The sequence below is a fragment of the Cryptomeria japonica genome, chromosome 2 (assembly GCF_030272615.1).
Source record: "Cryptomeria japonica chromosome 2, Sugi_1.0, whole genome shotgun sequence".
Classification (NCBI taxonomy): domain Eukaryota; kingdom Viridiplantae; phylum Streptophyta; class Pinopsida; order Cupressales; family Cupressaceae; genus Cryptomeria; species Cryptomeria japonica.
In genome coordinates, this window is record NC_081406.1 from 135,670,707 (window position 1) to 135,814,885 (window position 144,179).

Below are 144,179 nucleotides of genomic sequence, written 5' to 3' on the forward strand. Positions count from 1 at the left end.
CAAATTCCAGAACCTTCGGTGGCTTTTCACAGACACATCACTGGCAAGGACCTCAACCATCTCTTTCTGCTACACAATCCACAATTGAGAAGGGTCATCAAAGATTTTATCGGTGAGGAGATGCTATCCCCGCAAGCTAAAAGGATTATGTATCCCCATCAACTTCTCAATTCCTTTATGTCAAATACTCTGGATCTCCTGCAATCCATTCCTCTCCTAGAATTAGTATTCTTCAAGCTGGTAAGACAAGATGTGCTCCCCTTCGCCTCATTCCATGAAGCTCTGGAAAAATACAATCTATGGCAGGGGTCGGCTCTCCTTGGGTACCTCTTTCCGCATCACTTCATTCAATCTAGCCATGCTTACATGGTAGTCTATGACCAAATTAAGAATGGCCTTAAACAGCAAAATTTTCACCATTTAAAGAATGGTTTACATCAATTCGACAGATAATTGGATGACCACATTGTGCACAAGGTCAAAATTAAAGTTGGGGCTCTAATGGAAATCCTGGAAATAGAAAAAGTTGACCCCTGTTTGCAAATATCGCAACCTGTGGAAAGAAGTCGGATCACAGGTAGGGTTCCTAACCTCAATGTACCGGTGCAGGATGAAGCCACGGGATGGACCTCCTCCTTTATGCCCATTTTCGATGCCTACACAAATCAGACCCAGGATGACACCGCCATGGAAGAGTAAAGTCATTCGGGCTTTGTTTTTTGCTATCCAGAAATTGCTTCTTTTTTATGGGCAGAAAATCTAACGATAACTGGTATGACACTATGTTTTGTCTGCCCCTTGATTTCTAGTGATTGGCTCTTGCTTTTATTTCCACCGGCATTCCAAAACCGGTAGAGAAATCATCTTTTTGCTTGTCGACTAGCACCAGTATTGGAGGCTTCTCTTTTTATGAACCGGTCATTAGGACTTCATACCAGTATCAATGCTCTAGTTCAGCAAAATCGACAACTGGTTGTCACAGTTCTTCAGTGCTCTGACATTCAGATCCATGCTTCCCAGTCACTACGGTAACCAGTTAAGGGGGTCGGCTATTTACAGTTTCCTCCAGTCTCGCCCTGATCGGTTTTTTAATTTTGGCCCCTAAGAGACTCATTCTATGAGCAGTCCCTATCTATCTCTGCATATTGGGTGGCTTCTTCTCTTTGCCTTCTTTCCTCTTTTTCATTGTATCTGAGCAAGGATATAAGGTTTTCTTCCTAGTTCTTTCCCTATTAAGCTCTTGAATCAGTTTTCTTATTTATATATATATATCAGTGGCTTGCCACTTTTGCCAAAAAAAAAAAAAAAATACCTAGAAAGTGGAGCAATCCCATTGATTAAAGGATTAAAGAGAATGGTTTAAAGTGATAAAATTGGTGTTGATTTGTTGTGTGGCCTTTCTCATATTGTTGACACTAATATCATGTAGGAAAAAGTTGTGTTGAAGTCCTTGGTTTCACTCAAAGTCCTATCCATGTTAATCATTCCATTCCAATGGCTACATCTATTTCTCGTGTGCCTACTTTCACATCTACAATCATGGATACTTCCACACAAAATGTTAATCCTACACATTTTCTTCAAGGGGGAGATATTGTTAATCAAAACTATTTCATACCTCCTCCCATGAGTCTTCCATTTTTAACCCAATCATCTCCCATACCTGCATACCATAGCGTTCCACCTCCTTACACTCAACCTCCACCTTCATACAACAATGTAAATCCTCCATCCTAATCTAACATGTCCAATTTCAATCCATTCACCAAAGAAACCATTAACAACCTAGCCCAACTCATTTCATCCTTACAACAACAAATAGCTTCTATGAACCAATCAAAGTTTGATGTGTCCACATTTGATATATCGAGGCCATTATTTGATGATATTGTTCATGTTGTCCATCCTAATGTGGAAATCCATCAATTGGAGATTTATAATGGAAAATGTGATCCCTTGACTCGTGAAAATGTTTCAAACCTTGTGTAGTGACTTTGCTCATGATCAAAGACTTTTGGCTAAATTGTTTACTAGAACATTTAGGGACAAAGTCTTGTGATGGTATTGTTCTTTGCCTCCTTAATCTATTAAATCATTTCAACAATTGGCTTTCTTTCATTCAACAATTTCACAATAGTATTGGTCCTAAGATTACTTTGACTAATTTGATTCATTGTAAGAAAGGTGTTAAAGAAAAAGTGATTGATTTTGTTGGTAGATATAAACATTGTTGAATGGTTGCATGATTTGGTATATTGAGAGGATGAGTGAATTAGTATTCTAGAAACTATAAAAAATTTCCATTGATATTAACCTTAGCAATTAATCTCATCAACATGAATCAGAAAATGCAGAATAAATGAACAACGTAATCACAAAACGAGCACCAAAATTTATACGTGGAAAAACCAAATGTGAAAAACCACAAAGAGTGTTAACTCTCAAGATAATATAATTAGTTATATGGTGTTTACAAAAGGGGTGGCTCACTGTCGGATGGCTCACTATCGGATTACGATGCGGCTAACTGTCGAAATGCTCACTGCAATAGAGATATATGAACTAAGGAAAATTGCATCTCCAAATGCATGAGGTTAGTTCCAAGATAAGATCAGGTAGAAAAACAACATCTTACAGCAGATTTGGTAAGGGAACTCCGCATCAATTTATCCAACATATCAACACAACTGCTTGCAGAAAATCCGATGAGGGATTACTGCAACACTGTAATTGTACTATCAATCAAATTGCTTACAGTAGATCTGGTGAGGGATTACTGCAACACTATAATTATACTCACACACACACCTGAATCTCTTACACACTTCCCACATCACACACACTACCATTGGTCTTACTCAACTTCACACTTCTTTATTTCCTCCATCATACTTGAATCACAATATTGTTCTAAATTTGGAGGAATTGATTATGTGTTGCATTGATGTTTGTCACTGATGTCAACACTAGTTGTTTTGTCGTCTACCGAGTTCTAGTAGAGTGGTTAGATTGTGATGAACATACCGGTGATATGTTTCAGCTGGTGGAATTGGTTTGGATTGGTTATTCATGTGCTCTTTATGCATATCTCATTCAGTTGGTTTGGGATTTGATGATTTGGATGTTGTCATATGTTCTAGTAAGCCTTTTGGTTACCGATAAGGGTTTTGTCGACAAAGCTTTGTTGAAGATCTTTTGATGAATCTAATAAGTGGTATTGGTGCAGCTTCTAGAAGGTTAGCAGGTTGTTGATGGTTATCATATTTGTGTTCCATTTAATTGGTGGTGATGCATTTGTCTTATGGCGACCTATTTTAGGTCTAGTTCTATTATGTTAGGTTATGGACCAGTTTATGTAACATGTTGGTGGATGCTCCCAATGAATTACCGATTAGTTTATGTTGTTTTGGTCTTAGGCTAACTTGGTTTATCATTGGTTTGTGGGATTATGTAATGGATTTATTGTATTATCTCTTAGGTGGCCGACCTAATTTTTTATGTCCAGGGTTGGTATATATATGATGTAAGATCTCTTTGTAGATCATATGAAATGTGGTTTATGGAATTATTTATGTGTGAATAAAGTTGTAATCATATGCAGAGGTTTTGTTCAATCATAGGTGATCGAATTGGGTTTGTGTAAGAGGTTTAAGACCTCTGGCATTGAGCTTAACCAAAACTATACTCAGGCATAGGAGATGATATTCTTGTAGTTCATTCATCTTTCTAGATTGTTGTATGGATCTTTTTTTTATTTAGTGAGGATCCTTTATGATGAGAAGTACGCTCTAGGTTGTTGGCCTTCCTACATGTGCATGCCCCTCTTGTTGTAATCACATACTTACTACAAAAGTATTATCTGACTACGGGTAGGCTTCTCACCGTAGTTTTTCCCTTTACTATGTTTTCCACATACAAATTCTGGTGTTGTGTGTTGTGGATGGATGGTAATTATTCTATGATTTAAGTTTGTTCTTAATTGTTATATCTTCTATTCTGGTATTTGGTTTATGCATTTTGGTCAAAGTTTTTGTGTGCTTAAAGTTTCATAATCTGTTGACAACTAATTCCCCCCCCCCTCTCAGTTGTCCACCAGTTATCCTAACAGATATACATGTGTATATATGTGTCTATACGTACTACAAAAAACCACAAAGATAATATTTCTTCCAAGCATAAAAGGTTTACACAATAATACATTGCTCATATCAACATGCTTTGACCCATTACCAAAACACATGCTTCAATTACTAGAACAAAAATTCCTTAATTAGGTGACCAAGTTGACCTTCATGAATATTCTACATGCTTTCTTAATTACCAAAACACACGCTTCAATTACCAAAATAAAACTTGTGTCAGTCGAACCCATAAACACAGGCCCATAAACACAAATTCCAAGCATATCGAATTCCATCTCCAAGATAGGAATACTAAAAATTCCAAAGCATAGAACTCATAGAGCATAATGCAATACAAACATCCAGATAGCAATTCAACTATCAGAACTAATACCAACACTTGATACAAAAACAAAACACAAGATTCTGGAGCAAACGATCTTTTCGAAATAACTCTTGTAATCCATACATACTTCTCTACTCACTATCACATACATACACGTCTTCCACTACTTCTTAACATCACATACATACCTATCTTCTACTTCTACAAAACATCACATACATAATTATCTTCCACTATTGCTCAATATGCTACATCTGGTCCTACTTGGATCGCCGAGATTGACATTAATGACAACATCCAACACAAGTCTAAAAAACATTTGTATTCTCAAATTGCTTATGCTATTCCTAATCAAGATGTTCAAAGAGTTTTTATTTATAATTTGAAAAAAGACATTAGGGATAAGCTTCTCTTTTTTGAGTTTACTTCCTTTACGCAGTTGTGCGCAATTGGTGCAGGATCGCCTACCTATGAAGACATGAACCAAGGACAAGATGATTTTCTATTATCTAGAAGGAATGTAATAATACCCTATGGGCCGTTTTTGTAATTCAATAACCTAGGAGTGTGACAAGTTTGTCCATGTTTGGGTCAAATGGTCATCTAGGGTCTGGTAGAGAAAATTGTGTCAATAAGGGTCACAGTGGTCTAAATTGAGGGATCAAGTGACCACAACTCTATTTGAGTCATTTTTTATGTTTTAGAATCAAATTTAATCATTTTTGGGGACTATGATAGTCTAGAGTCTAAGTTGATCAAATTATGCAAAAGTTGTCATATTGTTAATTTGTTGTCATGACAATTTTGCACTTTTTATAAGTTGTGATTCTCCAATGGTCAGTCAGTTTGAAAAACAGTTGTGGTAGTTTCTAAAATACCCCACACACTAAATAATGTATGTTGGTTGAGTTGGTTGATTTGAAAAGAAATCAAAGCATCAAGAACTGTTGGAAACTCAGAAAAATCATCTAATTTATGTTGATTGCATACTGAAGGTGGATTGGAAAGAATGCCCATGGCATAGTTCCTATAAATAGATTGTGTTACCTTTGTTTTTATTTTAGTGTGAAGTCTTGAAGTGATCGCTTCCCCATTCTACAAGAAAATTTGTACCAGGTAGCCTAAACCCTTAAACCCCTAGGGTTTGACTGCAATAATGGGTTTTGGCCTATCAATCCTTAACTAAACATTCTATCATTATAGGAGATGATAGGCCATTGTATCATATGTAATTACCAAAATCCACTAAGAGGATAAAACAAGGCAAAGAGGATGGAGAACTAACCCTAGGTCTGGCATCTCTATGTGACAGACCAGTTTGATAAGTGCAGTGCTTGAGAATTGAGTGGTAGCGCATTGGAAAAGGATTTGAATGTGGTAGAAGAATAATTGTGAGGTTTACATAAAATATCATGGTCATGATGGTCACCCATTAGGAGAACCAAACCTTTTTGTGGAAGACGTTCAGTCAAATAGGTCTAAAAGCCCTATTAGGTCTTTTAGTGTAGAACCGGTTGGAATATCTGCAAATTGGTCTGGTACTAGAAACTGAGATATTGTTGAGAAATCCCAAAAGGGTATCTGAAAATATAATCTATTTTCTTAGTTCATCGAGGTGTCAAATGTTATCACCTGATTCCTTCAAATGGAGGCCTAATTGCAACCAATTCAGTTTGTGGGCTAGTGAGTCAAAATTGATGTTCTGGTGGATCTAAACCATGAAATCATGTTTCATTTGTGTTAAGATGATGTGATAACACCCCTCCAAGGGTCATTGTATTGAATTGGTCAAGTGGGCCATTCAAACCCTAAAGCCTAGTAGTAGCCCACTCATGTATGCAAGGTTATGTGTGGTCACACAAGAACTTGAGAAGTGTTAGTTGTATGTAAGTGGACATACTGGAACCTTTGGGTTTTCCAAGGTATTGTTTGGTTTCATTGAACCATTTCTTGACTTGGTGATTGTGTAAGGATCTTTGGAAATAGGGATTACTGGTTGAGTCTACGAGCCTTAGATAAAATTATTAGCTTCAAGTGAGTCAATTTGAATCATCTTCTTCAATGACTTCAATTGATAAGAATGAAATTTCTCCACGATATTTTGCGAAGTTTAAACCAAATAACGGATTCATCAAGTTTAATGACAGTTCATCAATACCCAAGTAGTAGCTACAACAACATATGTGCCTCCTTTATCTAAATATTTTAGAAAAGAATTTACTCCTCTTTATGAATCTTTGCATAGCATTATGACACAATTGTTACAAAAGAATGTGTTAAAACTTCCTCCCATAAAACCAATTGATACATCCAAACCTTTGCCACCCTATCATGATCCCAAAAAAAAATTCCAATTTATCATCATCAACCTAGTCATGACACTAAAAATTCTTATTCCTTAAGTAGTAGGATTCAAGATTTTATTGATAACAATTCCATATTTGTAGCCGGTGTGAATGACAAAGGGAACAAATTCATATCTCCTAATTAAAATATTCAAATATTTACTAATCCTTTACCTTCACATTTTATTAATGTGGTTGAGTCTGAGCATCTTGATTTCTCTCCCAATGACCTTGGCCTTGAGTCTAACAATACGGTCAATCTTATGGATATGCCTTTACCTCCTAACAACCTATGCATTACCTTTAATCCTAGTGAGACTATTGATGCACCTGATGGCCCACTCTATATCACTGCAAAGATCAAAGAGGTATTCTCACGAGGGGTGCTCATTGATCCAGCGTGCATGTTGAATGTAATAACTATATAATATTTGTATACATTGTAATTGCATCAAGTAACATATGAAAAATATGATGTAGTGGTTGAAATCTTTGATGGCTTCCCTTGTCCTGCTATTGGATCTATTACTTTTCTCATTGAGGTTGGTACTAAGTTCTTAGATGTCATTTTTTCTATAATTCCTACATTGAATAAATTTCATGTGAAGTTGGGGCATCCTTGTCTCTCTTCCATGAAAGTGATGTTAGGCAACTTGATAAGTAGTAACAATCTCCCCTTTTGACATTAGTTGAGATGTTTGACAAAACTACTTTCAAAGTCATAACTCAAAAATCTATATACTTACAAAATTTGACTAAACAGACAGTATATACTTTAGTCAATGAAATAGTATATTTAGATATACTCCCCTTATCAGTATACTATACAAAACTCTAATTTTGTATGCCCGGTGTAATAATTGTTCGGTTCACTGCTATGTTCTCTGTTCCCTGTCAAAATTGACTCTGTATTTGAATACTCTATTTTGCTCGGAATATACTCCCCCTGTATACTACATTCCTTTTTGTTTGATAATTTGATGCTTTGATGCTATATCACTCCCCCTTTTTGGCAAACATCAAAATTTAGTTACCATTCGATGGTGGCAACTAGTCAAAAATGGATTTGTACTTTGTTTGTGCGTCGGTAAGAGTGACAGAGAGGGCATTCTTGACACTGTCCATTAAAGAATTATGAGCTGTAATGTCAGCTAATAGTGAAATTAATCCATCTAATGTGCTTCCCTCTTGCTGAGTGGATAGGGAGGTAGCCTTGTTGATCTGCTCTTGGACGGATGAAAGATGAGGAAGGAATAATGTTTGAAGTGTCATTATGTCCATCCTAATCTTGTGTTCTTCATTCCTTAATTCCAATTATTGAGCCATGAGTTGTTGTAGCTTGGTATAAAAATTATGAATGGAATGTGGCTCAGTGGTCAACTTATTAGAGAGATCGGTGATCTCTTTCTCAATCACTTCACTTTTATTCTTGATATCTTTAATAAATAAAGAGAATGTACAGAGTTTCTGAAATAAATAAAGAATTTGCTTGAGTTGAGGGGTCAACTCAGCAATAAATTTGACAAGTTTAACTTTGCCAATGGCAATAGCTTTCTGTAACTCTTTTATCATCTTAGCAGTGAGCTCCTTGTCCTTCAGTTTGCTCAAATATTCCGATGCATCTACTCCAGATGTCTCTATCTTGGTTAGGAATTCATCCAGTTGAATGTGGATGGTTGCATCTTTGGTGACAATAGTTTCAAGTAGCATATCAATTAAGAGCAAAGAAACGGGACTCGGACTCGGCTCGGACTCGGCAAGGCCAACTCGGACTCGGACTCGGGACTCGGTGTCAGACTCGGCTCCAGACTCGGCTGGACTCGGGATAGTGAAAAACTCAAGAAATTTAGAGATTTTTAAATATTTAAAACTTGTTTCAGACACCCTTTATTGAATACACCTTAAAGACACAATAACATCATCAAACTCGGCTCATTTGATTACATACACAAGTATACATCAATCACATAAGCATAAACGCAAATTGTAGCTAAAGAAAATAACAAACATAGATATATAAATATTGTCAAATGTATACAATATTACAAAACTCATGGAATAAAAAATCCATGTCATCATATGATCATCATCAAATGTTTCATACAAATACCAAAGGTAAATACAACTACAAGTCTATGGCTCAGAGGAGCCTGCACTCTCCGGCCCCAGCCCCCTGCGAAGGCGTCTAAGGTAGGTCCTGGATGATTCGACTGCCATAGCCGCTCCCCGTGACACCATGCCATGCTCACCAACATCAGGAACATCCGTGTCACTATCTGCCTCTGAATCTCCTGTCTGTGCTCATGCTCTCCGCTCCTCCTCTACCATGGCTACAGTCTCAACCTCTATATCTACCTGGTCGATCCAATCAATGTCAGACTCGGAGGTTAAATTTTCTCTACTTCCATCGATGCAATTTCCCCCATATTTTTTGACGGGGGTTTGGGGGCAGCGCCCCCAAGGTGGGGTCAAGGGGCAGCGCCCCTTGTGCACTCCCTGTCGCGATACAGGACGAGGTCAAGGGGCAGCACCCCGCGAGGCCAAAAAAGCTTATTACAAGTCTGAATTAGGGTTTCTTTGAGAGTCTTCCTTAGGGCCTGGTTTTGCTCTTGTTGCTAATTGGGTCTTGCTTGGTGAGTGAGTATCATTCTTGAAGGTCCAAGCTAGGTCAAGTTGGTGAGTGATAAAGTCTGGAATGTCATCCTGATCTTCAAATGCCCTGAAATTTGGCTAAGTCTGGAATGTCCTGATCCTAAAATTTGACTAAGTCTGGAAAACTGAAGAATCCTCCAAAAACTAGATTTTGCAATATAACTCCTGGAGGCCCGAAACCACTCTCAAACATCCTGACGGTGTATATGGAATATAACTTAAAGTATAAGAAAGAAGAAAGATATAAGGAAATGTCAATTATACTTAAATGTTATATTCCATAAAATAATCCTGACGGAGAGACCAAAATGTCAAATTTCGCCCTTCCAAAAAAACTTTTTAAAATGTTTTTTTTTGGTCATTTTATTAACCCAGCCAGTAGCCGAGTCTGGGGCTCAAAACTCGCCGAGTCTGGCGATTTTGAGCCAAAATCGCCAACTCAGCGAGTCTAGCGAGTTTACTCTCCAGACTCGGCCGAGTCCGAGTCCGAGCCCCTAGGACTCGTTTGGCCTGACTCGAACTCGGACTCGCCGAGTTTGTGCGATTTTGGGCAAGTCTCGTTTCTCTGATTAAGAGTGCTTTCACCTTCTGAAGTACTTTATTTTTCTTTTGAATAGCCATTTGCTTCTCCTGTTCAGCTTTGGCTTTGCATAGTTCACCGAAATCAATGAGTGCTTGCCCCTTTAATTTCGATATATATCAACATTGGGCAATACTATTGGTTTTGACAAATCAACTTTGAAACTATGCTTTTTCATCTTCTTGTCTTTACCTTTCATTGGTTGGACTAAAACAATGGCTTGTGAGGCTTGTTGACCCTCGGTAGGTTGCTCAGTAGAGGCAACACTTTGGTTGGTTACTTTAGCCTCTGTAGTGTCCTTTGGTGCCTCTGTACTTGGTGTCTCGATTGCAACATTTTCGGTGCTAGAAGGAGCTTGTGAGGTATGTTCTTGAGAAGTACCTTCTCTTGTTGTAGACTTGTGACCTTCGGTGCCTTGTTCTGTATCCTGAGGGGCCTCGGTTGAGATAGGTTGATTGATCGGAGGATAGGGCTGAACTTGTTCCAAGACTGATTCACTGGATACAAGTTGGGCATAAGCGTTCCCTTCTATCATTTCCTGTTCTGGTGCCTCTGCATCCATGACATCTTCATCTACTTGTATGGTGTCAGCAGGGTCTTGCTCGGTGACATCAGGATCTTTCTCGGTGACATCAAGTATTTCAACTTCAGCTTGCTCACCAACATCCTTGATGCGAAAGATTTCTTGCTATTTTTCCTTGGTCTCTTTCTCTACTTCCAGATAAAGTCCATTCATCAATTTTAAAGCTTTTTGCTTGACTAGGAAGTTTTTGTGGTAGTTTGTCAAATTTTCTTTGATTTCATCTACCGACATGTCTGGAAAGAAATGTACCAGACTTCTTTCTCTAATTTGTTTCTTTGAGTCCATTGCATATTTCCACCTGTTGTCAATATGCTCATACAATTCTTTTGGAAGAGAATTAGATACTTCCAATGGGACCAATCCAAATTTCAGAAGTGTGCAGATGACAGCTTCTTTTATTTGTCTCTTTTCGGCATCATTTCTGGATTCATATTTAACATATCTGAATGATCCAAATCCACCATATTTCTTCAAATTAGCACAGAAATTTTCAACACTGTGTACTTTTACCTTCTTGCTCTTGACAACCTGAAATTTACTTGCATCTTCAGATTCGATGTCACTAGACTCTTTTGCCAAAATGAGTCTCCAAGTAGATTTCTTGTAATTTTTTGTTACCTTGGGTGCGGCAACACTCTTTGTTTTCTTACTCGGTGAAGCTGCTGAAGCTCTTGTATTAGGTCGCTTTGCTGGAGGAGTCGGTGTAACCTTTGATGTATCCAGCTTCTTCCTTTTCAATACTTTTCCCTTAGGCAATTCAGTGCTCAGTGTAATAGCTGCCTCTTGGGCTTCAGATTCCTCTTTGATAATGGCTATAGTGCCCTTGACAAGTGTGGATGAAGAATCTTCTCCAAATTTCTCCATTAATGCCTTTATCATCTTTGTTGCCTTCCTTGTAGCTTTGGGTACTACAATGCTCATTTTTCAGTGCTTAGTGTAATAGCTGCCTCTTGGGCTTCAGATTCCTCTTTGATAATGGCTATAGTGCCCTTGACAAGTGTGGATGAAGAATCTTCTCCAAATTTCTCCATTAATGCCTTTATCATCTTTGTTGCCTTCCTTGTAGCTTTGGGTACTACAATGCTCATTTTTACTTTTTCTTTCACTTCTTCAAATGTTCCATACCTCAGTTCGGTAGCATGCCTTGGTAAAGTGAGGAATGCATCTATTTGATGTTGTGTGATGTCAAAATCAATCTTGTAACCCATAGGTGGCAAAGATTGAGTTCTCAGTTCCACAGCATTCACAAAACAGTTTTCAGTGTCTAGTTCAAAACATATGTCATCCTTGTATTTTTCCACTAGCTGGGGTGGAATTCTATGCCTGTTATGCATCCTTTCCTGAAACTTGCTCAGATAGTCATCCATAATATCATTAAAATTATCACCTAGACATTTGATGTAGTCATTGATTTGATGGGTGATTGGTCGGTGTAGCTCCCAAACTATTTTACCGACTGATGGAAAGAATTTTTCATAATAGAAAAACATGCAAACTAACAGTGATCCAAACTTCAGTGTATTCGTCGAGTTGTTCTTCTTCGGCTTCCTAATAGTGTTCAGATTTTCAAAGAGGTTTTTCAGCAATACCTCACATAAATCAATTTGCATGCCTTTCTTCACAATTTTGTATGTTAGGTCGATTGTTGCACAAGGTACACTATTTTCCTTTGCCGATTGGAAGAAACAGTAACCAATTACTCTAATGGCAAACTTTAGCTCTGCATCAGTGACATTTTTCAATTTCAGTCCTCTGCAATCTGATTCTACTCTGGTTAGACTGATCAATTCCTTTTATGATATCATTTTCTGAGCTCAGGCATGATCATAAATAGGGTAACCGGTGATCAAATGAATGATTTCCTTGGCAATCTTAAACAGTTGCTCTTCTAGCCACATGAAGTCATCATGAACTCTGCTCAGAACTAACTTGACCCACTGGGGTTTGAATACATAGGGATAGGTTAGGGCTTCAGTCAATCCTTTGATCATAATGTGCTCATACTTGCTATCCATTTTACCATCGGTGCATAATTCATCATATGTATCCTTGATTTCAACATGACCTACTTCTTCAACTCGACATTTGGTAAAGAATCTCACATCCTCGACTAATAAAACTCTATCCGGAATGAGTGAAAATGCAGTTTTGTCATCCGATTCAGATGCAATTTTTGGAGTTAAAGAGTATTTCAATGAGGGCTTTTCGATGTTCTCAACAACAATGGGATCTTGGATCTTAGTGTCATTGCAGATTTCAAATAAATTCTAACAAAAGATCCTTAGGGTTTGAATATTTTCAAAAGGTAGACGCTTCACACTTAGCACATAATAACAACTTGATATGATCGGTAAACCAGCTTAACAATGCGTTGAGATTGATGTAAATACCTTTGAAATTCGCTCGGGAGGTGGTTTGATCGCCTTTGATTAGCTTTGCTCTTCTCTCTTGAAAACTTGGTGAATGAAAAATGACCGCGTAAATGCTTTAAGTACACAATATGCCTTATCGGGCTTCGTGCAGGTTAGGTTAAAAACATTAAATGCACTCGGTTCCACTAAACTTTCTTTCCTTTTTGTGCGCTTTAATCGAGTAACCAAAATTTCTTCGTTTACTAACTTCACAGGCTTCCTGTATTCACTGACTTGACAGTCTTCCTGTAAAGTGCTCCAAAAGACTTTGATAGAATTTCAAACTTGCTGATACATCTTAGTTATGCAGATTTTGAATTAAGTACATAATAAAATAGGAACTGTTAAGATTTAATCTTTGAGAGAATGCAGTCCCTTCATACCTTTACCAATTAATTTGGAATAGGTGCACCTAACTCAGTAGGTAAGGTGCTTTTTTCATTTGACACAATTTCCTTCTTTTTCCAAATCATCTGGAGTTTGCTTTTTATCTCTTCAATATCTCCTCTTGGTTGATCTCTGCAATCTCCAGCCAAGTGTCCAACTTTGTGACAATGAAAACATGCCATACCAAGATTTCTCCATGATTTTCGTTTTTTCATTCCAAACCTTATAAAATAGTTGGCACTTATGTGTCCATATCTTCCACAACATTCACACCATATCCTTGTATTGTAATCCCATGGTACTGCAGCATATTGTCGATAAGGATCTATGTGAGTTTGGTAGCTTCCAGTGTTTGCTCGGTATGCATACCACATATAGTTCTTTTGCTTATACCAACACTTCTCGGTACTATGTCCATATCTATTGCAGTTTTTACAAAATCCTTTGAATTTTGCCTTTTGATAATTGTTAACAGACTTTGTCCTACATTGGTTAAATGTGTGACCATATCTATTGCAATTGTAACAATAACCATTAGACTTAGTGACATTCGGTTGCTTACCTTTTTTGATTTGACACATGTTAGCAGTATGACCTTGATTTCCACAGTAGTTGCAAATGGGCTTCTTTCTTTTGATGATCTTCTTGTTTTTAGCTTGCTTTGATGATTCTCCTCTCTCGGTAGTATGAATTCCTTTCTTGGTAGAGTCTTCTCCTTTTTAACTGAGTCCTGCATCTTTGTTGGGTCTTCTTGTATTCAGTTGCTCATCCAACATCTTTGATGCTTCATAACTCTTCTTCAGTGTTTCCTTGGATTTCTTCTCTATTTCAAGTTCATTGGTCATCCTTGATACTTCAAGTTTCAATTTTTGATTCTCATCATCTTTCAGATTTGCTTCATGATGTGCATAACCTAGTTGATCTGACAGATTTTGTTGAATCCCAATCAACCTTGTGATTTCATCATTCTTTTCAGATACTAATGCTTTAAGCTGTTGATTTTCTCTTTCTAGATCTCTTACTTTATCCTCGGTTGTCCTCAATGCATCAAGATTTTCAGTCATCTATGTGCTGAAATGTTCATGTTCTCTTTTCATTGCTTTTAGTTGATCAGTCAGTGCTTTGTTCTTTTCTTTCAATGCTTCAATCATTTCTTCAGTCTCTTCAGACATACTATTCTCAGATGATGCTTCAATTTGTTCCACCAACTCTTGAGAGTCCTGCAAATCATCAGACAATCTTCTTCTAACTTTTAGAGATTTTTGCATTTGTCTTTGCATGTCTACAATCACCTGATTAGCATGATCCAACTCTTCTTGCAGATACACAATCCTCCGAGATTGTTTATATCCTTCCATTGATAAGATCTTTCTCTTTAGGTTGTTAAACCCTTTTCCAAGATTTGAGCTCTGATACCAATTGTTAGGCCCAATATGGAAAGCTAATGTACTGAGAGGGGAGGGGTGAATCAGTACCTCTAATCTTTTTATCAACAATATCTTTATTGTTATGCATAAACCAAAAGTTGTTGTAACATAACATAAAGCTAAAACAAATAAATAACAATCATACATGATTCACTCCATAACACATATATTTTGGTTACGCAGAAACTCTTGGTTAGAGAGAAAAACTGTGGTGGGGATGGCACCCACAACTTCACTACTACAATAATAAAGGTTGCTCTGTTAGAGCTACATGTTTAGCTATTTTTGATAGCTTACCCTGTTAGGAGTATCAAGATCTGTTAGATCTACCTTGCTAAAGGATTTTACAACACTTAATCTAAATATTGCACCTGGTTAAAAGCTTTACAATTTATAGGCTTAGTGTATTTTACCCTATTAAAGGTTTCTCTTACAACTTCAAAATATTCCAATAAAGTGTTTACAAATATCTGCAACTTCACATCTGAAATGTTATAGCAGATTCTATGTGCTCAAATAAGATTACCTTGCTTATAGCATACCTCAGTAACACATAAAGTAACTCGGTAAACCTTTTTGTTTACTCTGTTCTTTGACTGTTCTCTGAAATCCTTCTCGGTGACCTCTGTGTCTCTATAACAGTCATAACACTTAGTGCTTTCTTATGTATCACACATGACTTGCTTCATACACCTCTGTATATCTCTGTCTATCATATTTTTATCCTTAATCCATGTTGTATAAATAGATCTCTTATGTCGGTGATCCATTCATTGCTTCGATCTTACAAACATAATTTATCGAATGAATAACTATACACAATATTTCATTAGTTAGATGACCTCGAAATCATACACAATCTTTAAGTGCAATTTCCAATGTGATAACGGTTCTATGTTCCTCGATCTTGTAACATGTTTCCATATGAGTGTCCAAGTTCAATGAATCTGGTAACACGTTTCACTCGATGTATCATCTTTGCTGCTCGGTAGACATGGAATGATACTCGGTAGACAGCTCGACGTATACTGGGCTCTGTGAATACTTTCTTCTTTAACCGACTATTTTGTGCATACCGACTAAATATTTCGGTAGAGGTAACCGACTAGAGTATATAGAGTGACTTGGATATAAAACTAATGGCAACTTGATAAGTAGTAACAAGTGATTCCTTCTACCATTCATAAATATCTCAAATATCCTCATAATAACAAAATCATGACTATTAATTATAGCATGTATCAACCCATGGTGAGGCTTGGAGATGTTAATCTTGATTACTTTTGGTCTAGGAAATTTAAACCTCTTAAGCCTCTTAGTGATGCTCTTTTTCAATCTCATCAAATGTGGAAAAATGAGATGATCTTATCTTTGAGTGAGCCTAGATATCCTAGACCTATTCCTCCTCCTCGTGATGGACCCAATCTCTTCCCTACACCTTATATTCTTCCTCTATGTGTAGTGATTTTTCCTCCTACATCTTACAAAGGGAAGTGACCGAAATCCCCGATCTTTCAACCTAGTAGACATTCTCCTATGCATACTTCTTTAAAGGAACAAAAGAAGCATATATCTATTGATCCTAAACCTTCACAACCCTCGACTAAAACAAAAATAAATCATTGTGCAAGAGAATGTTGGCGCAGACATTTTGCTAAGGCTTGCAAAATTTCTTCTCAACCCATTTCCTCCCTGAAGACACCAAATGTTAACATGATCTCATTTTTCCATCCTTCACCTAATCCTAGGGAGGAATTTCAACCTAAATCTCCAAGATAAAAAATGCTTAATAAAAATGATGGTTCATGTTCTATTCCTATTAGAGATCCTATTTTTATTAATCTTGATTAAGAGATGGATGAAAATAATGGTCATGCTAGAAATGTTGATGAAAATTATTCCAACGATGAATATGAACTAGTTGATGTTGACAATGATCCATCTAATTAATTTCACAACCATTAATCCTAGCTCCTAGTAATAGACAAAGCAACTCATCATTAGATCATGGTCCTTGTTTGGAACTTGTGGTAGCTCCATCTACCATGCCCAAACTTGCTCCTGTTGCATCGTGTCCACCTTCCCAAAACAATGTTCAGCAAGATTGGGAGGCAAATGACTTTCTTGATTAGCTTCATTCATGTCATAGATTCTCTCTCTCCCTCCTCTCTTGCTTGTTCATAACCTTCTTCTATTTGTTTCTCAATTATTATATTTGTTGTCCCTAGTGGTGTCTACTTGATCATGATACAAAGCACTGAGATCTCTTTTGGTCTCTTTCATGTTGACTCAAAAGACACATGTGCCCTTCTTCCATTGTGGTTCTACTTTCTTTGGGGGATGAGGAAAATTCAATGAAAATATATTTCATGATATACATTATTTATCATAAGAGCATACTAACCCCATAGTCAAGTAGAACCCTTATGCATTTTGTGTTTTGTGATCATTATCCTTTGATTTTTCCTTTCTTGGGGGAATATCATTGTGGTAATGTACTTATCTTTTGGATGCATCCTACCTTAAAGCAATTGCTCTTTTTTTGGTGTATGCAATCACTTTAACATGGGGGCATACACTTCACTCAATATTTCACTCCTTGCTCATTTTGATACTGAAAATTAGTTTGCAAACTATGTCTTTGTTTTGTAATTTTGCTATTTTTTATTTTCATGACTCATTGTAAGCAAGTCTTAGAAGGCTACTAGTCATGATTATATCTCTCTTTCTTATGATGTCATTTCTATCTTAGTATTTAAGTATTAATATCCCAAAGTACATTGGGGGCTTGGTGCATCTTGCCTCTTTGATGACTTGGTGAAAGTTTTCAATGCAAACCTTTGTACTTTACCAAAAGTATGCTTAGTCTCATACTCCCTCTAAAGTGGGGGATAAATGTAGCATCCTTAATTATACTCCCTTACAATTTTGTCCTCATTTAGGCCCTCACCTTGTAATTCATGTCCTGAGGCCTGATCGGAGCCCTGATTTTACTCACACCTTGCAAATATTTCATTTTTTCTAGCATGCACATATTTTTGCCCTCTTTTCTTGGTCCCTGATTGGTCAAGACAAGCGCGCTAGTACCATAGTCCACGTGGAATTTGTTAGGATTCCCAAATATACTGAGAGGGGGGCTGAATCAGTATCTAACCGGTTAATGGATTTTCTGAACTTATTAAATGAATTGCATTCCAAAACAGTGTACCGGTAAGCCAGAATTAATGCAGTAAATAAGAACAATAAACACAACATAGAAAGCACACCATAACACAATATTTTTGGCGAGGAAACTCGGTGTGGGAAAAACCTCAGTGGGATTTGTGACCCACAATATTCGCTCACTGGCTAATAAGTGAATATTACTTACAAAAATGGTGCATGCACATGCAAGAAGGCTCACTGCCTAGAGCTCACTGCTCAATTACAAAGGAAGTCTCACTAACTTACAAAAGTGGATTATAGAAATCCAAAGAGATGTACTGCTACAAAAAGCATATGCTATGCCAGATTCAATACCGGTTTAAGCTCTTGCAATAATCATAAACCTTACATCAATATTCACTCCTTATATCCATCTACCATGTCCTTACTTATTAATGATCCTTCAAGATCGCATACTTATATATGAGTCTTATTTACAATATGTCATGTCAGGTTACAAAAAGATATTACAATTAAATACATTAGGCAATAAACAAAATCATGTTGGCCAAGGTGTCAGTAAACAATCTTTTCGTTGTCGATGAACTGTATGCCGGTGTAGAGTTTGTCGGTGTCAGTGCCTGTCAGAGTCATAGGATTGTAAGATTGCCATCAATGACAATACCTTCAATCACCTACAATTTCTCATTGGAGTATGCATTTGCCAACAATCTCCCCTTTTGGCATTGATGGCAACACTCATGAGAAAAAGCCAAAATTGTATCCAAAAAGTGTTGTCCAAAAATCATACCAAAACTATCTGCTCCAAAATTGTGTGCTCCCCTTGAGCAGATGATCTCTTATGTCATACATTTTTCTACTCCTTACTCCTTTTTCTCATCCTCTACTACTCCCCCTTTGGCATCAATGACAAAGGTTGTCATTCAATGTCAATTGAGTGTAGTTCTAGTCTAGATCCCTGTAACTGGTGGGTTACAATCTGATAAAGATCCGCTAATGCAAAATTTAGGTTGTTATAGAATCTCTCACTATCCTTTAGTGTTGCTTCAGTCCTTTGGATGGTACCAATGAGTATGTGCATTTTCTCTTCCGATGTCTTAAGTCCTGGAACAAGAGCCTCAGAAATCTATTTTCTCAAAGAGATGAGGATGTCTAGTTTTGGACCTAGTCTACATTTCAGTTCCTTTGCCTTAAACTTTAATCTCTCCTTATCTTTTTCAAGTTTTTCAATTTTCTCTTCATAGCTTGTAATTTCTTGTTCTACTACCAATATGGAGTCTGATGAACCTATTAAATTATCAACAATATTATTGATTTCCTTTTGTGCTTTATTGATCTCATTATCTATATCCTCTGTCAAAATGTTTGTCTTGCATGTATCTCTGTACAATTTCTTGAAATCAAATATTGTCTTGCCTAGTACTGGTAGTAATGTATCAATATGTTCCTTACTCTTCTTTACTATCTCCTCAAAGAATTTTTCCTTCTCTTTATTCATTTTCTCTCTGAAGGTCTCCTCATTGATTTGGTCAATTATTAGTAGATTGTCAGTTATGTATTTAGACAATGTGTCTAATTGGCTTAAAGAATCTTTATTTTCTATATTACACTTGGGTGCAATCATCTTCAAAATTGGTAAGGTATCATCAATTGCCTTGTATGCAAGTGCATTGCAATCAGTTATTTTCTTAATTGAATCAAGCAATACCTCTGTTACATTGGTTGGCCGAAATTCTATCAGTGAAGAACCAGATGATTGACCAACTGCTTTAACAATCTGTAATCCGTCGGTGTGAGGAACCTCTTTGCTTATGGTGACCTCTGGTAGGTCAGTTTGAGTCTGCATCTCTACAAGCAAGGGTTTAGGTTTCTCAGCTGATTCCGGTGGCACACTCTTTGTCTGAACCTTTACCTCATCCTTCTTCTCTTCTGATTTCTCAGTGTGTACCTCTGACTGCTTCTCAAAGCTTTCCACTGTTGGTTTTTCTGTTTGTGACTTTGTGTTTTCTGTTGGTTTCTTTGTGTTTACCTCTGAATTGTCTACTGCCAATATCTCAACAGATTTGTCAGTGCTATCAGTTTTCCATTGCTCAGTAGATACATCAGTATGTACACCAGTGGTATCTACCTTTCCAGTATCCAGAGGATCAATTGACTATTCGGTTTGTTGCTCAGCCCCAATTTCAATATTTCCAACTATGTCCTCAATATTTGTCTCAACTATAATGTCTTTTACCGGTGGCTCAGTTGCCACATCTCTCTTTTCACTTGTTTCCTTATCAACCACAATGTTGACTTCTTGTGTGTCGATATTCATTGTATACAACACCTCTGAATCAGGATTTGGGTCCTCATGTGTTGTCTCCATACTCTATACATTCTCTGTTGTTGGTGGCGTATCAACATTTACAACATTTATAACCGGTGGAGTATCAGAAGGAGGTGGGGGCAAGTTATCAGTTACCTTTATGCTCGGAGGACCTCCTATCTTGCTTTGTCTTTTTGATAGACTTTGAAAGTCTTTGGTCATTTAAGCTCTTCTTGTTTTTCCTTCTCAACGAAGAAGATATCCGATTTGTCTGTAGTTTCTTCTGATATCTCATTGACTCTGCCAGCCATTAATGCTACATGCCGGTGACCGGTTTAAAATACTGTCTAGTTAGCCTCACTTATTAGTTCATCAATTTCTTCTTTTGAATTCACAGGGTGAACTGCAAGTAGTTTCTCTATCTTCATCTTCTTATCCAGTTCTACAATTGCTACTCTTCTTGCTTCTAACCTTCTATACAAATCACTGGGTAAATCATCTACAACCTCAATCAAAATTTTCTTGTAGATATCTAAGTGTAGGATAACACTATTTTCTATGCTTTCTTTTTCCTCATTTGAAAATGTGTTATACAACTTGCTAATATTTGATAAGTTACCATCTTCAGTTATTTCATTCAAAAGGTTGTCAAGTGGAGGAACAACTTGTTTTTCTTTCTTCATTCTTGGAGTCATCTTCTTTGTCGGAGGCCTTACTACCTGTTGTTTTTGTCTTGTTCTCTTGGGTGCAGGAGAGGGTACTAGTGAGGGTTTTCTTTTTCTTTCTACCCTTTTAAACTCTGTCGGTATTTCATTGTCAGAGGAGGTAGCAACCGGTGAAAGATGTGCTTCCGGTTGTAATCCTTCCAAGTCACTCTCCTTAATACCAGTTTTATTCAATATATCTTCCTTGATTGCTTTTGCCTGCCTTGTTCCTTTTCTAACTGTTTGTTCAATTTTCTTTATTCTTTTATGTGATTGAATTTTGCTTTCAATGGTTTCTACATTTCCAAATACTTTTTCTGTTGGTTCTTCGGGGGCTTCTAGAATGGCTTTTGCATAAGTTTCAATTATGTTCTCATCTACCTCATATCCCATCTTTGTAACCCAAACTGTCCTCGGGACCACTGCCTCCATCCAGATCTCATCTTTCTTTATTACAAAGCATATCTCCTTTTGATATTTGTCAACTATAGCTTGAGATAGCCTTATCGTAGTTTTCATCCTAGCCTTTAGTGTCTGAAAATGTTCATTTATGTTCTTCTCTGTGTCATCTCCCATGTTGTTTAGAATATCTAGAAGTCGTTTTCCTACCAGTATGTCAAATCCAAAATCCTTTTTACCAATACTGGGTACTTCATCGATGATATATAGTAATAGACATACAAGTAAGTTGCCAAATCTGAATGTCCCTTTCTTGTCCCCTTTGATTTTCTTCAGATTGTCTATTAGTTCATCCTTCAACCATTTGCATATGTCAATCTTTGCATTGTTGTTTACCATGTCATAAGCACTTTTGATACATAAGCTAGAAACAGAGTTTAATCTATTGGCATGTGTAGCCTTGTATCCAAGAATCATGCTAATGAATTTTACATTGATATCCTTTACATCATTGACTCTCAAGGATCTCTTGTCATAAGTTGCACCGGTTAGGGTCATTACAGTGTCATTTGGAACCTTTTTAGTCTTATCGGACCTGCTACCAGTGGAAGGTAAGCCTATCACTGCCCTAACTGCCTCTTTTGTTATCTTATGGATGGAATCCAACCAAAAGAACTCCCCATGTACTTTGTTCAAGACAATCCTTATAACATCTTTGGGAAAATCAAGAATACTAAGAATCTCCATAAAACCTAGGGTTTCAACTATCTTATGTTCTAGTTTCACATTTCCATTAAAATCACATATAACAATCCTATACATGTTCATTATCTCTTCAACTCTTAGTTCTTCAATATGACAATGTATGTAAATTCTAGGATCCTCGGCATATACAACTCCTTTGGGTATTTTTGAAAATGCTCCTAGGGTATCATCTTTCTTCACAATTTCGGGAATAATCTTAAATACGGGTCTAGGGAGCTTAACAACTTCAATTACAATAGGGTTTACAATGAATTCAAGTGCAAAGGAGGAAGTCATTGTATAAATACCTTAAGCTGCCTTTAGGTATGAGTGCTTGAATGATTTGTTTCACTTCTTGTTGTGGATGCCTTCGTGATTTTCGTGCTCTCAATTTGAATGCTCGGTGAATGAAAAAGAGCCAAAAACACTTGCTTTATAATGTCATTTCCTTCAACTACCACATTTAATGCTTGTCGGTTAAGTGAAACTTAACATCTGCCGGTATACTCTGTTCTACCGGTGAAGGAATAGCTTCATTAACATTTTGATCTGACTTTCTAATCCATTGTTTTGAAAATTCTTTCTTTACCTCTTCAACCTTCTCTTTACCTTTCAAAATGGGTCCTTTGTTATTTGTCAGTGATGCCTTCTACAAAATTTTACAATATGTCCAATCTTGTTACAAGCATATCAAGTCACATTGTTTTTCTGAATAGCTTTTCCATATCCTATGTCGGTATGTGTTCTGCATTGGTTAGATAAGTGTCCAAATCTTCCACAAACATAACATCTTACATACATTCTATAATTTTCTGAGTTGTGACTAATTTTGTTGCATTTAGAACATTGACCGGTGGGTGCATTAGTGCTCTGATAATTTCTAGATCTACATTGATTTTCTCTATGACCATACTTGTTACAGTTAAAGCATTTCCCATTGAATTTGTAAGCATTAGGTTGTCTTACCGGTTTATTGTGATCATGCTTGTTTGCAGTACTGGAGCTTTCACCAACTTCAAAGCCAAGGCCATTTGTATCTCCATCAGGTTTCTAATTTTTCAGCATGTTATCAAGTTCCTCTTTGTGTTGATTTGCAGCACCCAACTCATTTTCTAAGATTCCCTTCTGTCTCATGAGTTCAGTTCTGTCATTTTGTGTATGCATCAAATCTGTCTTCAACATATCATTTTCATGACTAAGTCTTGTGTTTTCATTTCCAGCATCATTTAGTCTTCTAACCAAGTCATCTTCATTCTTCTTTCTATCTTCAATGTCTTTACAAAACCTCATATTCATATCTTACATCTCATTCCTCATATTACTATTTTCCTATCTCAGTTTGTTCACAAGGTCATCACTCTGCATTTTCTCATAAAGTTCTCTTCTTTTGTTCCTAGCAATAGTGAGATTTTCTTGAAGTCCTTGAATGATTTCATGTGCAGTCTTCAGATCATCTTCAAGTTTCATATTCTTCAACTTTTCTGCATCATAATCTGAAAGAGTTGTTTCCAATTGCTTTCTTAAGTTTTCCATCTCTACCGGTGTCGTGAATCTTCCTCAAGTTGTTAGGCTTTTGAAAATAGAGGACCAAGTTCTGATACCAATTGTTAGGATTCCCAAAGATATTGAGAGGGGGGGTGAATCAATATCTAATCGGTTAATGAATTTTTTGAACTTATTAAATGAATTACATTCCAAAACAGTGTACCGGTAAACCAGAATTAATGTTGTAAATAAGAACAATAAACACAACATAGAAAGCACACCATAACACAATATTTTGGGCGAGGAAACCTCGGTGGGATTTGTGACCCACAATATTCGCTCACTGGCCAATAAGTGAATATTGCTTACAAAAATGGTGTTTGCGCATGCAGGAAGGCTCACTGCTCAATTACAAAGGAAGTCTCACTGACTTACAAAAGTGGATTATAGAAATCCAAAGTGATGTATTGCTACAAAAAGCATCTGTTATGCCAGATTCAGTATCGGTTTAAGCTCTTGCAATAATCATAAACCTTACATCAATATTCGCTCCTAATATCCATCTACCATGTCCTTACTTACTAATGATCCTTCAAGATCTCATACTTATGTATGAGTCTTATTTATAATATGCCATGTTGGCTTACAAAAAGATATTACAATTAAATACATTAAGCAATAAACAAAATCATGTCGGCCAGGGTAGCGGTAAACAATCTTTTCGTTGTCGGTGAACTGTATGCCTGTGTAGAGTCTGTCAGTGCCGATGTCTGCCGATGTCATAGGATTGTAAGATTGCCATCAATGACAATACCTTCAATCACCTGCAATTTCTCATTGGAGTGTGCATTTGCCAACAGAATAGAGAACTTAGTGCCCTGGTCCTCTTAATAAGGGCCCATTTTTGGGCCCCTCAATGGTAACATTGTTTTGGCGGGGACCTAGATCCCGTGTTGGCTCATGTTGGAAAATATTGTTGTTAATCAACAAGCATGTATAAAAGGAGGTCTACCCCGTTCATTTGAACAACCGAAAATCATATTCTATCAATTCATTCAAGCAATCAATCATTTGAATTCAAGTGAGAGGAAACAATCTTCTTTCAAGAATTGGAGCAAAAATAAGGTCAAGATTCAAGCATTGGGGTTGACATTCATGTTCTATGTTTATGAAGACTTCATGAAACCCTAATTCCTTGTGGAGACAAAAAAAAAACTTGATTAAAAGTCATATCATTAGTGTTTTAGTCATTATTCAACATCTCCCTCAAAAGGAGAACATTTCTATTATTGCGATTCAATTATATTTCATTTCTATTTCATGGTTAATTCCAAAAACCAAGGTTGTACCTAAGGCAAACCCCTATTCCGAACCTATTTCCCTTCTCTAGTGTGCATGAGAATAGGTAAGGAGTTGCAATCTTTAGAATTGGCTTCATTTACAATAATGAACAAGCTCTCCTTTAGACAACGAGAAGTGAGAAGGACCAGAGAGACGGGCATTCTGGTCCCAACATTTCAGGAGCTCCTGCTGGAACAGATCCGAACACTCTTACATTGCTCAGATCTAGGTTTGTTACTCGGTCTGATGACTGTAGCTCACTATTCATATGTTTTTATTTCGATTCCAACACATTTACTCTAATTTCGGCATTTTCACAATTCAATTTAAAAGAGGATAGTCAACCTTACCCAAGGTGAATCTAATAAGAATTCTCAACCCTATCCTTGCTAATTTGAAGCTAGATCTATTAGGTTCACACCTCTTTTAATGTAATGGTTTCTAAGTCTAAATATCAACAGTTTTTACATCTAATGGTGGAAACCCTAATATTTTTACCATTACACAAGTCATCTCCTGCAAAGGCCAAAGAGTTGCATTGAATTTCTATTTTCAAAAGAAGATCATTTGCCTCCTTATTGTTATCCAAAATCTTTATTGCTTGATCTAGCTTTGGAGAATCTTCAAGGAGTGTCACCATGATGGTGAGTTGCAAGTCTATAAAATCTCTCATATGATCAAATTGCTTCTTGATTTTCTTCAATTTTGTTCATAGCCAAGGGGGAGTTGATAGGGGGATAAATTTTGAGATGGATAAGTGTTGTAGATCAAATTTGTATAATGATGTAGAGATGCCCTTTGCCTTGCCTTCTACATTCACTAACTCTATGATGAAACTTGTTGCATGTAAAAAATTTACCATTGAAAGATGGAGAACACCTAGATTGAGCAAGAGAAGGCTCTTGATGTAGTACCACTGATCACATACTTTTGGACCTTGGTTGACATCAACGACAACACAAAATCATATTTACAACAATCTCCCCTTTTGTCATTTATGGAAACACTTGTGAAACCTCCAAAATACTACTATATCCCTCCCCTTTTGACATCAAAGACAAAGTGTGTCTCCACATCATTGTACAAACTCAAACTACAACACTTATCCATCTCAAAATTTATCCCCCTTTGGGTACAAACAAAAATTGAAACCAAAATTGCACTCCAACAATCTTCTACTTATCTCCATATGTTTGTACAAGAACAAAAAAATGTCTAACTAACAAAAACTAAGTAGTTTGCACAGTTAGGGGTGTGATGCCCTTGTGAACGAACTTGAGTTGATTCCAAGTTGTCTTCCAATCATCTCCCGCAGAGACCAAAGAGTTGCACTAACTTTCTATCTTCAAAAGAAGATCCTTTGCCTCGTTGTTATCCAAAATCTTCACTGCTTGATCTAGCTTCTAAGAATCTTTAAGGATTCTCACCATGTTGGCGATATGCAAGTCTACAACATCTCTCAGATGACCAAACTACTTCTTGATTTTCTTCCATTTTATTCATACCTTAAGGGAGAGTTGATAGGGGGAATTTTAAGATGGATAAGTGTTGCATATTGAGTTTATACAATGATGTGGAGATGCCCTTTGCTTTGCCTTCTACATTCACTAGCTCTGTGACCAAACTTGTTGCATGTAAAACATTTACCATTGAAAGATGGAGAATACCTAGATTGAGTAGGAATAGGCTCCTAATGCAACACCATTGATCATATACTTCTGGACCTTGGTTGACATCAATGACAACACAAAATCATATTTACAACAAGAACATTGTAAGAAAGAGGTTATATGGTAGACTAGATGAAGCCTCTTTGATCAATAAATAATAGCATGAGTAAAAGCATCTTCTAAGATGTTCAAATGGACTAAATTGGAACACCCAATTTTAGTGAGTGCAATATTTGACCTTGTAAGTTACATCATATTACTAGAAGGTGGACTCATCATGAGTACCGTTAGAATGATATTGAAAGGTTCCTCTTGCTCTTTTTTTTAATAGACTAATAAAAAAGGTTCCTCTTGTTTTTTTTTAATAGATTAATAAAAAAAATTCCTCTTGTTATTCCTCTAGTGAATATTGTATTTCTATTAACTTATTTACATTGCTTTTGCCATTATATTTGTGTAGGAATTTTTTGGCTTCCTTTCACTACCATAGTTTACTCCATAGATTATTAGGGTACTCTTACTTGGCTTGATAGGCCTCAAGATACTAATATTGCATCTTGTACTTTCATTAACCACCTTGAGACTCTCAATTATTCTTCAATAATCCAACATATTTTTTAGTGTGCTCTTCTAACCTTCCCTTACAAAGGCACTTATTCCTCCTTTCAAATTGCCATCACCTTTACACAAAAATTCAACCTAACATGAAGGACCTTTCAATATCCTAGTTTATTATTAGCTTATTTGTAAGACTGGGTACTTGAATGATGGAAAAACTTATTTTCCATTTGAGAACCTTTCTTCAACTTCTTGGAATGTAAAAAATGTAACATCACAAATTGAAACACATTGATGTTATAACAAAGGTATTTATGAGTTGCATACTTAGTACATATGTTGTTGCTAGAGTTTGTGTTAAATTATTTAATCCACTCAACAAAGTATTGATGCTTCATTCATGTGATGTGATGTAGAAATACAACCACTTGTAGAGCTCTCTGTATATTCTAAAAAAAATTCTTCAATCAAGGATACACATGGGGTTGCAATCATATTTTGGGCTCTATGTTCCTCTAGACATGTCAATATATGAAAATTGCACCTCTAATCTATCGTACTAGCTTGAAGTGGACTCTTGAAATAACTTTTGATGCCATCACAATTTACTCCCCTAAAATTTTAAGAACAAGTCATAGTGATGGAACCAAAACATTAGTCATAGTAGAGATTTTCTAACTAAATGAGATCAAACACCTTAACAATCACTTCACCCTTCAACTAAACCCCTAAGATTAGTTGGCTATTCAAGAAAAATATTATTTTAACTAAGGAACTACCCACCAACACATGAAGAAATAAGACACAAGGATAGTAAAGGAAATACATTCACTAAGATCATACTCATCATGGCATCAACTAAAATTCTTAGGATATATTTGTTAGCAACACAAATTCCAACCAAAATAGTACGTGCTTCATCACTATAATATTCAAATGCAACAAAAAAATTATTGTAGAAGAGGTTCATTTATTTTCAAAGTTTGACTAATTATATTTTATTTTATTTTATTTTACTTCAAAACTATTTAAGAATTTTTTATTTTGCTTTCATTGTTTTGAAAAGATACTTTAATTTAGTTTGGGGTTATTTTATAATTGATTAATTTACTTAGTTAATTTGATTTATCTTTAATAAATTTTATAGTTTTTTTTTTAATATATGTTGACTATATTTTAGTTTTTATTATTTTCTCTTAATAGGTTGTGTTATCACGATCATGTCAAGACACTATCCTTTGTTAAGAATAGAGTCACTCTCCATGTAAACATAGAATTTATTTTATGATCCCCCTTCATAATAAATGGTCACAAAATGAGCTCTCTTTTAACCAAAAAAGAAAACTTATTGCAAAGTAGGTCTACCAAATTTAAAAGGACTCATGGCACACTGAGTTTGTACAATCGAGAAAATTAACAATCAAAAAGAGAGAAGAAACCATCCAAATCCTCCATAGACAATGCATAAGTACATGTTCCCTTAAAAATTGTACATGCTCTAAGCATCACAAGTAATGTTTTCTCTTATGTTAATAACAAAAAAAATATACAAAATACAGTAGTAGGAATCAAAAATCTAGTAAGACATTTTAGTCAAAATTCAGAAAATCACTAAAGCCTCTACCCATGTTCTAAACAAGGCAATTCTAGTTATTTATAACATCAATCTTAATGTCATTCCAATTAAATGTTGATTTAACCAAAAAATCAGCAACCTAATTTTCTTCCCTCCTAATATAGTTCCATTTAACAACATTTAAATCATGAACGAGGATATTTATGCCTTTATTACATTCATTAAGCTGCCACTACTATAAGTGAGAAATACTTTATTTTGAAATGATCAACCAAGATTTTAGATTCAAATATGTAAAGTGTCTTAAGTTGGCTTCGAAAAGAAATGGCAAATGGCAAAAGCCTTAGCAAAATCATTAGAACCAACACCAATACTACCAACAAACCATAACTCGATCATGCTATTATGATCACAACAATCACGTTACATACCATCATTTCCAGGATTTGTCTTTGTAGCTCCACCAACATTAGTTTTAACCAAAGCTTAACCAAAGCTTGAAGGGGATTTTTTCATTTAGTAAGTTGATCATGCCAAAGGCTATTATTGAAAGAGACAAAAGAGAGAGAAGTAATAAGAATATTAAGTCTCATCAGTGCTTGGAATTCCTATTAATAACTAACTTGAAAATCTTGAATCCAAACTTGCCAGGCTTCCTTTAGATTGACCATTATTCTACCCCAAATTTGACTTATATATCTTGACACATCATTGAAACCCCTCTATATGCATTCCAGCAAACACTCCAGCAAATCAAACCATGACCGATATCATGCAAAAGATTAAAGGCTTTTAGCTTCAAATGAGAGCATAGCTAATTCACAGGAGTATTAGACTCGTCTTGTACCATAAAATTCTCAAAAAATCATATCATAAATGGCAAAAAAAAAACTAAAAAGAGGCAAACAAACAAGCTTAAAGATGTTTAGCAAATACTTCATCTTGAAGGTGGAGATAAATCTATTGGACCAACAACCTCTTGTTTCTCAAGATTATCTTGATGAACAAATTTATCTAAACCTGCTAGCCACATGAAAGCATTAATCTTATGCCAATATTTTGGATACTAGACGCTTCTCCAAAGTTTACAGTTCTTAATTTTTAAGTTTTCTTCCAAAAGAGTTTTATAACCAATTTGCACCTTGTAAATCTGAAAAGCTTTTGAAAATATAGGATAAACAACCAATGGGGAGAGGGAATTGTTGACCTGGCCAAAGATTTTTATATTTCCATTTCTAAATCAAAAACATAACTCCAACCAACTTCAATACATGTATATTTTAATTTCTAGAGATACAAGGAATTCCACAAAGAGAGGGCTGATGTTGGTCAAATGTTCCATCTCAATAAAAAGCAAAGCCACCCTTTCCTACAATCCAACAAAGATCAACTTTAATCAAACTACTAGCCAACTGTGTAGTTTTATATGTATAAGAACCCCTGCCAAGGATCAACATCCTAGGGATTAGAGAATGATTCTCTTGATTTATGTGCTTCACCTTAACACCCTCCCTCATAAAGCTCATTTCTCTACACACCATCCCCAATATAATTTGACAAGGGCTATAATATTAAGGAAGATCATGTTCCCAAACCCACCTCTCTTTAAACTAGCAAATCTTGTCCGAATACCAAATGTCATTCCCAAACAAACTTTCTCATCTTCCAATCCAAATCATGAACGATGCCTTTTAAATCTATATACTAGGAGAATTTTAATCGTGGCTTTAAAAGGACTCTATTGTTAGCAACATGAGTTTGTGTTGTCACTGATGCCAAACTTATTGTCATGGGAGATTATTGACAGTTATTATTGAAAAAAAATGTATGTTGCCGTGATAAAATATTCAATGTTTTCCTTGAAGCCCATTGTAATTTAGAAACGGCTAACACTCATAGCTATTCATTACCTTCAATGCCAGAATGACTAATGATAATAGAAATAAGCAAAAATGCAGGGTTTACTAAATGTCTCCATTGCCTCAAAATAGAAGTTACTATTCTCTATTGACACAAATTGCAATAAGTGCTTAAAGAAGCAACAATATACTAAAATATGATAGGATATACATTTTAATAGCATTTCACGTTCGATAATTAATAGGATGTCTTGAAATAGCATTTAAGAGGTTCAGTATCCCATGGGGTAGAATGCCCTTAAAAAGTTTCTCCCTATTAACATCCAATTAATTTGGAAATATATTCAATTCCATTGCTAGTGTTGTCTTACAAATTTTCTATTCAATGTCTACTGATGATCCACCTCTGCCCACTAGCTTTTTGAATTGTTCACTATTTCAGGTCCACCATTCTGCAATTTGCCCTTAGTATCATTGTGTTTTACAGTCCCATCCATCTCTCCTTTTATTTATCTGTGTGGCCCTTGGTTCCTCTCTCATCCACACACTCTTCATCATATTTCTGGCCACTCTTCTATTTTTACAACTGCATGAAAATAATCCAGTATCACACAGTGTATCACCAATCAAGCAACAAAAACATAAGAGATATACTCTTGTCTAAGTTGCATACTGAACACTTAACAAATATTCTCGAAACCTTGCCTTCCAGTTATCATCCAACCATCAGATATGATTTTCTTAATACCTTCAAAAACCTGTCAAGTTTTAGAAACAAAAAGTAATTAGTAATTACATTTGTGCTTCAGTAATCTAGCAAAACACAATGTGGAAATAATTAATTAGGAAATAAGAATGGAAGAAAGGAAAGTACTCTATGACCATCCACATACACAGCCCTCAAAGTGCCTACCATATTTCTTGACACATTATCTTCAGAACCATATAGACATTTAAACTGTATATTGAAGCAAACGTCTGATCAATAACCTGTGGTAAATCCTCCAGTGGCCCGATTCCTGCACTTCTATCTTCAGAGATCTAGATTATTATCAGATCTGTCAAATGTACCAATCCCCGTGTCAAAGGAAGAAGGATGTTGCTTGACAGAGCTTTTCCAGAACTAGTCTAGTCACCATTTCTTAAGTTACTATTCGGGAATTCATCTATCCACATCTAAAGCTTGTATAGTGCTTTCTTAAACTAACCCTATAGTCAAATCTTCCTAACAGTTCTTTCACCTCACGTAATTCCATATCAGAAAATTGTAATTTTCTCAAACAGTAAACCAGATAATATCTTAGCCACACATCTGGCTATTTTGTGTGTCAAATTAACTCACAAGTTGAAATATTTTGTGAGTCACATCGGCCTTCTTCAATCTCTATGGCTTTAAATTCCCTGCTACTGCAATTAAGATTTTCCTTCCGAACACCTGAATCATACAATGAACAGAAGTACATCAACAAGGTCTTAGCCAATTTCCTGTTAGCTAGAGATGATGACAGTGATTGCCTCACAAACCACAGATGCAGCCTATATAATATATGGTCTAAAACTTAGTTAGCAAAATGCAATATTAAATTGAAAAGGAAATTATTATTTCTAAACCAACTAGCATTGGCATGCATGAAAATACATACATTTTGTAGTTTATTGCAATCGATCACAAAAGTAAGTTGTAATCTCTACCTCTTCAAAATACTTAAATTCAGATTGTGCTGCCCACACCTCAAGGGATACATCTCGTTGAACTCCAGTCAGTGGATCCATTAATGATGGCGTGACAACCTTCCAGGCAATGAGAAGTTAGTTGCATTGAAGTTTTCATTCTTTTGATAAATTAAATCCAGCAAGCAAGGATCAAACACTTTTCTGAAACATATAATTAATATGAATGCTGTAACTCAACTTGCAGATACTCATGGAAAATATATTTAGCATTTTTTACATATTTAAAGTTTAAGGAAACTTCTACCAGACCATTGATCGAGATTCAAGACCCCTGGCTATACGATCTTTCCTTAAAACTTGGAAATTGTTTAAATCATATAGAACAGTCGGGTCCTTTCTAGCTAGGCCATACATATGTTTATTTCAAATCACAAAACATAGCTTCCTAATTCTGAAATGGCAAACTGAGGTTCACCAAGATAGTTGCAATTAGAACTGAACCCTCCAAACTTAAAAAATAGCCCAACTCACAAATAAACAAAGATAGATGTCACTCAACAAACACTTACAATTGTGTATGCTCCATTGTCATACATGACATCAACCTGCTGAACAGCACTGAAGTTACTACGCTCTAATGCAACCGCAATGCGAATGATCGCTGAAAGTGCTTTAACTTTCTTTTGTGCCTGTTCAGAATGAGAAAAAACAAAAGCATCCCAAGTAAAATCAGAAAAAATGCATATTAAAGAGACTTTCTCTGGCCTAATTGGCAGACAGACCTTTTTCTGAGTAAATACTTGAATAATAACAATAATATTGAACTTGTGATATAAAATTATGATTCAAATACTGGAAACAAATGATAAACAGAATCAGTTAGAAGTTTATTTTAAGACCACCTAGACATTTAAGCAAATGAACTAATCTAACAAGAAATCTCAACTTATGACACAAAGTTTAACACTATAGTCTATCCCGCTCCATCAAGGTCTGATTTTTCATCTTTACCATTTTCACCTGGCTTTGTGCCCCCCTAGACAGATTGTTGTGCAAGAAGTCCCTCACCTTGCTATTCTGCCCCCAGCCAATTCTATTGATATCCCTAGCCCCAATATGAAAAAATGCATTCAGTTCCCGGGTGCTGTTAAAATTGTGTCCCAACCTGGGTCTCCTGAAACCCCCTTGGTGACTGAGAATGATCTAAGGGACCCTAAATGCAAAGCCCCGCTCTTTAGCACCAGCAAGAAAAAAGGTAAAAAACCTACCCCCCTACCAAAAAGCCCAAATTGACTATTCAAGACGTTAGTAAGGAGGAAGCGAGGGAAGATTTGAGCAAGAATGAAAATACCCCTAGAAGGTCTTTTAGGCTAGCCACCCGCTCTACCAAGAAAGGAAAGCTAAAGAACCTTGTGGGTGTTAAGTATTGATCAGATTTGGATAATTCAAACTGCTTGTAGCATATGTCACCAATCTGCTGTGTGACCTTAGTATTCACCGAATATTATAAGCTACTGTAAGTAGATTTTGTGCTTATTATATACTTTACGATCTGCAAAATCTGATATGATCTGAAGGTTGTATTTTATCTACTAAAGTGTCATTTGAAGGATGCACTACACTTATCGATTTCGGTGTGTCCATCCTTCTCAATGTATGCAAGTTATATAAGTGGATGAGGGGTTACGTAGGGAAGAGATATGTCTTCCCACGTGGGAAGACACATCTCTTCCCTACGTACCTCTTCACCACAGCATGTTAACTACCATCAATTGCTTACCCGATCGGAAGGAGAGCAAACGTGGGAAGACACATCTCTTCCCTACATACCTCTTCACCACAGCATGTTAACTACCATCAATTGCTTACCCGATCGGAAGGAGAGCAATTTGTTAAGAATCGCTAATCAACCCGATAGCAAGAACGGTGTGACCGTTGGTTAAATGTAACGACTTAATCTTGTTTTATTCATTACTTATTAACGTATATACTAACGGTTAATCTATTAGTGTATATGTTAATATGCAATCAGATTAATACATCGGAATCATGAAATAGCACGACCGATGTTACAAAATTAACACTCCCTCTTAACTAGGGAGGACACACTTCATGTTAGAGAAAAAATCACAATTCATCCATTGATTGTGAAGAGTAGAGATATCACACCATAGTGATATTCAGAGATATGGTTCAATAATGAATATCAAGTGTCATGATACTCACCATAACTCATAGTTATCAAGTAAGGTATGTGCACTGGCATCAAGTCACGTGATGCCTACCATACTGATAATGATTTCATTCCATGTCCATAATATTCACCGTGAAGATCTCTATCATAATTATGGTTTATTTAATGATATCATCCAACAGATATCTACCATAATGTCTAAGAGATATATATACTATCATGACATGTCCACAGATATCAAGTCACATGATATCCATCAAGATAGATAAATTGATAATTGTAAAATCGTCACCTTACAATATCAATTTGAAACAAGTGTTCATTATTGAAAAGTCGTCACCCTTCAATAATGTTCACAGAAAGCCCATGAAGTCATGGAGTCACACACAAGACAAATAAAAGAGTTCACACATTAAACATCTTTAAATAAATTAGTATATCAAAATAAATGAGACTCTCTCTCAAAATTACATAACATTTTCAACCATACCAAGTTTATCTCTAAAGTGTTCAATCTTGATTCTGGAGAGAGGCTTGGTAAGAATGTCTACAATCTGATCACCTATACTAATATAATTCAGTCACATCACATTCCTTTCCACCATATCTCGAACATAGTGATAAGGAATCTCAATATGTTTAGACCTGTCATGAAATACTAGATTCATTGAAAGCTTGATGCAACTCTGATTGTCACAATAGATGACAGTAGGATTTAAGGGCTGACCAAACAGTCCTACAAGCAATTTCCAGAGCCATACAGCTTCTCTTGCTCCCATGGAGGTTGCGATGTATTCAGCTTCTGTAGAACTCTGAGCAACTGAAGACCGTTTTCTACATATCCATGTTCCTAAACTGAAGCGAGATCATCCCTGTTCCTAAACTGAAGCAACATCCTAATGTGCTTTTCCTGTCAACTATGCTTCCAGCCCAATCAGAATCAGTGAATCCATGCAGGTCAAGGTCTACATGTTTATATTTCAGACCAAAGCCAATAGTTCCTCGAAGATATCTCAAAATATGCTTTGCAGCAACAAGATGTATTTCCCTAGGTTCACACATGAACTGACTTAGTGCATTAACAGCATAGCATATATCAGGTCTTGTGTTTACCAAATACATCAGAGATCCAATAATCTGTTTGTAGAGGGTAGGATCTGCAAACTCCGATTCTGCAGTTGTTTCCTTTAGCTTGAGTAGATTTGTCTCCATAAGTGTGGTCATGGATCTACAATCCATCATTCTAAATCTCTTGAGTATATCAATGGTGTATTTTCCTTGATTAAGGATTATACCATCTGCCTACTGCCAAACTTCCAATCCAAGGAAGTAGTGAAGAATTCCAAAATCTTTCATATCAAACTCAGAGGCTAATTCTTTCTTACATTGAGAAATACAATTATCCTCTCCTGTGATTAGTAGATCATCAACATAAAGAATATGGATTAATAATTCACCATTGATTACCTTGTAGTAGAGATTTGCATTGCTTCATTCTTGGAAAACCCTAATTCCAAGAGATAGTGATCAATTCTTTCATACCATGCTCTGGGGGCTTGTTTCAGTCCATATAGAGCTTTCTTTAATCTGCAGACATGTGATTCAGCCTTATGAATCACAAAACCTTCAGGTTGCTCCAAATAAACTTCTTCTTCAATCTTACCATTCAGAAAAGCAGTCTTGGCGTCCATTTGATGGACTTTCCATCCTTTAGATGCTGCAATAGCCAAAACTGCTCGGACAGAAGTGTATCTGGCAACAGGAGCAAATGTCTCTTCATAGTCAATAACTTCTTTCTGAGAGAAACCTCTAGCAACAAACCTTGCTTTGTGCTTCTCAATGCTGCCATCTGCTACATGTTTGATTTTGAAGAGAGTCATTTAGAAGATACCACAGATTTGCCTTTAGGCCTAGGCACAATATCCCAGACATCATTTTTCATAATTGACTGATACTCTTCAGACATAGCATCTTTCCAAACTTGATGCTTGAGCACATCTCCAACACAGGAAGGTTCCGCATCAATGATCTCACTCATCAAGGCAGTATAGCTGGAAAATAGATTAAGTCTCTTACTTTCTCTGAAAGTCCCCTTTGGAGCAGCATAATTTTCAGCTTCTTGAAGCATCTTTTTAGCCCAAAGTGGTCTCTTCCTAGTTTCGGGATAATGTTCTTCTAAGGGTAAGCTTTGAACTTCATGCTCAGCGTTTTCAGGGGTCTCCCTATGAATCTCAGGGGTGAAATCCTCATCCAAGCTTGTAGGAGGATCTTGGTGTTCTAATTCATTAGAGCTTTTGGATCTCCTGAATGCTATGTCTTCCTCAAAGATGACATCTCCACTTAGTTCAATTTGCCTATGACCAGATATGTATACTCTGTAAGCTTTAGAGGTTTCACTGTACCCAACAAATACTCCTTTCTTTCTAGAAGGTTCTAACTTTGACCTCTTTTCTTTGGGGACATGAATATAGACTGGACACCCGAAGATCCAGAGATAACTTATGTCAGGTTTGTTACTAGTAAAGGCTTCTTCAGGGGTTTTATTATCAAGAAGAGAATGAGGACATCTATTTTGAATGTACACGGTTGTCCTAGATGCTTCAGCCCAAAATGAGGTTTCTATGTTTTGGTCAAACAACATAGCCCTAGCAGCTTCTACTATAGTCCTATTCTTTCTTTCAGCTACCCCATTTGTTGTGGGTTATAAGGTACAATTAACTCCCTCTTAATCCCAGCATTTATACAAGAATCTTTAAACATATTAGAAGCGTATCCCCCCCAATCGTCTGTTCTGAAGGTTATGATTTTCTTACCTGTCATATTTTCTGCAAGAGCTTTGAATTCCTTAAATTTAGAAAGGATTTCTTCAGACTCTTTGTACCTCAGAAAATATATCCAGGTCTTCCTAGAATAATCATCTACAAATATTACATAATATAAAAATCCCCCTGAGGGTACAGACATGGGTCCACATAAATCAGAATGAACTAAATCTAATACATTTTTGGATTTACTGTTGCTAGAATTAAAAGACCCTTTAGTATTCTTTCCCAAGGCACACCCTTTGCAAGCTCCTTCAGAATTATGACTTAGCTTGGGTAAGTCAATCACCATCTTCTCTATCTTAGGTAGGGCATGGAAATGAAGGTGCCCTAATCTTTTGTGCCAAAGTTCATTCGAATCTAGAGTCTCATGAATCAAGGCTAGAGTTGGAGTGGTGCAAAGTCTGTAGAGGCTCCCCTGTCTTACTCCAATGGTATGGGCTTTCTTGATGGTGGAGTTCTTTGGCCAAGCAAATACCTTTCCTTCCATAAAGGTTAATATGTAACCCTTATCTTCAAGTGCAGAAACTGAGACAAGGTTTCTCTTTATACCAAGTACAAACAGAACTCCAGTTAGCTGTAGGGATATGCTTGACTTTAGGTTGATATTGCAGGTTCCTATTCCCATAACTAGATAATTTGAGTCATCACCAATTGTAACTTCTTCATTTGAATTTTCCACAAGTGTATCTAGGTGCTCACGAAAACCAGTGATGTGTCGAGATGCTCCACTGTCAATCACCCATGTGTTGGAACTGGAGGTGACTTGACTAGAGAGGGCTGAATAGAAAACTAGCTTCTCGGAATCACTCTCTTTCTTAATTTCTACCATTGAAGCTTGTTGCTTGATCCTGTCTGAGCACTTCATTGCATAGTGCCCATATTGGTCACATCTGAAACATTGTACTTCAGAGATGTCTCTTTTCTTCTTTGAAGACCTCTTTCCATTTGAGTTGTTGTCCCTCTTTCTCTTAAAGTTCTTCTTCTTTCCTTTCTTGTGGGAATTAGAGTTTAGAACTTGAATGTCTTCATTACCATTGTTTTGTTTTGTTTTATTCCTCTTGTGACAAGCCGAGATTCCTCTTGAATGCAATTGGTTTTCAATCCATCAAACTTAGGAAATTTAGAACGAGCACTGATTCCTTGAATGAACGATTCCCATGACGTAGGAAGTCCATTTAGGGCCATCATAGCAAGTTCTTTGTTGTCTACTAGATGTCCAATAGTGGATAGTTGATCCCTAAGCTCAGTGATTCTCAAGAAATAGGATGTAACTGTTTCTCCTTTATTCATCTTTATATGGTGTAGTTGATTCTTTTGGGTGAGAGCCCTGCTAGTGTTGTTGATTTCATAAATGTCAACTAGTGCTTTGAACATCTGAAAGGCCGTCTCATATTTAGAGATCACTAGCACAATGTGGTCTCTCACTGAATCCACAATTATCTTAAGAGCCTTCTCACTGTCCTTGCTCCACCCATATTTCGAAGAGCACAATTGACCTCACCGAGGATATGATGCTTGATGAAATGGAGATGAACAAACCTAAAGCAGAAGGGACCTATAACTCCCAGCTGGAAGGGACCTATTTTGGATGTAAAACGAATGTAAATGAGTTGAAGGTTAAAGCCATGTTCTTAGAACTCGAGAGGAAATTGGGGAGTGTTTCTCGACTCAGCCTGAGGATTATCCATATTTCTGCCACCTTGTGTTTGATGTAGAAGAAGATATTGGGAGTTGGCGAGGAAGAGGAAGGAAATTACAAGGAACTGTTCAATTTCCTTACTGAAGACTGGTCCAATGTCCTTCACTAGGCTGGTTGCAAATTTAGAGATGGCAGCTAGGAATTATATTAGTTTATTTTTTATTGTTGATGTTGTTAGTGATGTTTCTGGCAGCAAAAGGCCCTATGTTAAGACTTCTACTTATATTGATACTACTTACGCTTATGGCCATAGGTGGTCTGTTATTAAGACTTTATGAAGATAGACAGATCGTTGGACAAAGGTTCCAGAGATATTAGCTCTTATTATATGTCATTGATGGTTATTTTTCTGTGTTGCATGGGTACTCGTACCCAACCCCCTAGAACGCGTACCAGAGACTGGTACACGTCTCCCATACCGGAGCCTGTCAGGAGACGTCTCTACACATAGGAGACTCCACGTCAACGAACCCTCCCGTCTCCACCCTAAATAACACGTGTAAAAGTCAAAAAGTTTGACGCGATGCATGGGCGAAAGCAAAAACCACCGACGTGAGCCGCCCCATTTTCAGACATTTGTATGACATTTTGAATTGACTCATTTCACATTTGTGTACTTAAACTTCAAAGTGAATGTTAATTCTTGTTTTGAAAGTTCAATGCCATTATATTTTCAGATTTTCTATAAATTATTAAATTATATTTTAAAAAAAATTGACGTCTCCAAGTACCCCTTTCTCCTTTTTTGAAAAAATAGCCGTACCGGTACCGGTACCAATCTCCAACGTCTCCGAGTACCCCCGTACCCATGCAACCTTGTTATTTTTTTATATTAGCTGGTTGTTAATGTGCTACTACTGCTCTTAGTGTTAACTTTAAGTTTAAGCCCGTTGGGCTGTTGTTTATAGGGACGGCACAGTTGTTTTGCTGTTTTTAATATCAAAAACACTGTAGTCTATAATATAGTAGAAATGTTGACAATTTAAAATGTTGATTAAAAACAAAAAGCATTCTTCTGCAAGAAAAGATCTATATATCTATTTCAAACTGCCAAAAGAGAAATTATTTTGATTTGTGCCAATATAAAAAATCACACCCACCATCACAACCTTAAACTAAAACTTGTGCAACAATCAAAATTATAGATGACAAACTAGAAGCACGTATCTCGCAGCCTGTTGTGCCTCAAAGAAAGTAAAACAATGCTAAAGAAAAATATTTTAGTTTTATAATTGGCACCATAGAAAATTTAATATATTAAATATAATTGTAGTTACCAGAATACATGAACTGGAGTGTGACTACTAGCACACCATTTTCAAAAATTCAACCATGCAATACATGGAATTGCAAAAAATATAATTTCAGTTACCTTGCTAACACCCCCATACTCACATTCAATTTCTTCTACAGAGCCCAGACAATTTATTTTGCATCAGAATCACCCAGGGGAAAATTCAAAATTATTCAGACGGATGTGTTTCCCACCCCAAATACGTAAGTCAATTTTGAGCACATTTTTTTCTATTCTAGGAATTAAACCCGTAAATAACACCTACTAAAACTAAGAACATAGTAAAATTCATTAAATATTTTTACTTTTGCATTGAAAATTTACGCCGTAATATCTAGTCATCAATAGGATGACAATGAATTTGTTGCTTAAAAACGGTTACATAGATACAAGAATCCAATGTAGATGAAGATCATATTAGATAACAAGTTCTCTTAATGAGCTGTAAATTTAAATAGATCCAGTGCAATGAAATAATAATATTTAAATGATCTACACATGTATGCAGTGATATATGGACTAGAAAGTATTACTGAATTGCAGGTATGATTTCAAAACTGTCAGACCTCTTGAAATATCATTGTGTTTTCATTTGGTCATATTGAAAGTCAATGGATTCAAAACTTTCAGGTATTTGGTAGTATAAAATAGTTCATTCACTCTGCAATATGCTCACATAAAAGGAGAGTATTAATGTTCAATAAAATTCCATTGTGACAATGTCACTGTAGTATACAATTTTTAAAACTACAAATATTGCAAAAATAGGAAAACAAAGGAGCTTTTTTTTAATGTCTCACATATTCCTTAGCTGAATGAATCACCAAGGAATTGAAATTCCAAGCTTTGGAGTTTGCAGTGCTGTGTGTGTACTTTCTTGCACTTTTGCAATTGCTCTGCTTCCTAAAAGTTCACAAATTGGTACAACTAATGGATTGAAAGCCTTTATGCTAGCATCTATATAAACAAGACAGCGAAGGTCAAGGAAACCTACAACTGAGGAAAACTGTATAGCTCATAAATCCATCCTCTTTTTGCTCTCTTGATCATCAGTTATTTAAGCAGCATGTTGTGCATAGCACATGTGCCAATCTATTATTAAACCTAGAAACAACCCTTGAATAGACTATAGCAACCTGTTGATGTGGTTTTTATGCACATGCGAACACAGAATAAAATACCAAGGTATCTTATCCTCTCTTGAACAAAGTCTCTCATATGCTATGCTTCGCGATCAAATGAGACAACTCCAAGGTTACGAAATGTCAGGTCTTGACGTGTGGATAAGTTCAATGGTTTGATGTGATAATGCTGGAATCACAAGGGGACTTACGTTGTACATGAATGCTCAATCTTATCATGGATCAGGATAAGTATGCCGATAACTTAGGATTTATCAATATGGCTCTGGATTTACTTCTTACTAAAAAAGGGGGAAAAAGGATAGGGTTCAGGAAATCTATTCTAAAACCAGGAATGTAGGAAATGGTGAATGGATTTAGTGGAATCAAACCAAGCAAGGTCTCACAATCAGGTATTGACACAAGCTTAGTGCAATCATCTAAGGTATACTTAATGATTTTCAGACTATTACCATCAAACGTAGACACCATCCAAGTTGATGCTTGTCAACGGACGCATAATAGTTGAAGTTATGCTTACTCAAACTCCAGTTGACCACACAAGGCGCACTTACCAGCGGCAAGAGGCTAGTGGTATGGATTAAGGATTCCACACAAATAAATTCAACAAATATTCCACTCAATCTAACATACATGAAAATAAATTCTAATCTAACTTGGAGGAATTGAGAACCATGAATGCAAATACAACATTTGAAGAGCAAAATCACCAACAATTGAACAATGATTAGGATTCAAATAGTTGTAGCATATACCAAAACTTCTACAAAAACTCTCCCTTACAAATGAGAGACAAGGAGGCATATATAGAGTCCCTTACAAAATGGATGGCCCAGATTGATCTAAGATCAATGGCCAAGATTACAAGATAAAACCCTAATTAGGGTTTGTACAACCACCATTACATTGGCCAATAAGAAACGAGGGTAGGTAAGATAAAATAATATTTGATGTAGCGCCATGTGTCACCTATTCCCTCCTTGAATGAATGTTGACTTGGCACCCTTTGATTGAACGGATGGTGACTAGGATGCCACCTCAGCTTACGTTGCACACTTAATCAATTTGCCTTGTACATTCTTCATCTTCACAATGTTTGGAATCCTTTGTGATACTTTGCATTCCATCCTTATGTTAAGGAATTCCATGAATTGTTCCCTCCTTATGTTTGGAAAATTTCCCAATCTTGGAATCCTAAAATATTTCCTTCCTTGACGCACTTTGATATTGAAATTCCTTGATGTAGTTATGGATTTCTTGATGTAAAATCCTTTGTGTTCATTTCTTGAACTTGCTTTCCTTCATTTGTTCACCATCAAAGTGAAGTCTTCTTCATGATTGATCTAGTCCTCATCTTCACCTTCTGGAACCTCTATCCGGAAATCCCTATCCAATCTTTGAAGTATTGATCTTCCTTATCCTCATTGCGTGCATCCTCCTTCACTTCAAGCCTTGATCATCGTACTTCCTTTCCTCATAACAGTCCTGCAAAACAAATAAGCATTGAATCAAACACTGGTATGATAAACTTAACTTCAACCTTGGTGGGAAATTCATCTGCATATGGACTGATCATTCCTCCAAACCATCCGTATTATCCTTGTCCATTCTTCACTTGGTGGAAATTTGATGCCTATCTGGACAACTTCCTTCCTTTCTAATTCCACCCTACAGTGTGTTGATAATTCCACCCTACAGTGTGTTGACGTGTATTTTGTACACGACCAAACACAGAATAAAATACCCAAATGGTACCTTATCCTCTCTTGAATAAAGCCTCTGAATGCTGAAGATATCGCGAAAAGGATCAATCAGGGTGACTTCAAGGTTCTTCGTTGTAGGATCTCTACGTGTGGATAAGCACCAGTGGTCGTTGTAAATGCTGTTTCTTCAAGGGGTCTTACGCACTTTCTAAGAAAGCTGGTCCGTGTTGCTCTCGTTTGACTGAAGGAACAGGATTTTCCTAATACTAACAAATTCCAAAAAAGATCAAAAGATGGGGGTTTCAAGAGATGAATTCTAATCTAATCCTAAGAATGACTCAATGTAGGCTAGACTTGGTAAGATTCTACCAATTTCAGTATTGCCAAGGAGTTACAACTCTACAGGAATTGATGTGATCTTCTAAGGTGATTAGTGATTTTCAAATCATCAAGGACTATAGATACTATCATAAAGATACATATCAATATTTCGATAATGATTGAATGTTCAAGCAATCTCAATATCTCTAGTTGACCACACAAGGCATCCTTACAATCAGTAAGAAGCTAGTGGTTTGGATATGAATCTCACCAAAGATCAAGCACAACACTTAGTCCTTCAAACTTAAATACTACTTCGACTGAGAATGATTCAAGAAGATAAACAACCATGAAGATAGCCACAAGTATTGCAATAAAACACCATAACTTCAATATTTTATTGGTCTCAAAGCCAAATGGACAACAATTGTTCAAAATTCTTTCTTCACCACTCAATCTTACTACACAATAACTTTTTTCTCTCTAAGCTCTAACTATTTCTAATCTCTCTTTTCTAATCTTCTTCTAATGACAAAATGAAAATGAGTGAGGGTATATATAGCATCCTCAATTACAATGAACGGCCCAGATTGAAAGAAGATCAATGGCTGAGATTTTGACACCTAAACCCTAATTAGGGTTTGTTACAAAAAGTCCCCCTTTTAGATGAACATTATTAAATGCATAGCCAAATATTTTATTGGCACAAAAGTCGAGGAAACATAGACCAATAGGACTTAAGCTGCCACATCATCCTATAACAACCTTTCTTCTAGAACTTTGTTCCCTTTCCTATGCTCTTTCTTAGCATATCCAACGAATCTGGACACAATTCCTTCAATCTCAGCAATGGGAATCTCAAGAAGATTCTTCATTCGTTCTTACAAGTGAATGACCTAATCAAAAGCCGTGAGAAGAGTTGTTTCCTATCCGGGTTCGAGTTCTTTGAACTTCTCAATCAGGAGCATGGTAGTGAACATCAAATCTCGTTGCCCATCTGTGATGACATTTTCCTCTTTGCAAAAGATGACCTTGACTCTATCCTCCAACTCTTGGATGTCCACATCTGTCTCAATCTCGATCCGCCTGCCAAGAATGGTACACAATACTTCAAACACCTTATCTTGAATTGGATGGATGATACCTTCAACTTGACTGCATTTGGTGCTGATGTCTTCAAAAAGGACCTCTTTCATCTGGAGCAAAGCTGACCACTGTAGGAGGTTATGAGTGCCTCCATCCATTATCTTTTCTTGTGCCAAGATCCGTCTTGGTGTTTGCCTTATTACTTGCAGGATAGGAATGATAACATCTCTAGTGTGAGCGAAAGCGGCTACAGTTATCAATAGATTATGGATAATCTCAAGGACCTGGATAGCTTGATGAATTGTCTTCATCATTCTTGTTGCAAATTCAACGGCTACCGTGTGGGATTTATCAATCCAAGAGCTCATAAGCTGAACCAAGCTTTTGAGCCTTTCTGCCTCGCCAACTGATTCAAGAGGAAGTGCTTGTAAAGGAGATACTGCTGGATCCTGACGTCTCAAGGGCTGATTGAGATGACTAAAATAGCCTCTCAAAGCACCGACCTCTCTTTCAAGCTTCCTATTCTTCTCCATTTCTTCCTTAAGTTTGTCTTTAAGTGCTTCGAATGAATCGGTTGCTTCTTCCATTGCCTGTTCAGTAGTGAGTGGACCAAGCTCAAATGTTTCCAAGTCATACTCCTCTGCAAGAATTTCACCTTCATACTTGTCTACTACTGGTGTAGCTATTTGCAATTTCCTGGATCCTGTTTCATCCCTTATCACCTTGGACATCTTTGTGGCCTTCTTCTTTTCCGTTATCTCTTGAGAATTTCCTATAAGGCTTTCTAAATCAATTACATCTTCTTCCTCTTCCATCACAATCACCCTTGTCAGTCTCTCTTTTAACCAATCCGGGATGGCGGATCTTGTTTCTCTAACTTGTATTTCTTTAGGCAGTGGTTCATCTTCTCGAAGAGGAGATGTCGCTTCATCATCATTTCTCTGATCTTCCTGTAGCTCATCAATTCGGGAAGATTGACTTGATGAATGTTGAGGTGTATGTCCCTTCTCTGGCTTATCATTTTGCACCATGGATTCCATAGATTCATCAACCTCAGGTACCATCTTCTCTTGACCTTCAACTTGACTTGCCTTCTTTTCATGTCGAGAAGATGTGCTTGATGGGCGATCTCGATTGGCCTCTTGCTTCTTCTTGGAAGATTCTCTTTTCTCAGGTCTTTCTTTCCTCTTTGCGCCTCTAGGATGAGAAGTGTCCTCACTCACGCTTGCTTCTCCTTCTTCTGGTCTTGCCTCCAAAGTAAAAGTCATCAATACGTTCTGCTCTCTCAACTTCTGATGTTGTACATGTAATGTCCCCACTCTAGCAGATTGACCAAGTATATGTGCGTTAGCCTAGCTCTACATGGTCCCGAGGGCTAACGAAGGGTTTAAAGGGATCCTGGAGTGTTTTGGCCTAGTCATTTCCAGTTTGGGCCAAAACGAAGTTGATTTACTTAGTTTCAGGCATACTTACTATTTTTAGTAAGTCAGCAGGACACAACGGGGGCTAGTTTTGGTGATTGGATTTGATACTCCTTGGCGAGAGCTTTCCGACGAGCTATCACTCACACTATTCGGAGTCCGATTGCTAATATATTTTAATGCCTGAAGTTTTATTAAAGTAACATTTAATTTAATTGTAAAATATTAAAGTGTAATATTTATTTTATGGAGATATGTGTAAATCAAAGGGGCAACCAAGGGAGACATAAGTGAATATTTTAATATGTTTTATATTGAACATGTTTTATCCCACATTGCTTGGGTGAGTTGGGTCGCCCCTTGGAGAAAGAATAAAAGGGAGCTTTTGTGGCTTCATTGGGGGTGTGGAATATGAGAAGAATTTGGTGTGTGAGTTGCAGATCCGTTCTTGGCATTAGAGGACGTCTATCCTCTCTTGTGACATTCTAGACGTCATTCCCTTGGGGTTTGGCCTTTGGAATCCTTTGCTATCAGCTTCATTTACAGGTAGATTGGGTGCTTTTCCAGCTACAAGCAGCAGCATTATTTGGTTGCATTTCCAGCTACAGGCCGCGACACTATTCACGCGGGTACTAGTCACGTGACACTATTCACGCGGGTACTATTCACGCAACACTATTCACGCGGGTACTATTCATGCAGCACTATTCACGCGGCACTATTCACCTGGCACTATTCATGCAGCACTATTCATGTTACTGTAGCAGCAGAATTAGAAACTTTGGTTGGAACATTATGTCAAAATGCTGGAGTATTTAGTGAGTTGAAAATAACCTGCTATGTATTTGATTTTTGTTAATTCTGGAAATAATATTATAACAGCAGTAGTTCAATTTCCAGCTTGCCTATTATTGTAAATTCTTTTTAGTTCATGTTATGTGGTTTCATACCTATGCAAAGACTTAAAAACAAAAAAAAACATTGAAACATTAAACGGAGGAATAAGTAGTTGGCTGCAAACTGTTTGACTAAATTCCTATCAGCAGTGGGGTTAGTTTTTGGGCATTCTAGGGTGCCCACTACAGTGGTATCAGAGCAGAAGATTCTGCCATCTTGTGGGAAACTTTCACCAAAACATATTGCAGAAACAAAACAGGTCCAGAATGTATGATTGAGCATGCGACAGGGGCATTATAATTTTCGCAATACCAGGGTCTGACAAAATAGAAATCCGGATAGTCAGAGTGAGCAGTCTAGTTCATCCGTGCAGGTGGACATAGAATCCAGTCATACAGACATAGAGGAAATATTCTTCGATCAGGACAGCAGTATGGGTGACCGAGATGAGAGGAATATCGTTCCAGATCAGGGGGAGGTAATGTTCAGACAATTGCTGGGTACGTTAGAGCAAGGGCAGCGTATGCAGCAGGAGCAGAATAGGCGAATGGACATGATGTTGCAGCTTATGGCTAGACAGATGGGCGTTAATATTAATCCAGGTGAGGCCAACAATGGAAACAATAACAATGGGGGAAACAATAACAATAGGGGCAATGATAATAATGGAGGCCGAGGCAACAACAATGGCCCTGAGAATAACATTAATGGTAATAATGGACATGGCAACAATGGAATTGAGGCGGATAACTTTAGACACATTGCACACCCAGCTCGAACAGCGAGCTCGAGACCTCTTCTACCCACCTTTCCACCTAGGGATCCGGTTCAACCAGTGAATGAACTGCAGATTACTGAGTTACAGGGTCAATTCAGGAGGGACTGGGAGGCCAATGGACCCGAGTTTCAGGCAGATATTTCCCTCAAAGATTATATGGACTTGAGGATGAGACATATGCCTAGAGCAGGAGGGAGGAATCAGAATTTTGAGCTGAGGAAGAAAGTTGGAAAACTTTCCTTGCCTTATTATGATGCTTCAGGGAAGATGACTGCACGAGCTTGGGTGCAGAAGGTAGATACATACTTGCAGCTAAATCCTATGCCTGAGGATGAGGCTATCAAGTATGCGGCTATGCATTTGGACGGCGTTGCGCATGAATGGTGGCATCATGGCATGGTGACTCTGGGGCATAATCAGATTACATCCTATGAGGAATTCACAGAAAGATTGATTGAGAGATTTGACACTAGGGATCCCGAGTTACATTTCAAGGAGCTAGCACAATTAAAACAGTCAGGTTCAGTGGATGCGTACATCGCCGAGTTTCAGCGTTTGTCTGTACTTGTTACTGATATCTCTCCTAGGAGATTGGTGGTGTTATTTTGTGATGGGCTTGCTGATCCATTACGTGGTTGGGTGAAGGGACATGATCCACTCACCTTAGCAGAAGCAACTAAAAAGGCACGAGATTTAGCCCCTTCGGTATACAAAAGAAAATACCATTCAACAGATTCTTCCTACTGCAAGGACAAAGACAAAAAACCATTTCAGAAAGAGTATAACAAACCCAAAGAAGGATCAAAAGGACTAGACAGTGAAACCTTGAATGAACTTCGAAAGAAGAAACTGTGCTTCCAGTGTAGAGAGCCTTGGGACTTATCTCATAAATGCCCTCTCAAGGCTAAGGCAAATCAAATGGAGTATTTTTCAGCAGAGGAGTCAGAGTCAGAGGGGGAGGATCAGCACTCCGATTCAGATGAGGGTAACATGATAGAGGAGAGCAGCATTCCCAAGGATGATAGATCGTTGGCACGCTTGACAGGGGCCCAAAAGGCAATCACATTTAAGGTCAGGGGTACTATCCAGGGGCAGAAAGTGATATCTCTCATTGACACTGGGGCTACACATAACTTTATAGATACACAGTTGGTAGCCAGGAGAGGTTTACAGACAGAGGAGCATGATGGTTTTAGGGTCATGGTGGCTAATGGCCAAAAGCTATTATGTACTCAGAAGGTTTCAAATCTTCACATTAGATTTGGAGATGGCTATGAGTTGGAGGATGATTTCTACGTTGTGGACATGGGAGATTACAACGTCATCCTCGGTATGACATGGATGGCATCGCTGGTTGAGTTCACTTTCAACCTAGCGAAGTTGGAAATGAGGTTTCAGCATGAGGGTAGGACTGTTGTTCTCAGGGGACTTTCAGATGGGAGTTGCAGGGTAGTCTCTTTGAAGAGAATGGAGAGACTTTTTCGACATAATGACATAATAGAGTGGGCAACAGAGTGCTTAGTTATGCCAACTTCACCGGAGCCTCGGGTGAAGAGTCATCCACCAGATATACAGGAGATTCTTGACAGGCATGCCAAGGTATTCAGTGATATTCCTCACGGGGTTCCTCCTGACAGGGGTGCAGAGCATGTTATTGAGCTCGAGGAGGGAGCCAAACCAGTGATGATCACTCCCTATCGTCATCCTAAGAAACATAAAGATGAGATAGAGAAGGCAATTAAGGAGTTGTTGGAAATGGGGCACATCAGGCCTAGCAAAAGCCCCTTTGCTTCAGCTGTAGTTTTGGTAAAGAAGAAGGATGGGACAATGCGCATGTGCATCGATTACAGGGCACTGAATAAGAAAACAATTAAAAACAGGTATCCCATTCCTAGGATTGATGAGTTGATTGATGAGTTGCATGGGGCATGCTTCTTCACCAAAATTGATTTGCAATCCGGATACCATCAGATCAGGATGAGAGCAGAGGACATTGAGAAAACAGCTTTCCGATGTCACTATGGCCACTTTGAGTTTATGGTTATGCCATTTGGACTAACCAATGCACCCGCTACATTTCAGAGTTGTATGAACCAGGTATTCAGGGAGCAATTGAGGAGATTTGTCTTGATCTTCTTTGATGACATCTTGGTCTTCAGTAAGACCTGGGAGGAACATTCACAGCATTTGGAGGAGGTATTATCTATCCTAGAGAGAGAGTCTTTATATGCCAAGGAGTCTAAGTGTGAGTTTGGTATGACAGAATTACTATACCTTGGGCATATTATTAGTGCAGATGGAGTTCGAGTAGACCCTGAAAAGATTAGAGCTATAGTAGATTGGCCTACTCCCACGAACCTCACACAACTTAAGGGGTTCTTTGGTTTATGCGGGTTTTACAGGAGGTTTGTTAAGGGGTTTTCACAGACTGCAGCACCTTTGACAGACCTCACTAAAAAGGGAGCCTTCGTATGGACAGAAGCAGCGCAGCGATGTTTTGACCACTTCAAACAAGTGATGTCATCTTGTCCGGTTTTAGCTCTACCAGATTTCACAAAGCCATTTGAACTTCAGTGTGATGCTTCAGGTGATGGGATAGGGGCAGTATTGATGCAGGAGAAACATCCCATTGCATTCGAGAGTAGGAAGCTCCGAGGTGTTGAGAGGAGCTATTCTATCTATGACAGGGAGATGTTGGCCATAATGCATGCATTGGCCAAATTTCGATCATACTTAGTAGGTGGACGGTTTGTGATCAAAACTGATCACAATAGCATAAAATATTTCATGAGCCAGCGTGATCTTAATGACCGGCAACAGAAATGGGTTACTAAATTGCAGGCTTATGACTTTGACATAGAGTTTGTCAAAGGTAAGAAAAACGTGGTGGCTGATGCCTTATCTCGGAGACCTCACTTATGTGCTCTGGCAGAGATTTCAGGAGATTGGAGAGATCAGATTATAGCAGAGTATGTCGGAGATGCTTGGGCTTCTGGATTGATTTCAGGTACTATACAGGATGATCGCTATGAGGTGATAGAGGGATTGATCAGAGTTCAGGACAGGGTTTATTTGATTCCGTCATCACATTTGAGAGAGGTGATACTAAAGGCATTTCATGATGCACCCACAGCTGGGCATCCGGGGATCTTCAAGACCTACAGGCAGATCCGAGAGCGGTTCTCATGGAGAGGGCTCAAGGATGATGTTCAGAGGTATGTCAGGGAGTGTGCGGTTTGTCAACAGAATAAGGGAGAGCACACATTTCCTGCAGGTTTATTACAGCCCTTGCCCATTCCTGATAGGAAATGGGAAAGTATTTCGATGGACTTCATCACTGGGTTACCACGAGTGCAGGGAAGGGATTGCATCTATGTGGTGGTGGACCGCTTGACGAAGTTCGCTCACTTCTTTGCTATTCCGTCCATTTACACAGCAGCACAGGTGGCAGATCTTTTCTTTAGAGAGATATTCAGGTTACATGGGTTGCCCAGATTCATTGTCAGTGATCGGGATAGTAAGTTTATGAGTGTTTTTTTGGCAGGAGTTGTTTAGGTTGTGTGGTACAGATCTTACACCTAGCACTAGTTATCATCCGCAGACAGATGGGCAAACAGAGATTGTGAATAAATGGGTGGAGGGATATTTGAGGAACTATGTAACTGCACAACAAAAAGCTTGGGTCAGATGGTTGCATATGGGAGAGTATTGTTATAACACCACTTATCATATGTCCATCAGGATGACTCCTTTCATGGCACTCTATGGTTATGATGCACCTAGCTTCATGGATTTAGTTTTGGGGGACAGCAGAGTGCCCAAAGCCAAAAACTTATTGCAGGATAGTCAGGACATCCTGAAAGTGCTCAAGGAGAATATACAGCAGGCCCAGAATCAACAGAAATTGTACGCTGATCAGCACCGAATAGAGCGCAGTTTCGAGGTAGGGGATATGGTTTACTTGAGGCTACAACCATATAGACAATCATCACTCAAGAAGAGCGGAGCTGAAAAGTTGAAGCCTAGATTTTATGGTCCCTACAGGGTGATTCGCAGAGTGGGCGAAGTCACCTATGAGCTTGAGCTTCCAGAGGGCAGTCGGGTGCACAATGTATTTCATGTGTCTAGGCTTAAGAAAGCTATTGGTCAGAGTGTAGTACCTTCTGCAGATTTACCTCCTTTGGATGAGGAGGGGAAGCTCGTGTTAGTACCTGAGGCTATTCTGGACACCAGAGAGAAGAAACTCAGAAACAGGATAGTGAAGGAGTATTTGGTCAGATGGAGAGACCTGCCGGAGGAAGATGCTACATGGGAGAATGAGCAGGTGATACAGCAGGCTGGACTGAGATTGCTTGAGGACAAGCAATTTCAAGGGGGGCGGACAGTAATGTCCCCACTCTAGCAGATTGACCAAGTATATGTGCGTTAGCCTAGCTCTACATGGTCCCGAGGGCTAACGAAGGGTTTAAAGGGATCCTGGAGTGTTTTGGCCTAGTCATTTCCAGTTTGGGCCAAAACGAAGTTGATTTACTTGGTTTCAGGCATACTTACTATTTTTAGTAAGTCAGCAGGACACAACGGGGGCTAGTTTTGGTGATTGGATTTGATACTCCTTAGCGAGAGCTTTCCGACGAGCTATCACTCACGCTATTCGGAGTCCGATTGCTAATATATTTTAATGCCTGAAGTTTTATTAAAGTAACATTTAATTTAATTGTAAAATATTAAAGTGTTACTTTAATATTTATTTTATGGAGATATGTGTAAATCAAAGGGGCAACCAAGGGAGACATAAGTGAATATTTTAATATGTTTTATATTGAACATGTTTTATCCCACATTGCTTGGGTGAGTTGGGTCGCCCCTTGGAGAAAGAATAAAAGGGAGCTTTTGTGGCTTCATTGGGGGTGTGGAATATGAGAAGAATTTGGTGTGTGAGTTGCAGATCCGTTCTTGGCATTAGAGGATGTCTATCCTCTCTTGTGACATTCTAGACGTCATTCCCTTGGGGTTTGGCCTTTGGAATCCTTTGCTATCAGCTTCATTTACAGGCAGATTGGGTGCTTTTCCAGCTACAAGCAGCAGCATTATTTGGTTGCATTTCCAGCTACAGGCCGCGACACTATTCACGCGGGTACTATTCACGCGACACTATTCACGCGGGTACTATTCACGCGACACTATTCACGCGGCTACTATTCATGCAGCACTATTCACGCGGCACTATTCATGTTACTGTAGCAGCAGAATTAGAAACTTTGGTTGGAACATTATGTCAAAATGCTGGAGTATTTAGTGAGTTGAAAATAACCTGCTATGTATTTGATTTTTGTTAATTCTGGAAATAATATTATAACAGCAGTAGTTCAATTTCCAGCTTGCCTATTATTGTAAATTCTTTTTAGTTCATGTTATGTGGTTTCATACCTGTGCAAAGACTTAAAAACAAAAAAAAACATTGAAACATTAAACGGAGGAATAAGGAGTTGGCTGCAAACTGTTTGACTAAATTCCTATCAGCAGTGGGGTTAGTTTTTGGGCATTCTCAACTTCTGATGTTGTACATCCACCCATCTGCGAGTATATGATAAAACAGGAGTCATCCAAGCTCTCAAGTCTGAAACCTCGGGCTCGTTCCAATCTATCTTCACTCTTTTATCCTCTTTGTCATAGGACGACTGGAGGTATCTGCCATTATCCTGAGCTTGATCAGCTACTCTATAAACTTTGCATTTCCTGATGAAATCTAAAGGTAGTCTGGAATGCATCTTCCTTTTAACTTCTAAATCACTTGAGAGATTCATCCAAAAATCCTCTACCTAAAACTCATGTCTGTACTTCTTACCAACTGTCTCCTCCATATAACCATGAGGATCAAAATTCTCCCGCGAGGCAAAGAATGTGAATGAATACAAGGATAATTCCTTCTCTGCATCTTCGAAGGCTTGAGTGTTAGGACATACCTCAACTGAATTCCCCAATATGATGGGCACGGGAATTCCATTTCCATGCTTGTGTCTGGATACCTTTGCGTAAGCTGCCAACTGTCTAGTTACCTCAAGTAGCACTATCCTGTCCGTCGTATACCTCGGCAACATGTAGGGAGGTGAAGGACACCCATGAACTCTGATGTATGTAAACTTTTGAAACTGGATGAACCATGCACCATACTTCTTCACAAGTTCTTGTGCATCCAGAGATAGTCGATTATGAATTCCACCTTGCAATATCCTAGTGATGTTCATCGTGAAGGTATCATTGACTAACTTGTAGTCACTTCTAGGCGGATGATGCAGATGAACATAAGAGTCACAAACTCTCACTTCTCTGGGTCCTCTTCCGATCACTCCTCTGTGAGGTAGCCCTGCATACTCGAAACTCCTGATCAAGGCATATATGACATATGAGCTCATATGGAATGATTTGGTAGGCCTTAGTCTTCTCAACTGCACATCCAGACTATTGCTAATAATTCTGGCCCAATGAAGCATTCCTTTTCCTTGGACTATCACTTGAATGAAGAAGAACATCCACTTTTCGAAGTAGAAGGCTTGAGGAGCCCCTGTAACTCGATTGAGCAAAGTTATCAAATCTTTGTACTCCTCCTGGAAGTCGATCCTATGCGGTGTGTTGGGAATCTTGTTCAGGTGAGGCCGACTTTTGAGCAACCAATTCTTGTTGATGAGATTCAGACAGGTGTCGGGATCATCTTCATACATTGACTTGGCTCCTTCTAAACTTTTGTAAATCATATCTTTATGCTCTAGAAGATGAAGAGCTTCACTTATAGCCTCCTCTGAAAGGTAAGCTAAGGTGTTCCCTTCCTTGGATACGATCGACCTTGATTGTGAGTCATAGTGGCGGGCACACTCAATCATCAGCTCATGACACTTGACTGCTGGAGGGAAACCTGCCGCCTTGATGATGCCACTTTCAATTATCTTCTTCGCAACAGGCGATGGCTTGCCAATGTAGGGGACCTCTCGAAACTTCTTCACATTGAAGTTTCCTAAGTTGGTATCTCCGATATTACTCCATTTGGACACGATCCTGGTCTCCAATTCGTCATTCTTCTGATCTTCTTTGATGAGAGCCGGGCGACTAGTAGATACTCCTGCCTTTGGAGTCGCCATCTTGACACCTACACAACATTTTAAAATTAGTTCTTAAGCATTATATCTTGAAGTGTAGAAATTAAGACTCAAAAGGAAGTTTTAAGATATTAATTAGGAAACTTCATGATAAATCTAGAGTTATCATTTCCTAATTAACTAATCAACACTTAGACTTTTCTAAAAAAAGCGTCCAAAAAATCAAGTCTTGAACAAGAGTGTTAAGATAATTTCGCCATACCTCCTCTTGAGTACTAAACTCTAAGAAATGATGCAAAAAATGGATTTCGCTAGGCAAAGTTTAGATCAAAGCCCTCTCTGGGATGAATTGCGCCTCCTCTAGCTTCAAAAGAATAAACTCCACCTTTTTAACCTTCAACACTTAGTAGAAATTCGCTCCAAGCAAGCTATATTTCGCTCCTCCAATTTGCTCTCCAATTTCGCACTTAAAGGAATGATTGAATGATTTGAAATGTGAAGCAAAACTCCTCCAATATATAGAGCGCTCACCCCTTGCTTGCCCTAGGCCGACTTGGCAAAAAGGAGGTTAAAAAATAAATAAAATCTCCAAAAGGGGTGGCCGACTTGAAAAATAATAGCAAAATAATGCCTTGAGCACTCACCAATGAATTTTAATTTAATAAAAAATTAATTTTAAATGCCTCCAAAGTAAAATTTCGATTTTCTCAAGGCTTAAAATTAATTTATTAAATGCCAAAATGCTTTTAATTTAATGCGAATTTAATTTTTAATTTTCCAAATGCCTCAAATTTAGCAATTCTGGCGATCTAATGCAAATTGGAGAATATCAACTTTTAAAGCAAGGCTTAATGAAACTTCATGATGATTTCGCCCTGGACCCTCTCCAAGGGTCAGGAGCGATTTTCCAATTTTAGCCTTGAATACTTCGCATCTTGACTTCAAAATCTCCTAGAGGGTAAATTGATATCCAGTTAAGGTGTTGCACTTCAAATTTTGACATTTTGTATGAGGAAAATAGGTGGAAATGTAGATTTCACCCTGGACCCTCTCCAAGGGTCAGGAGCGGTTTTTTCATTTTAAGTTGTAATCCACCTAAATTTGATCGTTGAACCCTCTATGCCACTCCCAAAGTCCATTCCCTTGCACTACCAAGTTAATTCATCAACAATTTTGAAGGAAATGATGTCTTTAGAGGAAATTTCGCCCTAGACCCTCAGTAAGGGTCAGGAGCGATTTTCCATTTTTTGCTCAAAATTAGCATTTTTCAACGTTCAAAATCTCTTCAAGACATTTCAAATAGATCTTCTCACTAGCTTCCAGACTTTGTTCTATCCAACTTGGGAGAAAAAGTGCAATTTTGGTGTTTTTCGCCCTGGACCCTCAGCAAGGGTCAAGAGCGATTTTTCAATTTTGACTAAAAAAAATCTTCATTTCCCTATCAAAACACTTCTTCACCAAGCAAATTTATGTTTAGGCCTCCAAAATAAGCAAGAAAATCTTCTTTCCAAATTTTCGCCCTAGACCCTCAGCAAGGGTCAGGAGCGATTTTTGCAAATTGGGCTTAATTCTCCATCATTTTTCATTGAAACTTTATTCACTACTAGGCAATGTCCTTCCTTTATCCACTCCATCCAAATTTGCTTTGTTGTTACAAGGTAAAATGAGAGTTTTCAAAATTTTCGCCCTGGACCCTCTCCAAGGGTCAGGAGCGATTTTTCCATTTTTAGCCCAAGATCATCAAGTTTCAGAGGCAAATCATCATTCATCATGCTTTTGGATGTCTTTTCTTCCTTAGCCTAACCTTGCCTTAGCACAATTTTGAAGAAAACATGCAGTTTTTGTGATTTTCGCCCTGGACTCTCTCCAAGGGTCAGGAGCGACTTTTTGGTTTTAGGCATATTTCTTCATCTTTTAGACTTCAAATCACCTCTAAGGCATAAAACATCATGTCCTCTTCCTATCCAAGCAAGATTTTGCCTTAATTCTTCAAATAAAGGAGAGAATCTTGGAAATTCGCCTTGGGCCCTCAACAAGGGTCAGGAGCGATTTTTATAATTGCCTTCAAAATCCTGACTCTCAACAATCACTTTTCACTTCAAGGCTATTAAAACATCATTTCAAGCTCATGCCTAGGCTTAGATTTGTTCAAACTTGGAGGAAAAGGTCGAATATTAGGTTTTTTGCCCTGGGCCCTCAGCAAGGGTCAGGAGCGATTTTTCAATTTTGGCTTGATTGCTTCTTTGTTGATCGTCCAAGTTATATTCAATGGGTAAGACATGCTTTCTTTCATCCATTCCAATCATAAAAAACATTTTGACTTTGCAAGAAAAAGGTGCTTTTGAAAATTTCGCTCTGGGCCTTCAGAGAGGGTCAGGAGCGAATTTTGTAATTGTGACCAAAACACTTCACTTTTCATCTTAAAACCTCTTTGCTAAGGAAGATGTCATCTTGTTTCATGCTATGAATAGGTTTTCATGTCCAAGAAAAGTCAAAAACTATGCTTGCAAAGAATTTCGCTCTGGACCCTCAGCAAGGGTCAGGAGCGATTTTACCTTTCCTAGGCAAAACTCCTTCATCTCATCATCTTCAATCAAGTCTGGATACTTTATCATGCTCATTTCATCCTCCACCATGCCTTTGACATCTCAAATCAACCAAACAAGGCTAGAGACCCCCATAAGATTTTTCGCCCTGGACCCTCAACAAGGGTCAGGAGCGATTTTGATGATTTCAACAAGATCCTTCATCATTTCAAGTTAAAACTCTTTCAGGCGGGTGGAGAAAGTCATTCATTTTCCATTCATGCTCAAAACTTGGTCTCTTTCCACTGCAAAATGAAGGAAATCAAGATTTCGCCCTGGACCCTCAGCAAGGGTCAGGAGCGATTTTCCCTTTAGTCTCCAAAATTCATCCTTTTTCATGTCTTTAAACCTTCAAAAGCATCAGGTCACGTCCAATCATTCTTCCGGGAGACCCTGCACAAAACAATTTAGAAAAGTCAGTGACAAATAAGCTTTAAACAACATTTTCGCCCTGGACCCTCAGCAAGGGTCAGGAGTGATTTTACCTTTTTAGGCTAAACTGCTCAAAATTTAAGTCTCAAACCACTTCACCAGGCAGAGTTAGGGCATTTTCAAGGCTAGGAACCAGTTAGTAAGTCCTATCAAAAACAAGAAATTGAGCTTAGGATAAAGTTCGCCCTGGACCCTCAGCAAGGGTCAGGAGTGAATTCTTTGTTTCAGGCATCATCTCACTTTCCAAAAATTGATCAAAACTTCCCCAGGCAAGAACACACAATTTCTCCTTCAAAAATGCTAACACTTAGCCAAAATTGGACTTTACCCAAAAAACCCTTATTAGACCTAACCTGAGACCTATTTTGACTCCTCTGAAAGGCTTACCTCATTTCAACAATCTCAATTCTTCAAGAAGACACTTAACAATTCTCCAAAATTTGACTGGACTTAGCTTGAATGATGCCAAAAAAAACCCTTAAGGTTTAGCCCTAGCCCAGACAACTCACTCACTCAAAACCCTAAAACAGAGAGAAGAACAAGCAGAGAGAAAGCAAAAACAAAAGCAAAAAGAGGGGGTCCCCATTCTAATGGGGTGATGTGTGAAATGGTCACAACACAGTGGAAATCCGATCCTCATCCAGACTCACTGTCCTTGAAAATCTTGTGTTGACTGGATCACCATTCCATGGAGTGGAAATCCAGACACCATCAGGACTTTGTTCCTGACATTTTGTCCCAGCATGTTAGGTAATCTTAGAAAATTGTAACACCAATTCTGGAAAACATGAAGGTCCGGATTAAAGTCTGGAAGATTTTCCTTAAGAAAAACCGATTTTCAGACTTAAGGATAAGTCTGATAATAATTGCTAAGTCTGAACACACCCATGTAAACTCAGAAAATCAAGTGTTTGGAGCCCAAAAATGAATGTCCAGGTCTGGAAATATCACTTGGAGGTCTGAAAACACTCAGAAAGTGACTGATTTTCGATATAAAAGTTGTAATAAAAGTCTGATTTTCTGAGGACAAAGTCTGAATACGCCCTCCAATGTCTGAAAATACTCAAAAAATGGTGTATTGAAGTCTGATTTTCTGATTCTTAAGTCTGAATACACCCTGTGAAAGTCTGAAAATGGCTCCAAAAAGTCTGAACACACTCTGAAAATGATGAATATCAATGGCTGGAAGTGGTCACAGCCATGTCACATGCTTGCATTTGAATTATTTTGACCTTCAAAACTCAGAAATGGTCACATTTGGGCACAACTATATGGCTGGAAATGAAGTTTTAGTCTGAAGACAACTTGGTATACTCAAAAAAATGTCAATAATGGTGCCCGGAAGTATACCACAATTCTGAAAATGCTTAGAAAAGGGTGTGGAAAAGTCTGATTTTTAGTTCATAAAGTCTGAAAACACCCTTCCAAGGTCCAACAATGGCTGCCCAATGTCTGAAGACAACCTACAACTTCAATAAATCAATCATTTAAACTTGTCGCAGTCCTAGGAAACACCTGTATTTGATGAATTTCACCTTCCCGAAGTGAAGTTTGTCAAATCTGGGCACAAACAAAGGGCTGGTAAAAAATATCTAAGTCTGAAGACAAATCTGAAAATGGAGTTTCAGACTTAGATCAGCAATGGAAGCTCCACCAAATGCCCAAAAAACTAATAAGAAATGACGCCCAAGTTAAATTTCCCAAGTGGGCAAGTGGCTGGAAATGAAAATCAGTCTAAAGACAACATGCAACTATGGAGTTTCAGACTGTAACAACAATGGCAGCCCTTGAAAATGCACTGAAAACTCCTCCAAACAGCCCTTAACCAAAATTGCCTTAGTGTGGATGAGCTGAGCAATGAAGAATAATTCTGAAAATGTGTTCCCAGCCAACAATGGAGGTCATATCACTCCCAGCAAGGTCTGAAAATAATGGCAGCCACCAAGCATGAAGAAAATCACCCCAAACGACACAAAGCACTCCCAAATAAAAATCGAAATTTTCCCAGCTATGGCGCCATTCCAAAATTCTGAAAATGTCTTCAATAGCAGCTCGGATCTGCAACAATGGAGGTTGGAACAGCCAAGCTGGAAAAAATGGAGGAGGAAAGAATCCTCAACCCAACACTTCACTTCAACACTTTGCCAAATTCGCCAATAAGGGAGAAAAATCACTTTTCATGGAGACACCTAGCAAATTTAATAATAAAATAATGTTGGAAACTCCTCTCATATACTTGCTTTCATCTTTCACTTTCACCACACAAGCAATGTGGGATAAAACACTTGTATAAATACTTGCTTCTAGAAGGTTCAAACATTTAATAATTATTGCAAGTTATTAAATTTGCTTTTAAATTTTAAATAATCATTAATAATTATTTAAAAGCAATTAAATGGGGCTTATTTATTAAATATTACAATTTAAATGCAAAATAAAGCCTCCAAGGGGAAAATCGCTATAGGTTGGGATTAAAAAATCCCTTCAAAAATCACTTAAGTGTCAAAATTCGCCCCATAGGGGAAATTCGACCCATGCTTGGACAAAAATCCATGCTCAATTTCATCAAAATGCACATAAAAACCCCCCTAGGGGAAAATCGATATGAGTTTGGACAAAAATCCTGACAAAAATGCACTCAATTTGCAAAAAATCACCCCCAGGGGAAATTCGATGTGTCTGGACAAAAATCCACACTCAAAACTCACTTAACTTGGAAAACAACCTCCCTGGTGGAATTTCGACCTCAGTCTAGATGAAAATCCAGACTCAAAAACTCTTCATAATGTTCCCAGTGGAAAATCGATCTCTGTCTGGATAAAAATCCGGACAAAAATCCTTACAAAAATGCTCAAGGGAAAATCAACCTCTGCCTGGATAAAAATCCGGACAAAAATCCTCACTTAGTTGTCACAAAAATCCTGGTGGAAAATCGACCCAGGCATGGAATTATCCTTGCATTCCAGTCCATACTTCCAGTCCGCACTCCTGGTGGAAAATCAATGGCAATCTGGATAAATCCTGACACAACACCAAAATTTAGCACTTCCAGGGGAAATTCGATGGTAGTATGGATAAATAGTGGGTGAAATTAGTGGCCAGTATGGATTCCAGGGGAAACCCATGTGTAGTATGGATTTTGAGTGGGGGAATGGGTTGGGTAGTCTGGAATGTGAGGGGAAAAACACCTCTAGCATGGATTTTGACCCTTTAACCCTTGGAATATGAATTTCCCTTAGGATTTTATCATTTTAACCACTCAAAATCATTCAGCGACTTTAAATTTAACTGGACTTAGACTAATTTTCCAAAAATATGAGCGAAACGCTAGGAAAATATTGGAATAAAGTGCGAAACCAACTTATATATTACCTTAGGAGCAAGAAAACAACTCCAAAAGGTCTATGAATACCTTGGCACTTTAAAATCATTGATGCGCGTGTTTAAAAACACGTTAACGTTCAATAGGTCTAACACTTAGCAAAACTTAGGATCATTAAAATATCATTTTTTGCAACTTGATCCTAACACTTCAAAAACCCTAGATGGCACTAGGCATGATCAAAACTCCGAGACTCAGGCACGGGAAACACAAAATTGCCCACTCTAAAAAGCGAAAAATGGGGGTCCCCATTTGCAATGGGGCGATGTGTGAAGACGTCACAACACAACCCAGCCCAAATTTACTCAATTCAAGCAGTATCAAGTTTTGGAGTTCTTGTTTTTCAAACACTAAGAAATTTTAGAGTGTCGTATATAATGACCCATTGTCCAGTTTCTAGTTCACAATGATACAAACTCTAATGGTCCAGCCATTTCCAATCATGATCTATTGTAGAACATCTAGGTTTGTAACAGAAATTTTATCCATTTATAGGATATCCTTCACTTCTTTAATTTGTCCTCTTTCCATTCTTTGAATCAAACAGCAGATATATCTCATTAGGGCACTTTATATAAAGCGGTAGCAGCCGAATGATGAGCAGTAAGGGTGAATTTCCCAGTGTTACCTAGGGATGCGTTTCTGGCATAATTTGACCCATCCCGGAAACTCGGAAACTTTCAGAAACCTGTACTCTGGCTGTCTCATAAAATTAATGATTGAATTTTGATTATTTGTTTGACTTCCACTCTCATGCAAACTCTCAATTTAAATTATTTAACACAAACGTCATAAGTTAAGGTTTTATAGTGTAAATTAATTATAAGCATACATTATCCATGTTTTTATACAAATATTTCAAATTTCCCTATATATTTTAAATTTTCCCTATTTTTTATATAGCTGTCCTCACTGCTGTCCCCTACATTGGGAAAAAAAAATCCATCCCGGAAACCCGTTTCCCCGTCCCCTCGTCCCGGAAATTCGGGGTAACATAGGAATTTCCCAATACATGATGAAGAACAGGGTTGCAGAACACCCAACGTCTATGATAAATTGCTACCCTAATTTTAAGGTGGTCTCACTTACAGATTTGTGCATGGCAAGGAAATTCCTTCCTTGAGAGAAAGTGCTGCTATATTCCGAAGTTATTAAATGCTTTTGAGAGAATAATTTGCAATATATCTCAGGTTATACTATCTCCTGTACCTTACAAGACCAGGAAGATACATTTTATATGCAGGAAAAATTTAATATAAAATACCTCTTCCAAGAAATAAATAGATTCCAAAGTACCTCGTGTGGAAGCTTTGCAAAGGAATCATGCTTGTGACTTGGAAACTTCTTCCTGTGATATCTTGCAAGCAAAGCAATAATCTGTTTGTGTATACAGTACATAGCACAGTTTAAAGAAAAAACAATAATTTTAGGTTGATAAGCATTTACCAAACACAAGATACATACCAGAAGTAGAACAAGTTTATATGAATATATGTTTTTGCAACATACCTCTATCTCCACAGTACTGTAGCCATGAAGGTGTGCATTGTTCTGTAATGCAAATTTCCAAACAACAACAGAGCAATATGTTAGAAGTTCAAAGAGTATTCTGCCAATTAATAGCAGTGTTGAAACTTGATCTTAGATATGTACAATGATGCTAAAGAGGTGTCAACAGTGGATAACAAAATCCTTTATGGATGCTTTTAGTAGCCACAAATTTAACAAACAATTTGCTCCCAATTCAGAATCCTAGCCAGATTTTGTTTTCTCATTACCTTCAAAACTATTATCATGATTACATAAATCCAAACACACTTTCCCTCAAATGCATTCCAAATATAAACTTCAAAAAAAATTAACATTTTTATTTCTCCATTTTCAAGAGGTAACTTTCCGGTTATCAAAAATAATCTTTACATTTAATATTCTGCAGTACATTTTTCCAGTAGCACATATCATATGTTCCCGTTCTATTTCAAAGTAGTTTCTTAAGTTATTTGATATTTCTATGTTACTAGTTTCTTCCTGTTTCCATGCTGCTTCCAGACAGAATGGGTTCTGATGTTGGAACATGCACTGATCTTGTCCTAGCCAAAATTTGCATAAAATTTATATTTTCTTCAAAAAAGTATGTTTTCTCAAACATTCAAGTGTTTTTTGAGGTGCCAAGTTTTGCCGAGATTCTCCAAAGTACTTTCCAAGTCAAAAAAAAATGGGCTTGCCAAGTACGAGTTTGCAAACCATGATTTCACTATTCTTTTGTGGACCCCCACACTACCCTCGGCACTAAATGAGAGAAATTGGTCTACAAAACACCATATTTTCAAGCTCCTTTATGGTGTGCTATAGTCACATGTTGTCAGGGTTGACTTTGCAACATTTGAAAGCAGTTTCCTGCCATTGCAGTTGATAAAATTAAGCAAAACAATACCTAGCATTTCAAGCTCAATTTGTACCCCTCAAGGTTGTGTTCCAATCCCAAGATAGTGATTTTCTATCACTGAAAAAACATTGCATTAGTTGTTTTTTCAATCACAAAATTGCAGGTTTGCAATATTAACAGCAAAGTTTCTGATGTTATTGAGCCAGCGTCCTTTCCAATCTCAATACAAAGTCAGGAACTTGTTGTCACTAGTGTCAACCAATACATTTCTGAGGCAAGGGTGATAGGCTCATTGATTGAATAAGTTATTTGCAAGTTCAAGGGTAGCAGCATATTTTCTATGTTTTTGTTATTTCGTAGTTGGAAGTTTCAGCCTTTGGGCATTTTGTTGTAAATGTTATGTATTAAGGATCTATATTGTATGTGATAAAAGCCTCATCAATTTTATTACATGAATATTTGAAAGATCCCAAAGTTTATGATCAAAAATCTGGCAAAAGATGCAAGTATTTGGCTGTTTAATGTGCAGTGTAGGTTACAAAAAACCTGTATTGCCCACATGAATTTCAATATCTTTAGGTATTGGACAAAATTAACCTAAAAATAAATTCACTATTTGGCCTGCCTAAAACAGCCTATGTCACTTATGAGGCTATAAACTTCCCTAAATGTTGTCCAAACCTCTTTGGGTGGACCAAAATGTATGGGAAAGCCCAAAAGCTCACTATATATAGGGCAGTACAGCTCAATCAAATTCTAAAAGAATAAGCAATCAGACAACCAAAGTATATCCACAGAAACAAGGACCTCTCCCATAGCAAGAGCATTGTGTTCAAGGTCCAGGAAATGGAACAAAAGTTAACTTCTAAAGGTTTCCAATGCAGGAACCCTTCACAAATATCCTACATCTAAAATATAATGATGACCTTGCACAGGACTGACCAACAAAATGTCTGACTAGAGAGAAAGCTTACAGGATCATTACTTTCTTCCAATTCAAAAATTTCCTATCTCCATGGTCACCATTCTTTCTCCTCCAAAACCATGCAAACAACAGCTGCATTTGATAGGAATTGGAGAATTTGAATGAATTACATATAGGAAAAGACACAAAGGAAAATGAAATGATTTGAAATATCGGATACAATAGGAAAAGCAAATTCTTGCTATCCACTTTACAATTAAGATATAGTGTAATGTCCCCTCCTCGTTGATGTCTTTCCAGTGGTCCATTAGCCTATTCTTGAGACCCGTAGGCTAGGTGGAATGAAGAATGAAGGTCAAGCATTGATGAGGCAAGAACTTACAATTTTTAGTAAGTCAGGGGTTGGCCATTTTAGTGATACTGTCCTACTGAGCTCTCCATGCTCTGTCACTGGGTGCGAAGATCATGCTTTTTGGAGCATTAGTTTATGACTTACTATTTTTAGTAAGTGGCAGTATGGCATATTTCTATTTTTGGCAGTGGACAGGGTCCTGATCCTGCAGCAGTTCAGTGGTCTTCCTAGCTCAACTTCATCCTGGTTTTGGCAATAATCAGTATTGGAGTCATAAGTGATATAATTAAATATTATTTCCTTATCCTAAGGTTTAATATTTAATTAATTTGATTATTTTTACTACTGATTAATGACTATGGAAATTGCGCATATCATCTCCTAAGTGCTAGGCGAATTTTATGTCTAGAAAGGAACGCCAATTTGATGTGGGAGATATTATTTTATTCACCACAAATGTCTGCTAAGTCAAAAATCATGGTCTTGTGCTTTCTGGCGTAATTCTTTGACTTATGGTTTGGGCGCCATCCTTGGGTCCACGTGGTAAAGGAAATGCAAATGAAGAAGTTGAATTTGGGCAAATTTGTAAGCATTTGCATTTGGTTTTGGGGTGTTAGAAGTTATAAATAAAAGCCTCGGGCTCCCATTTTGGTTATCATATGAATTTGCATCATTATGCTGCCGAATTGGCGATTGAAAATCTGAGCTTCGAAGTGTGGCTTCCTAGCTAAGTCTCAGAGTACCTAGCTGTGTCCATGTATTTCCAGTGTTGTTGGTGAGTGAGTTGCAGATTGTGGAGTGTTTTGTGTGAGATTGGAGTGTTTTCTAGTTGCTGGTCGCGGAACTGCTAAAAGTGTATTTTGCTCATACCTCTTGGCCAAGCGATTCCATCATTCTAGGTACTGGCTCATCCATCCTTCCTACCACTGGCGATGCATCTTGTAAGTTTTTAGCATCTTATTTTGAGTGTGGATTTTTATATTGAAAATTGAACTTCCCAGGTTAGGCATTGGGTTTAGTGAGTGCATTGGGAAGCGTGCAAAATAAATATGGGTATTTTGATAGCTTCCTTTGGGTTTGTTTTCATTGTGGCTGGTGTAGCATTAGTTTAGAACTGATTTTGGGTGAATTGGGTGAGTAATGAGGGAGTTATGAGCATTTTAGTGAATCCATAGGCTGTTGGTTTTGTATTTCCAGCCTGCAGATTTTGATGTTAGCAGAAATTTCATGCTTATTATTTGGATGTTCAGCATTACTCTTCTTCTCACACTATCTTGATTATTGTAAGGTTAAGTAGTAGTACTACTAACCAATTCTGGCTTGTAACTCTCATCCTGCTGAAAAGTGGAAGAGGCTGGCTTGCCACCTATTTCAATTGAATTGTAATTCAATCCTCCCGCTGCATAAGCGGTCGAGTGATGATTGATTGTAATGGTCCTCCCATTGCATAAGCGATTGAGTTGAGTTTGTTTGTAATTTCAATCCTCCCGTTGAAATATCGCAGTCGAGTGATTTGTGCCTTTGTATGTTTCTCGTGGCTGGTTCACCGCCAAGTTTCTTGCATTCCCGCTGGATAAGCTGAAGGGGCTGGCTTGCTGCCCAGTATTGTATTCCACTTCAATTTTCAGCAGATTTGAGATCTAACGATCCCCTATTCACCATATGCTCTCACCTTCCCACATTGGGCTCTTGGTGATCAGAAAGTGGAAGGGTTGCATTTTTCAGCAAGTTTTCAGTTTATGCTTTCTAACCTTAACGGGTTATCTGTTTGTGGATGATTATTATTGGCCTAAAAACAAAAAAAAATAACTGGGATATCACATATAGCTATATATATTCATAACCAAAACAATTTAAAGAAAACAAACTTAACATTTTTTGCCACTAAGGACATTAACAATTTCTTTGGTCTTTTAAACTTTATTTTGAATTCAAACCTAGACCATCGTGTTAGCATTATAGGAAAAGAAAACAAACCTTGATAAGATAATATGAATGCTTATGATAGCCTTTATGATTGATATGCATGCCAATGCCATGCAAAAGAATTGCAGATTCCATCAATTCAATATCATTCTCATTTATTGATAACCCTGCCAAACTAAAGCAGTCTTGACCATCTTTCTTGCATCTTTGTAAGCCTTCCAGAAGCTCCTGTCAATTGCAATGCCAAAAGATAAAAATTTAGACATTTTCTTATCACTTTGATAAAAAGCAAAGTGGACTAATTTCAAGTGAGCTCCAAATTCCGGTTTTGAGAAGGAAAAATGGGGAATCACTAGTCAATAATTTATTGTCTTGTCTCCTACGGATGCTAAAATGTTATGATCCATAAGCATGAAGAAAGAAAAAATGCAAGACAGCAAATTGAGATGACCACCTTTGCTAATTGAACAGAATGCATGTCAGATTTCATCTTTTTCTTGTTGTTAAATCTCCGTGCAAGACTGGTGACTGAACTCCACCTGATGTTAGGGGCACAAACATACTCATTAAATGATTTCTCTAAAGTGTCTGCAATCACCCCCTCCCGTAGTGCATAAGATGAAACTGTCATCCTATCAATACCAAAAATTTCAAATATTTCCTGCAACAAAATTGCTCCAGCAACTATTGAATCTAAGCGATTTTCAGCAAACCCAAAAAGCTTGAGACACTCTTCTTTATTCTTTGATTGGCACAGCTTTGTTACAATCACACTGAGCTCAACACTGGTAAATTCACAACCCCTGAAAGCTTGGTAAAAAACAGGCATTGACTCATATCCATCTCCTTCATATCCATCTCCCAATTCAACAGCATGCCCTTGATGTATTACCTTCTGTATGGATTCAATGGTACCAGAGGTGCCTATAGCCATCTCAAATCCAATCTCTCGAACCTTTTCTACCAGATTAGAATCTGCAAATGTAGACCGGATGTGTCTTCGCAATTGTTCTATATGACTCTCCTGCAGCTTTCCATCCTTATTTCGCAGAAAAGACTCTGTTAAGCGAATATGACCAAGCTTTAAGGAAGTTGCATGAATTACTTCTCCACATAATCCAAGAACAAATTCAGTAGATCCTCCTCCTATGTCCACAGTTAAAACAGCCTTATTGAAGACTGGAAGAGACTGCAAGAAAAGAATAATTTATTGCAATACTATGCAATGTTCATACTTGAAGTGCATTGTGAGACAAATTGTTTAGAAATATAGCATGTTGCACTAAACTGCAGAAGAGAATAAAAGAGCGATGAATGAGACAGATGAGCAAAGCCTGGTCTAACTGACAACAAAAAGGAATCTGTATGGTATATCCAACTTGCTTTTAACCACACAAAAATAAATGAAAATTCTAGGTCTACATTTTGCTGACCATGAAAGAGTTATCACGTAATGCCATAAAACGTATGCATCCATTAAATTAATTTTGCAATATCCTTAAAGTTATTCCATCCAGAGTGTTGACATCCAAGAATATTGTGTTGTTTCACTTTGGCATCAATCTGATGTAATTAGAATGCAAAAAAATTAAGCTGAGTCACTTACGATTACATGCTAAAAGAACTTTTAGAGGCATAAAACTTTCATTTGTTTGATACATTGACTCACCATTCAAATGTTACCAGAAATAAAAAGGCCATTAATAATGAGAAATTGAAATTTCTTAAGGTGTTTCCAGCTTATGACAAACTAGTGCCCAAATTAAGAAGAATGTATTGAAAAAATAGAAAACTAATCTAACGCCCCCACTTTGAAATAGAATTTAATAATGAATAATAATAATAAGAAAATTAAAATACAAAAAAATATAAAATATAAAAGAATATAATTAAAATTTAATTAAGTTAATGAATGTTCAAACTACATGAAATGAAAAATTGTTACTCCCTCAAACATGAGATATGAAAAAGAGAAGAGAAACTCATTTGAGGGGGGATATTCAAGGGAATCAGAAGTGCATATCTGATAAAACAACAATGAGGAGGCACGACCCTTTAAATGGATGTCTCTTTTACAAGAGATGTGTCTCCCCGATAAAATAGGATAGTATAAAAGGATGTCGAATGAAAGGAGCGAATCATCAACACAAATCAAATCAGTCCAGCAGGTCAGACCATTGGAAGCAGGACATTCATCAAGCAGATCGTACAGCAAAGAAGAAGCATTTTCCCCTTAAGATAGGGAGCAGCAATCACAAGGAAACCAGTCCAATTCTTCACAGCAGAACTCTAATCATTTCAGATTATTATTATCATATATTTATTTAGGAGTATACTTGATATTTCTGCCAATCATTATCTTGTATATGTATACATGCTATTTATACATAATAAAGAATGTTAGAGTATATGTTCTTATGATAGAATATGAGATGTGCTTGATTGATTTAAACCCACCTTTAGGAGGGGCCTGGGGTGTAAGCAAAAGGGGTATACAAGGCTAAGTAAGTCGGCCATTCAAGAGTTGACCGTAATGGCTCCTAGGACCAGAGGGCACTTACATAGAGAGTCGAGTAACCCACTTTTTACCCCCGGCCAATTCCACAAGATGGCAAGTGTCTCTAGGCAAATGAGACATTGATGAGGCAAGCAGATACAAGTCGCCTGTGGTAGACATCCACTCTTGGGCTTGGTGTAGAAATGGCTTGGGCAGACCCATCATATCTCTTCTCTTAAACCCTAATATGCTTGCATTATTGATAATCTACGGATATGATGTAATTGCCTAATCGTAATAATTGAACATATATATGTGTATATTTGCTTATGTTGTTCATGTGATTGCAGGACTCAAATCCACAATTGCATCATTAAAGTACTTAGTAAGACGTAACCCTAACCCTAATTTGTTGCAACTGTGAACTTAGGGAAGCGAACATCACAAATTGTATCAGAGCACCATTCCTACCAACCAACGAGACAAACGTACTTAACTGCCATATAATTAGGGTTAACTACTCTTAAGTGAATCCATATGTATGCACTACATGTATTTCAATGTATAATTCCTGACTTCAGTAAATTCATGTGTATATTTCATGCTTAAAGTGCTATGTGTATTCACATATATGCATCTTAACTTAAGTGAATTCATATGCATGCTTCAATCTTATGTGCTATGTGTATTCATGTGTATGCTTCATGTTTTATGTGCCATGTGTATGCTTCATGCCTTATGTGCTACATGTATTCAATCTTATGCTTCATGCTTTATGCATTTATGTGTATTCACGTGTATGCTTCATGACTTAAGTGAATTCATGTGTATGCTTCATGCTTTATGCGCTACGTGTATTCACGTGCATGCTTCATGACTTAAGTGAATTCATGCTTATGCACTACATGCCTTAAATAATATAAATATATTCAGGTGTATACTTCAGCTTTATGCATCATGTGTGTATAATTTATGTCTTACATGTATTCATGAGTATGATTCATGACTTACATATGATTCATGCCTTATGTGTATTCATGTGCTTTACATCCTATGTATATTTGGGTATATACTTCATGCTCTAGGTGTATTCATGTGTATGACTCATGCCTTATGTGTATTCAAGTAAATACCTCGTGTTATGTGTTTGATTGTCTATTATGTTTTAACCATGGCTACTTCATGGGTGTATGTGCCTTCCTAATGTATACACATCATGTTTGATGTGTCTCCAAACAAGTTTATTCCATGAGTGTTTTATAAGTACTTATAAATGTTTCAAGAGCTATATTCTTGCATTCAAATTAAATAGGGTGCATGTTTGGATTATGAAGACACTTCTGTCTGCAACTAAAACACTTGTAAAAACAACATAGGGATTGTTGAACATAACAATGCCATGAAAATCTACAAGGTGTATGCCACTAGGTAGAAAGGAGGATGGCATATGAGCTTAATGAATATAGCAAATTGGCCTATAAATTGTCCCAAAATATGGAAGGAGAAACATTCCAGCATGCATCTCTAACCTAATCCAGCAGATCTATCATTGAGTGTAAGATGATAAATTTGATGAAAATCATAAATTTGTCATATGCTTTGACTGCCACAATCTATTAAGTTTGATAATGTAATGTCCCTTACTAGTTATATAGGTATAAATATGTTTGCCTGGAATACAGATAGAAAAAATAAATCAGAAATGAAATCATTGTTCATATTCAAAAGAAAATCATATTAAAACATACAGAAAATTACTTTTTTAACAAATTATACACAGGCAGCAGAAACCAGACTTATTCAATCATAACTTATATGGTCTATAACATTTTCCTTAAATAACCATAATTGGTAGCTACAGGGAATGATCCGGTTAGCCCATCCATCCCACTCTGGATCCAAAGGCAGTCATCATGCCCCTTTGGCTTACTATCAGTGGTGTGGTTCTTACCCCCGCAATTCATACCTTGTCCCACCCCTAAGGTTATTGAACCGAGGAAGTATCAGATCATAGAGGGGCTTATTAATTGCCAGTCCCAGGCCCAGTAGCAGTCATGTGCCCTACTGGCCTACTGATCTTACATGGATCAGTAGGTAAACAACTGAGACAGACATTATCCTCATCTCCCAATCTCTCCGTCTTCCTGAATTTTTAAGTGCATTTCTTGTAAATATAGATTTACTGTTTTACTGTTAATACATAAGTGTGCAGAGTCTGCTTTAATTCAGTTTTGTATTAATATTGGATCAGTATTTCAACAATTCGTATATGTCATTCTTTTATTGTTTTAAATCAGATGAAACAGGAAACGAAACTCATTTGGGAGTTTGTAAATGCCATACTGTGGAAGATTGGCTATGTCATGGCATAACCTCATTCAAATTTTAAACTACTTATACGTATCAGATGGTAACTGATTGTAATTAAAAAACACATATGACATTAAGTTTAATTTAAGCAATCCCTGTCTATCAACATATCAATGGAAGACGATTCATTCTGTATATTAATTTAATTCCCTAAATTATTACGTTCATTCTGTGAATTACCATTAAAACTTAATTTAGTTTCTTAAAGTGCTAGGTACCAATCACATTATGAGGAAGTACTCACTGGGTCACAGCAAGCGTTCTGTATCAGTCATATTCTTTAATAATTTTATGGTTAATACATGTACAGGGAGAAAAACCTTGTTCACAGAGTTATCGTATGTTATTGCTTTGAATTACGATTCATATTTTAATATCAATTTAATGGAATGCGGTTCACATCATTATCGAATCATATGAATTTGGTAATTTTTTGCAGTTATGGTATTATCCTATTGAATGTATGCATTGTACAGACTTAGTGATTAACTTAGGAACCGATCCTTCTTGTATTGTTCTGAGTATTCGGACATACCTGGAATGGTTGCCTTGTCGTCTGTTGAATCAAAACGGCGAATGGCTTCACTCCCGCAATATACGATTCCCTTCATTTTCTTCCTTTTTTCCCTCCTCAATCTCCCAAAACCTCATATATGTCTAATCCTGCATGAGTCGTGCTGCTGGGTCACGACTCTTCAGAAAGATGCGTGGCTTTCTTCAGTCACGTCTTTTCCTAATACGCCTTTGTTAGTAAACGATGCATTTTTACCTTTGTTATTAATCATCTTTTATAATAGACATTAATAATTATTTAGTAAGAATAACAATTAATCAAATTAACTATGTCATCATTAAATTAGTTCATAATGGATTAATTAAAATTCTGTAATCTGAACAGAGATTATATTAAAATAAATGTTTGTATTCTGTACATTTGTTATGGGGCATGACAGATAACCAATCTGTCATTTTAACCATCAAGCTTTGACTGCCAACTCTTTGATAGTATAACTAAAACAGACAGATCAAAACATTGTTCTGAGGGGTTACCAAATATGATTAAGCTTAACCTCATAGTACCAAGGCCTATGGCGTACCAAATGATCTCTAGTTTGAATGCACCATACGGAGTATAAAAAATTTTGGCTTGTATGAACATTTACATGAGAAGACATTGATTAAAAATTACTGAACAAGAGTTCATGATGACAACTTCCACAAACCAAATTCTCAAAAACCAAATTATGATATCCTATAAAAGGTCAACACTCACCAAATCTCAACAAGCTACATCAAGGAACACGAGATATTTGATAACAATGAGATATCACAGACAAAGACTTATCCAAATAATATCATTTTGAATATTACCTTATTAAGATAGCGGGCCTAGAGCTCTCACTACTAAAGATTTGGTTCAACAGAGGAGCTCATTCGTAAAATCCAAATTAACTTTACCAACCTCAAAGCTATATAAAAGTGAGCATGGTTCAACCCCTCCCAAACACAGTTTGGCAAGATAAGTTCCTGCAAGGGAATTACTGATTACTATTATTCAAGACAGCGAGCTTCTCAACTAATTAAAACAAATTACTATTATTCAAGACAGTGAGCTTCTCAAATTACTAAGTACAGATATAAGGGACCTTAAGGATGAGTTACATAAATATAAATCTCTCTAGGATGCTCGTACAAAGGTTGATCAAAATATTTTAACATGACCAAGGCCATATCCTGATATTTTTAAGGTCAAAATTAATACCATGTGAAAAAGAAGAATTTTGGTAACTTTCTGATTGGATTAGATATAGAATGTCAAAAATTCAAAATAACAAACGTAAATCAAAAAATTCGGATCATAGATATGTATCATGCTTCTAGTCCTTGTCTTAATATGCAAGTTCTTGAGAGATATTTATGGTGTGCAAACCATTTACAAATGATGAAACTTGTCTTAGAATTACAATTATTGCAAAATTCCAATCCATGGTCTGTTGTGAAATGGCTCACTTCTAATCATCTGCAAAAGAATTCATTTTGACAAATTAAGACTGACATTGCTTGAGGACAAGCAATCTTGGGTGGGGCAGAGTGTAATGTCCCCACATGGAAATAGAATTTAATAATAAACAATAATAATAAAATTAAAATACAAAAAAATAAAAATTAGAAATTAAATTAAAAGATAAAAGAATATAACTAGGTTACTGGGAAACGGGGGTACTTGGAGACACTGGAGACTGGTACCGGTACTGGTACACCTAATTTTCAAAAATAGGAGACGGGGGGGTACTTTGAGACACCAATTTTTTTAAATATAATTTAATAATTTCTAGAGAGTATCATGACATAGAACTTTGAAAACAAGAACAGTGGTAAAGTTTAACGTTAAATTTAAAATTGAACAAAAATTGAAATTACAATTGCTTATAATATTAAATCTAAGTGGCCTGTGCATCGGGAAGTTTCTGGTACCGGAGACGCATCCCCGTCTCCGGTACGCGTCTCAGGGGATAGGAGACGGGTCTCTTGGTAATGAAGGTCAATATAACCAACAATAATTAAAATATAATTAATTTAATGAATGGTGAAAAGATATTAAGTGAAAATTTGTGACTCCTTCAAACATGAGATATAAAAGGGATAAGGGAACATCATTTGAAGGGGGGAATTCTCGAGGGAATCAGAAGTGTAGATCTGATAAGACAACAATGAAGAGGCATGGCCCTTTAAATGGATGTCTCTTTTCCAAGAGATGTGTCTCCTCAATAAAATACAAAGTTCCCAGACTCGGACTCGGCTCTGACTCGGCAAGGCTGACTTGACTCGTGACTCGGCTTGGACTCGGCAATGACTCGGCAACGACTTGGCAAAATAAGAAAACCCTTGAAATTTAGAGATTTTTAACGATTTAAAACTTATGTATTTAGAGATTTTTAACGATTTAAAACTTTGTCTTTTTTTTGTTTGCTTATGTATTTCAAAATTTTCTAATTGGACGTAACAAAAACGGACTGCTTCGGGAGGTGCCTCGATACAAGGCTTAGTATCATGACCACGTATGCCAGCAATATGATATTTCAATCTATTTATCCCCCCATGGTTAATTTCCTTACAAAAAATACACTTGGTTTGATTTCTTTGTCTACCAGGGAATTCCTCAGTGTATTTCCATGCCTCATCTTTTTTACCATGTTTCCTAGGCTTAGGTTGTGGAGGATTAGGATGAACCATTAGGCAAAAAAATTGTTTCCAAAACGTGAGGGCTACTGCAATAAGACAATTTTACAAATCACCATTTGAGTATTGTGTTTGACAAAGTTTTAAATTTTAAATTTTAAACTAATTAAAAAAAATCAGCAAAGACTAATTTGTGCATTGTGTTTTTTCTTGAAAATTTTCAAATTTCAAAGAAAGAAATTAAGAATTGAGAAAAATCAGCAAACCCTAGATTTTTTTTAGAAAAAATTGTAAATACATGTATACAATTTTTTCAAAAAAAAAAGTCTAGGGTTTTTGCTATGCTATTGTTCTATTTATCTCATTGTGATTGAAGTATGCAAGCAGCAATATAGATTTGGAAAGTTGAACTTAAAAAAAAATAACAACAAAACGAAAAATCCATAAATATAGAAAAAAAACCAACATAATCGATAAAAATTAACACTTACCTCTTTCAAATTTGTTGAGAAGTGTTTGAAATGAGCTTCTATGGACTCCTTGATGCTCTCAATGCAACTGTAGTGCTACCCCAATGTGATTTGTGCAAACTTTTCACCTCTTCCTCTCAGCTGGTTGCAAAACTATGGCTTCCTATTTTTCTCTCTTCCTCTCTTTTTCCTCTCTTCCACTCATAAAAGTGAATGCCAATCCCTTTTAGGGTTATAAGAAAGGGAAATGGCAAAAAAAATAATAAAAATATGTTATGATTTTTTTGTTTTTGCGTCCACACTTTTCAAGCTGCGTCGGCCGAGTCACGACCCTCGGACTCGGCGAGTCAGGGGGTGACTCGCCGGCGAGTTAGGTGAGTCACACCCTATGACCCGTCCGGGCCCGGGTCAGGGTCACCGTGACCCGGCGGAGGTCACCCGGCCCGCTGACTCGCGTGACACGCCGCGAGTCACGGAACTCTGATAAAATATAATAGTATAAAAGTATATGGAATGAAGCAAGCAAATCATTGACACCAATCAAATCAGTCCAGCAAATCGGACCATTGGAAACAGGACAAATTAATCAAGCAGATTGTACAGCAAAGAAGCAGCATTTTCCCCTTAAGATAGGGAGCAGCAATCACAAGGGAAACCAGTCCAATTCATCACAACAGAACTCGAATCATTTTAAATTATTAATATCATATATTTATCCAAGGGTATACTTGGTATTTCTACCAATCATTATCTTATGTATGTATACATGTTATTTATGCATACTAAAGAATGGTTAAGTATATGTTCTTATGATAAATATGAGATGTGCTTGATTGATTGAAACCCACCTTGTAGGAGGGGCCTGGGGTGTAAGCAAAAGGGGTATACAAGGCTAAGTAAGCCATTCTAGAGTTGGCCGTAATGGCTCCTAGGACTAGAGGGCACTTACGCAAAGAGCCAAGTAACCCACTTACGACCCCCACCCAATTCCAGAAGATGGCAAGTGTCTTTAGGGGAATGAGACATTGATGGGGAAAGCAGATACAAACCGCCAACCAAGAGGGCTGTGGTAGACATCCACTCTTGGGCTTCGTGTAGAAATCGCTTCAAGTGGACCCATCATGTCCGTTCTCCCAAAACCTAATATGCTTGCATTATTGATAATCTATGAATATGATGCAATTGCCTAACCCTAATAATTAAACATATATATGTGTATATTTGCATATGTTGTTCATGTTGTGATTGCAGGATTCAAATCCAAGATTGCATCATTAAAGAGATATTTATTTGATAAGACCTAACACTAACCCTAATTTGTTGGAATTGTGATCTTAGGGCAAATTCTAGTGCAAATTGGGAGGGGGACATCACAAATGGTATCAAAGCACCATTCCTGCCAACCTACTCGACAAAACCACCTAACTACCATACAATTAGGATTAACAACTCTTAAGTGAATCCATATGTATGCACTACGTTTATTTACAAGTACACTTCCTGACTTTAGTAAATTCATGTGTATACTTCATGCTTTATGTGCTATGTGTATTCACATATATGCATCCCAACTTAAGTGAATTCATATGTATACTTCATACTTATGTGCTATGTGTATTCACATGTATGCTTCATGCTTTATGTGCTATGTGTATGCTTCATGCCTTATGTGCTACAAGTATCCACGTGTATGCTCCATGCTTTATGTGCTACGTGCATTCATGCATATGCTTCATGAATTTAGTGAATTCATGTGTATGCTTCATGCTTTATGTGCTACGAGTATTCACATGTATGCTTCCTGACTTAAATGAATTCATGCCTATGAACTACATGCAATAAGTATATTCAGGTGTATACTTCACACTTTATGCATCACGTGTGTATGATTTATGTTTTATATGTATTGATGAGCATAATTCATGACTTACATATGATTGATGCCTTATGTGTATTCATGTGCTTTACTACCTATGTGCATTTGGGTGCATACTTCATGCTCTACATGTATCTGTGTGTATGAATCATACCTTATGCATATTCGAGTAAATACCTCATGTGTTAGGTGTTTGATTGTCTATTATGTTTTAAGCATGGTTACTTCATGGGTGTATGTGCCTTCCTAATGTATACACTTCATGTTCGATGCGTCTCCAAACAAGTTTATTCCATGAGTGTTTTATGAGTACTTATAAATTTTCAAGAACTGTATTCTTGCATTCAAATTAAATACAGTGCATGTTTGGATTATAAAGACACTTTTGTCTGCAACTAAAACACTTATAAAAATAACATAGCGATTGTTGAACATAACTATGCCATGAAAATCTATAAGGTGTATGCCACTGGGTAGAAAGGAGGATGGCATATGAACTTGATGAATATAGTAAGTTGGTTTATAAATTGTCACAAAATGTGGAAAGAAAAACATTCCAGCATGCATCTCTAACCCAATCCAGCAGATCTATCATTGAGTACAAGATGATAAATTTGACAAAAATCATAAATTTGTCATATGCTTTGACTGCCATAATCTATTAAGTTTGATAACTAATCTGCCATTTTAACCATCAAGCTTTGACTTTCAACTCTTTAATAGTATAACTAAAACGGACAGATCAAAACATTGTTCTGAGGGCTTACAAAATATGACTAAGGTAAACCTCATAGTATCAAGGCATATGGCACACCAAATGGTCTCTAGTTTGAATACACCATACAGTGTATAAAACCATTTGGGTTGTATGAACATTTACATGAGAATACATTGATTGATATTACTGAACAAGAGTTCATGATGACAACTTCCACAAACCAAATTCTCAAAAAAAAAATTATGATATGCTATAAAAAGGCCAACAGTCACAAAATCTCAACAAGCTTCAAAAAGGAACAGGAGATATTTGATAGCAATGACATATCAAGACAAAGACCTATTCAAATAATATCATTTTGAATACCAACTTATTAAGATATGGGGCCGACAGCTCTCTGTACTAAAGGTTTGGTTCAACAGAAGATCTGATTTATAAAAGCCAAATAAAGTTTACCAACCCCAAAGCCATATAAATGTGAGCATAGTTCACCACCTCCCAAACACTGTTTGGCAAGATAAGTTCCTGCAAGGGAATTACTGTTTACTATCATTCAAAACAATGAACGTCTCAACTAATTACAATAAATTAATAAGTACAGATATAAGGAACCTTAAGGATGAGTTACATAAATATTAATCTCTCTAGTACACTCATACAAAGGTTGATCAAAATATTTTAGCATGACCAAGGCCATATCCTTATATTTTTAAGGTCAAAATTAACACCATGTGAAAAAGTAGAATTTTGGTAACTTTCTGATTGGATTAGATATAGAATGTGAAAGTAACAAAAGTAGACTGAAAAATTTGGATCATTGATGTGTATCACACTTCTAGTCCTCATCTTAATATGCAAGTTTGTTAGGGGTCAATAACGCATGTTAGTTTGTAGTTGGTTTGGATGTTTATGTTTTGTTATGTTTGAGTCGCCAAGAGGTTCCCGTGGGGTAGTTGGTAGTTAGTGACGGTTGGCAACTTGGCCAACCGTCAAGCCTATATATGATATGGATGGAACCTGGGCAAGGATGGTATTGTACTGGCATATTTTAATTCAATAAAGATATCATTATTCTGTCATAGTTGTTCTGTTATTGTTATTCATGCTTTGATATATATTAATGTTCTGTTACATGAATTGTTGGTAACTTGGTACGTGTGGGATGTCTTTGTTTTATCCGTGAGTTTACCAACCTCGCCTTAAGGACTAAACATTTTGGCGTCGTTGCCTGAACGAACCTGGAGATAACTATGGCTATAGGCGTAAGGAATTAATGGGTCGGCCATTCAACCAGCAAATAACTGTCATAGACAGTGACACACACGAAGAGAGTACCGCGGAAGAGGTACGAGAGGATTAGTTGACAACAAACTTGGTAGAGTTGTGGGACGTGTTGGTAACGCAGTACATGCAGAGGGAGGCTCAAGAGAGAGTCGTCTCTGAAGGCAAGGTACGTGGTGAACTCACCATTAGCACTCTCGTCTTTGATCTGCTCGAAGTATTCCAAGGTTACTCGCCAGAAATTTGATTGCACTCCAAGACCGAAGAGAGGAAACTGCACAGGAACTCCATCGGCAACAAGTATTTTAAAGGTACGAGGAGCGGAACCGCAGGGAGGAAGAGGAAAGGGAGACAAGCCGACGCCGTACCCCTGGCACTTAATGCCCCTACAGCCAAACAAAGACAAACGTACCACTACCACCGAAGGAGTAGACGAGGTAACTGTACGAAGATCTCTCCGCATAAAAGAACAAGCCAAGTGGAAACGACGGCTAAGGGAAGTTGTTGACTCAAAGAGCCCTGAGGAACATAGCAGAAGTCGTGGTGTGAGTCGGAGTCATAGTCGGGAGACACAAAGGCCGTGTACGTGGAAGGAGTTGGAGGAGGTCGCCAGGAACCTACCACTTCCAGACGTAGCGGAGGAAGATCTCGCCAACCAGACCCCACACTCGACGTCAAGTGAAGAAGACTTCGAAGCCAAGTCGCAAAGCAACCCGTCAGAGTATTTTGAACAAGGAGAGGAGGCAGTATGGGATCTGCACGAAGAGATCGACAATATTTTTGAAACAACATTATCCCGCATCAAGAATTTGTCCTTGTCAGAGGGAACCAAAATAGGAGGGTCGGATCCAAAAACCCCAGGAAGGAGGGACTATAGGAGCGAGGGTGACCAAAGCCCTGCAGACAGGGGTCCAACCAGGTCAAGAGCGTACGGTACCTTCCAGACACATAATACCTTCCGGGCATATAGTAACTTCCAAGCGCTACATAAAACCCTCCAGACAAAAACAATGGCACACACTCCAGAGAAACAGAAGCTTCCAAAATTCATGGGCAACGGGTCAGAGGATCTCGTACGACATTGTAAGACATGTGTGACCTTGGGAGTCAAATGGCCAAGAGGACCAGGATTACTGGTTGAAGGCATTTCCAGCCACCCTGCGAGGAGTAGCAATTGATTGGTATACGGACCCGGATGCCTAATATAAAACATCATGGAACAATCTGAAGAAGGCTTTCCAAGAGGAGTTCAAACTCCTACGAGATGACAATGAAATAGTGACGGAAATTTACAATACCAAGCCCGAAAAAAGTGAAAGTGTGCGGGCCTATAACAGAAGGCTAAGGGAACTACTCAACAAAATGGAGAACCAGTCGGCTAATGGCCTGAAGAAGAGATGGTTTGTTGAAGGACTGGTACCGTCTCTTAGACGGAAGATGAAGGTGGTCCCTCCGCCCTCGTATGACGAAGCATACAACTGCGCAATGGATATTGAGAGTGAAAATAAGACATCCCGAGGGAAGCATCGGGTGAATGATGGTGATAGTACGGATGAAGACAACGATGGGGAGTCCAAGACCGTGCAAGCACTCCAAAGGGATATGATGAGGATGATGAAAGAACTAAAGGCTGACAAAGAAAGTGGCAAGGAAGGAAAGGAACTATGGTGCACTAACTGTAAGACAGAAGGGCACACTAAGGGGAGTTGCCCTCGAAAAGCAATCTGTGACATCTGCCAAGCAATGGGACATTCCATTAAGGAATGCCCATACAACTTGAAAGCACGGAGCACACAAGTGCTCTACACCCAACCCGACCAAGTCACACCGCCAGCGACACCTCTGAAGCCGGTAGCAAACTCTGACGCCTCTCCTAGAGGGTACCGAAACAACCGGCAGGGTAACAAGAAGTCCAATAATAACACACCGAGGAGTAGAATTCAATACGACGCAAACGGATGAACCATGATCCAATGCTAGAAGTGCAACGAATGGGGTCACTTTGCGCGGGAGTGTCAAAATGGATATGACGCAGGAAGTTTGTTGTGCAAATGGTGCGGTCCGGGGAATCATGAGGACACAGAGTGTCCAAAGCAAAAAGGGGTGAATATGTTGGAGGTAGAAGAATCGGAGGAAGGTGTACTGGCAATCACAAGATTGCAAAACAAGAAAGTCATGTATCCTGACCCTCGCACGGAGAAGGAAAGACTCCAGGAATCCAAGGCAGATATTGAACAGGCGATGGCAGAAGAACGGAGGGTCTCGCACCCAACTAGCAGTACCCCACTCCGGTCGAGACCAGAAAAAACTATCATTAAGTAGATGTTACAGACCACTATACATGTACGGGTATCCAACCTTCTACAGCCCATGCCACAATTGAGGATGGCCCTAACAAATGCAGTCGGTGACATCACCATCGACCAAGAACATCAGACGATGACAGAACCACCTAGTGCGGCTCCGGTGAAGTAACCTGGTACGGATGCCATAGACCCTATGCTGCTCACCGTAAGCACTGGACGCAAAACCTGTCGTGGTGGACATGGACATAATGGGACAGAAGCTCACAAACACCATTGTTGATGGCGGGTCCGGAGTCAACATGCTACCGGAAGAAACTTGAAGAGGTCTTGGCAAGCCTACCCTCTGGCCACCAACATTCCACCTCGTCAGTGCGGATCAGCACAGCATCAAACCCCTCGAGACTCTCATGGCACAAAAGGTGGTGATCGAGACACAACAATTCCTTCTAGACTTTGTAGTCATTCCACTGGAGAGAAAAACGAACGACACCCACTTGGGAAGGGGATGGTTGATCATGGCTAGAGCCAATCATAACTGGAAGAAGAATACACTCTCAATGGAGAGTGAAGGTCATAAGTATGTGATTGACCTGAGGAATCAGTCCGTCAGTGAAGAGCTCGCGTCATCTGACTCCGACTCGGAGGACTCAAATAGATGGGAATGGGGTTCCGAAGGAGACAGAGGAGGGAGGGAACCCAACGACGAAGGAGTGTTGGAACTGGACGAATGCTCTGAAAATGGAACTAGTTCGTTGGCTAGACTCTTCCGTTGGCAGATGGAGGACTACGAGGTCTTCCACCCGAAGTGCCACATGCTGCAAATATGCAAGATTGGGGAATCAAGTGGCGGTACGGAAGAGAAGTCATTTCCCTCGGAGTACAATAGGTACCAAGAAGGGATGGCACGGGTGGATGACACACCAGCCCACCAATTTGAACGAGACAAACCCATCAAGTATGAGGAAAGGGATGTGAAAAAAGTCAATCTAGGCAAGGACGAGGACCCGCAGGTGATACTTGTAGGGGATGACTGGAACCCCGTACTGAAGGCGACGGCCTTCAGGATATTCCTGGAATACAAGGACGTCTTTGCCTGGACCTACAAGGACTTGAAGGGGGTACCACCGGAATTGTGCATACATCGCATATCCCTCGTACCAAGAGCCCAACCCATACGGAGGAGACCGTACAGGATGAACAAGAACTACGCAGCCAAGGTGAATGAGGAAATCAACAAAATGTTGGAGGTGGGGATCATATTCAAAGTGGAAACAAGTGACTGGGTTTCCCTAATAGTCATTTCTCTCAAGAAGGAGGCCAATCAAATAAGGATATGCGTAGACTTCGGGTACCTAAACGCAGTAACAATCAAAGATCCATTCCCAATCCCATTCACTGACAACATTCTAGAAGAAGTAGTTGGCCATGAGATATACACATTTCTGGATGGGTTCTCGAGATACAATCAGATAAGTATTGCGGAAGAAGATAAGCTAAAGACCACATTCGTGGTGGAAGAGGGGGTGTACGCCTACAATCGAATGCCCTTCGAGCTATGTAATGCACTGTCAACCTTCCTGAGAATAATTTTACACATCTTTGACAAAATGTCCGTAGGAAACTTCAGGGCATTCTTGGATGACTGGTCAATTTTCAGTGATCAGGACACCCATCTAAAGGCACTCGGAGAATGTATGGAGAGGTGTCGGAAAGCTAGACTAGCTCTTAACCCGAGGAAGTGCAGGTTTATGGTAGCGCAAGGAAAGCTCCTTGGCCACATTGTTTGTAAAGAAGGTTTGAAGACAGACCCAGATAAGATAGGAGTGATCATTAACATGGAAAATCCGACGAATGTAACAGGGGTGAAGTCATTCTTAGGCCACATTGGCTACTACCAAAGATTTATCAAAGGCTTTGCACAAGTCTCCTAGCCCCTAGACAAGCTGACAAGGAAGGGAGAGCCATTCGTATGGGGTACGAAGCAGGAAGGAGCCTTCAAGAAATTGAAAGATCGGCTGGTGAGTGCACCAATACTGTTGTACCCGAATTGGAATAAGGAGTTTCGCGTACACGTCGATGCCTCCAACTTCGTGATTGGTGCTACCCTTGCACAAGTAGGGGATGCAAGGACTGGATCACTCCGTTTTTTTCACCAGCCGACTTTTGTCAAGGGCTGAACGAAACTACAACACAACGGAGAGGTAGGCACTCGGGATGATGTACGCGGTACAAAACTTTCGCCACTACCTGTTGGCTACTCTATTCACGTTTTACGTGGACCATCAGGCACTAATGTACTTGGTAAATAAACCAATTATCCAAGGTCGGGTAAGTAGATGGCTACTACTCTTGCAAGAATTCACCTTCACCATTATTGTGCGGCCAAGTAAGTCCCATGTGATAGCCAACCAACTATCAAGGATCAGGTCAAGAGAACCGGCCAAAGTGGTGAACGAGGACTTCCCAGATGCACACTTGTTCTAGATTGCAGTACTACCATTGTGGTACGAGAAGATCGGCCAATACCTCTCTACTTCCACATTCCCAAAGGAGATGTCCCCGGGGGAACGACAGAAGTTGGCACTGAAGAGTAAGACTTTCCAACTGATCAATGGCCTGTTATATAAAATGGGCCCCGATCAAATCCTAAGAAGATGTGTTATGGAGGAGGAAATCCCCAGTGTCTTGAAGGAAGCACATGACGGGTTAGCAGGCGGACACATGGGACCAGATGCAACTACGAGGAAAGTACTTATGGCCGGTCTGTGGTGGCCAACTCTACACACTAACGCCTGGGAGTGGGTGGTCGGGTGTGACACTTGCCAACGTGCAGGAAAGCCACCCAAGCGGGACCTCATGCCCCTCTTTCCCTCGCAGCCACAAGATCTATTTGAACGGTAGGGTCTAGACTTTGTAGGACCCTTGAAGCCAAGTAGAATGCACAGGTGCAAACATATTGTAGTGGCTACGGAATACCACACTAAGTGGGCAAAAGCCAGAGCTTTTACCAGATAACTGTTGAATTGATGTATATGCATTATGTATATTTTTATTCTATTATCAATTACTTTAGAGATGAAGATTTATTCTTCCTTTATACATATCGGTGATGCCCCTTCACCAAGGGTCACCACTCTTCCAAGTTGGTCTCCAATAATTATATTATTAATAACAATATATATAATATAATAAATATACAATATATTTATAATATTTTATATTATCACATAATAATATAATTATATTATCTCATAATAATATAATAATTAATAATTATATAATATAATTATATTATCTTATAATATTATATTATCTCTCTATTATAATATTATCACAATAAATATAATATAATTAGATTATCTCAATATAATATAATTATAGTATATTATCACAACCTTTATGTTGCCTATGTCGGCCTGAAGGAATCCGACCATAGCATCAACACTCCCTATTAGTCGATTAGGCCGATTAGGTCACTTACATATTTGTCTTCCTTAGGCTGGAAGTGATGACCGACGCTGCCAATCTTCAACAGTTTGGTCAAGGTTAAATGTGAGGTTTTCGCTCCTAGATTGTCCTAAGAACAGGCCCTATAAGGTATAATTTGCTCTTTGTCCTTCCGAAGGACAAGACCTATATGAAGCTTGCTGGTCGACCTCTTGAGAAATGCATTCTTATCAATTCGCTTCATTTACTTGGTGATCAAAATCATGACAAAGGGTTCGCTCTATGTCCTCTCTAAGGACAGGCCCAATAACAAATGAATTTGTTCCATGACTACCTTAAGGACAGGACAAATAACACGCTTCTTCTGTGTCCTTCCGAAGAACAAGACCTAAAAGACATATTTCGCTTTGTGTCCTTGCTAAGGACAAGACCGATATTAAATTGCTTCATTTGATTTGGTCGATCAAGGTCTAAAAGAAGTAGTTCGTTCTATAACCCTGCTCCCGGTAAATGTTCTAAATGTAATAAGTATGGTCATAAGACAGAAGATTGCAAAATGAATGTTAAATGCTATGCATGTGGAAAATTTGGACATATGGCTAATCAGTGCAAGTCAAGCAGTTATACCGGTTTTAGCAAAGCAATTCAAAAGAACAATGTTACATGTTATGCATGTAATGAGGTTGGACATATTGCTAAATTCTGTAGAAGCAGAAATCCACCGGTTGGTAATGAAGGATCAAATGAGAAAGGGAAAGAGAAGGTTAGTGAAATCAAGCAAGATCATACTTAGAGATGGGTCAGGAAGACTGAAGAACAATTAGCAGATGGGAATGCACCGGTTACTTATCCAGCAAAGGAGGTTGCTCCTGCACCGGCAGGTAGCTCATCCAATAACTGAGGCACATGCCTTAGGGGTAGGCAAAATTCATGAAGATGCTGCATATGCCCCATGAAGAGGTTCTGGAAGATGTTCCAAACATTGGAGATACTTATCAGGCATAGAGATGTTATGTTCGAGATCTGGTATCTTTCACCGGCAGTCATTGATATTGTTAAGTTCTTTCAAAATTCTGTGATCAAAATAGAAGAGATGGAGATATGATCTGAAAGTTGTATTTTATCTGCTATAGCGTGTTTTGAAGATCCACAACACTTATTAATTCCGGTGTGCCCATCCTCCTCAATGTAAGCATGCTATATAAGTGGATGAGGGGTTACATAGTGAAGAGATATGTCTTCCCACGTGGGAAGACACATCTCTTCCCTATTTACCTCTCACCACAGTATATAAACTAGTCACCATTTACTTACCCAATCGGAAGGAGTGCGACTTGTTTGAGAATCGCTTTACCATCCGATACCATGAACGTGGGAAGACACATCTCTTCCCTATTTACCTCTCACCACAGTATATAAACTAGTCACCATTTACTTACCCAATCGGAAGGAGTGCGACTTGTTTGAGAATCGCTTTACCACCCGATACCATGAATGGTATATATATATATATATATATATCGGAAGCATGAAATAGTACGTCCGACGTTACAAATTTAACACTCCCTCTTAACTAGCGAGGACACATTTCATGTTAGAGAAAACATCACAATTCATCCAATTCATCCATTGATTGTGAAGAGAGGAGATATCACACCATAGTGATATTCAGAGATATGGTTCAACAATGAATATCAAGTCTCATGATACTCACCATAACTCATAGTTATCAAGTAAGGTATGTGCACTGGCATCAAGTCACATGATGCCTACCATACTGATAATGATTTCATGGCATGTCCACGAATATTATGTTCATAATATTCACCATGAAGATCTCTATCAAAATTATGGTTTATTTAATGATATCAACCAACAGATATCTACCATAATGTCTCAGAGATATATATACTATCATGACATGTCCATAGATATCAAGTCACATGATATCCATCAAGATAGTTAAATTGATAATTGTAAAATTGTCACCTTACAATATCAATTTGAAACAAGTGTTCATTATTGAAAAGTCATCACCCTTCAATAATGTTCACAGAAGGCCCATGCAGTCATGGAGTCACACACATGACAAATAAAAGAGTTTACACACTAAACATCTTTAAATATATTAGTATATCAGAATAAATGAGACTCTATCTCAAAATTAAATAACATTTTCAACCATACCAAGTTTATCTCTAAAGTGTTCAATCTTGATCTTGGAGAGAGGCTTGGTAAGAATGTCTGCAATCTGATCACCTGTACCAATATAATTCAGTCAAATCACATTCCTTTCCACCATATCTCGAAAATAGTGATAAGGAATCTCAATGTGTTTAGACCTGTCATGAAATACTGGATTCATTGAAAGCTTGATGCAGCTCTGATTGTCATATTAGATGACAGTAGGATTTAAGGGCTGACCAAACAGTCCTACAAGCAGTTTCCAAAGCCATACTGCTTCTCTTGCTCCCATGGAGGCTGCAATGTATTCAACTTTTGTAGAACTCTGACCAACTGAAGACTGTTTTCTACATATCCATGAGATCATTCCTGATCCTAAACTGAAGCAACATCCTGATGTGCTTTTCCTGTCAACTATGCTTCCAGCCCAATCAGAATTAGTGAATCCATGTAGGTCAAGGTCTACATGTTTATACTTCAGACCAAAACCAATAGTTCCTCGAAGATATCTCTGAATATGTTTTGCAGCAACAAGATGTATTTCCCTAGGTTCACACATGAAATGACTTAGTGCATTAACAACATAACATATATCCGGTCTTGTGTTTACCAAATACATCAGAGATCCAATAATCTGTCTGTAGAGGGTAGAATCTGCAAACTCTGATTCTGCAGCTGCGTCCTTTAGTTTGTGCAGATTTGTCTCCATAGGTGTGGGCATGGATCTACAATCCATCATTCCAAATCTCTTGAGTATATCAATGGTTTATTTTCCTTGATTAAGGATTATACCATTTGCCTGCTGCCAAACTTCCAATCCAAGGAAGTAGTGAAGAATTCCAAAATCTTTCATATCAAACTCAGAGGCTAATTCTTTCTTACATTGAGAAATACAATTATCCTCTCCTATGATTAGTAGATCATCAACATAAAGAATAAGAATTAATAATTCACCATTGATTACCTAGTAGTAGAGATTTGGATCTGCTTCATTCTTGGAAAACCCTAATTCCAAGAGATAGTGATCAATTCTTTCATACCATGCTCTGGGGCCTGTTTCAGTCCATATAGAGCTTTCTTTAGTCTGCAAACATGTGATTCAGCCTTATGAATCACAAAACCTTCAGGTTGCTCCAAATAAACTTCTTCTTCAATCTTACCATTCAGAAAAGCAGTCTTAACATCCATTTGATGGACTTTCCATCATTTAGATGCTGCAATAGACAAAACTGCTCGGACAGAAGTGTATCTGGCAACAGGAGCAAATGTCTCTTCATAGTCAATACCTTCTTTCTGTGAGAAACCTCTGGCAACAAACCTTGCTTTGTGCTTCTCAATGATGCCATATGCTGCATGTTTGATTTTGAAGAGTCATTTAGAAGATACCACCGATTTGCCTTAAGGCCTAGGCACAATATCCCAGACATCATTTTTCAGAATTGACTGATACTCTTCTGACATAGCATCTTTCCAAACTTGATGCTTGAGCACATCTCCAACACAGGAAGGTTCTGCATCAATGATCTCATTCATCAAGCCAGTATAACTCGAAAATAGGTTAGGTCTCTTACTTTCTCTGAAGGTCCCCTTTGGAGCAGCATAATTTTTAGCGTCTTGAAACATCTTTTTAGCCCAAAGTGGTCTCTTCCTAGTTTCGGGATAATTTTCTTCTAAAGGTAAGCCTTGAACTTCATGCTCAGCATCTTCAGGGGTCTGCCTCTGAATCTCAGGGGTGGAATCCTCATCCAAGCTTGTAGGAGGATCTTGCTGTTCTAATTCATTAGAGCTTTTGGACCTCCTAAATGTTATGTCTTCCTCAAAGATGACATCTCTGCTTAGTTCAATTTGCCTTTAACCAGGTATGTATATTATGTAGGCTTTAGAGGTTTCACTGTACCCAACAAATACTCCTTTCTTTCCAAAAGGTTCTAACTTTGACCTCTTTTCTTTGGGAACATGAATATAGACTGGACACCCAAAGATCCGGAAATGACTTATGGCAGGTTTGTTGCCAGTAAAGGCCTCTTCAGGGGTTTTATTGTCAAGAAGAGAATGAGGACATCTATTTTGAATGTACACAGCTGTCCTACATGCTTCAGCCCAAAATGATGTTTCTATATTTTGGTCAAACAACATAGCCCTAACAGCTTCTACTATAGTCCTATTCTTTCTTTCAGCTACCCCATTTTGTTGTGGGCTATAAGGTACAGTTAACTCCATCTTAATCCCAACATTTATACAATAATCTTTAAACATATCAGAAGTGTATTCCCCCCCACTGTCTATTCTTAAGGTTGTGATTTTCTTACCTGTCATACTTTCTACAACAGCTTTGAATTCCTTAAATTTAGAAAGGATTTCTTCAGACTCTTTGTACCTCAAAAAATATATCCAAGTCTTCCTAGAATAATCATCTACAAATATTACATAATATAAAAATCCCCCTAATGAGGGTACAGACATGGGTCCACATAAATCAGAATGAACTAATTCTAATACATTTTTGGATTTACTGTTGCTAGAATTAAAAGACCCTTTAGTATTCTTTCCCAAGGCACACCCTTTGCAAGCTCCTTCAGATTTTTGACTTAGCTTGGGTAAGTCGAGCACCATCTTCTCTATCTTAGGTAGGGTATGGAAATGAAGGTGCCCTAATCTTCTGTGCCAAAGTTCATTCGAATCTGGAGTCTCATGAATCAAGGCTAGAGGTGGAGTGGTGCAAAGTCTGTAGAGGCTCCCTTGTCTTATTCCAATGGTGTGGGCTTTCTTGATGGTGGAGTTCTTTGGCCAAGCAAGTACCTTTCCTTCCATAGAGGTTAATCTATAACCCTTATCTTCAAGTGCAGAAACTGAGACAAGATTTCTCTTTATACCAGGTACAAATAGAACTCCAGTCAGCTGTAGGGATATGTCTGACTTTAGGTTGATATTGCAAGTTTCTATTCCCATAACTCGATAATTTGAGTCATCACCAATTGTCACTTCTTCATTTGAACTTTCCACAAGTCTATCTAGGTGCTGACGAAATCCAGTGATGTGTCGAGATGCTCCGCTATGAATCACCCGTGTGTTGAAACTGGAGGTGACTTGACTAGAGAGGGCTGAGTAGAAGACTAGCTTCTCGGAATTACTCCCTTTCTTAATTTCTGCCATTGAAGCTAGTTGTTTGATCCTGTTTGGACACTTCATTGCATAGTGCCCATATTGCTCACATCTGAAACATTGTACTTCAGACATGTCTCTCTTCTTCTTTGAAGACCTCTTCCCATTTGAGATGTTGTCCCTCTTTCTCTTAAAGTTCTTCTTCTTTCCTTTCTTGTGGGAATTAGAGTTTAGAACTTGAATGTCTTCATTACCATTGTTTTGCTTTATTCCTCTTGTGACAAGCCGAGTTTCCTCTTGAATGCAATCGGTTTTCAATCTATCAAACTTGGGAAATTTAGAACGAGCACTGATTCCTTGAATGAACGATTCCCATGAGGAAGGAAGTCCATTTAGGGCCATCATAACAAGTTCTTTGTTGTTTACTAGATGTCCAACAGTGGACAGTTTATCCCTAAGCTCAGTGATCCTCAAAAAATAGGATGTAACTGTTTCTCCTTTATTCATCTTTATATGGTGTAGTTGATTCTTTAGGGTGAGAGCCCTACTAGTGTTGTTGATTTCATAAATGTCAACTAGTGCTTTGAACATCTAAAAGGCCGTCTCATATTTAGAAATAACTGGTACAATGTGGTCTCTTACTGAATCCACAATTATCTTAAGGGCCTTCTCACTGTCCTTGCTCCACTGAATTTTCTCTATATCGTCTGAGGGTTCAGGAATTTCACTTTTGACATGGGAGTCAATTTTATTTTCTTTCAAAACAAGCATGATCCTGAATTTCCAAGATACAAAATTTGATGCTCCATCTAATCTATCTTCAAACCTAACTCCGGTTGCCATTAGGATTATGGGAATGTGATCTTAGTAAGAGCCTGGTGAAGGTTTATGAGATCGTTACAGAATTTTAATATGATCTTCCTTAACCTGGCTCTGATACCATGTTAAGTTCTTTCAAAATTCTGTGATCAAAATAGAAGAGATGGAGATATGATCAAGAGATGGAGATATGATCTGAAAGTTGTATTTTATCTGCTATAGCGTGTTTTGAAGATGCACAGCACTTATTAATTTCGGTGTGTCCATCCTCCTCAATGTAAGCATGCTATATAAGTGGATGAGGGGTTACGTAGTGAAGAGATATGTCTTCCTACGTGGGAAGACACATCTCTTTCCTACGTACCTCTCACCACAGTATATAAACTAGTCACCATTTACTTACCCGATCGGAAGGAGTGCGACTTGTTTGAGAATCACTTTACCACCCAATACCATGAACGGTGTAAAAATTTATATATATATATATATATATATTGAAAGCATGAAATAGTACGACCGACGTTACAAAATTTAACAGATATCAATGAAAGATTAGGGTTTTTCTTGGAGGATATAAGGTCGAATTCACTTTATTTTTTATCACCTTACACTCAGAGCGATTTCAATGTGATTAAGAGCAATCAAAGGCTATTCAGTGCAATCAGATATCTTCTTGAGCGATTTCACCGGCAACTGGAAGAATTTGTTAAGGTTTTCACCGGAAGCGATCAACAGGTATTTATCCTTAATCATGGAAGTGGGATCATCATCTATTCCAATCTTTGTTGCAAATCCGACTGTTGTAGAGGTCAAGGACCATCCCAGGCCAATTCTCAAGCGATATCCGCATGTGGCTACCCTGGAAGATTCGGTTGGAGCATTTTCGCGTGTTCCGGAGGGAGTTGTTTATGTCGAAGATGTTAGGGCATACATACATTGTCACATGAGGACTTGGGGACTTCTGAGATAAAGGGCATGTACATGAGCAAGCTTATGGGAGAATCTGGAAAGATCAAACCGGCATACAAGCACATTGAAGACTTAGGGTTTACCGGCATTTTGGACATTCTGGAATTCGAAGTGAAATCATTAGTTATGTTTTGAGCAGAGTACATGGGGAGTTTATCTGGTTAGATAGACCTTACAAGATCACCAAGGAAGCCATCAAGGCAATCACTGGTTTACCACCGGTTGGACAACATCCAGATAAGAAGGTTTCGAATGATTGTCAACAAAATCACCGACGCAACATCTAACAGGCGATCTATGAGAATCAACACTATTACAGACACGGACATCAGTTTTGGTAGCATGATCATCAAGTATAAGGTAACTCAGTCAAACCACCTGAATTTTGTTTCCAGTTTCTACATTTTCGCAGCTTACAAAATGATGAGAGAAAATATGAAATTGGATCTATGCGGTTGGATGTTAGATGAGTTATTGATAAACCTAGGAAAGATTAAAGGTGAAAAGAAAGGAACTTTCTGGTATGGCAGCTTAATTGTTTGCTTAATGTTATTTTTCATGAATGACACTCCCGGTTTTGGGAAGAGGCAATGGGCATTTGATATCCCGATAGGGAGACAATTGAAACAGTCAATTGCTACTTTAGGCAGTCAAAGAGATGATAAAGTATGGGGATATTTTAAGGGATTCCAGAAATCTATGATGTCTAGGGAAAGGGTTCCTAAGCATATTGTTGAAAAATATTCAACTGACATATGCTTCATGGTGAAGAAAGATGAAACACTTATGGAAGCGGTTAAGCCCCGAAAGATTTGGATTGAGGAAATGGGATATGAAACTGATGCACAAATCCTTGATGCTTATGCAAAAATGTTGATTGATGCACCTGTTGATGAGGCAGAGAAGCCCTGTAGTACTGCAAAACAGAAAACACAAGAGGTTGAAACAGAGTTCAACAGGAAGAAAAGAGAGAAGCGGGAAGGAAAAGAAAGCAAATTTGTTGAGAAAGTTTCACATGACATTAAAGCATTAATTGATACTGTCCCGGAGAAAGGCAGGAAGAGGAAGAATCCAGAAGTACACATTGAGCTTGTTACAAATGAGTCTGAATCTGAGGATGACACACCCTTGGCTTTCAAGAGGGTTATAAGGAAGAAAACAGAGGAAACAAAGGTAGAAGCTAAAAAAGAACCGGTTAGGAAGGTTACATTCAAAATACCGGCATAGAAGCAAGCACCAAAAGCAACACCTTCAACGACATCCGATACTGCAAAGAGGAAGAAGAAGAAGAATGACACTGATACAGCTATTCAATCTAGTAATGTTCCATCAAAAACTTGTGCAGAATTAGTAGATGAAATAACTAAGGATGGCATGATAAAGAATGTGCAGAGTTACTATGATCATTTAGAGGATGACAAACAAAGAGAGGTAGAGGAAGCCGTATTATTATATTTGGATATTTATAAGAAAGCCTTGATAGAAATTGAAAACCAAATACCGGCAGAACTATATAATATGTTAGATGCTAGAAGACTATCAGCTATGGAAGAAGACAAACACATAAAAAATTCAAGAATTGTTATATGTTTGTGTTTCTATTACTCCAGAGGAATTGGATAGGACACTTGAGGTGGCAGATAGAAAAGTCTTTAATAGCAAACATAGAATAACCAGTCTGATGCTAGGAAGGGTAAATGAGATAATAAAGGAGACTCAAAAGGCATGGGTTAAGTTCTTTAAAGAGAATCAGAGGTTTCTTTGCTTCACCGAAGGATACTGCAGACATCCCGGTTGAAGGAAAAGGAAAGGGCATTATGGGTAATTCACCCTCAATTTTGAAGAACATTAAGACAGTAGAAATCAAACCCCCAGTAGATACAAATGTACAGACAGATATTGAGACACTGGCAACTACAGAGAGTAAAAAGGTTGATGATGTACAGGATACTAATATTGAGGACAACAGTCCTCCGAATACAAATCTACAGATTGAGGTTACAGTTCCTACAGAGGAACCGGCAATTACAGAGACTGCACCAAGTGGCGAAGCCACCGTTGCAAGTGAGGAAGCTATAAAGGATAAATCATCAAAGGAGAAGAAAGGGGAATCCGGCAGGGAACCAGTAGTAGGTACATCATTGTTGTCAATTGACACCTCGCAGGTTGTAAAGAAAAACATAACAGAGATGAGTTCTACTAAACTCATGATGATGGTTGTACAAAAATTAATGAAGGATTGCAAGAGTGACAATGAAGCAAGCCCATCCGGCAAGCTTAAGACAATTACTGAGCACATTTCAAAGGATTTTCAATCCTTGCAGCAGATTTCAAACCGGCAAGCACTGGAGAGATTCACACAAGCTAAAAGAGTTGCATTTGATCAGGTGATTGAATCTGCGAAGAAGAAGATTGATGAAAAGTTGAAACTGATAGACAATTCTCTGAAACGGTGTACAAATATTTATAGGGTATGTTGTAACACAGATGTACTTACAATTAATGTGCATAAGAAGATAAAGGAATTTCAGGAGAAAATTGCAAATATAGCTAATTCTTTTAATGGATTGACTTCATTGACTACATCCATTGATGATCAAATTTTGGTTTTGGAAGCCCAAATTTCTACACTTGAGAAGGAAAAAGACAAAATCATAAGAAGAGCCAGAAGTCTGAGAGGCTTGGTGAGTCCCCGATTGGATTCACTTAGTGTACATAAGAAGGAATGTATGGATATGGTTGGAAAGCCCACACCAGCAGAGATAAGTGAGAAAGAGTCATTTGCACATATATTAAATGGACTTGTATCTATTTTCGGCACTTTCAAAACTGGTTGGCATACTTATCTTGAGCTATTGGAGAAGGCTTATCCGGAAATTTTGAAATTTGTTAAGCTCCAATAAGATATTTTTGGGATACTCATTGTACAGTTTTGGATCTTTGACATTTTTTTTAAATTTTTGATGGCATTGATGTCAAAGGGGGAGTGATAAAGATGTGAAAAAGGAAAGGAGTTGTATATATTAGGGGGAGTATGGAGTATTTTGAATTGATGAATATTCAGCTCAGGGGGAGCAGGCAGGATGAAACCTTGACCATTTTTCACATGAGTGTTGCCATCAATGCCAAAGGGGGAGATTGTTGGCAATTGACACTCAATTGGTTGGTTTCACTATGTTGTCATTGATGGCAACATGGTATCTTGTTCCGGCTTCATGTTTTGGTTTATCGGCAAGCACTTCACAAACACTACATCGGCACCGGCACCGGCACCGACACCAGCAAGATAGAAGGATTTCTTTGGTTACCGGCAATGCACGCCGACATGGTTAGTAATATGGTTATCGATATTGGAGGCCGACATCTCTTAGATCCAACATCGGCAAATGTTTTTGATATTCATGTATTTATGTTATCTAGCCGACATGTAATTTGATATTGTAATTATTTGTATAGGGTATATAGGTCAGTTGGATTAGATCATTTTGATATAATGAAGAATAATGATAGGAGATTATGGATATGTGGATGTGATATAATGCGGAATATATCAGAGAGATCATGTATGTGAGGATATTTATGTAAGGGTTATTCCGGTAAAGGGTTTAGGGTTTCAAACCGGAATAGATAGAGCTTAACCGGAACTATGTTCTGGCATAGAAGATGTTATCTTTTGCAGTTCACCACTTCTCCGGATTGTAGTCTAGATTTATATAAGTCAGTGAGGCTCCTTTTGTGATTTAGCAGTGTGCTTTAGGCTGTAAGCCTTCCTGCAAGTGCAGACCCCTTATATTTTGTAATATCTCTTCATATGGCCAGTGGATTGATATTGTGGGTCACAAATCCCACCGTGGTTTTTCCTCTTTGAGGTTTTCCACGTATAATTCTATGTGTTATGGTTCTCATTTATGTGATTGGCTTATTGGTTGCTTTACTTCTTTCAATTCTGTATGTATCGATATACTGGTTGGTGCATGCATGTTTTAATAAGGCTAAATTGATCATTCTGGTATAACACTAATTCACCCCCCCCCCCCCCCCTCTCAGTGTTATTGGATTCCAACACTTTCAAAAAAAGAATCACCTCAATCTGAGGTCGTATGTGAAAGTTACATACGTTTGAAGTTGAAAAAACAAGGATTGTCCTTCAGATCTGCTGAAAAAACTGGTTTTCTGGAAAAACAAGAACACTTGAGTAAAAATTGATTACTTCACCATGTAGAGCACGAAATTCTGCCCCAAATCAAAAAAAAATGTGCTGAAAAATACCTCCATATGGCTGAGAACGAGCCTTTAGAAGTTTGGGTGCAAAATGAAAATGTCCAATGGTAAAGGGGTATTTGATTTGAAATGTAACCTCCGCCAATTTAACCAAACGGGTGCTAAATTTGGTGTACTGCAAAGTCTGAAAACCCGCCAAAGTTTTCAACCACTAGTTTGTTTAAAATTCACCAAATATAACATACATGCCAAAATTTACCAATATCACTAAAATACCCACCAAATGTGGCGATGATTATCAACTTGCAGGCACGAAGGCCAAGGTTTGTGTGAGGGTTGAGGAGGGGTAATTCTCTCAGCACGAAGAATGAGGACAAAGCAAATTTTTGAAAGTCTAATTAAAAAAAAAATTGAATTTTGGGGGTTGTAGCACCCCACAAGCATTGCAGAAGGGTTTAAAGCCCCACCTCGCACGCTTTACAATGTAACGCGGGGACCAAAGAGGCTGCAAGGCACACGTACCTCTTGGTACGCCTGATGCAGCTACAGTACGAGGCCGACAGGGCCCGATACAAGGTACCCTGTTGCTACCCAAATTTTAATTTGTTTTTTTATTTTTTCAAACAAAACAAACTTTTTTTTTTTTTTTTTTTTTTTTTACAATTTTTTTCTAAAAGTTTTACAATATATAAACTGCCATTTTTGTTTTTAAAACAATGATTTTTTTTATAATGGTAGAGAAAAAAAGAATTCAAAAAAAAAATTTCAAATTCGTACCATAGACAGGTGGGTCATAAAGCTCATCTACTAAAAAAATTTAGCCTCAAATTTGACTATTTCCAAAATTGATGAATTGACAGTCAATCTTAGCGTTTTTGGGTCTTTTGGACACGATGGCACAATCTGTTTGGCCACAAAATGCTCCAGGAAATATCAGCTACCCTCCGGATCTGACCATGAAAACTCTAATTCGAACCTTCACCAATTTCGCATCCGTTGTCCAATCTGGACGAAACAAAAGGTAAATATGACTTTCTCGGCTGCTCTGGACTCAATGGTGAGCTCAGTTTTTCTCCAGGAAACTCCAAAACACCTACACTGATAAGCAAGAAATAGGAACCCCCCTAGAAGCTATAATTCTTTCAAGCTTCTATGATTCTCAATGCCATCATCAGATGCAAGAGATCATAATTTGCTTTCAAGAACAAAATGAATCTAGATTCTTTGAATATTTGCTAACCCACAACTCAACTAACTTTGATACCATGTTAAATTTAGTTGTGAAGCCACCCAGGATCGATGTGGTTGAAGGAAAGCAAGACAAGAATCCAAGAGCTGAACAAAACTAAGCACTCTCCTAGCACTAAACTAGACTCATAATCTGAGCTAGTTATGATACTCAGTACTTCATGTAGGGAGAGGTGAGGGCTTCTTTATATAGAAAAATATGGGCATATAAAACCAAGAGGAATAATAACTCCCTGTAGCCCAAAATAGGAGGGAGTTTTACCTACTTGGTAAATGCCAAGTACATGGTTATGCCAACTCAGGTAAAGACAAGAAATGGTTATGGGGAGGCGGCAAATAAATCCAAAAGAGGGTGTGACATTCAACCACCCAAATGTGGGAGTGAATGTAGGAATATGCCACATGTCCTCACCCTAACCATTATATTATAACCTAAGCAAGCTTAATAATATGTAGGAAAAATAATTATTCCCTAACATAAGAGAAAATAAAAACCTACACTAACAGTTTTGACAGACTCATCCCCCTTTTGAACTAAGTCCCTCATTTTGCATACACTTTATGTGGGAATGTACTAAGTCCCTCATTTTGCTTACACTTTTTATGGAATGTCCACAGTATCAAAATTTGCTAGGACGTCTTTCTTTACATCTTCCCAGTTTCTCTCATGTTTGGGGTATGTCTTTTTATAGCAGTCCAATGTGTCCTTCTGCAAGGAAGCCACAAAGTCTAATAATTTAACCTTGTCTTCCTCATAATCTCGTCTTGCCCAAAGTGATTCTAGCAAGATATGCTCCACTACTTCTATAAAACTGGTAATTTGATGCTTGATTCCAATTTCGTCTCCTTCTCTATTTTAGGTTTGTGGAGTAGTGAACTATTTGTTTTCTCCTTTTTGATGCTTTTTACTATGTCGAGCTTATGTTCTCTTGCCAAATTGATCCCAAAATATTCTTCTCCAAGAATCTCTACCCAATCTGCTACTTTACCCTCTCACTTACTTATCTCTTCCTTTTGTGGTACTTCCTCAATTGAAGTTCTTTTACTCTTATAAGACATAAAGGATGGATCCTGGTCTAAAGGTTGTGACTCTTCATAACATCTCTTCATCTTTTTGTTTGTTAATAACATCTCATTAGTTAGTGACCATAGTTCCTCTCCCAAATTATACATAATCTTCTTTTCCTCCTCTATTTCTTCCTTTCTTAATTTTTTTATACTCGTATTAACCAATTCTTCCAAATGTTCTTTTTGAATATATAGGAATTTCTCCAAAGTTTTGAGAAATTTGAGAAATCTATTATCCAACTTAACCATTAGGTTTGATAGATCCGACCTGATTTCCGAACTTCTAGAAAGTTGTAGTGGGGATGAAGCCTATATGCTACTACAATCTCTTAAAAACTTTTTAGATCTTCCATTTATGATCTCCTCCAAACTAGTTAAGGGTATTAAATGCTTTTTCCAATCCTGAATTTGACTTCTCCAAGGTCTTCCATTCCTCGTCTTTGTTTTCATTTTCATTTACTTTTCTAGCAGCCCCCACCTTGGCATGCTCAGCAGCACCCTCATTGTCATGCTCACTCTTCTCTTCTCCGGATTTCCATTCTTATGCGGTGTCTTTCTTCCCTTTCAACCTTCTATTTTTGCCTTATTTCTTTTAAATTTGTGCTTGCCATCACTTTCATTGTTTGTTAATTTGTTCTCTAATCTCTCTTGAGTTTTTCTTATCTCCTTTGGCCATGGGTGTGTTTGATTCGAGATTAAATTACTCCCTTATTGTTGCCCATGGTAGTTACTATCTTTCCTATTGGTCACATCCTTTCAAGGATTATTTTCAAAGATCCTTCCCTTTTTCATTCTCCATCCCCTTGGTGCCTAATCCCCTCTCATGAGGTAGACACCAAGGAGATAGTGCCACAAGTGATCAGAAAACTTTCATCCTTTCTCCTCCTATATCCAGTTTAAAATTTTAAAATTTGAGTATATCCTTATTGTCTTTTACACATCCTTATTGTCTTTTACACAACCTAACCAAGGTCCCAACAACAGAACCAATGTTAACAAGGAAAATGGGGAACACAGACCTCAGTTCTAAGCCCCAAGTAATTTATGTGTGTTGTATTTATACCCCAAACTGAGTTATACAAAGGGAGAAAATAGTTAATCCAGATAGAGCACTACCTGGTTAAAAGAATATGAAAGCATGAAACATTCCATAGACATAACACAATATATAGAACTCTAGTATATTGATAACTATCAAAGATTTGTCATGTACAATTATCTTTTCCTTATGTCTCCTCTTACATCATATACACATCTCTTATATTATCTCTTCTATCTTTCATGCATACTTCTTCATACTCTTACATTTCATACTCTATAATATCTTTCGCTGTGCAAATATCTAGCTGATCTTAGATGATGTTTGTTGTCACAAAAGTTTGCACCCTTGCTGAGCTATCAACTCAACAACCTCGTGAAAATTGGAAACAACCACGAGAAGTGTGGGACCTTGCACAAAGGGATTGAATCTTTGGAGAAAGCCGACTTCCTTCTCAATCCAAGTGCATCAAAGATTTGTCGTGTACAATTATCTTTTCCTTATGTCTCCTCATACATCATATACACATCTCTTATATTATATCTTCTATCTTTCATGCATATTTCTTCTTAGTCTTACATTTCATACTATGTAATATGTTTGGCTATGCAAATATCTAGCTGATCTTAGATGATGTTTGTTGTCACAAAAGTTTGCACCCTTGCTAAGCTATCAACTCAACAACCTCATGAAAAATGGAAACAACCACGGGAAGTGTGGGACCTTGCACAACGGGATTGAATCTCCAGAGAAGGTCGACTTCCTTCTCAATCCACGTGCAGGTGTTGAACTAACTTAGCACTCCAAATTCTACTTCTAAACCTATCCTAACAGTTTGCAGAGAAAAAAGAAGGAAAACTTAAAATGAAAGGAGGTGATGCACCAAGATGAGAGATGTTCCACTCCCAACCCCGAAATGACACAAAGAATCAATTAAAATACCCTGGAGATGCACAAACTTCAGTTGCATTAATGACCCCAAACGCATGTATGGAGGTTAGAATTTGTTGAATGTCAAAGGGGAGAAGGTTTCCCACAAGTCACACTCAAAAAATGACTTAACACAGAATAGACATGAGAGAATGCCACAAAGCATACACTTATAATGAAGGTAAGGAAACATACACAACATGTGTAAGCTGAAGGGAGGCAAGAAAGACAACTTCAATTCATTCTAAGGCCAATGGCCAAACTTATAGTTGCAGAAATGCAAGAAATATACAAGTCTTCAAGAGAAGTGAAAGAGCATAAGAATAGCTCAAGCCAACAGGGAGAGAACCCTTTACAATGAGGCTTGACAACCTTTATATAGTAAACTGGTTGCAGAGGAGAGACCAATGGTCAAGGAGAGGAAACCTTGACCCTGATATGCATAGAGGAATGCTAGTCAAGGGAGGCAGAGAAGTGCACAAACCTGCCATGGTGTACATGCAAGCAACTCGGCCATACCTTGACAAGGCAATCACAAGAAGAAAAGTACTTCTAGAAGGTGGATTGCCTAACATTCCAAAGTCAGAGCATGTGGGCCTAACATGAAGGCCATCAAGTAACCATAAATAAGCATGGCTTTGTACTCCACTTGATGGCAATCCTACAAAAGCATTAAATGCACCACTATAGCTCCATGAATAAAAGTGTACAAGTCGCAAGAGTTGCTGGAACATTAAGAGCCTTAAGTGTTGATCACGTCATCTGGAAGTGTCGTAAGTCATCGAAAGTCAGAAGTCAAAAACCTGGGATTCCGGGTTTCTGGGTTCATGAAGGGAAGAATTGGGAAAACTGGGATTTCGGGTTTCTAGGTTCATGAGAACCTACCTCCCGACAAGACAACACTTAACACTTCACGACCATTGGCCTTGTCTTTGATCAACGGGGGCAGCGTTAGTCCATGGAACATTTCTCTGATCAGTTCTCACTGATGGATCAAGGATGTCATAAAAATGACAACAATGTCTTCTCAATATGAAGCTCCGCAAGCTCTTTTTGGTGAAGTGTGGTAGGTTCTATGTTGATTGTGTTTGCACTTGCTCCTTTCTTGCCAACAAAGCATTTTCTTGCAACTTGTAACTTGTATGCTATTTTTTAAAATCACCTGCATATTGACAATGAATTCTAAAAGCAATTTGAAATGAGATTTGAGTTTTGCTCATTCGTTTGACACTGACTCTCATGTGAACTCTCAATTTAACACCAATGTTGTATATTAATGTTATCATATAAATATTTAAATTTTTCTATTTATTATATAGTTGTCCCCTTTGACATCTCCTGTCATCCCAAAAATGACCTAAAAGATCCGACTCCGAAATGCATCCCCCTATCCCAGGAACTCAAAGTAACATAACTTAAATCTTTTAAGTTGTAGAATCTGAAGAACTTTAATGTAATAGATAGAAGGCAGTAATAATAAATATCAACTTCCCACTCCAAGTTACAAAACCTCAATGTATGATTAATTCTCGGATCAAATGTAGGGAAAATTAAAGAGAAGACTGGGCAAGAATATAAAAATAAATGAAGTTTTGAAGTACACAACCTAAAGAAATATTTAAGTACAAAGCAGAATGCAAATTAATAATCTGAACTTAGCCTTAAAGGTACAAAACCTGAAAAGGTTCAGGCATGGTATGCAGTCATAACACGTTGCCCAAGTGAGAGTGAAGTCCCAGGTTTGAAACTCATGAATTGAGGGAAAAATAGGATAAAACACTTAAACATAGTGCAATTGCAATGTAATATCTATGTGGGGTTCTTCCTCTCTCATCAGAAAAAGAAAAAGTTGAGGCATTTAGAAGATTAGGGAAAAAATGGAATAAGTACTCAAATTAGCAAGTTGAGACTAAACGTAGACTCGCAGATCCAAGTCTGAGTCTGGTTAGGTGAGTCTGCAGTCGAGACTCTCAGACTCTGTGAGTTCAACAGCCAAGACTCACAAATACGCTGAAACTGGCAGCTCATTTGCTGGTTTCGGCAGTCAGACAACAATGTCTCTGAAAAAATTGAAATTTCCAACAATCATTAAAAATAAAAATAAAAGTTTAAATTGTCAAGTTTTGGCCAAGTTTTCACACCGAGTCAAAAACCAGCTTGCCAATGCAAAGGCTGCATCTCAACACTAAGATTCCAGTAATGTGCAATGTGTAATATAAGGTATGCTAATAGGTTCTGCCTCTCTATGAAGAAAAGAAAAAAAAATTGATATTCTTTTCCCGTTAAAAAAATGGAGGAAACACTTGAATATAATGTGAATTATAATAAAATGCATTATGCTTCCCACTATCTAAAAAAAGGAAATCTTTTGGATTTTGTCTTCGCCCAGGCTGATCCGGCCAACAATCGCCCGTAATTAATAAAAAAACTAAAGAACGTGAAGAAAAAGTTGAGTCGAGGAAGGCGAGAAATTAGAATGAATAAAACTTACGCCAAGAATTAAAGAGCCTGAACAAGAATTGAAGTACGTAAAAGCAATAAAATATTTTAAAGTTGGAGAGAACCTGAAGAATTCCGAGATAAATCAGACGAGCCTCTTCCTTTCCCGAGAGCACCTCAACATCCGCGCCCGCTACCTCAGAAACGCGCCTGACAAATTTGACCCTATTTTTGGCCTCTCTCACGGCCGACGTCGCCACGATCCTCATATCCGATTTGTGCGATTCCGCTAAAGTCCTGAAGCGCTTCATGGCTTCCAGAGCTCGGTGCTCCTCCTCTGCTCCAATTATGCCGCTGCTACTTAGAGTTCCGCTCCCCAGTCTCACGTATTCTTTGTATGAATCCACTTTGCAGAACCTGCCGTTGGGGTGCACTTTGACTACAATCATGTGGAACGAATTTGTTCCCATGTCTACTGCCGCCAGCATTTTCTGCGCCACGATAGGGTTAGGGTTTACGGTGCTGTTTCTGATGACGTTGCTCATGAATCTCTCTCTCTCTCTCTCTCTCTCTCTCTCTCTCTGGGGTGGGAATTAGATTGGCGGGAGTTTCGAACAGGCAACCTTTGTAGAGGATTTTGCGTCCCGAGGGGAGTTTGAGAAGTTTCGAACACGCGACCTGGTGAGAGTGAAAGTAGAGAACGTACAAAAGTCTGAGATAAGGATATTCGTCCGGAGAAAGAATCAAGAATACTTAAGGTCTGCCTCTTCAGCTAATATTGTACTCTATTTATTTTTTGTTTAACAATGTCCAATGGTTAGCCTATAGAAAAATATAAGTATAAAATCATATTTTCTATAAATGCAATAAAAATATATATATATATATAATTAGTAAATAATTTTGACTATAACTAATATTGATTAAAATAATAATAATGTTAGATTTTGTAAGGATCTTTATAATCTACTTGCTTGTACAATGTACTACACTCCATGTAAATTATTCTGAAGTCCCTTGTAAAATCTAGAAAATATTAGCTTAAAGAAAAATTACATAAGAATTAAATGTTATTTTCATCATTTAAGAAGCCACTCAAAAAAATGGATACTTAATATCTAGAGACTTCTACTTTCACAAATTTTCATTTAAATCAAAAAACATAGTCATCTCATATTATAAGACTAAATACATCAACTAGATTGTACATAAACCTGGTAATAATTGTCCAAAATGAAGAAGCAAACAAATAAATGACTTATTGTAATGAATCAGCATATAACAAAATGGAGGCTAATAGTATTGTAGAAGAATAAATCTAACCACTTTCTTAAATAAATATTAAATATTTATTTTAACTCCATTCCTCCTATTAATTAAATTCTATTTAATTAATTTCTTCACATTCGTCTATTTGATTAAATACTCGATTTATTTAATTAAATTCACCTAAACCTTTTATAGCCTTTAATTAAATAAATCACTTTATTTAATTAATTCTCCTTTCTCCCTTTTTAATTAAATTTACATTTAATTAAATTGATCCTTGCAAATAAATAAATCTAATTTATTTATTAAAATCTCCCCACTTGCATTTTCCTTCATCTCCCACTTGCCTCTTGTTGAGCATTGATTTTGAAATCAATGGAATCCCATAGTTTCAACTGAAGCTATAGAAGTTTTCTTAAAAAATATATGAAAATCAACCATGCCCTTAAAAATTTCAATAGAACCTTTAGCACTTTCATCAACATCAGAATTCAAAAAACTATCGCTCAAGCCGAAGCCATCAGATATGTGTATTAATCCTTTATCTAAGTATCTAATATGACCGAAATGATATCGATGAAACCCATCAGTGTTTCACCGACAAATAACTTATCGAATAGACTTGAGCCTCAATGATTTCCGAAAGCGGCTCATCAAAACTATTATTTCCATCGACAAGTAATATGTCGAGCAAACCACAGGAAGACTTCATCGAAAGGAATTTCCGAAGAAAAGAGACAACGATAAAACACAAGAGGTTCCCATCGAAGACCCGTTATCGGCCAAACATAAAGAGTAGAAGGAGACCATTTGTCTTTCACTGAAATAGGATATTTCATCGACACCAGTGCAAATATGACATGTGAGATAAAACTTTTCGATGAATTCACAGATCCCCTTCACGATGATGGTAGTTCCATCGAAACTGAGGCGACATCGATGAAACGTGACATTTTGAGGAAAGATAAAGTCAAGATACCTAAGTGCATAATTCCATCAAGAAAGGGTACAACCATAAAATTAATGAGCATCGACAGGCAGTATGAAGTGTTGCTAGATGAATAGTTATTTTCTCTCACGAGAATCAATACGAGTCTTAATAAAGTCACTTCATCATGAATTCAAATAAATGCCTTTGTGGTTGTTGTGCAACTGGTAATGGTAACCGATAAAATCGCCATGAATGCTCGATAAATTGGCAAAAGAGGGACACTTCTGAGCAACGCTTGAAGAATTTGCAGCGAGTTTCAGAAAGCCGAGATGATTCGAGAGAACTTTCACGAGTGGTCTACCTTGAAATCAAGTAAGTCATTCACTCTCAGAGCTCTATAGTGATAATGGAGGAATCATCTTCTAGAAAGAGTAGGGCTAGGAAAGCTAAAGAGACCCGGCCCCCGGAAGATAAACCTAAGAGGCAGAAAAAGGAAGGGTGCTCTTTGGCCCAGGACCTGATTGACCAATGTTCTGCATCAAGCCTTAGGTCTAAGAAAATTAAAACGGATGAGGAAGGACTGGAATATACATTTGAAGGCCTAGGTGATACATGGACAGAGATAAGGGGTCAAGAATTATTTATTTTTGGGTATATACGAAGGAGCGCACCCGAACCTGTGAATAACTTGTGGAGGTTAAATTTGGGGAAATTGGTAGTGGCTAATGTCTTTGTGAATGTTGAACTCATGAAATCCCTAGCCAACAATTATGAACCCAAGACCAGGACCATATGTGATTATATGAGGAGACTAATACTGCCAATTACCAAGGAAATTATTGACACTGTGTTTGATTTGGATTGGGGGTTCGAAGAGCAGATTGATACTAAAAAATTGACACAAGAGTACTTCAATTTAGAGGAAGTCTACAAGAGGTGGAGACTCCCTGTCCATAGACCCAGGGTTGCAGGATCGATAGTACCATTTGATAAAGATAATAAAGCTCCATATAATGTTAACTTGTTTCATCCCTACTTTAAGTATACATGCTACTGCGCTGCTCAATTTTTGGGAATAGAAGCTCATCCATTGATGGATATCGCGACTATGGTCATTTGTGCGGATTTCAATCTAAATATCCTCGGTTATTCACTTTTTCTACCTATCTTGCTAATACCATCAATTATGGACTGGAGAAGTTGAAAGGAGATGTGATTAACGTACATTTCAAGTATTATTTTGTTCTTATGCATATGCTATTGTATGTCGGGCAAGACAAAGGTTATGGCCAAACGAGTTGTGCATTAGGGCATATGATAAAGTTGGGGTAAGGAAATATGTGCAGTTATGGGTATCTTCATGGGACCAAAGGTACAACAACAGCCAGTACTGGAACTTCGAGGAATATTTCGTTAAGACATTACACAGATTATTGGGGTACCCGTGCGTTCATGCATTATCCCCTTAAATTTAGATATTCTTGAGGCCAAAGGATTATGGTGAAGATGTTGCAATTAAGCACAGCTAGGGAGATTTTTATTGCTATTCAGATTTCACTCAGATAAGGGTGTATGGATTTGAAGGAAAGTCGTATGTATTGCCTATCATTGTGCCTAACAGAGTGGCCTACTTAGAGATTGTCAGGCAGTTGTCAATAGTAAGCGCCCAACATCTAACTGATCATGAGAAACAATCCATTGTGCCTGGATTACTTGTCTTTTTAGACTTTGTTGTCAAAAGTTCAAAGAGTTACGGTTTGCTCCAGAATAAATTGAATTACTACAAGATGGCAGAGGGAGACCCTAGGCCAAAATTTGATCCGGAAGGATACATAGGGGCCGCAAGGTCATCTCAGAAACTCAAGGTTGGAGAGCATGTGGCACTCATGCCTGATGATTTCATTAGAAATATAAAAAGGGAAGAAGCTAATGAAAAAAGAGCCAAGTACAAGCGAGTGTTCCAGGCCTACAAATGGAAGCTCTTATGGGGGAGAATAAACGAGGACATGCGTCAACACATAAAAGATCCCTTAGATCAAGCAAATAAACTTATGGAGCATGAGCTGGAATTGCTTGAGGGAGTGCTCGCCTACGTCTATGGCAAGCATATCAAAACTGTTAGGGATACAAAGCCCTTGGCCCAATTGTCTCTTCAATCTGTTTCTAATGTTTTTCCAATTGACTCTCCCAAACAAGAATATCCTCCTGGATTTGAGGGTGATGTACAAATGGATATGACCACAGGACAATACAATATCCAAGATGTTGGAGATATAAGGATATTTGAACATGAGGGTTTCATTGTTGATGATGATTTCATCTCTTCCAAAGAATTTGACACATTTATGTACAAGCAAAAAGGAATACAGGTTAGGGCTGCTATGAAAGATAAGACAGAGAATGAACAAGCCCAAAGGTTGCAAGAGGAAGTGGACCTTGCTAAATGGGAGATGACACCCGAGAAAGGAAGGCAACTACTTAAGGATGTTGGTGTGCTGATCTATTCAGGGTGGGATATGAGATCCACATTTTTGTTTGATGGTTTCCTTAAGAAGCAAGACCTAACAAGAGGATCATACCAAAAGAGATAGACAAAATCTTTATGGGCTTAGGATATGATCTAGATCAAAAGGCTCTCATAATATGGGCCTTATATCCGAAGGAAAAGAGACCTATTTTGGTTGATACGGATCAGGTTGGGAAAATTGATCCCGGAATCACAGCCAAGTTGAATGTGGATGTGGCAAAATTGAACCAAGAACAAACAAATTTTTTGGTCAAAGGGAATAGTTTTACAAGGGCTTGTACGAGAAAGCTACTGAAGAAGTCCAGAGGTTACATGGACAGTTATCACAAAAGACTCCTATTATGGGGGATCATGAACCAGATATGGGTTATCAACCTAATTTAAGGGTCTTAGATGCTATATCTGATGCTACCTACTGGAGGATAAAGGCCGAAAAGTTAGCCAAGCAAGTAACCAGTGCCCAACAAAAGATAAACAAATTGGTGAATGATGTGATTGAGCACAGGTTCAAGGCTATGTTACCATACGCCAACCGATATTGGAAAGAATACACAGGAAATGTAAAAGCTTTAAAAGAGCATGAAAGATTAAAGGAGAGATTGCAAGATGTACTAAAGGATAATGAGGTCATGACTGCAGAAGAGAGAGCTCAAGGGGACCAATATCTGGTCGAACATGACAGGTACACAGACATATTGAATAAAGATCTCCAGATGTTGGACAAAGACTGTATTGCAACGATACCGACTATCTACAAGGATGGTGAACTGACCCCATTAGAGCAATGGCAAGAGGAATTTGCACTGATTAAGGAGAAGGCAGTGGCCAAATTCAATCAGAATGAGGATATATCCCCACATATCAACCAGGCGGTGTTCAATCTCTTCTCACTGGAGATAGATATGAAGCAAAGAAGTGCAGCCGTTAGTTGCCATAAGAGTGATGGTTACATTAATTATCTTGGAAAGATTAATATTTTAATCTTTCACTTTGTTAAACAAATATAATTTAGTTGTTAATGATGAAGGGATGTAACTCTTCATAAGATAGGTGTTGCTCACTTATTTATATGAGCAGGTTTTGTGAAAGAAGGGATATCATTAGAAGAGAGGATATCGGATAGATACTGCAGCCTCTGGTATACTACTGTATTGTTTTGAAACTTTAATAAAATCAATTGTGTTTCTCTGTTTATGTGTTGTGAATTATTTCATTTCTCATATGTAGTTGTTTGTTATATTATCTAAAGGAGATAAGGTTATTTGTATTCTTGCAGTGAAGTTTGTGTTTCAATATTATAAACTTGGATTAATAAGATCTAGTTATGAATTGTAATTGTTCCTTGTAGTTCTTCCTTGAATGGTCCTTTAAGGTAAAGGTTAAATTCATTCAAGCAGTTTTATGATATAAACATTTATCAGATCTCATAAGAAACAGTATCTGACAGACTTGCCAAAGGGGGTAGGTTTAAAAATTGTCTTACAAATCATACATTTAGTCCAGGGGAAATATAAGACTTTGTAGCCTAGATAATAGGAAAGACATTGGTCACTCACAAATCACAAGTTTTACCATACCAATCACTTTTACTCTAAAACAATAGGAGTAGTTGAGTAGGATATATAGAATCAATTAGCAATAGTGTATACATATAAATTTCAAGCACAAATATTGAATAGATTCCATAACAACAATCTTGAACTCATCTAGAAGACATCTATTCCAAGAATCTTTGCCATTTTGAGATAGGGGTCAATTAGATCAAAATAATCAATCTACTATAAAAAGCATTAGTTATCAAAATCCACCAGTGAATAGGTATACCCGCCTAGGTCTTGCAGAGCCTGAAGTGAGAGATTTAGTAACCAAATAGGTTCACTTTATAAGTTGGCCAAGTCAAAATGGAGGGTTTGATCATAGGAGTTGGCATTTCCTTAGAACCTACCCAATCTGTTGATTTGAGATCCAACACCTCCTAAACTCCTTCTAGATTATTCTAATCACTTCCAATTAGCCTAATTCATCTCCTAATTACTGTCACATTCCTAAGCAAAGAGAAGTCACTTCTCAAAGCCTCCAAAGTCTTCAATAACCATTAAAGGCTTTATGTCTTCAAATGGTTAACCTCTAAAAGTCTTCCAAACCATTAAAGGCTCTTACATAACCATTTATGGTTAACTCAATCTTCTTGCATGGTTAGAGACTTTCTCTCTAACTTAACCCCCAGCTAACCCAAGGGTCTCATCAAGCATTCATGGCTTTAACCTTGGTTATCTTATTAACCCTTGCACAAGAGTTTACCCCTTGGGTAAAAGCTTTATCCATTGGATAACCCTAAATTCCTTAACCTTTACCTCCTAAGGTAACCCTCATGTCTTCTCAAGCATTTAATGCTTCTTGCATCTCCTCGCAAGCAACCTCTTGTTGACAATTGTCACCATTTCATTGGTGAGAATTGTAAACATGGATTGATTAACTTTCAATCTTATCCCTTGTTAAGATTATTCAATCTTAACCATCCATTGCCTTATTTTCCCTATAAATAGAGCTCTCATTCTTCATTTTTAGAGATCCGAGTTTCCATGCATCTACATTATAGTCTAATTTACTAAAGATTTTAGCTTCTCTTTGTTAGAATATCATCATAACATTTAGGAATATTTTTCATATCATAAGATATTCATGCTAGGATAATTTGCTAATCTTTTATCATATCATTATCTTCATACTAGCTTAATCATCATAGTTTTAACATGATATATATTTTAGAATGCATTCATGCATATAAATCAAATATCACTCGTTCTTGGAGTTGTCATTCCTAAGTCATTTGCTCAATGATCTGAGAGCAAAGCATTGACTTTAGGGATCATGTGAGATGGAGAACAATGGGACACCCCTTGGGAAGTTGAACTAATTCGGTTAGTTCATATACTTGCACCAAGAGTCTCATTGGTGTGTGGGTATTTTGAATTTGATTTATTCGTTTTGGTCACTGCAATTTTCCGCATACAAGTACATTGCTCCACATACAACTGTTATCAATAAAGCTTGCACCCTTACTAAAGCTATGAATTTCAACAACCTATTGATACATGGGAATACTTCAAGGTTGTGGGTTACCTAAAAACAAAGTGGACCTCCAAAGTAAGCTGGAATTTTCTAAGTACTTCACTTAAACTTACACTTCTTGCAGAGGAGAGAGTACGAAAGAATGCATAAAAATGAACCTACAATCTAAGGTGATGCACCAAAATGATAATTTCAAAATTACACAAAAAAATAACACACGATAAAACCAGTAATAAAAGGCTCTCCTACACAACCCAATAACTCATAATCTTTGCATCCAAAATTCATAAGAAGGCTAGATAATCACAGTCCTAAGAGGAAAAAATCATTTTTTCATAACCAAACACTGATGATTACTGATCACAGCTTATAACCTGCAAATAATTATATTCCCACATAGAAGTACCAACATAAAATACATCTCCAACAATAAATAATATCACAAGAATTTGTACTAACACTAAGGACCCATAATAACAGAAGAATATGGGAAGGTATGAACTGCTTATTACTACAAAAAGGTGTTACAATCTGTCAAAATCTGAAAAAACTAAGTTACAAAGCTTTCACTTTCTGTAGAAAGAACTCTAGAAATTACAAGCTACCAGAAGTGAACAAGTCAAAACCTTCTCAACAATAAAGACTTGGAGATATATATGCTTTACAAAAATAGTCAATGGAAATCAGATTCCACCTCCTCTTAGTCGAGTAGACTCAAAAACCCACTTTTCAGGGCCTAAAACAAGTCTAAAAGAGAAAGGGCTCAAGAAAAAAGTCAAGCCACCCTATCCCCTGTCATAAAAGCTTAATTGCACAATAAATAGCCTCTAAATATCTCTAGACGGCCCTGCAATCTCTCAGAAATGCAAAAAATAGACTTGACCTCCTAATAAATGCAAACAAGAAAAAATCTCTAATGAAGTGACTTATAAAATATCACTTTACTAAATACCTTTCTACTATTTCATTTATTTATAATATAATATAAATAAGAAAAATATTTAATAAATTTTTTAATAAAATATATCACTTTATTAAATATTTTTATTATTTATATTTTAATATTAACAATGTTATTTTCCTATACTTATTAAGTGATTTATATACTATCGCTTAATAAGCATTTTACATGACATTATTTATTAAGTGATAGGATATAAATCACTTAATAAAAAACTTACATTCATATGAGATGCAAAAAACAATCGACCACTTCACCACCACAGGCAAATAGCAAGGAGAGAGAAAATATTAAAATCAAGGCAAAAAAAAAACCTCTAAGGCAATAATCGGTCAAATAGGGAATGAAACCCTAAAGCGCCTCATTTCTTCTTTATTTGGCATTCGATATTTCTCTTCTTTTTTTTTGCTTTGAGGCATCGCCATGGGGAAGTTCGCAAGGTTTGAAGGTTCGATCTACACCGTCTCTTGTTGATTTTGAGTGCTACCATATAGATTTTTCTGGAAGTTTTCGAAGGTTTTATGGAAAAGAAGCCAATACCCAGGCCGCCATTGGTAGTTTGCAAGGTTTTTTTGGGCATTTTCTAAAAATGATTTGCAAATTATTTTCTCTTGTTACTGGCCACTTGAGGTAAGCCCTTTCTTCAAAAAAAACTCATTTTTTTGCAAATTTACCTTGGAAAATTATTGCATCAAATCATTGCTTGTCATGATTTTACTTATGTGTGTTGAATTCGAACTTAATAAAGAGTCATTATAACAAAAATAAAATCTTTTTTCTGCATATTTTCAATACATGATCATTGTTAGTCATTTTCATTGGTTGCTCTTGTTTCTTGAACCTCTATCAATGAGTATTGCTCACTGTTTATTTTTACTATGGTTGTCTTTGTGGGCTTTAAATGCTACTACTAGCCTTCTTTAATTTGTGCCATGATTTTCATTATAAAATAATGCTATGGCTTTGGCACTCATTGTCAAAATGATCTTAAAATTGTTTGTGACTGTGATCTAGGGTAATCACTACCCTAGTGGTGGCTATATTGAAACTGTGATCTAGTCACATGATCGTGCTTTATTGAACCCGTGACTATATGCCTTTTCACTACTGTCGCACAATGGAGCCACTCATGCACTAGATTTAGTTTTTGTTATTCTTGAATGCTCCTCTTTGGTGATGAATTTGTGCATTTGACAGTAGCATACCCCTGCAACTGCATCTGCAATACGCTTCATAAGTAGTCTTTGATCATTGAAAGGATGGTTGATAGTTGTCCTTATAAAATGCTCTCTCTTCATGCATGAATGTATTGAGATATTCATGATTGTCGACTACTGATTACTGTGGTTTCTGATTCCAATGTTCATATAATTGTATTTTGGGTTCAAAAGATGTTTTTTTAAGAATTTTCAATTTATAACTATCATTGTAGGGACTGTCCTCCTCACTCTCTTGCATTGCCATGATACTGCCTATAAAAGATATAATTGATGACTACACAATTACTACTCATAACATGGGCTTTATCAATTCCTTTTATAGTTTCTATATGACTATTAAACATTAAATGATTGTTCTTTACTATTATTTGTTGCTACTATGCAAGTCAATGAGACTCATCTCATGCAACACACTCATCCCTGCACTTTTAACAGTCAAAGGACCATTTAGTAGATTCCTATGGTCTTGACAACATTAAAGAATTACTTTTCTTTTCATTTCATATTGCTATGGTTTGGTGATCCATCACTATATTAGATATGTTTGTGACTATTGCATGCTTGTAAGGTGAATGTTTTGTCTATGACTGCTTTAGAAAATGTGACTGTATTTGGACTGTTGGTAGTCGTTGTGCATCATCCCCTCTTCTATGTCATCACCTTGATTACTACTATGATCCTTCTAAACTATCAAATCTTTGATATTTGATATGTTTGTTGCTCTGTATTGGGATATGAATGTTCTCATGAATTCTTACTATTTTGTTGATCTTTATCAAAACTCTTTATGGCTGCCCTTTGGTTCATGCATCTTGCCTTTGAAACACATAAACAACTTTTACTATTTTTGGTTGCTATACTTTGTGTTCTCTCTTTGTTGCATTTCCCAAATCTCCATAATATGTCTTGATCATTGAAGAGTGTTGTTGTTCTTTGTTCTTTATGACTGGGATTGATCCTTTTCCCTACAAAAGAGACTTTTATGTGGACTTTTGCATCTACTCATGTGATATCAACAATCAAGAAGGCTGCTCTGAAGCATTACATGATCTCTTTATTGCTATTCTCAGATGTCTTATCAGTGATTGACCAATAGACTATTATCTTCATAAGTCGCTATTTTGGGTATTGTGTGTGTTCATTGTGACATTGTGACTATCTTTCACTCGTAGCTACTCAATATTATGAAAGCGTGATAATCTTTTACTATGATATGTTGTCCCATTTTTGAGATATCTACTCTTTGAGTGATTCATGTTTCACATGTATGATTTCCCTTTGAGCTCCTTCAAACCCCCCTTTGGTTGCTCTATATGTATTATGACTACATCTTTTGTCTGTAAAGGTAAAGTGTTGCTCTGAGGATCGATCACCATGTATTGTCATTTTTAGAACATGATCTTCATCAACCATTGATGTGTTGCTGCCATTTAACTATTGTTTAGACTTTTGAGTCTCTCATTACTATTTGACCACTATGATTCATTGAATATACTACCTTCTTAACTTCTCATCTATACCTTTGATCGCTACTTTAAGGTATTAACTATAAGCACGTATTTTGATCCTTGGATAGTACCATGGCTGACTTTATTGGTTACTAGTCATGCTTGTCCTCTAACTACAATTATTAGGACAATCATATAATCTTCCTTATTTCTCTTGTATGATGGTCTTTGTGAATGAGGTCCCCTTGTTTATGATAGTATGCTAATGCTGACATCTAGGAATCACATGTTCCTATCATCTTACTACCATAAGCGATAGGTGTTCTTTTATTGTGACTACGTAGGAGAAAGGTAAAGATTGTTGCATGTTTGTCATAATAATTTGTCCTTAATATCTCAACATGTTGAGATCAACCCTCGTGGGAGCCCATTTACTCCACATGTTGTAATAATAACATCAAATGAAGACAAATGATATAATTTTACCTGCATCTACACAAGGAAACAAACAATGTTAAAAAAAATGATGAAGCTTAGAGGCTTCCATTGAGGATCTTATGGCATTCTTATGACATTGTTCTGTCATTTTTTGTTCTCTGATTTCTGTATAAATTGTTCAAAGCTCTATCAAGTTGGATTATACATTTGTTGATGTATAAGATGTGTATAGTGATCTTGAGCTCTATCATCTCTCTTATATTCACATCAAGATATCTAGGGATAGGGGAACAATACACATGAGAATTTGACCAGATTCAACAAGCGACTTTCAGGGTTTGTCATTCTAGGCAATGACAGATCCCTATCCACTTCTTATGCTTTTTCCTTTGTTGTTCATCAAATGTATAGACTAATTTAATTTAGCATAGAATAAGTTAATCCCACAACTTGTGTGGGAAACTATACTCTTGTAAGTGAATTTCTAAATAAAGAAAGCAAATTTCACGTATTGTTGTACACTCTTGCTTCTTGTAAACACTTGCATGGTATTCATTTGGTAGTATCTCTCTAGCATGAGAACTTGAACATAATCAAATGTGCATTTTTAGTCTTTTAGCGCAATCGTTATCCCAACTCTACCTAATCGAGTTGGAAGTGAAATTTAGGTAACATTTTTGGTGATTTCTTCTGAATTTTTGCCTACTAAGAAACCTAGACTTGTTGCCTAAACTTATCCATTGGGCACAAAATCACTAAAACTTGAGAAAAAATTTGAAAAACATTCACTTACACTATTGTAACTCAATCTCATACTGCAACTTCTGCTAATCCATTAAGTACATGTGTCTAATTGGTGACAACGAACCAACAAAAATCATTGTCATTGATGATATATATCTACTTGATGAACTAGAAGAAGAAGTTGATTGATAATGACACCTCCTTAGCAAAATGTTATAAGTTATCATAGTTTTATGAGAGAGATATGTGTTACCTATTTTTGCTACAAGCTCAATCAGGTAGAGCTTTAGTGTTTTAACATACAAAAAGGTACATTTTATGTTGTTGTTGTTACATTCATGAGCATGAAAAGATAAAGAAAAAGATTACATTTCCATGTTTTCAAATTTAGAATGGTAGGAAAATACACATTTTTTTGAAAAATAGTAATTTTTATTTAAAATAAATTTATAATGTCTCACACAAGGTGTGAGACTAACTGATGGTGCAGATAAGTAATAAACTATACACTTGCAAATGCAAACATAAAGAAAAAATGCAGATAGGGAAGGGTGAATCGTCATTGCCTAAATGACGTCCTCTTTGAGTTGTTTGAGCATCTATAGTCCTTGTCATCTCGCATCCAGTAATGCCTCCTTGCTGCCCCTGAGTACCTGCATTTCAGAAGATAGTGTTGTTAGAGCAATGAAAGACATCATTCCATATCTACATTTGCATCTACAAATATATAACCTATTCCTCATATGCATCACGACAAGCAGTATCTCATCAACAAGAAATCATATATGCATTGTGTAGACACCTAAAAATGTCTCATTGATCATGTACTAATTATTCCTCTAATTGATTAAGTAATTTTTTAATTATTTAATCAAATTAATTAATCTTATTCTTCTAATTTCATATTTCTTCATAACATTACTAATTATTCTATTTCTATTTCTATTTCTAATCATTCAACCCTTTTCTAAATATTAATTAAATATTTTTTATTTAATTAATTATGATTTTAATCCTTTAATTTTAATAATATTTATTATTTAATTAAATTCAATTTCTAAAATAATTAAATGGTTTCTTTGAATTATTTAATTAGCTAATTAACTCTTCTAATTTCATCTAATTTCATTAATTCTCCAAATTCAAATTCAAATTCACATTCAAATTCTAATTCTTCTAATTTCAAATATATGTGCATGATTTTAAAAATCAAATTGAAAATCAAAGTCAAGTTCTAAATATATTCAAATAACAAATTGAATTTAAAATAAATTCAATATTTGAATTAAATCTCATGCAAAGATTAAATTGAAAATCAACGTCAAAGTGCAATCACATGCTAAGTTAATTAATTAAATAAATCATTATCTTTCCAACTTTATTTCCATCTTCCACTTTGCTTTTTTCCAAAAATCTTTCAATCAGTTAACTATTCAATCTATTCTAATTGATCATTTCAATTAATTGATTAATTGCATCATTTCTTTAATTCTCTCCAATCATTTTTTTTCTATCTTCTAGTTAGCTTTTTCTAAATAAAATTTTCTTTGTCATCAATCGATTATCCTCTAATCATTCTTTTTCATCTTTTAATCAGCTTTTTTTTCAACCAGTTAACTCAATTTATCTATTCAATCTATTGAGTTCCACCTCCAAATCAGTAGTTCAGCTATCAATCAACATGTGAGCTCACCTAAGTTCCACCTCTTGATCAATTTGTTCCACCTATCAATCAATCCTCTCCAAAAATCTATGAATTGAGCATTCAATCTCCATTTTTAACAATCACGAACTTTGAATCTTTGTGTCATTTGCAGGTTGCCAACGCGATATCTAAGAGCCATCATACCACAAAGAAGAGAAGAACAATGGAAGCTATATGCAGTCATGGAATAGTGAGTTTTTAATTGAATATTTTATATTCCCCCGTGGCACTTGCGAACGATCTTTTTGAATCTACGGGGCCACGAGAGGGGTCCCTACAAAAGCCTATCTCGGTTTTTCAAGTTGCCCTATGGTTTTATTAGGGCAACAATTTTTTGGTTGGCGAAAATATCGTCAGTCTCACTCAATCGAATGTTGTCGCGTGGCCAATTTCTCATTCAGCTCATCGCGATGATGAACCGTCGGCTCTGACATGTCCAGTTAGGCATTATTACCCTATGCGTGCTCCTATTTTTCCCCCCCACTCGGTCGAACGCTTAGGGTCATACCCTACTGACGTTGTCCCTTGAGCACCCTAAGTGCTCAAAATTGGCAAACTTTGACGGGCCCTAACTCGGAATCCATGGCACATGCAAATAATCTGCTTGAACCTACGGGGCCACAAGAGGGGTCCCTACAAAAGCCTATCTCGATTTTTTAAGTTGCCCTACGGTTTTATTAGGGCATTAATTTTTTGGTTGCTGAAAAAATCGTCAGTCTCACTCAATCGAATGTTGTTGCGTGGCCAATTTATCGTTCAGCTCGTCACAATGATGAACCATCAGCTCCCACATGTCCAGTTAGGAATTATTACCCTATGCATGCTCTTATTTTCCCCCCCCACTCGATCGAACGCTCGGTGTCATACCCTACCGACGTCATCCCTTGAGCGCCCTAAGTGCTCAAAATTATCAAACTTTGACGGGCCCTAACTCAGAATCTGTGGGACCTGTAAATGATCAGTTTGAACCTACGGGGCCATGAGAGGGGTCCCTACAAAATCCTATCTCAGTTTTTCAAGTTGCCCTGCAGTTTTATTAGGGCAACAATTTTTCAGTTGGCGAAAAAATCGTCAGTCTCACTCAATCGAATGTTGTCACGTGGCCAATTTCTCGTTCAGTTCATCGCGATGATGAATCATGGGCTCTGACATGTCTAGTTAGACATTATTACCCTATGCATGCTCCTATTTCCCCCCCCCCACTCGGTCGAACGCTCAGGGTCATACCCTACCGACGTCGTCCCTTGAGCGCCCTAAGTGCTCAAAATTGTCAAACTTTGACGAGCCCTAACTCAGGATCTGTGGCACCTACAAACGATCTGTTTGAACCTACAGGGCCATGAGAGGGGTCCCTACAAAAGCCTATCTTGTTTTTTCAAGTTGCCCTACAGTTTTATCTGGGTAGCAATTTTTCGGTTGGCGAAAAAATCATCAGTCTCACTCAATCAAATGTTGTAGCGTGGCCAATTTCTCGTTCAACTCGTCACAATGATGAATGGTCAGCTCTGACATGTCTAGTTAGGCATTATTACCCTATGCATGCTCCTATTTCCCCCCCCCACTTGGTCAAACGCTCGAGGTCATACCCTACCGACGTCATCCCTTAAGCGCCCTAAGTGCTCAAAATTGTCAAACTTTGATGGGCCCTAACTCGGAATCCATGGCACCTGCGAACGATCTATTTGAACCTACAAGGCCATGAGAGGGGTCCCTAAAAAATCCTATCTCAATTTTTCAAGTTGCCCTATGGTTTTATTAGGGAAACAATTTTTCGGATGGGAAAAAAATCGTCAATCTCACTCAATCGAATGTTGTCGCGTGGCCAATTTCTTGTTCTGCTCGTCGCAATGACTAACCGTCAGCTCTGACATGTCCAGTTAGGCATTATTACCCTATGCATGCTCCTATTTTGCCCCCCCACTCGATTAAACGCTCAGGGTCATACCCTACCGACGTCGTCCCTTGAGCGCCCTAAGTGCTAAAATTATATATAAACAAGCATTACATTGTAGACACATAATGATCATCAACATTTCCATGTATTGTATACACATAATTACCATTACACTTGCATGTGACATCCATGAAGGGATATGCAAAGATGATTTTTTTTTTCATTATCAATACAACTACACCAATGTACTCATGTACAGATACATGGACATTATCATCAATATAACTAAACCAATTTGCTCATGAACATTGTATATCATCATAACAATGTTACATCAATTCACATCCATATACAAATACAACATCCCACTTCATCTGCATCAGACATCCTCATGTTCTAAGAGAAAAGCTTACGTACAACAATGCCTGCATATAAATGAAAACCAAAAGAAGTAACCTTTTTATGCGGAATGAATGTGCTACAAGAAACAAATTATAACACTTAATACAAATTAGTTTGGCAAATTATAAATAGATCATTTGAAACATTTTTAAGACGCACAAGATTGTATAATTATGAAACTTACCAATTTCTCTGCAAAGTATACAAGCATAACTTTGAAGAAAGACACATGTTGATTAAAGCCCTTCTCGCTGCATTTCTCTGCATGGTTGAAGATGATGGTAGATATGGTCATTTCTAAATAGCAATACATTCACTTGACTTAATGTTTATGCACAAAATTTTATCTCATTAATACACAAAGGAATATGTACCATCACCAAGAGAGGGTCTTGTCAACGACGAATGATCTAGCATGAACCTGTATTTTTAAGAATTGTTAGTCTACACATAAAATGCATGGATGAACATAAAGGCTTCATGATAATCACTTCAACTGAAATGCATGATAATGAATGAAAAGGTGGGATTATATACCACAAAAATACGTCCCTTTGAATTATATCAACAGAACCCACTATGTTGACGCAAAAATCATAATGTGATACTATTATATATCATCAAAAAAGACCTGCATGAGCATAAAGGTTTTGCGATAATTATATCATCAAAAATTATCAAGTAGTGTTCTTTAATAACAAAAATTGTAAAGCTCATCAAATGCATGATAATAAGTCGTGTTGTAAAAATATGTCCCTTCTGATTATATCGAGTGTACACGCTATGTGCATGCAAAAACCATGTTGCAAAAAAAAAATGTTCATCAATAGACCTGCATTTTCAACACATCCTTAATATACACATAACAAACTTGAACATTAAGGTTTAATGATCATTGTTTAAAATGAAATGCATGATAAAAAAAAATAAGGCACCATTAAAGACCTACTACTCAAGTGTGCCTAAAGGGTCATCTCTTTGCTTAAGAGTATCCAGTATTGCTTCATGATCAGCAGTAGTCACTGTCCATAGCTCTTTGGTCTTTGGTTTTGCTTGATGCTTCAACAACTTGACATTTGTAGCTATAATAAGGTGTGAATACATTATAATGGTTTTGTGTCTCTCATAGTCTTAAAATGTAGGTATGCCATTCTTTCTAATCATGTATGTTCGCAACCAAGTTCCCACAACAACAACTGAACCTGTAGGATATGTGAACCCGTCATCATCTGTCACTGGTTGTGTTAGCTTTTGTTTTCCCTGTACACATCGTGCCAACCAATATTCTGATCTCTCTTCATTCCCTTGCGGTGCGAGAACTATAAAAACATGTCTTGGTTGTACAAGATCTGATAGACGATCATACTCAAGTGAACTTTCCATGTCATCATTTGACAAGGATATTGTTTGAGACGAAGGAGTTAGATAGTGGGGAACCCACGTATCAACCCACTCACTTGACTCGCACTGATCCCAATCACACCAAACACAACTCTGACAAAAACAAGCCAACGCTCATGTCCAAATGGTCCATGTACTTGCATCTGAGCTGAGAAATGAATGCATCTTTGAAGAATCTTTAATTGTTTGACAATCCAATCTATCTCCCATTGTTCCCTCCTCAACCAACCAAAAGAATCTGCTCACTGCTGCATCAAGAGTACCTCTATGTGACAATGTTGAACTACACCAATCAACAATAGAACGTGCATCAGAGAAATTTGCACCTGAAATCCTCAATTGCTCCTTAACTAGAGCTCTCTTCAAACATGCACCTACTCCATCATGCTCTCCCTTCCCATGCCCTGCCTAAAAAAAACACCAAATATGAGGTATACGCCTCTCTACATGAATTCTACTCAACCAATAAAACATACGGGCATTCTTGAATTGACCCGTATAGTTATCTGACCATATTATATGTTGGTCAATTGCAATATCTTTCTCATGCAAGAACTCAAAAAATTTCTCAAAAGAATGTTACACATACTCGGAGGAGTGTGATCTATCATCACCCATATAAAAATGACACTCCCTGATTATCTTCCTGTCCTCTTCTGTACTATCAGGAGCATGTCTATATGTAATGTGAACAAAAATAACAATCTGGACTGAATTGTAGTACTGAGACTGTACCTCATTATGTGGTTGCAATGTATAGTTCTCTGCAAAATCAACCACTGATACAGTAGTGCCAATCGGGAAAGAGTTCTTACACATCCTGGACTATTGATCCAACCACTGAGACCTATGGGTCTACCTTGCATACTTGTAGAAAATATTTTCCTTAAAATCCAAAATAAAATCAACAATACTCACTTCTCTTGAGACTAATTCGCATCTAGAACCTTCACCTCCACTCTTCAAAGTATATTTCACTGTCTCGTGTCTTTCTTTCTCAACATAATTCTTTCCAAACTCGTGTTCGTTGCCCTCATGAAAACATGAAACAAACTTTGACAACCCACCACATTCTGAACACTTCTCATTCAAACAATCATTTCTATAGAAATAGCAGCCATCATCTCTAGGGCATAAAAATAGATCTTGCAAGTCTCTTGCTGATCTCGGAAATAGAATTGCACCACACTCCTACAACATCTCATTAGTATGCATCGTAGAATGAATATGACATAAAAGTTCATGGTACATTGAAAACTCCACATGGTACTTGCAACAACAAGTATTGCGAATCTTAATAGGAACACAATAAAATGGTTTCAAAGATTCAAAGGCCCTTTGTGATATTTGCAAAGTTGGATGTAATTCACAAAAAAATTGTACAACATTGTTTGGCTTGATTCCAAGAAATGTTTGGGATGCGGTGTGCGGTCTTGATTGCCGATTCTTAATTTCAAAATGTCCTTTACATTGGGTGGCACTCTAGAATTAGAGTGCCAAAATTGTTGAATCTCCTCCTTCACATTGTCAGTCAACTTTCTATCAACACGTGGAAGCCTCCCACTAAATTCCCATGTATATTTTTGAAGTGAATCGTCAAGTCTTTGTCTTCGTGCAAGTGCTCTATCCAAAGTTTTACGGTTTATGTTAAAATCAACACAAGTTTGTCTCATTTGACGATCCTTCCTCAATTGATGGCTTACTAAGGAGGTTGTGATCACTCTTCGAGCGACTCTCTTATCTCTTTCTTTGGTATTATTTCCAATAGAATTGAGAGCGTCAAATAGATTTTTTGCAATAATAGAATTTCTCTTCATCTTCTTGTTCATACGAATCTTCAATTTGTTTAGCAATGGTCTCATCTTTATCATCTTTAGCAATTGAAAAAAGAGTTGGCATTGCTCGGTCAATGTCTTATTGCTAAAATTTTAGTTGAAAATTTGTGTAGCCCACAACCGAACGGTTCTTATTGACCTCTTGCCTTCAAGATTCGCAATAATATTCTTATCGATTTCAAATAACCATTTTGGGGTTCTTGAAGGTCTTGGATTTGGAATTTGTCTTTCATCCATGAGAGGGTCTTCATTTCTAAAGTAATTAGGTGTTACATATGGTTCACTTGGTTGAGCAATTCCACCTTCAATTGTAAAGTTTTCCACATTTTCACCTCCTATGTCAAAATTTTCCACATGTTGAGCATTTTCATTATCACTTTCAACATTTTCAATATTTTCAATATTTTCACTTTCAAAATCTACATTTTCATTTTCAATAACTTGTGGCACATTTTCAAATTCAATTTCCTCTTCACTTGAAGTAACATTAGCAATATCTAACATGCCTTGTCTTCTCCTCCTATGACATTCTCTATCTCTTTCTCTATACACTTCAATTTGTTCATTTGAAAGTTTTCTTTTGCATTTAGACTTCTGACGACTACTACTCCCCATTTCCCTCCACACACATGCTCCTACGTGATTGACAATGTAAGTTTTGACTTTAAGAATCTCCCAAAAGCACAAATTTGTCTCAACCTGTCTTAAAACCCATGATCCTTGACAGAAAACAGAATATGCAGATTGTGGGCCGTTGGAATCCACAAAATGGCCCACAAGGCTTTTTTTCTTTTTTTGTTGTACAAAAATCGGATATTCGATTTAATGTATAAATTTGTGTTCCCCAAAAATTTTCCCATTGCCACCTTTTATTTACTGAACTGCCACATTAATGGCGATGGCAGAAATCCGATATCCGATTAAATCCGATATCGAATTTTATTAGTCATATTTTAGAGAGAGAGAGAGAGAGAGAGAGAGAGAGAGAGAGAGAGAGAGAGAGAGAGAGAGAGAGAGAGAGAGAGAGAGAGAGAGAGAGAGAGAGAGAGAGATTAGGGGTCATATGGTGTCCTACGACCCCTTAGGACACCATATGACCCCTTAACACACCATATTTGTGTCCATAGGGATCATATGGTGTCGTTAGGGGTCATATGGTGTCCATAGGCATCATATGGTGTCCTGGGATAGGTCATATGACCCCTTAGGACACCAAATTGTGTCGTTATGGGTCATATGTTGTCCTAAGGGGTCGTAAGACACAATATGACCCCTTGGGACACAATATGACCCAAAGCGACCCACCCAAAGTGACCCAATATGGTGTCAGTAGGGGTCATATGATGTCTTAAAGGGGTCATATGACACAATATAACCCACTAGGACACAATATGACCCATAATGACCAAATATGGTGTCCTAAGGGGTCATATGGGTCATATTGTGTCATATGACCCCTTTAAGACATCATATGACCCCTTGGGACACCATATGACCCCCAATGACACCATATTGGGTTGCTTTAGGTCATATTGTGTCCTAAGGGGTCATATTGTGTCTTATGACCCCTTAGGACAACATATGACCCATAACAACACAATTTGGTGTCTTAAGGGGTCATATGGTGTCCTAAGGGGTCGTAGGACACCATATGACCCCTATGGACACCATAGGACCCCTTAAGACACCAAATTGTGTGGTTAGGGGTCATATGGTGTCCTATGAACCCGTATGACCTCTTAGGACACCATATGACCTCTAATGACACCATATTGGGTCGCTTTGGGTCATATTGTGTCCTAAGGGGTCATATTGTGTCCTACGACCCCTTAGGACACCATATGACCCCTAATGACACGATTTGGTGTCTTAAGGGGTCCTATGGTGTCGTTAGGGGTCATATAGTGTCTTGGGGCACCATATGATGCCTTAAGACACCAAATGGTGTCCCAAGACACCATATGACCCCTAACAACACCATAGGACCCCTTAAGACACCAAATCGTGTCATTATGGGTCATATGTTGTCCTAAGGGGTCGTAGGACACAATATGACCCAAAGCGACCCAATATGGTGTCATAATGGGTCGTATGGTGTCCCAAGACACCATATGACCCCTATGGACACCATAGAACCCCTTAAGACACCAAAATGTGTCTTTAGGGGTCATATGGTGTCCTAAGGGGTCATATGGTGTCCCATTAACCCTTATGACCCCTCAGGACACCATATGACCCTTAATGACACCATATTGGGTTGCTTTGGGTCATATTATGTCCTACGACCCCTTAGGACAATAGTTGACCAATAACAACACAATTTGGTGTCTCAAGGGGTCATATGGTATCCCAAGACACCATATGACCCCTAACGACACCATAGAACCACTTAAGACACCAAATCATGTCATTAAGGGTCATATGGTGTCCTAAGGGGTCGTAGGACATAATATGACCCCTTAGGACACAATATGACCCAAAGTGACCCAATATGGTGTCATTAGGGGTCATATGGTGTCCTAAGAGGTCATAAGGGTTCATGGGACACCATGTGACACCTAATGACACAATTTGGTGTCTTAAGGGGTCCTATGGTGTCCATAGGGGTCATATGGTGTCCTACGACCCCTTAGGACACCATATGACCCCTTAAGACACCAAATTGTGTCATTATGGGTCATATGTTGTCCTAAGGGGTTGTAAGACATAATATGACCCCTTAGGACACAATATGACCCAAAGTGACCCAATATGGTGTCATTAGGGGTCATATGGTGTCTTGAGAGGTCATAAGGGTTCATGGGACACCATATGACCCCTTAAGACACCATATTTGGTCGTTATGGGTCATATTGTGTCATATGACCCCTTTAAGACATCATATGACCCCTTAGGACACCATATGACCCCTAATGACACCATATTTGGTCGCTTTGGGTCATATTGTGTCTTACGACCCCTTAGGACAACATGTGACCCATAACGATACAATTTGGTGTCTTAAGGGGTCATATGGTGTCCCATGAACCCTTATGACCTCTTAGGACACCATATGACCCCTAATGACACCATATTTGGATGCTTTGGGTCATATTGTGTCCTAAGGGGTCATATTGTGTCCTATGACCCCTTAGGACCATATGACCCCTAACGACACGATTTGGTGTCTCAAGGGGTCCTATGGTGTCGTTAGGGGTCATATGGTGTTCATAGGGGTCATATGGTGTCTTGGGACACCATATGACCCCCAATGACACCATATTGGGTCGCTTTGGGTCATATTGTGTCCCAAGGGGTCATATTGTGCCTTACGACCCCTTAGGACACAATATGACCCAAAGCGACCCAATATGGTGTCATTAGGGGTCATATGGTGTCCCAAGACACCATATGACCCCTATGGACAACATATGACCCCTAACGACACCATAAGACCCCTTAAGACACCAAACTATGTCGTTAGGGGTCATATGGTGTCCTAAGGGGTCATAGGACACAATATGACCCCTTAGGACACAATATGACCCAAAGTGACCCAATATGGTGTCATTAGGGGTCATATGGTGTCCTAAGAGGTCATAAGGGTTAATGGGACACCATATGACCCTTTAGGACACGATATGACCCCTAACAACACAATTGAGTGTCTTAAGGGGTCCTATGGTGTTCATAGGGGTCATATGGTGTCTTGGGACACCATACGACCCATTATGACACCATATTGGGTTGCTTTGGGTCATATTATGTCCTAATGGGTCATATTGTGTCCTACGACCCCTTAGGACACCATACGACCCCTTACAACACCATATGACCCCTTACGACACCATATGACCCCATAAGGGGTCCTATGGTGTCTATAGGGGTCATATGGTGTCCTATGACACCTTAGGACACCATATGACCCCTTAAGACACCATATTGGTCGTTATGGGTCATATTGTGTCCTAGTGGGTCATATTGTATCATATGACCCCTTTAAGACATCATATGACCCCTTAGGACACCATATGACCCCTAATGACACCAAATTGGGTTGCTTTGGGTCATATTATGTCCTAAGGGGTCATATTGTGTCTTATGACCCCTTAGGACAACATATGACCCATAACAACACAATTTGGTGTCTTAAGGGGTCATATGGTGTCTTAGGACACCATATGACGCCTATGGACACCATATGACCCCTAATGACACCATATGGTGTCATAAGGGGTCGTATGTTGTCCTTAGGGGTCATATGGTGTCCCATGAACCCTTATGACCCCTTAGGACACCATACGACCCGTTATGACACCATATTGGGTCGCTTTGGGTCCTATGGTGTCTTAATATCTCTCTCCCCCCTCCCCCAACCTCTCTCTCTCTCTCTCTCTCTCTCTCTCTCTCTCTCTCTCTCTCTCTCTCTCTCTCTCCCCTCTCTCTCTCTCCCCACATTAGATTAATTATGGTCAAATCTAGTTAGAGAATTTACTGATTAAAATCGGATATTCGATTTTTGTAGTCAAATTTTCAAATTTCAAATTTCGGCTCAGGAATGCTTTGGTATTTGGCTTGGAAGTGACAAGCCTGGAAAGTCAACTGAAAAAAACGTGTTTTTCAGTATTCTTTGATTTTCCAGACTTTACACCGGTGGTTGACAACATTTTTTGTGGCCAAAATTGATAAAACGAAAAGGGTTTTTTAAGGACGTTCCTAGCTTTCCAACAATATAAGGCTTGTCTTATTTCGACTTTAATAAATAATAATTATTTATTTTCTAATTGAATTTTGACAATAGTCCTGATTGATATACTGATTGAAAAACACTCATAACTTTCAAACGGTATAACATTTTTTGAATCCAAAATATGCATCACATCCTATGCTTCGTCTACAATAGGGAAAAATTAAAAAAAATTAAATTTCATAAGGTTTTGACCGAGTTAAGGTGGTCAGACGTAGGAGTTTCTGAATTTATGAAAAGCTGTTGTAAAAAATTAATAAATAATTATTTACTTTATAAAAAAATTAAAAAAATACGTGTCACATCCAGACATGAGTCTAATACTTATATTATAAATATTATAAAAAAATATTATGATTTGATTATGATTAGGGTGGTCAGACATACGTCTACTTCTTATTTTTTTCCTGAAATTTTAGTACCACTGCATTGAAATTTTAAAATTTTCATCAAATAGGATTTTTTTTTCCAAAAAACAACTAGTAGCTTAGAAACTACATTCAATTTTCTATATATTCTCTTCTTACATATTTTAAAAGTAATGTCCAAAACTTATTCAAATTTTCATGTCAAGTTGCATAACTCTGATTTTCTAAAATTTCATTGCCACTTAAGGGCTTGTTTTGGCACACCATGATCCTACACATACCCCTATCCTTACATACACTTGCACAATTTTTTATCTCATTCATTAATATCAATATCATATACAAAGATCATCTCAATTTTTAATATCTTAAAGCGAGAAGACTTCAAATTGTTTGACAATGAATCACTTGAAGCTAAATCACATCTTGATCTTATATAAACATTAACAAATAACTCATTCATGTGTACCCTTTCAAATGGTACTTAGGTATGTTCAGGGATTATCCATGCATACTCGTGCATCACCTAAAATGTTAGTCAATGGGAACCTTTCTATTCATGTGGTGTAGGTCTCATGCCTACTTCATCAAAATAATACAATTAGAATACAATCACCTACAAGGTTAATATATGGATCTTGCCAATTTATGTGACATGGGAATCATGCCCCACTCGTCACATCATTCTTATAGCACAAAATCCTCAATATTGATATCATATTCATGTAGAAATTCAAATATGACTCATAACATTAATACACTAAGTTCAATACATGAATACACTTCATTCAATGATAACCTCATAAGATATCTACATCAACTCATGATTATGCACATCATCAAGGGCCTCACTTTTCCCCCAATTATTTCCATAATAAATTTTACACAATTGAAAAAATGAAACGATATCTGTATGCATATAAATGACAAGTTTACTTTTTTCTTGAAATTTGTGCTAGATCTAGGTACACACACTTATATATAAACACAATAATTTACCTTAGCTCTCATGCCATTCAATCTCATCCAAACAACTATGAAATACAAGTTCATAAAAATAATCAACAATGGTACCAAGACAAGAACATGGTTGAGGTGCTTTTCTACCCAGCCATGAAGCCTTAAGCTTCCTCGGGATTCTTCCGACTTGAAGAATACCCTACCCTGCAATGCCTAGCAACATCTCAATACATGGGTCATTCTACCTTTGCTCGCCTTTTAATTGGCAACTTCTTGAAGGTTGATGATGCCACGTTTTCAATGGGTCATTCTACCTTTGCTCGCCTTTTAATTGACGTTGACATATCTCTAGCCCTCCCTAGGGATGTGGTTCTTATGGTTGGAGATGCGCTGGATTATGAGGGCCTCCCTTTTTGCTGTCGAAGGTGCTTCTCAATGGGTCACCTTGCTTCTGATTGTTCTCTCTCTCTCGTCGCAAAGGTGCTTCTACTTGGTGGAAAGATGCTACAAAAGACCACTTGACGATTAATGCTTCAGATTCTGTTTCGGTTGATTCATCTCATGATGAGGTGCCCCTTACTGCTAATTAAGGTCTAGTTGATGTTACTATTGTGGAGGACCCTTCCCCCTTGGTTCTTGCACCTGTTGCTCCTGCTCCTCACCTTCACTCTGCTCTTGGCGTTTGTTCTCTTGTTGTTGCTCCGCTGCAACAGCCTGTTGCCTCTCTCCATCAACAATCTAGCAGTGACCCCGCTGGGTCTTCCCCGCTTGATTCTTCTTTGAAAGTTCCTAATGATAGTGTTGCTTGGATGGTTGTTTGTCGTAGGCGGAAAGGAAAACCTAACCCCCTTTCCCAAGCCCTCCCTGGTCAAGTTCCGGGTTTTCTCCCCCCTCTTGATTTGGGTTGGGTTGTTGATGGTTTGACAGGTCAGTTTGGTATGTCTGACTTTGTTCTTTTGGGATTTACTCCCCTGCATGGTCTTTTTATTTTTGATAGCCTTTGGCTTTGTAAAGGGTCAGCGCACTCTTTAACGCTGCTTTTTTAATCAAAAACATCTCAATACATGCAATCATTGTTGTCATAACCCTCTTACTTGGAATATTCGAAAAAAAATTATTTAATTAATTTTGGATAAGGTTGGAATTGATTGATTATTTATTTATAATAAATTAAAAATTAACCAATAAATCAAGCAAAAACTCAAAAATCTATAAATGCATTAAATTAAATAATAAACTTGATTAAATATAATAGTAGGCTAATATATGTAAAACTAATTTTACTAAGAAACCAAAAATACATATATAAATATATATATATTATTTACATTATAATATTAATTAGATGCAAGTAATTAATTTTAAAATTTAAAACTGTATGCGGGAAAAGCGGGTCGATAGAGCTTAAAATGTGAAAAATGAAGCTCAAAGGGACTTATCCACACACCCATAGGACTTCTTGGTGCAAGCTATGGAGTCATGAAGTATGGCTCAGCTTCCCAAGGTTGGTTCCATGGTTCTCTATCTCACAAGGTCCCTCAAACCAATGTCTTTGCTCTCAGATCACTGAGCAAAGTGGTTTAGGGATGACAAATGCAAGAACGAGGGATGCTTTGGTTGATTTTAAGATGAAATGCATCCTAAACTATGCATGATCCTATAAATGCAATAAACCAGTTTATAAGATGACAAGATTAGTAACACGACTATCCTAGCATGCTATATTAGTCTATGATTAAGCTAAATGATAAGGAAAATACTCTAAACATGCATATTTAGATTAATTCCTATTTAAAAGAGAGGTTAAATGATGAGCACAAATGATATATAAAAGCTTGGATGGATTTTAGTATAAGTATGATGCTAAAGACTTGGATCTTAAAAATGGAGGAATGAGAGCTCTATTTATAGCAAAAATAGGGCAATGGATGGCCAAGATTGAAAGATTTAATCAAGGGTTGAGTTTGAAAGTTGGGAATCCATGTTTGCAATTTGCACCAATGAAATGGTGACAAATGTCAACATAAGACTGGTTGAGAGAAGGGGTTGGAGACATTAAATGCCTGAGAAGACCTCATGGTTACCTTAGGGGGTAAGGGTTAAGGTTAGGTTAAGGTTAGGTTAAGGTTATCCAATGGATAAAGGTTTTATCCAAAGGATAAACTCTTGTGCAAATGATTAAGGGATAATCATGGTCAAAGCAATGAATGCTTGATGAGACCCTTGGGTTACATGGAGGTTGAGTTAAAAGAAATTCTTTAATCATGCTAGAGGGTTGAGTTAACCATTAATGGTTTCGAAGACTTTGGAAAATTAAGTGGTTGAAGCCTTTAAAGGTTTTCAAAGACTTTGAGGATTTGAGAAGTGACCTCCCCTTGCTTAGGGATGTGACAAAGTTTAAGAGATGGGTTAGGCTAATTGGAAGCGATTAGAAGAGTCTAGAAGGGATTAGAAATAGGGTTTAGGAAGCAAGTTGGAGATGTAGGATTTTGCAAGTGGATGGAGGGATAATAGGATTTAATTGAATTTAATGAATTTCATTCAATTTGGTTGCAATTAAATAAATTAGATTTATTTAATTTAGGATAACTATTTTAATTAAATTTGGATTTAATTAAAAAGTGGATAGGGGCTTTAATTGAATAAAATGAATTTATCCTATTAAATGGTATAGTGAATTTAATTGAGTAATTTACTTAATTAAATAGAGGAATACGAGTGATTTAATTAAATTGGATTTAATTAAACAGAGAAATGAACATAAAATATTCATTTAGGAATATGGTCATTTTTATACGTCTACATTTTGCCTCTCTTTGAAGTGACATGTGTGCACATGTTATTTCAAAGAAAATGATGTGTCATTGCGATTTTATGATCAATGTCATTTTTATGAATTTCATGTCGTGCCCTAGATTTGATGTGTGATGCCCCAGATTTGATAAATGATGGTGATAATGCCCCCTCGGGAGATGAATCAATATTTTGAAAAATTTGATTTGATTTGATAATTTGCGTTTGGTGTGTAAGATTTTGGCTAGGTGAAACGTTTAAATTGATTCATCTCCCGATAATTGACGTGTTTTAGGGTATGAGGGAGACCGCGAGTAAATTACATGCTCATTTATCTAACCCTAATTTCATTTTTCTCCTATAAAAGGGAAAAAGTGCTTTGATTTGTTTCATTTGTGCTCTGCTGACTTCGGAGAAAGAGACTTTTGGAGAGAAGACAAAATGCCTATTCCTTATTCTACACATCGTTTCGAGCGCGTTCGGAGGCATCAGAGGCCTGCTGCGTATGGTCCACCGGTAAGTCAACTCTTTTGACCCCTTTTTAATTTTTAATTTGATCATTTTTGGTCAATTTTTTATTTTTGAAATTTTGTTTTAACGTTTTAGCGCATAGAAGTCGTAGTTTAGTGCATACGATAAATTAGGTAGCGCATAGGGTATTAATTTAGGGCTGCGTCTGAAAATGAATAGGGTAGTGCATGAAAGTTTCAGGTTAGCGCATGGCGTCATGTTAGCGCATGATGAACATAGGGTAGCGCGTTAGGTTAGAAGGGTAGCGCATAGGTCAAACCTAGCGCATAGGGTCCATAGGGGGTTGCATGGGTAAGGGGATATAGCGCGTAGGTTAGACCTAGCACATAGGGTTGAATAGATAGCGTGAGCATGGTATAGGTTAGCGCATAGGTCAATTTTAGCACTTAGTGTAGGTTGGTTGGCGCATGGAGAAAAAAGGATAGCGCATAGAGTCAGTCTAGCGCATAGGGTAAATAGACTAGCGCATGGAGAAAACAACGTAGCACATGGGTGTATTTTAGTGCATAACCAGGTTTAAGTAGTGCATGGATTGGGTTTTGCAAGATTTTGTGATTTTTGAATGGTGAAAATTACATAGAAAAAGGTCAGTTTTGCCTGGGGAGATGGATTTTTGCCATTTTGCTATGTCTTTTGATCATGTTTTTGAAAATGTGTCCAATATGAGTATTGATATAACTTGGTTTAATTTGTGATTGTTCAAGTTATTGATGTAGATATTAATGTGTTGTTTTGATCGAACCATGATTTAATTTGCATTGTTTCAAGTTCATATGTGTGGAGCCTGATTTGTGTTACAAGCTGATATGGGTTGGAAACTTGAGTTGTTTTACAAGCTGATATGGGTGGGAAACTTGATTTGTTTTACAAGTTTATGTGATGTGGAGACTTGAGTTGTTTTACAAGTTTTGATATGGTTTTTGAAAACTTGAGTTGTGTTACAAGTTGATATGCTTTGATATGATGTGGAACTTGATTAGATGAGCAAATTGTTTCATGCTTTTGATGTGATTTTGATTTTGATATCTTTGTTTTGATGTGGACACTGATATTGAACTCATTTTGTGTTTTGATAAGAGAGATTGGGAGTGGTGCAGTCGCAGGAGCGGTTCCCTAGACCTTGGGCATTGATACCATGGTTGGCACAGGCTGACCTAGATGTGATAGAGAGATGTGGCCTATCATCCTTGTTGGACATGCCTCGGTTCACTGTGAACCGGGGTCTACTTACAGCGCTCGCTGAGAGGTGGCATAGTGATACGAACACCTTTCACTTTGCTACCGGTGAGATGACAGTCACTCCAGAGGACTGTTATAGGATCTTACGGATTCTAGTAGCAGGTGCTTTATTGCCATATGAGCAGACGAAGGAGGGTGGTACTGAGGCACTGCAATGCATTTTCCATGATGAGACAGTATGTGGGTATGAGATCCCATGGCAAGATTTCTTGGATCTAGATTATGTGCCTCTCCAGTCAGTATTAGCAGGGTTCATCGGTGGATTCCTTTGTCCTGATCGCAGGTCAAAGGGATTCTCTATGGGTTGGGGATTGGTTCTCGAGGAGATGGTGACCCATGGCCGCAGGTTTGCTTGGGGATCAGCCATGTTAGCCCACTTGTATAGGGACTTTCATGAGGTTGTGTATCTGGGTTACAGCAGTTTGTCAGCTGGCGTGACACTTTTACAGGTATGGTGCTGGGAGCACATTCCAGCTGCGAGGCCACTGGTGGACAGAGACAGGCCTGTTGGGTGGGCATATGCTTATGGTTACAGGGGTCTAGTTGTCCAACGTAAGCTGGGCAAACTGGAGTATTGGAGGAGGGTTCTAGATGATATAGATACGGTCGTCTGGCGATCGTATACAGATTGTGAGGTCTGGGCAGAGGATGGGCTAGATATGCCTTTTATTTTTATGAACCGATTTTTGATAGGGCGGACGCCCTTTATGATAGAGAGATTTCAGGTGGGCAGGGTTTTGAGGCAGTATGGTCGGCAACAGGGTATACCACAGGGGACTTGCTTGTATGCGCGTTGGAGACAGGACGTACCTGATTGGGGTCCTACTATTGATAGCGGAGCAGTTGTAGAGGAGTTCTCCAGCTTAGCGGTGCAGATATGGGACTATGCTCCCGAGATATTAGACGCAAGGATGACCCATGAGTTTGCGGGTTTGTTTGCAGCCCGTGCTGTAGCTAGGATATCAAATCCTGAGGAGATGCGGTCGGCCTTCGATGATGATGAGGAGGATGTTGGGGGAGATGGAGATGATGGAGGCAGAGGCGGACGACGGGGGAGAGGATATCGGGGGAGGAGAGGAGACAAGGGGTAGAGATGGGGGAGGGCAGGTGGAGAGAGCAGTTTGGCGAGCTGTGATGGACAGAGGGAGAGGAGGGCTGGCGATGGGGGCAGGGGAGGAGGGGAGAGTGGGAGAGGTGATGGTAGTGGTGGGAGGGACAGGTGAGTGGAGGCAGCCGACACAGAGGAGGAGGACTGATGAGTTACCTCCACCAGCACCTAGGACAGGCAGAGGGATAGGGGGTACCCCTTCACAGGTGCCCCTATGGGTCCGAGTCCCTACACATGTGGAGGATGCTCAGATCAGGACGCTGCAATTGACAATTCAGCAACTGCAGGCACAGCTATTGACGCAGCAGCGTCAAATTACTTAGCTGACTCTAGAGCGAGATACAAAGATACAATGACGCGGTCGGGCGGAGGAGCTAGTAGCGAGCATTTAGAGAGCGGCAGCAGGGGGCCCTATGAGAGATATCATGAGAGAGCTATCCTTGAGAGTGAGGGAGGCAGAGTATTATAGACGCCATTATGAGGATGCAGTGCCCCGAGAGCGTAGAGTGCAGAGCTTTACGCAGGCGAGATCGAGTCGATCTCGAGAGATTGAGACACAGTCAGAGAGTAGAGGCGTGACGGGGCTACCGAGACAGGATCCTCCTGGAGATCCAGGAGCTGGGACATCAACCGCGAGACCATCCCCCTCAGGAGATAGTCATACTTGAGAGACGATGTCTCTATTGTATTTTGGATCATTGTTTTGTTTGTACTGGGCACAAACATGACAAATTTTGTACATTTCGATCATTTTATATATATATATATATATATATATATATATATATATATATATATATATATATATATATATATATATATATATATATATATATATATATATATATATATATATATATATATATATATATATATATATATATATATATATATGACACCATTTTCTTTGATCATGTGATGTGTTATGGATGCATGTTCTATGTGTTCTTTCTTTACTTTATGATGATGCAATGCTTAGATAGATGATATGATGCATGATGTAAATGTATGATGTATGCTTTGATATGTTGTGAGATGTATCTTGAAAATGAGATGTATGATTTGATAATGATGTGAGATGTATCTTGAAAATGATATGTATGATTTGATATGATGTGCAACTAAATGCAAGATTTAAAATGATATGCAACTATTTGTAAAATGATATGCAACTACTTGTAAAATGATATGCAACTATTTATTTTTGGAGCATCCTCGTTTTGCATTTGTCATCCTGATATAACCATATGTTATTTGCTTTTGATATAGGTATCATCATTGAGCATGGATTGATCTTCAGATATGTTGAAAATTTATACAAGCATAATGGTATAATTGAACCATAATGACCTGAGAAAAATTTACATGATATTTGATTTTGCAAGATAGCACAAGCGTCAAGGTATAATTGAACCAGGACGACCAAAGTGCGGATTGCGTATAAACAGACAAGATTAAACCATTTGTATGTGTAAAGTGGAATCATGTCTTCAGTGATATTCGTTGTATCATGTCTCGAGACAAGTATTTACACAATACAAATGATTGTCTCACAGACAGAAGACTAAGAAAATATTGGAGTTTTCCCATGATCTCTAGCTTTGAAGCATTGGCGAGAAAATGCAGAGAATCCAATAATTTAAAAAGTTCAAATGCAAAAATAGTCAAGACTTTATGCAATAATGCAACATTTAGTACTTCAGAAAATCATCCATCTTTTGTATTTGTGATTCTTGTTTTAGTGATCCAATGTTTTGCTCTACGATGGAGTGAAGTTTTTGGTTGTTGGATGCGATGTTCTGAGTGTTTGCAAATAGTCTTGATTGTCTTGAATGTGTTGTAAGTTTTGACGATTATTTCCCCTAGCTAAGTGTGCCTCTTGATGTGGATACGTACAGTGATTACCAAGCCATGGTGGAATGTGGTAAAAGGATATATGGATAGACCAGGATAGTGACTATGCTAAGTATGTCCTGAATGGATATTTGCTAAGTGTCGGGCGATGGCCGATAGTGCTTTACTGCAAGGGTAGAGATATAGATGAAGAAGTTGTCCTTTCACAATGGCGCCTGTTACTAGGTTTTCACCAGTTGCTTTTATTGTACCTTTTTATTTTGCTTTTTCTTGATTTTTTTGATTTTTTGTTTTTTTTTGCATTTTCCGTGCATTAGACTACTCAAGTGTAGTATTTCTTCAGATGAATGTTGTTGGTTGGTTCGTCGAGCACATCTCCTTCTAAAGTTGTAAGCTGATAAGCACCTGATCCATAGACTGATATGATGACATGGGACCCAACCAGTTAGGTTCAAATTTCCCTTTCTTTTCTCGATCTTGTTGATTTCTTGGATTTTCTTTGAGGACTAGGTCACCAACTTTGAAATTGCGAGGGATTACCTTGTGATTGTAACTTCTGCACATGCGTTGCTGATATGCTTTGAGATGAGTGTAAGCATGCTGACGCCTTTCATCTAATAATTCCAGTTCTTCCAGTCAGTTGACCTGATACTCTTCATCTGGAATTAAGCCTTTTAGAGAGACTCTGAGAGACGAAATTTCTACCTCCAGCGGTAAAATAGCTTCGGATCCATAGACCAATGAGAAAGGTGTGGCTCCTGTAGGTGTACGGATGCTGGTTCTGTATGCCCAAAGTGCTGGATTGAGTTGTATATGCCAATCTTTGCCTGCATCATTTACTATTTTCTTGAGGATTTTCAGTATTGTTTTGTTGGATGCTTCTGCTTGACCATTCCCCTGGGGGTAGTATGGTGTAGAGAACCGATGTTGTATTTTGAATTGCTCATATAGTTCTCGGACATCTTGGTTTTTGAATGGTAGTCCATTATCGGTGATGATGGAACTTGGAATACCATATCTGCAGATCAAATAGTTCAGGATAAAAGACGCAATTTGCTTTTCGGTTACTGTAGTCATTGGGACTGCTTCTATCCACTTGGTAAAGTATTCTGTTGCAGTTATAATGAATTTGTGTCCATTTGAAGATGAAGGATGAATTTTGCCGACCAAGTCTAGTCCCCATTGACAAAAGGGCTAGGATGTTGTAAATGGCTGTAGTTCCTGTGCTGGTGCATGTATCAGATTGCCATGGATCTGGCACTTAGGACACTTCTTGGTGAAGTGGTAAGAATCTTTCTCCATTGTAGGCCAATAGTATCCCATCCTTAGAAGCTTTTTAGCAAGACTAGTACCACTTGAATGTGTTCCACAGATACCTTCGTGAAGCTCGTGTAAAGTGGAATCAGATTCATTCTGATCAAGGCAATGAAGAAGAGTACCATCTAGACCTCGACGGTACAAAGTATCAGCAATAAGGGTATACCGGGCGACTGGTCGGATAAAATTACGTTTTTGGTTTCGGGATTGGTCAATGGGTAGGATGTTGTTCTTTAGATAATCATAAATCGGTCCATATAAAGGAGAATCCGAACCGGTTAAGGCATAGATGACATGGGATTCAGAGTGGTCATAGGCTGAGGAGAATAGTTACTCTACCAAAAACTCGTAACGACTCTGTTGCTCTGGAATTTGTAGTAATGAAGCGATAGTAGCCATGGCATCGACTACTTTGTTGTTCAACCTTGGTATTTGCTCGAAGGTGATGTGTACAAAATATTGCTTGAAGTCATCCACCATTCGTTTGTAGGGTAACAATTTGTCATCCTTTGTCTGATAGTCATCATTGATCTGGTTGATGATGAGTTGTGAGTCTCCATAGACCATTAACTCTGTGATTTTCCATTCTATGACCATTTTGATGCCTATAACCAATGCCTCATATTCAGCCACATTATTTGTGCATGGGAACATAAGCCGATATGATCTTGGTATAGTATGTCCTTCAGGAGTGATGAAGAGAATGCCAGCACCTGAACCATGTTGTGTGTAAGATCTGTCAAAGTATAGGGTCCATTGTGTGGTAGAAATAGCAAGAACGTCCCTGTCCGGAAATTCAATCTCCATAGTTTGTTTTCCTGGTAGCGGTGCTTCAGCTAATTGATCCGCAATTGCTTGTCCTTTGATAGCTCTTCGTTCTGTGTACTGGATATCAAATTCACTGAGAATCATGACCCATTTAGCTAATCGGCTGGTAAGAGCTGCCTTGCTGAGTAGATATTTGAGAGGATCAATTTTTGCCACTAGCTTAATGGTGTGTGCTAGCATATAATGTCGGAACTTTTGAGATGCGAAGACTACTATGAGACAAGCCTTCTCAATGAATGTATAGTTGAGTTCATAGCCATTCAATGTCCTGTTGATGTAGTAGATGGCTTGTTCTTTCCCTTGTTGATCTTCTTGTGCCAATAGTGCCCCCAGTGATATATCTGTTGTTGAAATGTATAGAATAAGGGGCTTTCCTGCGACCGGTGGTACTAGAACTGGTGGGTTCATCAGATACTGTTTGATTTGATAAAAGGATTCTGCACACTTGGCCTCCCATCTGAAAGGTACATTCTTATGGAGCAAATGATTGAATGGTAGACTTTTGTCAGCTAGTTGAGCTATGAATCGCTTGATTGATTGGAGTTGTCCTTGTAGAGATCTAAGTTGACTGATATTCTTTGGCGACGACATCTCCATAATGGCTTGCACCTTTGTTGGATCTACTTCAATACCTTTAGCTGAGACGATGTAGCCTAGTAACTTTCCTGATGTAACCCCGAAGACACACTTCTTAGGGTTGAGCCTGACTTGGAATTTCTCCAATCGATCAAAGATCTTTGTTAGGATGCCGAGATGTTCTGCTCTGCTGAAGGATTTAGCTAGTAAATCATCCACATAGTCTTCCATGAAGGTATGCATCATATCATGGAAGATTGTTATCATTGCTCTTTGATAAGTAGCTCCTGCATTCTTTAAGCCAAAAGGCATAACATTCCAACAGTACGTTCCCCAAGGACAAGTAAACTTTGTTCTATCTTGATCTTCTGGGGCTATTTTTATTTGATTATAGCTTGAAAAACCATCCATTAGTGAAAGCATTGCATGGCCTACTGTGAGGTCTACAATTATGTCAATACTGGGCAGAGGAAAGTCGTCTTTGGACAGGCTTTGTTGACATCTCTGAAATCAGTGCAGATCCTGATACTGCCATCTGGTTTTGATACTGGTACTATGTTGGAAATCCATTCTGCATAGTCGATGGGTTAGATGAATCCGACATCTAATAGTTTCTTCAGTTCAGCCTTGACCATGAGTGCCACCTGTGGATTCATCTTTCGTAGTTTTTGCTTGACTGGCTTAACTCCTGGAGAGATGGACAAGTGATGCATGATTAAGTGTGGATCAATTCCAGGCATATCGGCATATGACCAAGCAAAGTTAATTTGCTTCTCTTTAAAAAAGATGAGAAATGCCGATCTTTCCTCCTTTGTTAGAGATTCTGCTAGGTGTATGTTTTTTACTGCTTCTGTAGTACCAATGTTGATTGATTGAGTGGGCTCATTCAATATGGGTGATCGCTCATGAAAATGTTCAGGAAGAGTGTCAAGTCACCCATCTTTAGGTGCCTTAAAAAGGTTTTCACCCTCAGATGCATCCTTTATTTTTACTTTTTTGTGATCTAGAACTGCCATTGACTGGTTTTCAACATCAGATCTTTTATTCGGTTCATTTTTGCGACTGAGAGAATTGGCACTTCGTTGGTTGCAGACATCGTTACTTTGTTCACTGGTAGAGCCTATTTCTGGGTTAACAGTACATAGGTAGTGGATAATAGATTCATCGTCTGGGAAAATTGGTATATCATGTATTTCGGGTTTGTCCCAGTCAATGAGGTCAAGAAAGACAAGCAGTAAGGAATTGTTTGGTGGATCAAGTTCTGCTATTGTAAGTGTCAAAACAGAGGTTTCATCATGATTGGCCTTGGTGCTAAAGAAGTCAAGGATTTTCGTCGAGGTCTTCGATGGTATCATCTTCCGTATAGACTTGTTCATAATGTTTCTATTTGCTTTCCTTGGCGTCATAGATATTCTGCGGTCCAAATTCAAGAGGTCTATCTTTTGCATTATGCTCTTCTTGAGAAAGGGGTATGGAGCTAGTATTGTCAGTAGTATCTCCAGTAGCATTTGAGCAGCTACCCCATTCATATTCATTGGAACTAGTCTCTGAGGCATCATCCCAGATCCTATCAGTGCTGTAAATAGGTATGTTGTATGGTGAAAATAGATCTTTGATGATGGATACCAGTTTGATAGTTTTTGTTGATTCAGTGTCGGATCCTGCTTCTACCTTTTGTATTTGTTCATAGATTGTGCCTTCTTGGGGAGGAATAGCGGTATCAGGAGATGATTCTACCATTTTTTGAGATATTGGTGTTTGAATATGAGCTACTGCTGCAGATATGGCCTTCTTGTGGCTGAGAAGCTTTTCCTGATGTAGCTTCTGTTCTTGACGTTCACGTGCCTTGCGGATTGTTTCTGCTGACTCAAATAGTGCTTCCCGCCAGGATTCTTCTTTGTATTTCTTCTTTGCTTTCCATTGAGGTTTTGGATTCTTGTGTGGTATCTTTCTTAGTATGAAAGCGTGTTTACAGCCTAATCCTGTTTTGTCCTTACTGAGCTATGAAGGAAGATCTATGGGCTCAATGACTCCTTCTTTGCATTTTCCAATAGGTCCTTTACCGTCATATCCCATTTGTTGCATGATTAAGTAGCCCTTTCCATATAGGTGTGTTGGTAGAACTATGTCCAGAGAAGCTGCCCTATTATCTTCTTCCTCATCTTTGTATAACCAGCCAAGAATGTCCTTATCTTTTGATTCATGTGCTAGAGTGCCTAGTTGGATGAAAGTACCATCAAATTTGGTGACGGGCTGAGTTACTTGATGTGTTGATGTTGTGGGTAATCCATGAGAACTGGGTGATGTTGGTAAGTTGGCCAAACACATGGGTTCCAAAGAGTATTCTCCCATACCTTGTTCTCTGATTTGCATTTTCTGCTTGAAATCTCTCGGTAATGATTTGGGCTTTGCTGTCTGTAGATCTGATGTTGAGGATCTCTGTTTTTCCCTATTATGGGGAACCAAAGTGTCCTGGGCTGCCCCCATTGCATTACAATGTTGAAATGGATTGTGATCAGCAGATATAGAGACCTCTTGTCCGTTAAAGGGAAATTTGACACACTGGTGATACGTAGAAGGCACTTCTTGCATTTCATGTATCCAGGGTCGACCTAATAAAATATTGTAGGTGAGGTCAATGTCTAAGACCTGACACATAGTATCTCTTTGTACTGGTCCAACTTGTATGGGTAACATCACGGTTCCTTTAGATGACCTTTCCTCATCATCATATGCCTTTATGGTAATCTTTTTATGTGGATCAATAGACTCCTCTGAGAAGCCTAATGCACGAATAAGTTTTAAGGTACATATATTAAGTCTAGGTCCTCCATCTATTAAGACTCTTTTTACTCGGTGTTTATAAATGATGACTTCAATATGGAGAGGAGTGTTATGCGGATGACTCAAGGAAGTATTATCATGCTCTGAGAAGGTGAGATTATGAGGCCCTGTCATATGAGCGACCATGGATTGAAATTTGTTTGCATCCAGATCTTGAGGTACATTGGTTTCCAATAGTGCTTGTTCCAATATGTCTTTGTGTTTTAGCGGCAGTTTCAACAATTCTAGTATAGATATCTGAGCGGGAGTTTTGCGTAGTTGGTTGACTAAATCATATTGGATTTTTGGTGTAGTGGTTGTCGGCGCGGTATGTCCTTTCAAGACATATTTCTAAGTTCTGGTTGTTACATTGACAGATTCATGATCATGCTGGTCTCGAATTGTGATAACATTCACATGATGGTCTTCAGCTGATATGTGATTGATGGTGTTATTGTAGATATGGTTGATACAAGATCCACGTGTATCGTTTGAGGTTGAAGCTCCATCTTTGTTGTAGTTTGGAAGAGGATTTTTAAGGCTCCGTGGTCACCATTTGTTTTAAGACCATCTACCGTTAAATCACCTCGATCAATCATGTCCTGAACAATGTTTTTCAATCTCATGCAATTGTTCATTTGATGACCTTTGTTATGATGAAAATCACAATAGTGTGAATCATTCCACCAAGGTGGTTTGATTTGGGGTTCATAGTTGCTGATTGCAGGCAAAGAGATAATCTTGTTTGCCAGGAGCTCTCTGAATGCTGATTCTAGTGATTGTCCCAGTGGTGTGAAGACACGTTTTTGGAAATTGTTAGTGCTGTTGTGCGAATTGTTATTAGGTCCTTGATTCGTGGTTTTGTTTTGAGTATCGTTGGTGTTGTTTGCGTTGGGTTGACCTTGATTGGCATTTGATGTTTATGTGTTAGCATTTGGATTAGCACCTTTAGGATTCTTTGTAGCTTGAGGATTTCCTGATAATGTGAGCACTTGTTGCTTAGACTTTGGATCATGCGATTCATTGTTGCCTTCATTTTTGTTTTGAGTCCAGAATCGAGACTTGTCTAAGTTGCTTTTGTTTTGGTTATTGTAGTTTGATGAATTTGTTCCTTCTTTGAAGAATTTGAGCATTCCCTTTTTGACACATGCCTCTTCTACTTGAATGTCGTTTTCGATCAATTTAGCGAAAGACGGTATGCATTGGAGTTTGAGCCTGTAACTCATCTCACCATTCAAGTTGTCGATGAAGATTTCCATTTTCTCCTTTTCAGGGATATCTTGAGGATATCGTGATACCATACGTCACTAGCGTTGAAGGAATATCATAAATGTTTCATTGTTCTTTTGTTTGGTGTTGCAGACTTCTAGCATGGTTATAGCATGTTGAATGTTATAGGAATATTGTGTTATGAACTTATTAACCAGTTCATCAAACGATCTGATAGGAGGTGTAATTTTGGATAACCATTCCATTGTTTGTCCTCCCAAACTTCTTGGGAACAACCTCATCAGATATGTGTCGTCATGAGTGAATTCAAGACTCATGGTACAAAATTCTCTGACATGATCACGGGGATCGCTTTTCCCATCATACTTGTCAAATTTAGGCACTTCTGAGTTTGGAGGAAAAGGGATCATGTGTAATCTTCTGTCAAAAGGATAAGGATAGATTTCGTTTAAAGAGTACCGCACTGTTGTCCCTTGTTGCATGTCTTGCATTTGTCTTTGTAACATTTGCATTTGTTGGGTAAGGGCAATCAAAGGTGCATTGTTTTGCCTAGGGAAGAGTTCTTCCCTTGTATTGATCCTGGGTTGAAACGGTGTATGGAACGGTATGTTTTGCTCGGGGATGTGTTGTTCAGGGATGTTTTGTTCTGGTGTGTTTTGTTCAGGAATATCTTGTTCAGGGTCGCATGCTTCCTCCTCTCTTTGTCATTCTTGATATTCGTAATATTGAGGTCTCATTCTAAACACATCTGTGTCAAAGTCTTCAGGGATTTTGACCCCTTTGCTTGTGAGCATGACCAAGTATTTTTCCTTGTCATTTTCCATGAGTCTTTCCACAAGTTTTTGGAATGAAGCACTTTCTTGGCATTCCTGAAGAAGTTCTTCAAAAATTTCAGTATCCTCTAGGTGTGGACCTTCAAAAGGATTTGATAACCTTCGACTCATACTGGATTCTGCTTGTGCCTCGCTTTGTTTGTTTTGTTGAGAGCGAGTAACAGACATTTTAGTAGAAACTTTCTGTGACGAAGGGGACAAAATCCTC

At 37.8% G+C, this 144,179-nt stretch overlaps 1 protein-coding gene across 11 annotated transcripts; it reads right to left on the bottom strand.

Moving 5' to 3' along the window:
• Positions 1-30,832: 30,832 nt before the first annotated feature.
• LOC131073246 (uncharacterized) lies at positions 30,833-103,697 on the bottom strand. 11 transcript variants are annotated; one of them, XR_009112852.2, is made up of 11 exons: positions 103,064-103,696; positions 67,229-67,963; positions 66,826-67,002; positions 62,695-62,736; positions 62,482-62,562; positions 32,905-33,024; positions 32,354-32,452; positions 32,004-32,096; positions 31,652-31,719; positions 31,367-31,419; positions 30,833-31,247 (listed from the first exon to the last, which is right to left on the bottom strand). XR_009112852.2 is itself a non-coding variant. In XM_058009650.2 (9 exons), exons 1-8 carry the CDS (start codon positions 103,481-103,483, stop codon positions 32,046-32,048), a joined length of 1,725 nt encoding a protein of 574 aa, XP_057865633.1. In that variant the 5' UTR covers positions 103,484-103,696; the 3' UTR covers positions 30,833-31,419; positions 32,004-32,045. The 11 variants fall into 11 exon arrangements, 1 of the variants encoding a protein (XP_057865633.1); XR_009112854.2 differs by lacking the exon at positions 31,652-31,719; XR_009112855.2 differs by lacking the exon at positions 31,652-31,719 and having other exon boundaries at positions 31,347-31,419.
• Positions 103,698-144,179: the final 40,482 nt, after the last annotated feature.

Bases quoted from the DNA above. Each gene is read 5' to 3' on its own strand.
- LOC131073246 (XM_058009650.2), bottom strand. From the start codon at position 103,483: ATGAGCAACGTCATCAGAAACAGCACCGTAAACCCTAACCCTATCGTG. The intron at 62,737-66,825 runs GTTTGTTTTCTT...TTTGCATTACAG, and splicing joins ATTCATATTATCTTATCAAG to AACAATGCACACCTTCATGG. The intron at 33,025-62,481 runs GTACTTTGGAAT...CATTCTGAACAG, and splicing joins TTGCAAAGCTTCCACACGAG to GCACAAAAGAAAGTTAAAGC.